General features: G+C 41.3%; 2 protein-coding genes across 3 annotated transcripts; one reads left to right on the top strand and one right to left on the bottom strand.

Annotated features, from left to right (window-relative positions):
* The first annotated feature begins 38762 nt into the window (after positions 1–38762).
* On the top strand, positions 38763–72164 carry LOC111573643 (tetraspanin-18). 2 transcript variants are annotated; one of them, XM_023277909.3, is made up of 9 exons: positions 38764–39064; positions 59066–59149; positions 66570–66665; positions 67797–67991; positions 68288–68362; positions 69137–69235; positions 69483–69659; positions 70323–70406; positions 71288–72164. In XM_023277909.3, the coding sequence occupies exons 2-9, from the start codon at positions 59147–59149 to the stop codon at positions 71333–71335; spliced, it is 777 nt and encodes a 258-aa protein (XP_023133677.1). In that variant the 5' UTR covers positions 38764–39064; positions 59066–59146; the 3' UTR covers positions 71336–72164. The 2 variants fall into 2 exon arrangements, with proteins under 2 accessions (XP_054865387.1, XP_023133677.1); XM_055009412.1 differs by lacking the exon at positions 59066–59149 and having other exon boundaries at positions 38763–39064.
* A 15701-nt stretch (positions 72165–87865) lies between these two features.
* Positions 87866–107296, bottom strand: alx4b (ALX homeobox 4b). The gene is made up of 4 exons (XM_035951749.2): positions 106607–107296; positions 97514–97827; positions 91627–91755; positions 87866–90925 (listed from the first exon to the last, which is right to left on the bottom strand). Exons 1-4 carry the CDS (start codon positions 106935–106937, stop codon positions 90605–90607), a joined length of 1095 nt encoding a protein of 364 aa, XP_035807642.2. The 5' UTR covers positions 106938–107296; the 3' UTR covers positions 87866–90604.
* Between the last annotated feature and the right edge of the window lie 6809 nt (positions 107297–114105).

Here is a 114105-nt window from a genome sequence, read left to right as displayed (position 1 = left end):
TTTATATTATTGGTAACAAGAGAAGAGAAAAACATTGATAGTCGGCAGCGATTGCATTTTCACAGAGGCTGCTGTTACTGACTTCATCAGCTCATGCTATCTTCTCTAAAAATGTTTCCTCGACCCATTCGTTAGCCACCTCATTATCTCAGTCCTTCCACTTCATTTCAGATACACTATTATAGCTGAATTTATGGTTAATTTAGTGGCTAGATTGCACTTTTATGTGGCTTGTAGTTTTTCATGCCATCTCACACAAGTCTTCAGATCATGTTCATCATGCTGCAATTACACAAAAGGGAGGAAACTGACCATTAAAACAGCAACAGTCAGCTTCTATTTTATGATCTGCCAAAATTAATTTAACTTGATGAAAAATGAAGGCTTTTATTGTTTAAAATATTTTGTGTACTTGTTACAGAAAAAAAAGTTGTGTTGTAGAAAAAACAATTGTGTGGATCTGAAAGCCATGTTTAGAAACTAATTGTTTATTTCCCTTTATTATCGAGAACTATTAATAAACTTGAACCCACTAAAATCTGTTGACTTCTTTCCTTTCACTGTTAAAATGTTTAAAGGAGGTAACAGTACTTGACGTATGGAGTATTAATACACTATATTGCCAAAAGTATTCGCTCACCCATCCAAATAATCAGAATCAGATGTTCCAATCACTTCCATGGCCACAGGTGTATAAAATCAAGCATCTAGGCATGCAGACTGCTTTTACAAACATTTGTGAAAGAATGAGTCGCTCTCAGGAGCTCAGTGAATTCCAGTGTGGAACTGTGATAGGATGCCACCTGTGCAACAAATCCAGTCATGATATTTCCTCGCTCCTAAATATTCCACAGTCAACTGTCAGCTGTATTATAAGAAAGTGGAAGTGTGTGGGAACGACAGCAACTCAACCACCAAGTGGTAGGACACGTAAACTGATGGAGCGGGGTCAGCAGATGCTAAGGCACATAGTGCGAAGAGGTCGCCAACTTTCTGCAGAGTCAATCGCTACAGACCTTCAAACTTCATGTGGCCTTCAGATTAGCTCAAGAACAGTGCTTCAGCAGAGAGCTTCATGGAATGGGTTTCCATGGCTGAGCAGCTGCATCCAAGCCATACATCACCAAGTGCAATGCAAAGCGGCAGATGCAGTTGTGTAAAGCACGCTGCCACTGGACTCTACAGCAGTGGAGACGCCTTCTCTGGAGTGACGAATCACGCTTCTCCATCTGGCAATCTGATGGACGAGTCTGGGTTTGGCGGTTACCAGGAGAACGATACTTGTCGGCAAGACATTTTGGACAATTCCATGCTCCCAACTTTGTGGGAACAGTTTGGAGCTGGCCCCTTCCTCTTCCAACATGACTGTGTACCAATGCACAAAGCAAGGTCCATAAAGACATGGATGACAGAGTCTGGTGTGGATGAACTTGACTGTCCTGCACAGAGTCCTGACCTCAACCTGATAGAACACCTTTGGGATGAATTAGAGCAGAGACTGAGAGCCAGGCCTTCTGGTCCAACATCAGTGTGTGACCTCACAAATGCACTTCTGGAAGAATGGTCAAAAATTCCCATAAACACACTCCTAAACCTTGTGGACAGCCTTCCCAGAAGAGTTGAAGCTGTTATAGCTGCAAAGGGTGGACCGACGTCATATTGAACCCAATGGATTAGGAATGGGATGTCACTTATGTTCATATGTGAGTCAAGGCAGGTGAGCGAATACTTTTGGCAATATAGTGTGTGTCAGACTGGTGGCGGTTTGAGGTTGTGGTGAGCATCAGGTTTTGTACCTATAGCAACCAGAAGATGGCAGTATATACTTAGTGTATCCAGCTGGCAGAAATCCATTTGGGTAAGATGAGCAAAATGAGTATGTTATGGTCTTTTAGGTGTAAAATGAACGGCTCTTCAGTGCTGCATTAATTATGTTCTAAAAACCTGCTTTTGAAAAGCTGCATGTTTAATTATGAGCTTCATCCAGATTCTCAGAAAATGACTTATTCTACTACCTTCGACATCTCTAAGCTAATTCACTTCTTTTGATTATTTCCCAGTTTAGTCTTTGTGTTCCCTGTTAATTGCATCTGATTACCCTGTGGCTCAACAGAACAAAGAGCTCCACAAACACAAATTTCACTGCTAGAACAGGATTTTTTTTCTCTGCAATAAATACAATGAGCTCCTCTTGTTAGATCTAAGTGCAGTAAGTCTTCTCAGCGAAAGGGAGCCTCATGATGTCATGTCACGCCACAAGCTAATGCCTCACCGCTGACTGCTGCTCTTCAGCAAAACACAACCACAGCACAGACCTCGTTGCTCTAATCCACTATTGTCTAAGACACTTGACCTTGGCATAATGAGTACAGCTTAGTGTTTTCTCGGCAAACAGTTTTTAAGCCAGTCAACATGGCTACGTCTCATCAATGAGCTCTGAGGGCTTCCAGATCCAAACACCAACTTTTCATTTACAACAGAACATTAGATATTGGATAACCGAAAGGGTGAGAGGAGAAAACATGAGAGTAATCACACACTGGATTAAAGCTCCCTTAACTCTTCTAGTAATTTACCAGGCAGCTGACCAACGTGACAGAGGAGAAGGACTTATACAGGCAGAAAATTGAGTGCATTGTTTTACCATCGTTATCGAATCACAGCAACACTTACAATCAGTGCATGGTAATGCGTTACAAAGTCATTCTGTAGAGGACTCGGATAACTTTTTGGTCTAATGAGTAATTTAATGCACTATTTTTGCCATCCAAGTATTCAGTTAGTTACTTTTTCAAGCAAGTAATGTGTTACTGGTTGAATTTGACACTATTTACCTGTTCCTTGAGTTGCCACAAAACATAAAACAACATCAACAGACAAGAAAAGCATCGCTATTGCTGTTTCTTTCCTCCTTGGCAGGTTGCTGTGCATTATAGCAGGTAACTGGAGCTCACATTTCATTGTTTCATTTGGGGTTTATCAGCAGCCAAAACGTCGCACACCTGCTACTTCTATTTACATTCATATGCTTCAAATAACTACACTTTTTTTAATGCCGTTAAATTTCGCAACAACAAAAATAATCTTGTTGTGTGCACTTGTTAGGTTGTATGCGCTGAGACCAGGTGATTGTATGTTTACTTGTAATGAAACATAACCATCGATAAATAGCTTTAACGGGGGTTCTGCATCTGGCGTTGCTGCTATTGACCTGCAGTGTTACACATTATGGGTAGAGATGTCCGATATTGGCTTTTTGACCAATAACCAATATGCCAATATTGTCCAACTCTCAATTTCTGATTCCAATATCAACTGATGCCGATATATGTGAGCTATTTAACTAATGTTAGGGAACATCACATACCTCCTGTCAGTCAATTAACCCCCCTGTTTTCCTCATTTACGGGCACCAAAAAATATTGTTTCCTTGTCTGAAAAAAATCCAAAAAATTTGCAAAAAATTCCCCAAATTTCTGAAAATTTGCAAAACCTTCAGCAAGAAAATTCCAATAATTCCATAAAAGTTTCCCTTAAAAGTATTATTTTTTAAAAATTCCCCAAATTTGGTAAGAAAATTCTTGTAAATATTTTCAAAAACTGAATGGAAGTTTCACTGTGAAAATATATATATATTTCCCACATTTTAAAACTTTAAAACGGGTCAATTTTGACCCCCAGGACAATATGAGGGTTAACACATCATGCCTAGTTTTATTGTGATGCCCCATTGGATGCATTCTGAAATGCAACAAGGCTTTCCAAATGTAAACATTGTCTGTGCAAAATAAGAAAACTACTTCAACTTAAGTTATGGAAAAAATACCATATTTATGTTTTTTTTTTATTTTAAATTGTCTCAAACAACAGTTCACACTCTCCCTACCACTATGAATCCAGTAAATGCCAGTAATGTCCAGGCATTAGTTTATCAATTTTCATGACAGGCAAATGAATCAACAGTTCAGCTTTTTGATTAGTTGCTGGAAAGAAAGTAATTTATCAAGCAGATATGCCACCCTATTGGTGAAGATTTTCTTGTTTCTGTTGTTTTGTATCTGTCTAAAATAATTAGAATTTAATCAGAATTCCTTTTGAGTTGGGATTGTTGGTTGAACAAAGCAATCTGAAGGCACCAATCTGAACTCTGGGTAATTATGATGGTTTGTTTTTTCACCATTTTATGTTGATTATAGAACTTGATTAGTTGTTTAATTATTGTAATTAACAAGCAGCTATTTTGATAATCCCATTCAATTCTTTGTCACATTCTAGCAAACTAAATACTGTGTGGTGGACTGGTGGTTCGACATTTGCAGATGACATTTGTAAATGACTGTGAAAGTGATTTTTCACAATTGTTTAACATTTTGGAGACGGAATCGTTCAATTAGTCCATTAGTCAGTTAGTCTAGGCAGTATTTGCCATGTTAACTTGTATTAGTATCAGGGATTTTACATTTTTTGTTTGCATGAAGGCTGTGGAAAATGTGGGTCTATAGCAGGATAGTGGGCTGCTGCTGCTGCTGCTGCTGGCTTCATCACATCACACACACACACACACACACACACACACACACACACACACACACACACACACACACATTGTAGAGGTCAATCACAACGAGGAAGGAAAGCTTCCCCTGTTTTTTCCACATAACTGTCAGTCAGTGAGTGCAGGGCAGAGGAAGTGGGACAGATGATGATCCCACTGAGACCGAATGAAATAAAAGAAAGAATAATGAAGATGTCAAGTCCATGTGTTCAGTAAGTGCTGAGTGATTTAAAACCGGGACCGGGAACCGAGACGCACATCTCCTGAGAGCGATTGTTTTCCTTCTCCAATCCTGTGTTTTTGTTAAAATGGAACCCACATTTGCTCCACTGCACTCGCCTCATGCATGCAAATAAGATGCATGTTGTACCAGGATGTTTTCCCTGTTACTATTTGTAACACAAAGTGCGTTTTCAGTGAGTTCTCTGCTCTGTTTGTGTTCAGCTCTGCAGCTGCCCCCGCTGCCTGCCGTGCTCCTCTTCCCAGCATCCTGTTCACACTGTGTTATGGACATGTTCAGGCAGCGACCCCCACATGCCCTTCAGTCACCCCGACCTGCACCCCACCTCCACCTGCAGTCTGCTCGGTCCCTTCCTCACCATCTTTTTCCTGTTTTTAATCTCTCTAACTGATCATACATGAACAATCCGCGTGCACTCGGTCAGTTCCACATGTCTGCCTGACAGATGAATATATAACATAACTATCTGGGTCCATCCCTGTCTGCAGCACGACACTTCTAGGCCCGAGAAGCTCTAATCAGAAATGAGCAGTGTGAGCCACGTTGCCCCTGTTTGAGATGGAAAAGAGGATCAGCCGAGTTCCATTAGCAGTTTAAATTGTTTCTCTGATAGGCTGAGAGACGGCAAGTGGCTGCTAGGTCAGTGGGTGTCCTCCGCCTCATTTCCCGCCCAGCAGCCAGTAGAATCCAGAAGAATGATAAACTGACTCAGAGCCACCTTCCTTTCGCTCTCGTCATCTCTTTATAGCCCTCTCTCTTTCCCCTCGTGGGTAAATCTGGTGTGATAAGGGCAAGCTCTACTCTCCATGTGTCCTCTTTGGCCCTGCGGAGAGTAAAGCCAGCTGAAATCACTCCACTGTGTTGCCAAACGCTGGTGAACATCAGCAGAGACTGTGAAAACACATGGTTTCCACCTGAGTCCAGTGAGATGGAGGTGCAGGAGAGGCTGGAGACTGGTATGAGAGAGGCTCTTGGCACTGAGAGAAGCTGGATAGCCCAGTCATCTGCATCATTATGTATATTAAAATGCATACCGCATAAAGGCAGTTTCCAGGTGGTGGAGAGCAGCTACATTCATTTGCATAAGTACAGTTTTAAGCACTTGTACTTTACTTACAAGTGTTTCCATTCGATGCTACTTTATACTTCTAAGTTACTGCAGTTTAGAGGAATAATAGTTTGCTTTTAACTCTAGATTACATTTCTCTGCCAATTTTTGCTTGTAGTTACCATGTAGATTCATATTTTACATCAAAATATGCCATAAAATACAATGCATTACAGGAGATTTAGCAATATAAGGAAGCTTATCAACCAGCTGAAGCATTTGTCTTGACAACTTTTTATTTGATTTGACATTTGCTCATTCAAATCACATTTTTGATAGTTTCAGAAACGACTAGTTAGCCACTGAGGTTATACATACTGGAGTCTATGTTGTGCTAATGATGCTAATAATCTTTCAGCAAGACACTGCAGGCAAAAACATGCTTTTTTCATACACTAGTAATTTTGAGATTTTGCCTTCCTAACATGTCTTGTGAAGATCCAAAACACACATTGAGCTGTTTACTTTACTACAGTTTGTGTGTTTGTGTCAGGAGATTTCAATTCACATATCTTATTTCTCAAAATGAGTTTTCTCTCATACTCTGAGCCAGAAATCTCCACTTCAGCAGCACTTACACACACCAAAAGTCCGCTTTTACTCTCATCTATATTCTGAAAGTTTCTACCGAGGGGTTGTTCATATATCATTTATGGCCTGATTTATAGATCATTTTATTCCTAACAGCCAGAAAATAGATTTTTTTTTTCTTGCTGTTGACAGTATTTTCTGACTTATGGAGAGATGAAGAGATATCCAGAATCCCCACTGCAAAAACTTTTGACTCTAATATGTCAGCAAAATGAAACAAGAAATTTGAAGCTGGCTTTTTCCAATGTTCAGATTTCTGTTCTGAAATGTATTCAAATTGTGGCATATTTGGATAGATAATACCTCATTTGCATATTTAAACAGAACATTTCCGAAAACTTGTAATACAAAAAAGAAGTGACTTGCTGAAAGTAATCAGCTGGGGAAGTTTTGTGTTGATATCTGGTAATCTAAATTTTCTGTCTTATCAGCCACAGTGTCTCCCAAAACACATTTTTTCATTTCATTTCATTTCATATGGAGTGACTGGGTGCATGACGACAATATTTTTCTATTAGCAGTTCTTTTCTTTCTTTTTTTTTTTGAATTTCAATATAGAGAATTTATTTTTATATAATTATTTCTAACTGTGGGTGGGGTCCAGCTGTAAAAATGTAATGTCATGTACTTATATGCACTAATCAGTATCTGGCAATAGTTTAAATCAGATTTGGATCACATTTGGTGGCCTAATGCTACTGTCAAATCTGATCTACATCCACATAGTCCAAACAAAGCAGAGGTTTCTGAGTTTCAAACTCTCCATGATTACCACAAACGTTTCTTTTTAAGCTTTTTAAGATTGTCACTATTAAATTCATAAGTATTTAGTACTGCAGAAAAACTCTTAAGATCTGAAGCCAAGCTTTCAGGGGCTTCGACGCAGATGCAAAATTTTTATTTGTAATAAACTCTTTATGGTGTCTGGTACCAACTACTACTTTAAAGTATGTGAAAATGTAGTTTTAAAAGGTAAATCCTCCTCCGCTAAAGTATTCATGACTAAATAAGTTGCACTCAAAGCTCATGGTAGAAAAAAAACCCTCATCTCTGCTTTATCAGAGCTGTGTGGGAGTGGTTTGATCTGGTTTAACTGACAGCGGCGTCTCCCTGGTGACGTAAGAACCTGCTTCCTGCATGGAGACGTGATTTCACCTTTTCCCCTCTTACTTCAGACCTGAGCAAAAACCAACAATACTGTAAACTCTAATGTGAAAAGCAGCTGTTGTGTTCTTAGAGAATAGCGCTGACAGATTTTTATAGAGAAAAAGAATGTTTTCAGTCAGTTAAGTAAAGGATCTGAATTCACCACACATCCACTGACAGAGACACTCGACTGCAGTACCACCTGTAGTTAACATGTTTAGCTGATCACACCTGAGGGCTGTACTTGAGGTGTTAATTATCTCTCATTGTGTCCATAAATACCTCATAATCACACTGTAATCTTCTGCACCAAATTGCAGCCATAATATTGTTCTACTAATGTAGCCCACTAGCTATAATGAGCTATCTCTGTATCGAATACTTGAGGGTGTTTGTATGTGTTGGTGTACTGTATAGGGCCATGTGTTTGCGTGTGCTCGGTGAGTGAGGGTTTATGTCTGATCTGATTGATGGAGGTGGTAGCGGAGGCAGCGCTCCCCTGATTGCAGCTACAGGCAGCACTAGGCTTCTCATTAACCTATGATAATGCACCTGTCACCCTGATACGAAAGCCTCGCAGCACATTTGTTGCGGATGGCTGTTCTCGCTTCTTCTTCTTCTTCTTCGCCCCCTTTTTTTTCCTCTCCCTTTGCCCATCTTCTCTCTCTGCTCCATCCATCTCCTTTTGTCTCTTTTCTTTCTCAGTTTCTTCTGCACTCCTGTGCTCTGGCACACACACAGTAAGCTCCGTCTTGCTGATTCTGTGCCAAAGCTGACCACAGCAGATGGAGGTTAGTGCATCTGTGTCTTTCCCCGCCTCCTCAACTGAATGCAGCAGCAGCAGCTACAGTATTTAATAGGATCTGTGTTCACTAACCCTCTGGGACCAGGGTTGATACAGGATCAACTGTTCCAGATTTCACGACTGCATTTGTGCATGGACTACAAATTGGGCGACAAGTATGTGCAGCAGTATGTGCTTTCACACAGCATAAGCCCTCGTCATTTTCTGGCTGGTAGAGATGTGATCTCTCCTTCTGGTCAGTGGTTCAAATTTTATCTCTGAATGACAAGACTATTTAAATTCTCTTTCAACTCAAACACCAGAGTTTGGTTTTGTCAAGTATTTATAAATCTTTGAACTAAATTTTCGTCAAGTGAAATTGCTGTAGTATTGCAATACCATTGTTATCATGGGCAACGTATCATAGTAGTATTGTATCACATTCTGAAACATGACGCATAAAAATGTTACTAGTTTGCATCAGTGTTCTAGTGGATAACATAATCTTATTACGTGTTGGGTCAGATATGTTCATGTTTTACATATTTTTCCTTTTGCACTCCAAATAGGCCATGTAAGCTGATTCTGATTTTGAGCACCTGTCTATACCTAACAATAGCTAATCCCTATATAAGAACTACTTTTTAATTTTAAAAAATCTTGCAGTCAAGCAGTCAAGGCCATGGCTGAGCATTTCCACCTTAAAACTGCAGGGTACCGAAGTCAATCCCAGAAACTCACATTCAGACTTCTGGGGTTTCAAACAAAACAAACCTAAGAAATCAATCCTGTCAACTTGCAGGATGGGGCTTTCCTTAACATTATTCTGCTTTAGAATTAGTTCCTAGTTTGAACATGTACAGCTGAATATTACAACTTTCCACTGTGCAACATAGAGTAGTTGTACATTGTTGAAGCAGAGTCATAGGTGAGCTGGTGTGCTTGAGCTGCAGCAAGTGGGGAGGAATGGAGGCATCAAATCACATTCTAGAGGAAGCAGCAGTGACAGTTACATCTAAGACATTTTAATGCAGTAAAGGATTATTTTCATGAAATAACTTCCAAGTATGTGACTGATAATAGATGAGTTTTTAAGGGTTAAATCAGTGACCCATCAATGGCACCGATCTGAACGTATGAGGAGGGGAGCAATCAGCTCCAGTAGTCAGTATCTTATGATAATGTTTCTCAATAAGTCCTTCTCTCCACACCAGAAATGCTCCAGCTCCTTCACCAGATGTCTTCTTTATTCCCTGCAGCCCGTTCCAGTCGGTTTCTCTTCTCTCCAGAGGGTCTGTGTGTGATTTATTTATCCTATCTGCACATTTAGTGCCAGGAACACACCCTGAGAGCTCACAGGACGATGGGAACGCTGCCTCGAGCTGCTGCAGCTCGTCGAGGAAAGAGCGAATACTTAGAGGGCAGATAATAAATCAGTCTGGACCTAAAGATGTGTGTCAGAAGTGTTGCATGTGAAGTCGCGGTTGTTTCAGAAGTCATAAAGAAAGAGACTATGAATTTGTTGAGGGTGTTTAGGTTTAGGGTTTCTGGGGAGTGAAAGCTTCAGTAGCTCCCATTAGTCACTCTGTCAGATGTTAGACAGATAGAAGACGCTGCGCTGGACCCGTTTGATGCCGAACAGCCTTAGGAATTCAGATTTCCCAATATTGGCAGGACTTGATCATGATTAAAGAATGAGCATGTGTGGTGTTGGGAATGTCTCTGGCATGACTCTACGCTTCCAACCTCTAATCTCCTCTGTTTCATCTCATGCCACGCAAATTTCTCCGAAGACAATCAAATAGGCTCCTTGCATGCACTGTTAACGTCTCTGGACAATAGCCTAAGTTTGTTTGCGTTGGATACCAGCTGTTCTCATTAAGGAAAAGCACAGGACAAATAAAAAAAGAGGAACATCCCTTCATGGAGTCAGACCTTCCTGTTTAACGAACAACTAGTTTCCTGACGGGGCCCAACTGACACCTTTTTGTCCTGCAGTAGCGTTTGGACATCCTGCCATCCTTTGCTTTACATCCACACACACACATCACTGGGATGTAAGAGAATTCACAAATTCCAAATGACTTGCATCGACGTGAGCAGCTTTTGGAAGTCATTTGGTTGCATTTATCCAGTAAGCTGTCGTTTGAAAATGACAGGTTTTCCGCATGAATGCTCGTTTATTCCCACTGCTTATTGAGTGAGGCTTAAATGATAGAAAACAAGCCTCTGCAAGGTCAGGGTGGATATCTTTAACGTGGCAGCCTGCTGTTTCACATGTAAAAGAGCGCCCACTGGACATAATGGAAGCAGAGAACAACAAACGGCGCTTTCTGGACGAGGTTAAATCAGAGCCCTTTAATAAAAAGGAAAAGAAAGTGATGGTAAATTTATGCATCAGAGTAATCAAATGAGAGGAAGGAGGTGGGGAGCAGAGCGGGTGGCCTTCAGTGGAACATTGTCGGCTGCTGATTAGAGAAGCTATGTTAATGAGATTCACTGACAGTCTAATACGCAGAACAGCATGCCTCCTGCTGTGGCTGTCTGTGTTGTCCCTTTCTCTCAGTCACCGTCCTCCACTCATATTTTGCTCTTTTTCTCAATTTCTTCTTCTCCGCTTGTCTCTTCTTCACAGAGGGAGCTGTGTTTTCACTGGGCTCAGGCAGCAGGGGGTCTGGCTGTTTTCCACCAGATTGTGTAATGATCACAGTTTCGGCATCGTACCTTCGACATCACATGCTCCTGTCTCTTCTTCCTGACGGCCAGGAGGAGCAGCCTGCAAAGACAGCCGCATGTAAACACACAGAGCGCTATGGGACTTGGGTACGGGTGGAGCCACCTGAAAAGCAGGCAGCTGGGCCACATTAGCAAGAGTAATGACAAACGGGTTATTGCTGTTGCTTTTTTCGCCTCTAAGCAGCACCTCGCAGCCTGTCAGGTGCTGTCACTCAACACAGAGCTCCAGCATGAGTCTCTAGGTGTGCATGCTGGTGTGCAGTGTGTATGTGCGTTGCCCTCCAGCCACATCCTGAGGGATCCATCTTTGGGCTGAGTGGAAAACTGTGCAGAGAAAGTAGAGGACCCACATGTTTTTGCTCAATAAGCTGAAGGATGAGTTCATGGGAATAACATCTGAGGCTTTCAGCGCTGTTGACCCCAGAAAGAAACTCTTAATCCCGGAGTTTGAGCACTTATGTGTAAATATCCTTTTCTGTAGAACAGAAAGCTGGAGATGCAATTATTCGAGCACTTTTTGTTCAAATAAACTGTGACCTAATTCGTATTTTTTTTTTTTTTTTTTGCAATGCTTCAAAACAAAGATGGACGAGTAAAACACTGGTCAGATGCAGAAACAGAAACAAATGTGTTGGAATGCCTGTGTGTGTGTGTGTGTGTGTGTGTGGTGTGTGGTGTGTGTGTGCCGTGTGAGGGAGATAAAGAGGGTGAAGGAGGTTCTTAAGGAAATAGTTGAGACTGTGATTGTGTACAGCAGGAAGGGGGGCAGGAGGTGTTTGCAGCCAAACTAAAGTGGGTCGTATTAAGCAGAAGTGTGTCCGTGTGTGTGCAGGTGATCCTGTTTCAGCACAAAAAGCAGTGAAGCCGGTGCTAATGGCCTCCCCCAGGCCACACACTTCCTCAGCCGTGTGAGCTGAAACGCTGCAGCCTCAGCGTCGTGACTGAAACAGAGAGGTCAGCAGGGGTCACGTGGTGGGATGGATCATGGGGTGCTGGGTTTGCACTCTGGTCACATCACCAAACTTTCCCCAGCTGAGGAAAAACACACACAAAAAAAACTCCAAACCACAAGCATACATCCAAAAAAGGTCCTCCACGTGTCACTGTGCACGGCTCCTGTCCGGACTGTACTGCTGCACGTTCTGTGGTCACATCTGGACACTTTGATGTGTCGTCATTTAGCCTCTGTAATGAGACTGTGTTCACCTTTTCATAGCAATTCATCATCGAAATAACACTACCCATACGTCATTTTATTAATTTTTTTATTTAACTTACTGTTGGCTTGTCATTTTTGTGTCCACTTCCTGTTCTGTCTGTTGTCCAGTTAGACATGTCTGTTTTGCAGAGGTGGAAAAACAAATTTTCCACTTTGATCAGTTAAGAACTGAACCATACCCCATTTAATACACATGTGCGAGTAAAACTTTTTATTTTGGGGGTCAGTTATAATATATTTATATTCATTAATGTTCAAAAAACACATTACAGATGCCTGCATCACCTCTTCTCATCCTCTATTTTAGGCCTGTTTCGTTAAGACCCTCCTCCCAAAAAAATAAAGTCTGCTCTGATTGGTCAGCTGGCCCAATGAAAGCAGTACAACACTGGTTATTTACAGTAAATATCCTGTATATAAGAGATAGACATAGAGACTGTGACATCATCCAATTTTTTGTGACTGTTTTGAAATCTTGAGTTTGGTATTTGGCCGTCAGCCATTTTTGTCTTTTGAAACCAACTGAGAACTGAAGGACATCATGCATGCCCTGCTTTACCATCTATTTCACTCTAAATGGGAACCTAATTTACACAGTGAACACCATGCTGTATTGAGAAAGTCTTGGGACCAGTGAATGACACCATGAACTCATTAGGATAATGTTCACTGAGGTAACAGATTGAAGGTGAAGCACAGTTGTTTTATTAATAGATTTCTATAGAATCAGATGTCTTTTTGCTGCCAGAGGAGTCGCCCCCTGCTGGCCATTAGAAAGAATACAGGTGTCAGGCTCTTCCACCTTGGTTTCACTTTTCAAATAGTCAATGCTACTGTAAACCCAGATCTCTGAGGATAGAGCTACAACTTCCGCAGAAGCAACTCTAGTGAGGAAACAGTGGCGGTCTGCGAGGAAGCTGTTTATTGAGTGTTTGAAGTTGCGCCAAACTATCTGCTTGGCAGGCGTTATGCAAATATCTCATGTGGAGATTGTAAATGGGTAATGGAAGAAAAGTCTGAACTTCAAATGAGACATTTCATGCAGGTAAGGAGCTGTGATTTCTCTAGGAGAGAATAACTCCCTTTGACACATACGTTATGCTTTGTAAGTTTGCAGATCTTTTACATGCACAAAAACTATACAGGACAGCATGCGTAAGAGAAAGAAAGAAACCACAAACACTAGGGAAAGATATGCTTCAAGTCCAAAACTGGTACAAATACAGAAACATGTACAAAATGGCTTTTATACAGTTTGCTAAGCAGAGTTGTGGGTGTTTTTGTACCATTCTTCTAGCAAAAGGATGGTACACTGTTTTTTTTTTTTTTTTTTTTTGAACAGTGAACAACTTTGCTTAGAAATCTTTCAACCTTTGCCTCTGATGGCTCAGGCCCAGCTAACATTTGCTATTGTAGAGGAGGAAGCCCTCCTCAGACTGACCAGATTACAGGATGAGCTCATCATTGAGGCAGTGAACCACTTTGTCCTGAAGGCTCTAAAAACAGCCAATCACATCTTTCGTTTCTGAGGATTCAGCCAATCACTGCGTCAGTGGACAGAGGGGTCATGTGAGACTAGTTAAGTTTTTTATGGGGCCATGCCAGACAGACAGGGGAGAATGGGACGGAGGAACACTGTCTTTTAAGAGCTGCTGGGGATAGTGTGCTTCCATCTCAAGGCTGTTAAAGATCTCCTCAGCATGGAGACTGTCAGAGCCTGGGGGTGAGGGAAGCTGCACCTGGGCTCAGGCTACACGAAAAAACTTAACCCCTTCTCTCCTCAACCTGGCTGTCTTTAAACTTCATGTTTCTATCTCAGTCCTTGAAAACAATTTTTTTTTTCGGTTTTCTTCACTGCACTCAGAGACTCCGTTGTCTGGTGGACCAAAGGTTTTCAAACAGTGACGCAATTTGTGTCAGAATCGGCAATCCTCTACACACAGACATGATGTGCATGTTTTTAGATTCTATGTGGCTTCCAGAGTATAATTATACCCAATGTCTGCTGGGAGAAAATGTGTTGAACATGAATCTGCAGATAAACATCACTTCTCATAACTTAATGACTTTGCTGAGATTTGTCACAGTTTTAAAATCAATCTCCGCTTGTTTATTCCATGAGAATAATCCCTTTCTACCTCAAAATGGCTTCAGTGTAACTCTACATTGCTGCTTCCTCTAGAATGTACAGATCTACGGAGTTTCTGTCTCTCGCTTAAGGCTCTCTACTTGCTGCAGCTCAAGAACACCAGCACTGTAAAACTACTCTACAGTACACAGTGGCAAATTGTAATATTGCAGTAATCCCTCCATACATGTTAGAACCAAAAAAAAAAAAAAAAGATTCTGAAAAGCAATGATACTGAGAGCCCCACCCCACAAGCTAACAGGATTGGTTCCTTAGGTTCGTTATGTTTGATACCCTGGGATCTGTCTCTGCACTAGTGCCAGTAACTCCATATTTAAGGTTATTATCTGCATTTATTCCTGTATCATCACAATCTGTGCAGTTTGTACCAAGCCTTTAGTGCATTTTTACTCATATCTAGGGCAGTATATAGAATTTAAGCACTCATTTTCCTTTCTTGAACCTGTTGCCCTTGTGTAAATGAATGTGTTTTTTTTTTATGTTGAGAAAACAAATGAAAATCAAAGTCCAATTCCTTATATGTGTACACATACTTAGCCAATGAAGCTAATTCTGTTCCTTCTGTTTTGGACACGATCACTGGTACACTGCAGTTTTAAGTTGGAAATGATCAGACATGGTGCTGACTGCTTATTCGACTCACGATGTGTTATATAGCATATAAAAAACACAGCTTGGACATCCATTCATCCATTATCTATACACCGCTTAATCCTCATTAGGGTCGCAGAGGGGCTGGAGTCTATCCCAGCTGACTTAAGGCAAAGGCAGGGGACACCCTAGACAGGTTGCCAGTCCATCGCAGGGCTACATATACAGACAAACAATCACACTTGCATTCACACCTACGGACAATTTAGAGTTACAAATTACCCTGAGCGTATGTTTTTGGACTGTGGGAGGAAGCCGGAGAAAACCCACGCATGCACAGGGAGAACATGCAAGCTCCATGCAGAAAGATCCCGGGAAGGTGGGGATGCAAACCAGGGATCTTCTAGTTGCAAGGCCAAAGTGCTAACCACTACACCACTGTGCAGCCCCCACTTGGACATGCTAACAAAAAAAAACTTATTTTCCCTGGAGGGGGGTCTTTAAGTTTTGAAAGTAATCCAGCAACAGTTGTACATGCACAAGCACATTTTGAGTAATAATCGCTCATAGCTATGTTAGTATACATTCATGGGTGCAATTTTGTGAAATTTACACATACATAGTAGAACAACCAGGAAGCTCCATGACAACATAATTATTCCTGTGTATCTCCCACAAAGCACCAAAGTTGTCTCAGCTCAGTCTGAGAAGCTGCCCAGAGGGGATCCTGAAGAGAACATGTGCACATACTGATGACCTGCTGGCTCCATGATTATTCCACTCTAGATGCAGCAGAAACTGTAAAACTGAAGAGTAGCTGTATAGAGAGCATACTGTACTCTCTCGAGGTTAGTTTCAACTCCTCAGGCAGCTGCAGGCTCAAGTGAACTCGCTCGACTTTTACTGACCTTCCCTGTCTCTGCTGACGGCCCTTTATGACACACATGTGCTCTCACATGAAGTGAAAGCCTTGCATTGCCGGGACGAAGACTAGTCCAGTAAACCAGGATGTGATTAATTCCACTCCAGAGAGTAAGAGGTGGGCTTGGAGCGGCTGTACACCTAACTGAATTTTACTTTTTAAATCTACCCCACAATTTCCCCAGCTCGCACTGCTTTATCCAGCCTTCCGGAGAGCTGAGCAGTTTACAGCCAGCAAGAGAGAATTTGTCGCTAGATTGGTTTTGTCATTTTGATTCATGTGGGGAGTGTGTTATTGTGCAATCCCGAGTCTGTTCTCCTGCTGCAGCACTCTCTCCTCCTGGTGTTATTAACTCAGCATCTTAGATGTGTCCTGTAAGAGATGAGTGGTCACAGGGGGCGACTTGGAAAATGATAAATTATTAGAAGAAAGTTTCCTTTTTCTACTTTCCTGAGTATTTTCTTTCTCTCTTCCTAAATCTTGCTGCTGATTGAACTCTCAGTATCTTCGCTTATTGTACTCTGAGCTGTGAGCTGGAGGTGGGGGGACGATGAGGGAAACACAAGGGGAGGATGAAGGAACGGTGTGAAGGAGAGGATATGGTTTTCTCATGCAGCACGTGACACCAGTTAACGATGCATGATTGCAGGTGTAACAGTCTCCTTTTCACATTCCACATTTTCTCCTGCCTCAGGGTTTCTCTCACCCACCCTTGAGACTGATAAAAACTGTGTTCACACAAAAACAGGTGAAAAATCAGCACTCTGATTCTGTATTTTGTCAGAACGACTGGCATCCTGTGTTTACCCCAGACACCTGTTTCATGTGCTGCTATCTATGCTGCTAAAGCATGTTGTACCATGACGTGACACACCTTGGCTTTTGAGGAAGCTTGAGGCAGATACATTGGTTAAACACTTGACTTAGCTTTAATTGGTCATTATTCCTAATAAAATATGAATAATAAGAATAAGAAACCGAGCACAATAGCTTCTAATTTGTTTTTTTCAGAGGTTGGCATCAAGAAAAGGAGGGTTTTTTTCCCAGCTCCTTGAGTTAATGTGAGTGAAGTTCATGATATTGTGCTTTTATGCTTCAGTGGTAATAACAAGAACTGCATGCATGCATCCCGGTATCTTTATTAAAGTGAATTAATGATGAATTGCCCTCATGCATGAATCATACATCAACAATAACCTAATTTTATGCATGATACATGAGAATGAAGATACGGAAAAATAGAAATGCCTGGCAAAAACAGTGTACTGTCAATATTTTAGAGATCTCCCCCTAAAATTCGACAAATTGTGTATTCAGGGGAGCTCAAGTCTTATTAAGGAGTGCTCGTCTGTAGGTAAAATGTGCATTTGCTGTCTTTCCATGTCTTAGATACATAGATTAACGTCGCTGTTACATTGGTATGGTAAATATGAAGATGCCATCTGCAAGCAGATAAAATTAGTTAGCTTATGGTTTGGAATTTAGAGGGAAACAGGCTGATGACGAGACTCAAGAAAGCCATTGCTGCTGGCAAGAAACAGTCAAGCACATGATACCTTGTAAATGAAATACATGATGTTTTTATGCTTGTTTTTCTAACGTTTAAATGTAAAAGATGCATTGTATTGCATCCCAGATCTTTATCCTGACCTATTAATTAGCCTCTGGTGGTAGCTTCATATTTACCACAAAGACACTACAAGGCATCTCTTATTCCATCTAACTCCTGCAAGAAAGTGGGAAAGCATATTTCCGAAACTATTTCTTTATATCAAATCCATGTTGGGTAAAAACTCATCCACTCACTTCCCAGTTATCGTTGTCCCTCTGCCAAGTGTCCAGTTTATTTTTTCCCCTTCCTTCCCTTCTTCTTTCGTCCTCTGCTTCCCTGCAGTCTGGACTTGCATGCCAGTGCTTCGTGGTCTGTGGATACAAGAGTGAAAGTGACAGGGCGGGACAGCGACCGTCCCCAGAGGGACGCGATGTCCTTCTGTCTCAGCAGTGAGCAAGAGTCAGCCGGTCCTAAATGAAAGCCTCAGCCCAAACTCACCATGACAGAGAGGACGGGGTCTCAGCTCAACCCTGATGGCGACTGGACTCTCTCTCTGGTGAGGAGCCACGTTTACATGCAGCACTGCACCCATATGATCTGCAAAAAGACATACCCTCAGGGTCCTAAATACGTTGGAAATCCATATCAATCCATTAAAAGAGAGCCTTATTTAAAACAGCTTTGACGGTGCAGTTTTTTCAACAGGTGCCATGAGTCTGGCTCAGAGCCACCGGCCAATAGTCTGGACTGAGGAGACAGAAGATGGCAGCAGCAGTGTCATTATAAATCACTCATAGAGGAGTTTTACTGGCCCGTCTGCTTTAGTGCATATGCAGTCGTGCTGGTAAACCTCAGAAGTCTGCTCTGTGATTGGAGAGAAAAATGATGGGCCTCTTGGTTAATGGGGAAAGCAACCGGCGGTGGAAGCTTGTGTTTTTGTAGCTCATCTGGCTTAGATTAGAGCACGCCTGCACTCCTCTGTCACAGTGAGAGTGGAGAGGAGATAGAGGCATTAAGAGACGAGGAGAGCAGAGAGTGAGGAGGGAGGGGTGAAAAAAAAAACAATAATATAGACAGAGAGCAGCGAGGAAGGAGAAAAAGCATTTGCAAAGGGTTTTAGGATTTGTGATGAGCTCTGGCTCTGTCACCCCGAGTGCTTAGCACAAGTCAGAGGCATAAACCCTTTAGATAGGCCTTGTGTAACAATGAAGGAGGAAAAAAGCTTTTAAGACGAGACCGTGAATGAAAGCTGAGGCTCTGGGTGTGGGGAACGGAGCCAAACGCAACTGTTTGCCCCTGGCACGTCCTTGCCCGCCAAGTAAGAGCCTACATCCGTTACAGGAGGATGACTTTCACCCTCGTCACCTTCAGAACATCCTTCTGCCTCAACATCCGCCCCCTCCTCTCCTGCCGATGCACTTGAGATGGCCCCCAAGTCTCCGACAGTCACTCCCTGCACTCCACAAGAGGGAAAGAATAACACAGGAACAAAAAGGGGAGGGTATCCGTATCACTCACCGCAGGATTGTGTTGTTTACATGCTTCCCCGTGTCGTGCTGTACCTGCAGAGCTACAGAAACAAGTTACAGACATGCTGGAACTAATTATTTCCTCTGTTGACAACTGCACATACACACACACACCCAGCTTTGATGCCTTAATTTAGTCGACTAAAACAGCGATGGTGCTTCTGTCTGTATCCGTTTTTGTCCTGCAGTCTGTATTCATGTTACTGCATGTGTAAATCAGTTTTGATGGTTGAGGAGATTGTTTTAAGTGGCATTCTATGTGTGCATGTGTTTTATCTCATAAATATTTGCACTTACATGTTTGTGAGTTAATCCAGGCTTTTAGACAGTGAACTGAGCCGAGGGATTTGGCGTGTTTTGAACCCGTCACTCTGCTTCAGCGTGTTCGTGCAGACAGGCTTTCTAGGTCAGGCCTAAATGATGACCTGTATTAATAACAGTGAGTGGTGTGTGTGTGTGTGTGTGTGTGTGTGTGTGTGGGAATGCCTGCTGTCACTGCAGACTGGCCAGTCTTCGTTCACACTCTTGTTTATTTTGTCTCTACATGGGGTCTCTGTCTTCCACTTTTACAGGAGTGGGGGATGTTTGGGGGTTGCAGTCTGAACAAATAAGATCCCCTCTAATGGGTAGACAGTACAAAGCAGTGGGAAAGTTTTGAACAATCATTTGAAAAATACTTTTAGTTGCAAATAATACAACCTCAAATAACGTCAGGATTTTTTTTGACATTGTTAGTGTCCATCCAACTATTTGGAATTTCATGTCATCATCTTTTGATGGGGAGCTGCACAGTGGCGTGGTGGTTAGCGCTGTCGCCTTGTAGCTAGAAGGTCCCCAGCCTGGGATCTTTCTGCATGGAGTTTGCATGTTCTCCCTGTGCATGCATGGGTTCTCTCCGGGTACTCTGGCTTCCTCCCTCATTCCATAAACATGCTGAGGTTAATTGATAACTCTAAATTGTCCATAGGTGTGAATGTGAGTGTGATTCTTTGTCTCTATGTGTAGCCTTGCGATAGACTGGTGACCTCTCCAGGGTGTCCCCTGCCTTCGTCCTTAGTCAGCTGGGATAGGCTCCACCCTCCCCCCGCCACCCTAATGAGGATTAAGCGGTGTATAGATAATGGATGGATGGATCTTTTGTTGGTCCGACCATCACTTCTATGGACTATGACAGCATTATACTGATTGTTCAGATGATCAGAGAAAAAGATTTGGATTGGAAGTTTTCTGTTTTGATCCTCCAGCCTGTAAAGATACATCTAAAAGTGCATCTCCATTATTATCAGTGCTAAGCTGCTTCATAGCAAAGTACTGAACCTTCAGCTGCTTCACTGATGCTGGTCTGAGGGTAGCGTATCATACTGCTGTAAATTTGTGCAACGTGGATACGATGGACGTTCCTGCAATAGGAAAGAAACATGACTCATAGAGAACAAAAACCGTGATCAAATTATGCAAACCATTTTAGCTGGAGGTAAAGAATGACAGTGAATGCTTCCTTGTACACAACATAAGCTCATAGTTGAAGCAGTAAATCAGTCTGGAAGCTTTGTATTAATGTTTTCAATGCTACCATTTCACATTTCTGTGACCTTCTAAACAAGTTTTCTGACCCTGAACATTCTTAAATTCTGTCTGACCTTTGTTGAGTAGATAGCCCGGTGAGTTCAAGTTTGCTATTATAAATAAGAAGGGTGGCCAAAGCTGTACTTAACCACTAAATCTTTATGATGGCTCCTGCGTAGTTCACAATATGGATTTTAAAGTGCTGCTGCTAGTTCTTAAATCACTTCAGCGGTCAAGGACTGTTTTTCATTCCACTGAAGAGTTGAAACCATGTCATTAGATCTTCACGAAGCATTCAACTAAAGGCCAATTCATGCTTTCCATGTCCCTGTGTGCAGACCAATGCAGGCTTCAGAGTGAATATTAAACAGAAGGAAATTCATATCTGTCTCTGAACTCAACGACTAGTGTGTGCTATGGTGACTTGGCCTCATAAGATACAGTGTTAAAAGTCAAAAATTCCTACCAATGTTGACTAATTAATGATTAATTAGAGGTATAATTTGACAATTTGGGAAACCGTTTATTCTCCATAGTCACTGGCTGTGATCACACACACCCGTAGTTGTGGCTTTTCTTGCTCCACACGACATTTGAAAGCCAAATACCAGGCAGGATTTGAACTTCTCTAAGGTGTGACAGATGTGTTGAGAGTACACCTCAGGAGTTTAGAGGTCAGCCAACACAACCAGTTCAATTCACAGCAGCATGTAGGTTGGTTACTGTTTTAGAAATACTGCCTTGCTCATTAAAACAGCCTGAGGCATCACACTGGACATAGCACAGGATTTCTGGAGAAGTTAGAACTTCCTACTGTGTTTGACCTCTGTCGACAACAAGCATGTACAAATCAAAGCCCAACAACAACTGCTTTAATTATACCTCTTTAAATGGCAAATTGTAAAGGTGTAGATGACAGAATGTTCTCATACAGTCTCTACTCATAAGCATTTGTTTTAAGCGCTATTTGTTTTTCTAGGGCATGTGCAATCTGTGCGTTTGAAGTGTGACTAGTCCACATGGTCACAAATGGACATCGACAGAGGATTCCACATAGGCTCTTACGGATTTGGCTGGATGATGAAATTTACGTCACATTTATCCTCGCGGACACACAGACATGAATAATATGAGTTGGCTTTAATTTAACCTGAAGTTTTCAGCCTGGTTACTATACAAGGAGTTGCACAAATAAAGAAACTTGCTTTGGCTCTGCTTCTCTCACAGGGTCATTTTTGGTTTGGAAAGTGAAAATCTTTGAGGACCGCTTCTGGGACAGACCTGTGTCATTACAGAGGAACTCTCTCTTCATGGGGAAAATTACTGCATGATGTCAACCATCACCTCACAAACTTTTTTCACCAGTGAAAAACTCAACTTTTCCAGCTCTGACTTCTGGTGGAAGATATGATGTCTTCACTTCACACAATGAGAAAACTTTTTTGTTAATCTTAGAGGAGGCGCTTTAAGCCATGCACGCCGATTGTGGAAGTGAAAACTGTGTTACCTCGAAAGCACGAAGTCAGTGAGCAATTCTCTCTGGAGCAAATCGCTCCTGCTGCTCGGCTTCCTAATCTCTCATGGAGCTGCTGTGTTCAACACATACTCTAATAACCCTCTGCCTCTGTTTTCTGACACACGTCTCGGCTTTATTGGTGTTTCCTGTCTTTCATTTGTGTCTTATCCACCAGCTGTAGCCGGAAAGAACCCCCCCCCCATCATTCTCCTTCCATCTTCTATCCCAGAACTGCTGCTGCTCCCAGAGGGGATGTCAGTGCAAAGAGAAATCATGTCCGTGTTCACAAAACTTCACTGCTCTGACAGAAATAAAGCCCAGAGCACCAGCAACAGACGAGATGAGAGATGGAGAGAAATGAAGTACGGGTGAAATTATCTGTTTGTTTATGTGAGCGAGTGTGTTCATGTGTTCAATCTGATGTGATTATTTCAAAATTTCCCCATCGACTCACATCTGACAACAGGAGGACAGTAAATCTCTGGCTCCTTGTTAAGACAATGTTTCGGACTTGGATCCAAGCACACAATGCTCTGTGGAATGTAAATGTGATGGCTTGTAATTCCTCACATCTGCTCCCCTCATAAGCGTCTACAACTTTATATGGTCAAAGTATTCTGTGTGTCTCCTGCTATTTGGTAACAGCATCTACAAATGGCCTGAGATCATCTAATCGGGTCCATATCTACATTTTGACATCTGCGCTGTAGCCTGTGGCACTGAAGTGTGTTGTGCAAACTCTCTACAGTTGTGAAGCACTTGTCCCTGTGATGTTTAAGTAACTACGAGTTACCATTAACATGCATATTGCCGCTGGAGCACGCTTAATGTGCACATTGTTCTTCCTCTCTCTGTGAGAATCATGCCACTTTTGTCTGAGCAGACTGACGGGGCCAAGTCCTGCTTGGCTCGCACACTGAACTCTGTTGTCATGGTGACAGAGACGTCGTAGCAGTTGGAGTGCATCTCCTTCGAAAATAAGACCAGCACAGAGCATTATGCATCTACTCGTGCTGCCTCTTTACTATTAATGGACATAAATATTTATGTGGTTTGGAAGATCTTTTCACAGTGGAGGAGAGCCAGTGGCCTGTGGTGAGCAGAGACATGAGCTGATGAAGTGGTCTGTGTCAGACATTTGTGGCTGTGCACTCATGTGTGGATGCACAAGTGCATCTCTCAGCATTTAGGGTATGAGAATAATAATAATAATGTCACATGCAAACTGGGCTGTTATTGCGCTTTAAATCTCACTCTTTTCTTCAGTGGTGCTTCAAATTTGACTCATTAATCTCTGTTGCAGAGCCCTGCCTATGCAATGCGTTCACAATATTCTGCAGTGCTGCAACAATTAGCTGATTAAAATGACGAGTGAGCAAACAAAAAATGGAATAGGAAAAAAATGTAATCAGTTAATTGACAAGGTAATTTATCTAACCAAAAAACAAATTATTCACTGATTTCAGATTCTCACAGGTGAAGCTTTTTTTTCAGTTTTATGATCACTGTAAGCTGAATGTCTCTGGTTTTACAGTTTTAAATCAGACAAAGCAGATGAAGACGTCACCTTCAGGCATACAAAACACTAATGAATGTCGAGTCATCATTGAATAATTTAAAACGAAAAGATAAATTAATAGCTAATGGACATATGGTCATGGATAATGGACATAATGAGTTGACAAATGATCAAAATGTTTGATGCACTTGCCAATAAACAGCTGCTTTAAATAATGCAAAATTGTTTCTGAAATGTGCTTACTCACTTTCTTGCCTAATATAACATAATAGAGATTGATGCCCCATTTATATCTGTTAAATATGAAGCAAGGAGACAGTTAGCTTGACATAAAGACTGCACAAGGAAGATGCAGCAAACCTTTTGACAAGAGTCAGTCAGTGTGAGAACTACAAGGGAAGCCATGGGGATTTTGGTTCTTCTTAATAAGACATGCAGTCCCCAAAAACAGGATTTTTTTTTTAGGTTTTTAGAATAATGACAGTATGCCATTTTTGCTGTTTTTCTGTATTTCATCACACGAAATGAGGCTATTACTGATGTATGATTCATGCATGAGGGTGATTTATCACTGATTCACTTTAATAATGATTCCGCCTGCTGTTCGTACCATCACCACTGAAGTGTGGCAGAGCAAAATCCCAAACATCACACACCTTAACTCAAAGATCAGGGAAAAAAAACAACTTTTTTTTCATGACAGATGCCATAAAACAACCCAGATGATCAAACCTAAACCTCTGTGGTGCTGAAAGCAGGTGGCAGCAGCCATTGTTCATCTATTTTCTTATTTCTATTAATCGTATTCTTGTTAATAGGAATAATGATAAATAAAAGCCAAATCAAGTGCTGTATCTGTCTTTTCTGACTAGGAAAAAGTGAAAAAAAAGATGAGTTCCCTTGAAAGTCATGTTCTAGTTTGCAAACTGGAGTCACTGACCCCGGCCAAAAAAAAAAAACAGAACTGCACATAATCCCATGAAAAATCATCCGATGTTGAGAAAACATCATCTTGTTCACACACTTTTTGTACAAATCAAATAATCTAACACGTTAATCAATGAATTTTAGAGTTATTCTTGGCCAGATGTTGCTTGTTTTTTATATCAACTTGGTGATTATTATTTCCTAGTCTTTATTGCTAAGCTAAGCTAACAAGCTGCTGGCTCCAGCTTCATGTTTAATGTACAGACATTACACATGGAGTGCTACCAGTCCTCTCATTGACTGACTTTCAGCAAAAAAAATGAATAATTAATAAATAAAAACATAAAACAAGGATATATCCCAACATGTCACAATGTTCCCAATTCCACATATTCCAGGCGTTTGTAAAATGATGACAAAATTCAAATTCCTCTCACACTGTAACTTCAAAACCAGATTTTTGATCTTGCTCTTGTGATCATGCGGAGGCAGAGAGCAAGAGCCAGAATAGAGATGCAGGTTTACATTAACAGTAACTGTGTTTGCTTTTCCCTTTGCTGTTCTTAGCATTTCATAAATGGCATTCACTGGCTACAAGGTCACCCTGTCGCTTCAAAGTAATGTCTGAGATCTATATTTTATTGGCTTCCCCGCCGTCTGCATTTCACACTCGTTGCCTCGCTCCTCCATTTCTGTCTCCAGCTTTGTTCTCTAACACACACATCCCCTTTTGTCTCCCCTCTTTCTCTTGAGGTTCTATTGAATCTGTAACATTATTTCTGGTAAAAGTGCAGCGGAGAAGCTCCCACAGTGTGCTCAGATTTATAGCAGATTAAATTATAAGTAGAGCCCGTGGAATCTACAGGGAGGGAGGAAAAATCATCCCTTTTATATTTCATTTGCATGCTTTCCTCATCTTTCCTCCAGGCCTTTTTCGTTAACGTGACCCACCTCCCATGGCTGTCTCGCAATCTATCCCCTCCATAATGACTAATTTAAATGACTCTGATAATCCGTTAGTACTATGAATTAAGCAGCCATTAGAAGAGGGTTCAGAGGGAACGAGGCTAGAGGATGGCCTGACTCTCATCTCTGTCCACCTCTCACTCCGGCACAAAAGTCTTTTCATGTACTTAAAATATTCAAAAAACATGAAGAGCTGTGGCATAACACTCAGATTTTGTTTCATCCTTCAGAGCTGAACTCTGCCTCTATTCTTAATAAATAAAATGTATTTATTCCTAATAGGTAAGGTATTACTATCCTCAACACCTATTGTATTTGCATTTTTACAGTACATTCATGTTGACTTGTTTGAATTCTAATTAGTTTAGGAAACATTTTGTTCTATTTTTTGTCATCATGTATGTAAATTGTATATTTTTTTGCATCTTTATTCATTCCCACTAGAGAAAAATCATTGAATGAAAGTAAATATTTGAATGATTTTCTGAAGCACGCTGTAATCTCCTGTTTTTTAAGGCTTCCTCCAAAACAAAACTGACCTGGAGCCCTTACTACATTTTGACCAAAAGCCTAATATACAATTTTTCATTTTTTCATGCTACTTTTTTTTAAGGTTTTTGTATCTTTTATAAATATGAAATATGAGGTATTGTTCGCTGTTCTAAAACCATAAAATGTACTGGCATTTTGGATTCTTTTTATTTGCTCTCTCTGTGAGTGTTGCACGAACAGATCAGCACCACTCTCAAATGTGTACAGTAAATATGAAGCTACAGCCAGCAGCTGGTCACTGCGATACAAACTCTATAAACAGGAGAAACTGCTAGCCGGGTCAGTCCAAATTAAATTCCAGCAACTATAAAGCTCACTAATTAACACATGATAACAAAAGCCAAAGAGATGATGATATTTTTTGCCGCTAGACAGAGTCTTGATCGTTGTTTCCCAGCAGGGCAAAGCTCCCATTGTAGCTGTAGCCAGAGGCAGCGATCCACAGGGTGAACAGAAGCAGTCTGTCAACGGCTGACTGAGGATGAACCTCAATAGCATGTGTCAAGCACATTTTGTGACACTTTAGCAGTCATGTCAACCGCCTGATAAATGCATTTTTTTCTTACTTCTGTGCAAAGATCTGCACATATCCTGCACGTAGAGCGACTGTTTAGTAATGTAGTAATGTAATGTAATATGAACTGTATTGCCACTGTAAGCTAAGAATGACATATGCTCACAGCGTGGTGTTAACAACAGCCTAGTCATGGTGTTGGGTGGCAGTTAACCCTTTGATGCACAACGTGGGTCAAGAGATACCCATTTTCCATTGAATTTGGGTCACTTTTGACCCATGTTGTGCATCAAAGGGTTAAAATTATGCACGTGTCACAGTTTCTATGTCCACTTCATTCATTCTACACTGCTTGTTTTGTTTTTTGTTATTTTCTACCTTCACTTACTCACCTATCATTTCAGTCCTGGCCACCCTCAGCTGCCATGTTTTCCCACCAGTCAACCATCTGATCCCCCTCACCTACCCGCAGACCATTTCACTTTTATCTGTCTTCTTTCATACTGTGTTTTTGGGTCCTGATTTTCTAGCTCTGACAGTGTTCCTTTATCAGTTAGCTGCCTAAAGTGAATCTGCAGGCGGCCCTGTTACAATATTTAACAGGCGCTCATTTTTTGATTTCGGTGTTCTATTGACATGGTTAAAAGCATTACTAATCCTGTGATTCTGATGTTGTTGTTGTTGTTAAAGCCAATTCATGCTTTTTACATTTCAAACGTCCATAAGAGTAGGTGTGTTTTAAATTCATCATCCACCCAAATATGCAAGGGTCCATGCACATTCAGTCTATATCCACACAGTCCAAAATCTGTGGCCATGCAGACGGTACACACTGCAGTGTGCCAGGAAAACAAATGGTGCTTCAGACAAATGCTTCATAAGAGGAGGCTATAGGAAGAGATTCCCATCATCTGCACCTTTAAATACATAATTAAAAGCGTTGTAATTGAAGTAGTAGCTGGAAGACTTTAAAGGTGGTTGTACATTGACTTGGTAGATTTGTATGTTTTCCGTTAAAAATACTCAAACATAGTGGAAAGTTCCAAATTCTGCAGAAATCCCCAGCTATGTCCACCCACACTGCCCAGCACACCTCAGGAATAATCACATTGACGCGGTGCAGCAGCCTGATCTGGAACTAACACCTATATCATGTAAAAGGTGAAAAGCCACATTCAGAAACATCCATGGGAGATTTGTGTATTTTTCGGTGTTTGACATGAGGAACTGTGGTCTACGGAAAGCATGAATTTGCCTTTAGTTGATGAATCGCGTACAGTAACTAACCTACATGCAGGTGTGAACTGAATGGGTTGTGTTGGCTGACCTCTGACCTAGTGAGATGTGCTCTCAACACATCTGTCACACCTTAGAGAAGATCAGATTCTGGCCAGTATCTGGTTTTTCTACCATCTTGTTGAGAAAGAGCAGCCACAACTAAGAGTGTGTGTGATTACAGCCAGTGATTATGGCTGTGGTTAGAGCGCAGAGAATATGTGCTTTCCCAAAATATCAAACCATTTCTTTAATGAGCCGCTGTTCAACATTTGTTCCATTGTGTCTGATCAGTGCAGGTCTCTACAGGGCACACTAGTTCTGGAGTTCAGAGACAGACATGAAGTCACTTCTGTCAAATAGCTATTTGATTACAATCAAGATTTTTTAAAACCTGTCCTCCAAATCCTCCCACATACTGTAAGAGTCTGTAATACCTGCATTCGGACAAAGAAGCAGCTGCTCCTAGTTTTTCCCTAAATTATGTTATATTCTCCAGTTTAAATCTTTGATGGTCTAAATGTCACTCAGAAGTCACAAATAAAAACACACTGTAGTCAGAATATCTCTTTTCAATCTTTATTTAATGCATGATGATATCTTTTAAGCAGTGTTGTACTAAAAACAAACATACAGTAATTTGTTCTAGTTTACCAGTAGTGTGCAGTTTGTCACAGCCCCCTCCAGGAGAGAGGAAAAAGCATTCATTATTAAGCAAGGCCCCGTGGCGCCAAACGTCTGTATTGTTAGCGGTAATTAAGAAGGCACTTTCCTTCAGGATAACAGTTTAATAAAGAACCGGAAAACAGCTGAGTTGGAAGCTCTTGACACAAGGTGAGTGGCTGGAACAGATTTACAGCAAAGTCTTCCTGTAGAGCTCAAACAAGCAAAACTGATGGAGGGAGGGGGCTTCCATTTTTATTTAAACACATTGCATTCCCCGAAACCACATCTTACGTTAAAGTTTCATGTACCTGTCAGTTTCTGAGTGGTATCGCAGAGTCAGAGCAAACTGAACATTCATCCTGAGGGAATATAAATATCACATCAAAGAATCGGAGGCTTTTTATTAAGAATATGTACACTGCCAACTCACAAAAGGCTTCAGCTCTCGCCTGATCGACGTAGGCTCATGGATTTATGATTTAAAAATGAGCTCTTATATGAAACTCGGCAGTCGGGTGTTTCCCCTGAAACCACCTGCTGAGTTTTGACGAGGAGCAGAAAATGAAAGCTTACCTGTGCTGTGTTGCTTTTGCCATTTTTTATTCCCTCATTGGCTTCCCGTTTCATTAAGCCCTCCATCTCATATGGTATGTGACATGTTTGCCATTTATTCTTTTACGCCGCTGCTGATGGATGTTGAAGTAGGTCTCTGAAATCATTTCACAGCTGGTACCCTGAGATCATTGGCTGAGCTTTGATTCAGCACCACTGATGGCGCTTCAAGGTTAAATGTTCAATCAGACCTTTGTCTTATCCTCGTCTTGAAAGATGTGCTCTATAGTGCCTCCGTTTCTCCTGATGGACGTTTCAGTCAATCATCTGGATTACATCTGCAGCACTTAAGTCACATCTTCAAATAATGAGATGGAGATTCATCAGTAAATGAATGTGTCACATCAGTCTGATGCAGTGGGGATCATCTTTGCCCCGATGGACAAATAACTGCCCATTTCTTGTCCGTCTCTTCACTTTTTGTTGACAGACTTATTAGTGTCTTGACCTTTTCATTCAAAGCAGGTGAGCAAGCTGTAATTACTGTCTTCCTTTCAGTTAATTAATTCTACTCTAGCTTATACGTAATTCCCTGTGATTTAGAATTTATTGGTCATAAATAGATAAATAAAGGGCAGTGTTGTATGTAAAGATGGACAAAGCCTCCATGACGTCACCCACAGGTCAGTGTGGTCATCGCCACCTCGGCAATGCTAAAATATCTGCTAATCCAAAAATGAGCAAAGAAGTAAAGCATCAGTGGGGCTGAGGCAGGTCATGCAAATAGGTCCTGGCCACAAACTGTCCTGTGATTTCACCCACCTGTCACTCAAAGCAGCCGCCCCTTTAATTATCCATGACTTCAAACCTGCACACAATTTAAATGGATGAGTTATAGAAAAAATGGCCTCCCATTCAGTTGTCATGAAAGGGAAATCAGCTGTAGAGACCAAAACCGTTTAGTGTACTAGCTTGCAAATGTGTTTAGTTCTATTGAAAAAGTTATGTATTTTACCATGAGGGTCTATGAAGACTGACTCACATTTGGAGTCAGCTTCAAGTGGACATTCAAGGAACTGCAGTGTTTGGCACTTATGCATTAGTTAAAGCATTCAGTCCTGGAGGGTGGGACTCGGTTGTGAGTAAAAACCAGGATTAATGAATAGAGGCAGTCTGGTGTATTTCAGGGGCTGCACGGTGTTGTGGTGGTTAGCACTTTTGCCTTACAGCTAGAAGGTCCCCGGTTCGCATCCCAGCCTTCCCTTCTTTCTGCATGGAGTTTGCATGTTCTCCCTGTGCATGCTTGGGTTTTCTCCAGGTACTCCGGCTTCCTCCCACAGTCCAAACCATGCTGAAGTTAGCTGATTATTCTGAGGTCGCCAGTGATAGACTGGTGACATGTCCAGAGTGTCTCCTGCCTCCAGCCTGACAGGATAACAATTAAGTCAAACAATTTAACCCTATCCCTTTACAATCACAAATCAAATGTCTGCATTTCAGCAACAAAAATGATTATTTCTGAGTACCATCAATCAAACATGAAGGATAAAACATGGTTCAAACTATCTGAATCATTTGGACCACCTCATGAAGTCAAATACTCATTGTTTTGATCTGTACTGGCTCCTGGTGCTATTATCTGTTTCTTTAGCATCAAAATGTTCCACTATGGTCTCATTTCGTGCTGAGTGGATAATGTACAAAGAGTTATGGAGCGTTTTAGCTCACAACAGCTGTCTGCTTTCTCTAGAGTCAGGTGTTAACCATCTGTGTGTTTCACTCCCTTCAAAAATGACAGTTTTCACAGACAAACGGTTGCTGATAACATAAGAAAAATGTGCGGCTTTAAACAAAAGACCAATTACACATTAGTAGTAACACAGTCTGTAAATCAGCTGTTCAGGTTGGTTTTAGTTTACATTTGAAAGACTTCTGTGGCAGCATATTTTTGAAGGCTGATTGTGAATGCAATGTTTTGAAAGCAGGAATTTTGAGCAGATGAAAGCCGGTCTGCTAACCTTGTGAGACCATTAGGAGCCAGCGGTGGGGCCCACAGACTGCCATCTGTGTGGGGAGGGGGCATCAGAAAAGAAATGCTGTTTTTATGTTCCTTTCTCCTCCAGGATCAGCGGTCACATTATGGGTTTCTCTGACATTTTTAGTTTTACAGCTTGTAGGTTTAACAAGCATTGCAACTTGTCTGGGGAAGAAAGATAACCAAATAAAATATGAAATGTCAAGGTGTCTCATTAAGCATAACATCAGCTCTTCTCCATTCTGAGGTTTTTATGCCAGACCAAAATAGAGCTGCATCCAGCACGGCAGGTTTTCTTGTGAATACTGAATTTTGGGTTATAGCTGTCTTAGGTTTAAGTCAAAGCGAGCATGACTGCAGTTTCCCAGCATGTAGAAAGCACAGGAGGAGCGCCTGATTTTGTGTTTTATGATCTCAAATGAAATTATGCATGCAGTTCTGGCACTTTGAACATATCTGAGCAATTCCTCTCGGGGAGTTGTGTTTACATCATATCTGATGACATCTGGAGTGTGATGAGGAAGAAATCCTTTGTTTGTCTCTGCTCCGAGTATTGGACAGGTGTTTTCGAGGAGCAGGCCTGTTCTCCTTATTGGCCACACTGTGCACACACACGCATAAATCCCTGATGGTTTCCCTCAGGCTTGGTGAATCTCACATAGAGCAGACAGTAATGAGAAAAAGGATAACTGTGTTCCATCAACAGCTGAGCCCTGCAGCTCCTGTCACCATTAAATGCACATATATAGCCGCTGGCCATGCAGTTGCTAAGGAAGTGTTGGTATCCAAGCAAGAGTTGGCAGGGAAACATCCCCAAAGTTGATTCAAGAGATTGGATGCCGCTGGAGTTGATTTCGAGCTGCATCCATATTTCATTCATGTATTCTACTAGTTATCTGAAGGAAAGGAGGAGAAATTACCTGGGCAGCTGCGTGAAGTGTAGCAGGTCCAAAATAAACTCTGGAAACGTCATTATCAGCTCGTAGGACATTTAAAAACAACTGTAGTTGTGGGGTAGGACAGTAGTAAGAGTTATGGTCCTGAAAGTCCCCGGCTTGAACGGTATTAACAGGTTTCCACATTAATCTTAGGGAACAGGGTCTCCAATGGGCTGGAGGGAGATAAAAAGCAGTGACCACCATGACAGCGTTGTTTCCAGACCCAGTTACTGGTTTCCAGTCAGAACCAGACATGCAGACCTCTGCAGACGTGACAGAAACGTGCACTGTAAAATATCACTGAACAGTTTAACTCAACGCTGAAATTTTGTTAACTTGAAGTAAACTCAGCCTCAAATTTGATCCTGTTTACATTTTTACATTGTGTTTGATTGTTAGGGAGTCATGCACTCCTTTATTCATGTATTTATTTAACTTTTCTCATTGCCCCATCAAATACAGAAAACAAATGAATTCTTTGTTGCCCTTGTGTTCTGTAGTGCAGTTGTAGTCTCTATCTGAGCACATGTACGTCCACCTATCATGTGCAAGCATAAGCAAATTTCAAGGCCTTTGTGGCAGATGAAGAAGAAACCGTTTGTACTAACAGAACCTAAATTAGTAATTGTAAAGTCTTCAAACTCATCTTTGTGTGTCAAAATCACATATATAGATTTTTTTAAACACTACAACTACTAGTATTACTACTTCTACTAATAATAACATTATTAATCCCTTTCTGCCTTAAAATAACTTAAGATGTCTCTCTCCACTGTGCAGATCTATGAAGCCCCCCAACTCTCTCTCCAGCAACAACCTCCCTACTCACTGCAGCTGGAGCACAACAGCTCACCTATAATTCTGCTAAAACACTGTAAAAATACTCTACATTACACAATGACAAATTGTAATGTTGGAGTAGCTCACCCATGTGATGTATTTCAGCCATATAATGTGTCCATGTCTGAACCGGAAACTGATTTTGAAAATGTAAGAATAATATGGATCAGTTCTTTAGGATTGTTACATAGTAAATCCATAAAGCCTGAATCCGTTGCAGTTTCAAGGTGTAATACTCAATCATGGCTTTCATGGTTTATCTTAAAGTACGTAAAAAAATAAAAAAAAACACCATATGAAGTTGTTGAAGTGATAAAATCTGGAGTTTGATCTGTACTGGTTTTTGGTTTAATGAAGTAGCTTTCTCATATGTTTAACCAGTTTACAATGTTTTACAGTGTACCGAGCCTCAGCGTCTCAATCCACAAATCATAATTAATTTTTAAAGATCTTTTATATCCCACAGTTCCATCTTTCAAGACTTGCAGACCAGAAAATGTGTCTGGGCTCAACCAGTAACCACAGAGCACCGTACTTGTGCAGCAAATACAACCGCAGCGCTCTGACAGAAGACGTGGCTTAATTGTCGACCTGTTCGAATCGAGCTTATCAAAACACACAGAGAATGTGGAGCGCACACCTTGATGAGGAAATAAACCCACAGAGTTAAAAGTGCGTGTTCTCTCTGAGATAAACAAACTCCCCACGTGAACCGAAGGAGAAGAGGTATTCAGTGTGACAGACAAATGGATTGTTCCTTTCCAGTGAATCAGATTTCTGGGGGGAGGAGGGTGTGCAGCGGTTTGCCTGGCCTACTTTCCTCCATTCATCAGCCAGTTCATTCTCCAGGGAGCACTGGAGGTACAGTATATGGAGGGAGTTCAGCCACGCTTGGCCTGTCACCACAAGACAGCAAAAGAAATGGCTGCACTCAGGGAGGGAGAGGGGATGGCTGGAGAGTCAGCACACTTACATAAAGAGGGAGCAAGGGCAAAAAAATGGTCCAGTCATTCCTTGTTTCCATCTTTACACTCTCCATTTCCTCTCACCCAACTGCCCTGGTGCCTTGTGTGTGTTTTTTTTGTCTGTGCTTGGTTAAGTTCAGGCCCTGCAGATGTTTTTGCTGTGTGCGTTCTTGAAAGAAGAGGAGTATAAAATATCTGGATAGACCCACATACAACTGTACACTCTGCCTTCACTTTCCCTCCCACTCTGCCTCCCTATCCTCAGGCTCCTGTCACTGACTGAGCCACAGCAGGTAGACATACGTAATTATCGAGGTGGAGGAAAGAGTAATGCTAGATCGCCTACAGGTGTTTTTAATGCACAGGAATGTATACAGAAACGGAGCATAAACAGAAGAGAAACACAGTTCAGTGCGTCCTCAGCACAGAAAGCAGATACTTCTAAAAGCTTTCTAATTCCAGATTTAGCGTGTTAATGCTCTGATTTTCTTCTTTATACTTCTTCCCACGGATTTGTCCAATTACTCCTCTAAACAGCACTGGGGGTTTGTTGCTAGGTTACCGCCAGGTAACACACACGGCTACCACAGATTAAGATGAAGGTGTTTCCAAATAAAGATGATTCCTTAGCTGCTGGCTTAGGAGTGAAAGTGTCATACCTATTGTCACCTCCCTCTAGCCCTTCTCCATCAGCTTGGCTAACGTGACAGATGCAGACAGGCTCACTAAGCCAGATGGAGCTGCATGAATTCACACACGATTTCATGTGAAAGCACACTGATTTTAAATGGTGTCTTAGACAAAGTCTTGGGGGGGAATTGTTTGCCACTTGGCTCACAAAAACAGTTTCAGCTTAAATATCAATTGGGTTACAAGGAAGTATTTTCCAAAGGTTTCCCATCTGGACAGAAACATGTGAAAGTTAAGTCTGGAAAACCAAATTATGACTAAGACAATACACGGAAAATTACAGACAGCACGCCTATTCAGCCTCAGTGTAACTGAATGTGCCCTAAAGGGCATCCAGGAGATGAGTCTTACCCGTCTACACCCCCTTACAGTTTGATCCTGGTCCTGGAGTCTTTGAGGGGGCAGGAAACCGTGACGTATGGCACGTTTCCTCTGGGCGCTGGCTGATGCCCCCTGACAGATTGAGGCTGCAAGGATGTGTTAAAATCCTCAGTGTGTGTGTCTGCGTTTATGTGTGTCCTTGTGCGTCTTAAGGATTTTGCATTTATCAGAATAATGGGAGACTAACTGTGCATTTGGGGACAAGTCTGCTACTTCTAATTTGTTTGTTTAAGAAAATTAGATATGAATTCAAAAATAAATCATCAGCGCTTTGTAATTGATCGTCCTACTGTTATTTCTGCTCTAATAATTTTTCAGAGTTCCCAAATCACAATTTAGTTGCCTTTTTGTGTAAGAGAGCAGAGTTTACAGTCAGTCACAGAGTCTGATTCCATCAAGAAATAAGCATTTAAAGGTAAATAGTTTGACATAAAAAAAAGCATCAGCAAGAAGAAGTCACTGTGGCTGGTCTCCAGTAGGAACATTCAGTACACTACCTGCCTAAAAAATACACATTTGCAGACCCACTGTTTCCCTCTGCTAGTCTAACCACCTCCTGACTCTAACCGCATTCATAATACAAGAGCTGCAACAATACGCCTATTGACTGATTAAATGATCAATGGAAATTCAATTATCAAATTCAATGTATTGATTAATCACTGATTTCTTAAGCAGACATGCTGAAATGCTGAACCTGCAGCCTTTCCAGTTTTCATGTGTCACTTTTCTGTGGTTTAAATTATTAGAAATGAAACAGTTTGTGGTTTTGAATGGCTGGTTTTGTTTCAGCATGAGGAAGAGGCAGCTTTATCTCAGTGTAACAGCCACACAACGGTGAAATTTCATCCTGTGTTTACAAGGACTCAGTATTTGCATATTAAAAAAAAAACATTTAAAGACAAAAGCAATCCAGCATCACATTACCACAAAATACGGTATATTAAATTACTCCTATGCTGTTGCTGGGGAAATTCCTTAAGACTACATCCCCTGTGTGCATGTGTATGTCTGTGTCTGTACACAACAATGAGGTCTACTTTGTGAGCGCTTGTGAAGCGTGGCCACGGCCTGTTTAATGAGATAGCACACGGTACGATTGCTATGTGTGTGAAATTGAAGCGCTGGCAGTGTAAATTGAATTAGACGGGTTTGTGTGCGATAAGAATGTGAGGAGCAGCCTGTATGCAAGCATGGTCCATCTATGATTGTGGGCGTATGCGTATATGTTATGTGATTAACACGGACATGAGGGTAAATTTTATTGGCATCAGTTTGGATGGAGGAGAAAGAAGCACCATGTGCACCAAGTTGCGCCAGAAAAAAAGGGGGTTCAAATGGTTTTTGTGCATGTAATGAACTTTGTATGCAATCCAGACTCTCTGAGGTTTAACATCCAACATGGCTTAGCTGGAAGCTTTCACTAATAGCAAACAAATAAATTGTTTCTCATGCCCTGCAGCTGCAAAACCTTCCATCACCTCCTCTGAGCCCCCTCAGATATTAATTAGAGTTTGGAGAGTAAAAGGCTTCCTGGGTTTTCTTTGTATCAGCTTTTGTAAAATGTTTTCTTGAACCTGAGTCTCGTAGATTCCTGCGGTGTGACTTAAACTATCCCCCAAAGGTCAAAACCTAAGACTGTAAACTGATTTTGGAGTTGTGTATTGACTGCTGTGCTGCATCCCCCAGGGGTCCCAGATCAATAGAATTGTTGATCAATCACTGATTAGCTAAGAAAAACAAATAATCACTGAACTGAACAGTGTCAGAGGCTGGAGAGAGGGCTTCTCCCAGCACCACTGATCCATGTGAGCGCTCAAAGGGGAGGAGGGGGCTGTTTAGTCAGTGATTCACCTCAGCCTTTCTTTACACTCTGAGCCCTCTGAAAATACCCAAGGAGCCAAAAAGAAAATACCTCACAGCTGTTCTTTCTGCAGCCGAGCCATTCCTGTGATACTTTTCTTTACTCAGGCGGAGGCCCTGCGCCTGAACCCTGACGAGCTTTCGAATCCAGCCTTTCCATAAGCTAATCTTTGTCCTGTTATAAACGTCACTTTAAGCTGTTGGCTGTCGGCTTCTTTTTCTTTAGATTTGCACTTACATTTATAGAGGGCTCCTGAGGGCCAATGAGAAAGAGATCAGGAGAAAACACAAGGAGACTGGGGGTTGAAAGTATCACGTATGCCAGTGGGAATGTCAGTGTCACGACCTTAGAAGAGAAGGCAAAAAGATCAGTCTCTGGAGCGCTTATCTAGCTCTCCATCTGTAGTAGATTTTGTGACACGAGGAGCACAGAGGGATAGAAAACACTTGAAACCCCCTCTTCTCACCCCCGCCAAACCCGGAACAAAAGCACTCCCCTTGTTTTCTGGCTGTTGAGAGAGGCACACAGCATGAATAATTAACGACGGACAAACAATAACTATCAGCCACCTATCTCAAAGTTGTTGCTTATCTGTTGCTGCAATCAACAGTGTTTAAAGCACAACTCATTATTCTCACAAAGATAATATTACTGGACGCCTCAGGACACTCTCTGGAAGCAGTCATTGTGTTGCAGAGTTTTTCATTACTTTTCCACAAAGGGTTGATTACATTTTCTCTCATCCGTATATTTAAGTTGATTTTCATTGTTTTTCCTTGTACATGATCATAACGATGGAAATGATTGTTTTGTGGCAAAAGTCCTGCACAGCTTTACAACTACAGCAAAAAGTATTTTTTAGCGGATGGTTAAAACTCACAAATCTATCGACAGTGAAGGATATATGTGGAAAAGTTCTGTTTTATTAAACATATACAAAATAAAAATAAAGGCATTTCAGTGAAGTTTTGTGTCAGAGTTTGATATTCTAAATTTTGACCAAGATTTTCAGATTTCCTGCAAATGTATTCCAGTTCAAAATATTGGTTATTGGACTCTTTGATTAATCATCATCAGTATTTGCCATAAAAACACCAGATCAGTCAACTCTTACTGCCTATGTCTCCAACCTGCAAACAGTTTGAGCTGTTTTCTTGAATAATTGATCCATTTTATTCAAATAAAACGTCATAGAAAGAGTAAAAATATATCTCTATAATTTCCCTCTGTGCATGATAATGTCTTTAACTGTCTCATTTTGTCTGACCAAATGTCCAAAACCCGAAATATCCCCAGGCTGCTATCATGCCACACACAAAATCCTCACATTTAAAAAGCTGCAGAAAATGACAAATATTTGGCATTTTTAGTCATCGATGACTAAAAGCACACAAAAAATGTTTACTCTCTGTGGACTGACTAATCTCTGCAGTGGTGACTCCGAATTTAGTATCTGAAAATGATCTCAGTAAAGTCCAAATAGGCTACAATGAAAGAAGATATGAGAAATTAAACAAAAGTAGGCTTTATTCTGCAGTTCAAGTATGAATTTGAGAAAGATCAACCAATCTGACCGGACAATCTTTAAAAAATATGTAACACTCAGCATCCTGACATTAAAACAATAGTGTGACATTTTGGGGAAATGAGTTAAATCACATCCACACTCATGTCAGCTTATTATAGAATACGCTCCAATTCGCATTGCAAATGAGGAAACAGGTAGAAAACAGCTAATTCTAAAAGGTAAATCACGTGTTGAGGGCATGTGTTGTGCTGTAGTGAGTTGTTGTTTATCACTGCTAACAATCCAAGAGTGAAAACAGTGGAGGGAAGGTAAACCGGAGGCGTGTATGAGAGAGTCTCCGCCCTCCGGAGCAGACCAGGCTGCAGGATGAGGCGCTCCGCTCTCTGAGTTCACCAAACTGTTTGCATACCAATCTGCCCGCAACACTGCATGCTCGGCTAAATAGGGATCGCACAAAGTCGGAGAGGTGGATTTTATTTAGTTGGACGCCGCTGGGTTCACAGTTCACTCCATTAGACATCATACCCGCTGGGTGTTTATTATTTTCTACCTGAACACATTCATCCAGGCGGCGCAGATCGGCTCTTTCAGTAACATTTCCTCAGCTCGACACAGCCAGAGGTTTCGGCACTGAGCTGCGCTTTGAGGTAAGAAACATGTCTCCAACTTGAAAGCTGTTGTGTTGAAATGAAATCTGAATAATGTCAGCGTGAAACCTTGTTTTCGTGACTGGCTCGGATTTGTTATTTACTACAGCGTGTCCAATAATCCAAACGGGGCATGATGATGTTGTGCGCAATGTTTGATTTCTGCTTCGGCTACTTTTTTTGCAGCAAGTTTCTCCTCAGAAGAGCTCCAAAAACAGTATTAATGTCTCTAAATAGAGGTGAAATTAATAGGAGCCTTCTTGATAATTGTTTAAGTCGCTGTTGGACTTTGTATTCTTGCGTTACCCTCAGGTCAGGTCTCCCTTAGGAAAAGAAGATTCAGTGCGCAATACCTCACCGCCATTCCTTTAAATCAAAGTGGATTAATGCGCAGTTTTATTTTTATTAAATGGTGTTATGAGAAGTCTGACAGCCGGGGAGATGTATGTCAGTCTCCAAGCTGGCACCCTTCCCACGGGGATCGAGCCAGAAACCGAGGAGTCTGTCTGCGGAGATGTATGGGGTCACCAGATGGGGTGTCTCTGACGGAGCTACCTTTTTGCTGTAGGGCAGGAGTTCACTGTCAGATTGCATTAATCAGAGGGATGCATCATCCAAAAACCACCTCATGCTTGTCTCAGTCTGTCAGATCTCAGACATGACACATCCAGTGACTCTGAAAAGGAAAAGTCAATACGTCTTAAGCAGTCATATGCTTTAATAGAAAGTACTAAGCATGTGACTTAGTTAACTTTGCTGCTGCTCCAGTTGGACATCAGCAAAAAAGTAAAGGTTTTACTCACACAGAGCAAATCTGTAGGTAGAGTAACACCTGGGAACGGGGGTTATAATCAGATTTTGCCTGAGGAGATCGGTTCCCAGGGACCCATTAACACCCAGCAGTGTCCAGGTGAGTGTGCTCTGCTGGATTGTCTTGCCTCCAGTTAAAGTCCCAACCGGCCCTCCGTCTCCTCGAGGCTGCTACAGTGTGTCAGAAGACAGGAGAATCATATCACACCACACCAGCTTGGACTGACAAATCAGCTTCTGTCACGATTAATGAGCTGTGCTACTTTCCTGCTGCATCACGTAAAGATTTCTCCATCCTCCGCTGTCTGCTCTTTGTTCCAGCCTCTTTATTTTCTTTATTATCAGTATCCCCCCCCCCCCCAAATCCAAATGACGGGGGCGTTGGTGGAGAGAGAGAGACACTCGCAAACTGGAAACAGAAATGTGTTTGTTCACCATGTTGCGGGTGAACATTTGCCTTGTCCAGAAAAAAAAAAGAGAAAAGAAACAGTAGTATTGATGCTTTTGGAGCAGCTGCCAACATCGATGACTAAACTCCGCCTGAAGCCTTGCTCTCCTTCAGCTCGATTCACATGAGTGTTGGGAAATAGAAATTGTTTTTTTGCACAGTGATGATTTCAGGATAAATCCGAACGCCGGCAACACGGTTTCTAAACCTACAGTGTAATTTATACAGGGAATAAAGGTTAGGAACAGCAATGCATTTGGTTTCCTCGGTGGACTGCAGAGGTAGCAATTAAACGGGAGCATGTCTGAGTGGATTCAAATCTCCACAGAGGAAAGCTTGTATTTATTCCACCTACAGACGCGGAACACCTGGTGTGAGACTTGCTACTGGTGATCATTTTAATAGTGCCTCTGATAATGTGTTGCTCTTAATCACACGTTTATAGTGCCAGCTTTGAAACAGCAAAAACACGTTAGTAGGAAATAAAGCAGGAAGACAGACAGATAAAGTGTGGTGAGTTCACTGCTCCTGTGTCTTGGCGGAGAGAAGAAAGTGTGAATTGTAGTGTGTGGCAGCTCCTGCTGAGAGACGGGGTGACTGACTTGATGCCGCCTGGCCTGGCAGAGCATCGCTCATTAAAGGCCTGAAATTAATCAGTCTGCGGTTCCACATGGTTGGGTGCCTCTGATTTCAGTTTCTTTTTCCGCTCTCACTCACACTTTCACTGCTTTTCTCCTTCCTTAATATCATCTGATGTGTATGTAAATGAGGCTGCTGCCTTTTTGGCCCCTCATTTGATCACTTGGCCCCGAGTTTACGTCTCTGATTCAGCCTCCCTCACAATAACCTCCTTTCACCTTTTTCTATCAGTCTGCCTCTGTATCATCTCATCTGTTAGTCTTTCTTCCTCCTGCCCCCATCCGTTCCCATCTCCCCTTTCTTCGTTCCGTCCTCATCCGGCCTGCAAAGCACGTCTGTATCCATATCGATGAGTTCAGAGCAGCGAAGGCGCGGGGAAAACGAGGCTGGGTCATCACTCTACACTCGCTCCCCCCCCGTACGAGCCCCTCCACGGCAGCAGCGGTCCGAAGAGAGCCCGGAACTAAATGGAGTATCTATTGGCTCAATGAGAAAATTGCTTTTTTCGATTGCTAGAGGACCCTTCATTTAATGTGTGTGATGCAGAGGCCTCTGCCTGTAATGGGTTCAGCATCTTTGTTGTCAGGAGACATGAGAAAATGAAATTTGCTTTTCAGCTGGCAGAAATAATTTACTTTCTGAAAGGTGTATATTTCATCAGCTGTTTAGAAGCCGTGAAGGTGTGTGTTACTGCACAGTGTTACGTGAGTGCTATATGTCCAACCGGTCTGGTTTGATGTCGTCTGTGGAGGGCAGGGTTTTTTTTTTTCCTGCTGAAAGTTGTGCTGCCATATAAAGCTGGCTGGTTTGACACCTGTCGAAAAATGGATTTACAGTTGTTCGCTGTGGTGTAGGTACACGGCCTACGCAGACCAGCTGACAAGCATCTCTTCAAAAATAAAACCACATATTGGGATTTCGAGTTTCATATAGTGCAAAACTCTTTTTTACCCTTGGTTGAGGTAAAACAGTCAATAGAAGTGCAATGAAATCAGGCTTATGACGTAAATGAAAGGTTCAGACAGAAACATCAGATCTGTTTGGATCACAGTTTGCTGCTGCTGCTGCTGCTGCTGATGATGATGATGATGATGATGATGATGGACATTGTTGAGATTGAGGACCACATGAAGCCAGCAAAAGGTTATTTCTTTCCCCTTTTTCAACAACATCATCTCACAGAGACACCACTAATGCTGCTGTCTTTGCTGCTCTGTCTTAGTGAATAAAAGGATGAAATATGGCAACAGCATGGAAATGGTCTCATAATCAGGAGGAGGACAATTCAGATCTTTTAATCATCGCTCTGAGGTTACTGTGGGGAAAATCCAGTAATTAAAACATGCTGTGACCTGATCTCATATGATGCATTCCTTTTAAGCATTGCAGTGATGCTGTTAATGGGTGACAACAATGCTGAAAGTATAGCAATAGATGAACACATAGTGAACTGTGACAAAGTTTTAAGCAGATATGGCAGTTTTCATGCATTTGTTAATGTGAAGTGTTTTTAATTATAACTTCTCCTACAAAGACATGTTTCTTATATAATACAACTGTCTTGTGATATATTTTCTTTGATAATCTGTTTATTAACCAGCATCCAGTTAGGGTTACATCATAGGAGTGTAGCTTTTAGACTTGTATAGATCCAAGCACAACTATATTCTGTAGTCTTACAAATTGTTGGTTTATAAATGCTTTAGAGGAATGTTAACACATTATCTGTAGCAGGAGTCCCGTTCAACCATTGTATCAAGTCTAAACTCCGTGTTAGATTGACACTTAGTCACATTCCTGCATGATTCACACATCCATGCATTCCTTTGTCCTGTTTGCGTGTCTCCATATGGGCCAGGAAGCTGTGAGTGACCTAAACGTGGGGCAGCTGGCGGCCCAGAGTTCACTGAGAGCAGGAAGCTGAGGGGCCTCTCTTCCTTTTTATCAGGAGGAAGCAGGACGGCTGTTTGTGCTCAGCCCAAGAATTCTTTGTGCTTATCTTGCATTCACCCTATTTCCCTCAATAATGGCTGTGCTGAGCAGGTAATGAGGTAAAAGGTATGTATTTGACAAGCTGGGCTCTGGAGATAGCGGCTCTCCAATAGGCTCACGGCTTGATAGGCTCTTAGATGAGGGTGCTCTCGACCCCGTCTCAGGATGTTCATATCTATCTCGAAGCCCCCACCCTCAGTCATCTTTCCCTCTGCATAATGTTTTCTGGAACTAATAAACCATTTTACTCAGGTGTCCATTAAAGTCTACCGGCGAGGACCCGCTGGTCATTACACAGAGCAGGCACACTCGGTAAATCCCCGTGCTTGTGCCGGGAGGTTTTCTTTATCACCTTGTGCTCTTTTCATCCCCCAGATGTAGTCAAAGCTCAGAGAGGGGCTTATGCTGGCCAGGAGCTGGCTATGTGACAAGGGGCTACCGTGTGGGGAGATTACCTGCCTGGCTTCAGAGAGAGCCGAGCACAACTCTGATACACCGGATGATGCTGAAGTTGAAGCACATTGCTGCAAAAGATGCAGCAGAGAGACACACAGCTTTGTGCTGCATGTGTGTATATGTGAAACGGAGGCATTTGTTTTTTGTTTGCAGCATGAACAAGCAGGTCTTTGGCTAAGTTCACACCCCAGTGCTGGGTTGACTCACATTGGGCTCAGTGTTGGCTCACTGGGCTTGAGGAAGCTGGGTGCTAATCAAGTAGCACCAGGGAGGAAGAGCTCCTTTTATGGGTGTGTGATTGTTTTCCACACTCGCTGACTAACACCAGAGCTTTTTACTATAGATAATTTTGCATAAATTACTTGGCTCTTGTCACGGGTTTTGATAAAGCTTCCGTGTTCACATGATTCATTTATCAGCACAAATGGAGGATTGTAAACTGCTTATGAATCAACAAAAATGGAAGATGTGTTGCATTAAGAATAACACTATTGTTGTATTATTCAGAGTGAATACTGGGACTACACTGCATTTTAACACTCAGCCATGCTTCTCTGTTTGCAGAATGCGTATAGGCATCACAAGTGTTCACCTCAGTCACACTGTTGTGTTTCAGACATTCGTCAGCATTTATTTGTGTGAAATAACTCTAAATGATTAAAAGTTTTCACCTGTAAGTTATTTCGATTTTTTAAAAAATAAATTGACTGTTATGGTTCTTAAGTTTTAACAAAATCCCCTAATATTATCACCTCCAATCTTTGTAGTTGTGAGGCTTTGCCGTGTGTGGTTTTAATGGCGAATTGAATCTAATCAGGTTCTGGTCTGTTGGTCAGACAAAACAAGCCTGCAACCTTTGGCTTTAGGAAATTGAGATCATTATTCTTCACTGTTTTCTGGCATTTTATAGACAAAATAATTAGGCAATTAATTGAGCAGCCCTAGTGTGCATCAGCAGTGTTTGGTTAGCAACAACACTTTCTTCTGCACAGATCTTCAGAGACATTCTGCTTTTTGCAGACGGACTGATGAGGAGACACACCACTGGGCATGAACCATTTACCCTTCATTTGGGGCCGCTGTTCCACTGCTCTTTGGCTGTTTTTCGAGGATGGTACTGTGAGCAGGGCTCAGTTCAAATCTGTTTTTACAGCCTCTCCCTGTGACTCATTGGGCCTAATGGTTCTCTCGTCTCCTGACTCAGGCATTTTTCTGATGAAATGGGACTCTCTCCCAGCTTCTGGTCTTTCTCTTTTTCTGTTGCCTCAGCCACAACTGTGTCCCTTTTCTCCTCCCCTCTCTCCCCTCTCTATCCTTCTATATTCCCAGGTTCTCCTCCCCGAGTGATCTTTCCATCCAGGATTCTAGAATAAGACGATATAGCATTACAACAACATCATTTAGTCATCAGAGGCTTTTATGATGTGCCCTATTTTATTACATATTCAGCGCTGTGTTTTTATTTCCTCTGCCTACAGGGGATCTGAGCCCCTGTAAATATCCTGTTTATTTTTAATCACCGACGATGGGCTACACAGTATAATGTGATTTGATAATTGTTGCTCACAAACACGCTTGCTCTTGTCACAAATTGATTTGGTAATTTAGAGTGCACAAATTGTTGTAGGGATGGACAGTAGGCTGTTAATGATGACCCACATAATTAGGCCATTATCATTGTAAACAAATTAAACGCATATCGGAGCTCGATGTTAAATCATTAACTCACTTTCTCAAACATTCAGATTATGATTGGAAGTCTGGATAGGAGGTACAGAGGGTGCAGTAACATCAGATTTATAGACTGGGGGGAGGACAGTTGGTTGGTATACACAGAATGACGTGGTCTTGTTTGCTGTCGCGGCTTTTCCACTGTGACCAAATTATAGAGTACCTCTAAGAGATTTATTTTCAGCATGATTTGGGTTTGCATCCCAGTCTGTTAACAACACTTTGCTGTTCCAGTCAGTGATAACCAAACAAAACCTCAAATACACAAACACGAATGTATATGCAGCTCTCCCACACACACCCCTGCAGCCTGGGTTCTGCTCGTAAAACTCGACTGCAAATGTCCTCGCTTTGTATTTACGGCATATGGATCTCATATCTGCTTGAATCTGGCCTAAATGCTTTGCATTTAAATAGCACACATGGCGTAGAAAAAAAAGCAGGAGCCAAGCAGAGGTTTCTTTCTTTTAACTTGGAAGTGAATGTTGTAAACTTCAGAAGATGTAACTGGGCTAATGTGATTCTCTTTTTGCAAACTAATTATGTGTATTTGTATTCACATAGGGCTGCACAGTGGCGTAGTGGTTAGCACTTTCGCCTTGCAGCAAGAAGGTCCCTGGTTCACGTCCCGGCTTTCCCGGGATCTTTCTGCATGGAGTTTGCATGTTCTCCCTGTGCATGCGTGGGTTTTCTCCGGGTACTCCGGCTTCCTCCCACAGTCCAAAAATATGCTGAGGTTAATTGATTATTCTAAATTGCCCGTAGGTGTGAATGTGAGAGTGATTGTTTGTCTCTGTATGTAGCCCTGCGACAGACTGGCGACCTGTCTAGGGTGTCCCCTGCCTTTGCCCTAAGTCAGCTGGGATAGGCTCCAGCCCCCCCGCGACCCTAGTGAGGATTAAGCGGTGTATAGATAATGGATGGATGTATTCACATACGATGCCAACGTGAAAGTAGGTACCTTTTAAAAAGGCCCAGCGATTTCTGTCCTCTAGGCTGGCTGCTTTTGATGCCTTTGAAGCCCACACACCTTGTCCACAACACTGCTCCCTGCAGCTCCGTTGGGATAACAGCGATGTTATAGTCCCTCCCACAGGGTGAGACTTGCCACAGGTCTATTAGACATATGGGCTCCTTGTCAGCCTCCACAGCATCAGGGGGACAGATCAGTGTTTGATTAAAAAAAAAAATCCACAGCGGGTTACAGCATCCACCTGGGGAAACTTGAGGGGCAGGACTAATGATCTCTCTCCTGCCGGGATCACAAGCGTCTCCGGTAGATGCTTGTATTTCACCTCGACTTGTTAAAGAACAGGAACTGAAAATCTTTAGAGCTTATAAAGTGGTAGCAGCGCAGGTGTGGGCCATCTGTCTTTATTGTTTTCTGTTTACATTTAAAGCCTCTGCTGTGATTCCCTTCACTTATGTGCTAATGTTATCTCCCATCTTAAGAGTGTGAAGCAGGTGTGCCTTTTGCAGGGTTTTCTGTGAGTCTTTCCTCAGCGTCATCCTGTTTATTGCCCGTCATCACACCGTTGGACCACATGTGGTTGAAAACTGAAACTCAAAGGGGCGCTGAACTGTTGTTCACGATGTGGCCGTAAAGCCAGTGCAGGTTGTTAAAGCCGCCCAGCCTCCTCCAGCGATCCTTAGCGGTTTATGTGAAGATTGCAGTGATGGTTCTTAGACATCCTCCCTGCTGCTTTCCGCTGTGATGAATTTACTCGCTTGCACAGCTTCTTCATGTCTCACTGAATACTAGAATTGCCTTTAACAGCAAATCAAATGTACATGTTGTAGTCGGTTATTTTTACCCCTCAAAGGGGGAAACAATTAGACAGAAAAGACGGAGCCCTTCACAGCCTCATGATTTTTTGATGGCGCTTTATGAAATTTTTAACCCGCTGCCACTTTAAAAGCACGGTACTCAAGACAGCATTCATGGGTCACTGCGCTAAAACACGGCCTCTGTCCTTTGGGCAAACAGTCGGTCAATGCCAGCTGATGTGTTACAGCCACAAGCAAACCACACCATTAGTGTGGAGGGAATGTGCTGCATTTAATAAACCCAGCGGTTCTTGGAGCCAGCACAAGCAACTCTTAAGAAACTCTGGTTTTCTAAGAAGAGAGGAGGAAAAATAAATCTTTTTCAGTTATTTTCGTCACTGTTAAATTTCTTTACTAATAGTTATTAGGGTAAACACAGGCAAACCATGAAGCACAATTTCTTTTTTCCTTAATCCGCAACTCGATGCATCTTCTTTTTCTTTGAAGCTTAGGGGGGAAAGGAGAATCCTCTGAATAGGAAAGCTAGCCAGTGTTTCACCATTTGAAGTATATTAAAGGAGTTTGATATTTTCATGAAAATGCGTTTGAATCCAACATTTCCAACACACGAGTCCCAGGATCACCTTCACATGTGTTTGTCAGAGATAGCACAGGCACAGCAGGTGTCTCCAGAATGTAAAATTAAATTGGCTGGAGTGTTCATTGATTTAAGTGTTCAAAAAAGACGAGAGTACAGACGCTCAGAGAGGTTATTTTCAGTGGAGCATCAGGTGATCTTGGCGTGCTTCCCACTGATTTGTCACCTGTTCCCCGTCAGGATGGCAGGCCAGCCGCAAAGTCGTCCAAAGTAATCTTGACCAGCTGGTGGTGACGCTCAAAAGTGTGAAGTGTTTGAGGACAAAACAGACAGCTCAGGCAATTCTCCAAGAGTCTGCACCCCGGAGAAATGGGCCCAGATCATCTTTTCCGATAACACTTGGCAGGAGGCAGAGCCCATATGAAATGCTTCAGCGTCAATATTGAAGCCAAAGTAATTTTGTGGGTGTCTCTGAAAACCTCTGGATCTGTAGAGGGTCTTTTGGCTTCATCCATGAAGCCATTCAGTAAAAAAAAAAAAACAAAAACATCCATCTCTATGACTTTTGGCTTCAAACTGCTGCTTTAACTGGACAGATGATGAAACAGGACTTAACCACAATAAAACAGGTTTTAGTTAGATTTTACTTAAAATTTATCCCTGCCAGTAACCAGACATGATGTCATTTGATTTCACCTCATTAAAATGACACACAAAAGAAACAATGAAGCAGGAGAAATCCAAATTATCAAAACTACTTTTGCTTATCGCTGCAGGCAGTTTGGAAATGGACGAGGCACTTTTTTATTTAATAAGGAGCAGATGTCTTTCCTTTCCTCACTCATAACGTCTCTGAGTAAGCTTCCATACATTTGCCATATCTAGAGCAACCATGCAGTCTATACTGTGAGCTTTCAAAACACCCCCTTCAAATATTTGGCCGGCTCTTCGTGTTATTCTGTTGCTTTTGGCTCGAACCAAAGGTCTGTTGTGCTTCCAAGAAGCTTGAGACTTTGCAGACAGCTGGAGATTTTGAAAAGTTAAAAAATAAAACCATTTAATATCTCCTGCTGCAACTGCATAGCTCATTATACTGAATATCATCTAGAATCTCCCTCTGCTTTGTTCATATCTTCATCATTTGGTGGCTGGCATCAACACTGAGTCTCATGCTGGGAAAATTAATGAGTTGCGTTTAATCTTCGTTGTGTAGGCTCATATGTTGTTTGCAATTGTGTCTGAATTTTTTTTTTTTTTTTTTTATACAAAGATGATATAAAAGACCTCCTGGTTTCCTGGATGCCCATTTGCTTTTTACATAGACTTAACAATCTGTAACATTCATTTGTGGCAAATTGATGAATGCTGAACTTCCTCTATAAATTATAGAAAATGCCTAACAGTTCCTCTGCTTCAGCTCACAGGGCGGCTGTCAGACATGTTTTTTGTAGTTCTTTCCATTTTAAACGCAAGTCTTGAGCAAATGTTTAAGTAAGCAGAAGGAGCGTAATGTGTTTTGCATAAATATCTCAGCTGTGGTCACTCCTGTGGTCCTCTTACAGAGGCTAAGAGCACTAAATGGGCTGTTTATTTATAACTGTAAGACTGCGGTGTGCTGACGGAGATATGGTGCCCCACTAAAGCTGCAGTGCACGCTTGGGCACATTACTCACAATTTCATCACTACCCCCAATTAATACTCAAGACAGCATCAGCAGCATCTGCTCAAGCAAAGCAACTGTCATCAGTTCCCTCGTTTAGTTGAGTAGAGAGAATTGGAAGTAAGTTCAGCCGGGGTGTTATTGCTATTCTGAACTTGTTATCCGCTTGTGCCCCATGAGCAGGTTCACGGAGGAGCCTCTGCATTATAATTATGGCTGTTTTTTATGCAATTTGAGTCTTAAATCAAACTCAATAATTTTAGATAGGTTTGACCTCTCCATGTTGCCTGTGTTTCTCTGACCGCATTCATCCTCATACAATTGTCTCAGATCCATCATGTTTTGTGGTGTAAATCTATTGACTTGTGTATCTTCAGGGACTTAATCTTGGACCGTCTCCAAGCAGCTCAGTTTCCATCCTCTCCCCTTTCCTCTGTCTCTCATAAATCAATGTGATGTAATTGCATAAACTCCCTTTCCCACAGCTCCGGACTGGAGGCAGAATATTCTCAGGGAGAAAGTGTTTCAGTGTGGCCAGTTAACCGTAACCCCCAGATTCCCACAATTGTGATATGCCTGGCTTGTGAAAGTTTTTATTCCAGCCTTTAAATATCTGTGTTTGCAGAGTTTCTTTCATTGTTGCTGTTTGATGTTTTATGCATTGTTTCTCCAAGCAGCAGGGCCGTGGAAGTGAGCACAACTCACAACTGGTACCGACTGTTTACATCTGGCTAACACACTCGAAGCTCGGAAGATTAAATCTCATTTCGCTGAGTCCTTTTTGTGTTGAGCCAAGCATGATTTCTTCCAACGTCTCCCCGCTTGTGGCTCCCTCAGCCCATCGAAGGAATGTTTCTTAAAGCACTCCTGCGTTTTCACGAGATTGAACCATGGAAAATGTCCAGCCCCCTTTTTCCACATTGCAGTCCCTTCCAGGCTTCCTCTTGGGACTCACTCAGTTGCAGGATGTCTCCTCAAAGGATGTATTTCAACTCTTTGTCCGGGGAGTATCGAGCTTAAAGTGAACCGATGTGGAAAGGAGTGTATGTGAAGGTTTTGGAGTCTTACTCACATGGATTGAGGTTCTACTTCATCCTGGTTTCATCATTCCTCCACCGCTTCCGTAATCCTCCTTCTATCAGTCACACCCCTGCTCTGCTGGAAAACACAAGTGATAAAACAATTTTTTCTGCCACTCATGCTGAAACCCATTTTGGGCTATTTGGCCATTAGTGCAGGCATATTTGACAGTGTGAGAGACAAAAAGCATGAGTCCTTTTCACTGCACCCTCTCTGTGATGTTGTGAGTTTGTCACAGCTTGTTACCTGCTGCTTGTTACCACAACCGCCGCATACAGGCTGACATGGATGGCGGATTCTGAGGGATTTGAGGTTCTTTGGCATATGTGCAGCTTTATGAGGAGGTCCCAGTGTGGAGCCTCTGTGCTGAGGAAATGATCCAGATGCAAAGCTTCTGGCTCTCATAACCCAGTGGGACACCTGCCCTGCTGCTCCTGTGCAGCTCCCTGCAAAATCCACAAAGACAGAGACGACCATCTCCCTCTGAGGAGGAATGCCGTCTTTGCATATTGTTGCATATTGATTTTCTATGCAGTGCGTGCAGTATTTGTGTGCAGACTTTTGTTCTTGTTGTACAGTTCTGGTTTAGGAATTTCAATGAAACTGAATCAGTACTTGCTCCGGTTAAACCATGTTTGACACTATTTGTTGTCTCAGCTCTTTTAAATTCCCCTGAATGTAAACTCTTAAGAGATCTAGTGTTATGCTTTCTGACAGTTTGAACCGTGTCTCTAAATGTGATAGTCCTCACACTGACATCATTTACAACAAAAGACTCTTTTCATTTTCCCAACATGTCTCTGGTAGATGGGGAAACCTCCTGAAAAACAAATACAACATTGTGTTTGTCAGCAACAGAAAACTGCTGAGCCAAGCCACAATTTTAATCAGTTGTTTTTTTTCTGTGAAACTTTTCGTCTTTAGATTATTGAGGTGCGGCACCACTGTTGCCTGTATTAGTTACACATTACTGTCCTAGAACAAACTACAAGTTAATGCTAATTGCCTCTTTGAGTTGAATATCTTGTGATTTGTTTACATATAGAGGATAATAAATTAGTATGACCATCTTTAGAGCTCAGTGAAGCCCAATTAGGGCCAAGAATCTGATTTCTGCATGTGCATAACTATTTAAATGAGATCAAAACAGTATTGCCTGATGTATTTGAAGGTCATTATATCTCAAATGTAAATTAAATTACAGACTGGTGTTGTGGTAGCATGTATTTCTTAGAAGTAAATTGACTTTTGGGTTGTTGGCAAATATGTCTTTGTTTCGGAGGGGCTCCGTCATCTAGAAAACACTGCAAGAGACGCTTAGAAGTGTGTTTTCATAATCTTTTTGGAGTTTTTTTTGTACAAATTAAGCAACAGGTTACTCCCTGTTTTCTTCTGCTGCACTTACCTTCACATGATCGATGTATTACCAGAACAGTTAACGTCGCCATGACAAACTGTGCTGATATCCTGCTGTCTTCCTTCAAGTTTGTTTACACTGTTGTCTAGTAATGTGACCCACATGTTTGTGTGTTAACAAGCACAAACATATGTGCTTTGTTTCAGTTTTGGTTTCCCACCTTTGTTTTACCTTGTTTGAACACAACTTCCACAATTCTTTGCCTCAGTTACACTAAACTAAAGATACGTACCAGTCATGGATAAACCACCATCCAGTGTTAGAAAGATGTGTGAGTATAGCAGTCGGCCTCTCTGGGCGTGTTCACCAAGGTATGCAGTGTAAAACCATTAGCAATTGGAACCAGACCGAGGCCTTAAGATTTGGGGCAGATCTGATGTTGTAACTACCAGGCAGTGATCCAAATGTCCCTCTTTGTTGGGATTTCTATTTTATACTAATCCTAGTTGTGCCAAAGTTTTATTTTTTCTGTTGCACTGCACAATGTGATGTTCAAACCGTTCCAAAGTGGCCACGGAGCAGATGCAGATTACCAAACATAAAACATTACTGCAATGGCCCAGATTGTCAACCTTATGACCATTTCAGAGAAGGAGTTCTGCTTGTGGAGGAGTCTACAATTGAGGCTTTCCACTGGCTTTAATTATGAAAATAAGTTGCATCTGGTCCATTTGCACAAACACTCTGTTTCCACTTCTTGTGTGTCTTCTGGTTTGTGATGTTTACTCAATTGTTTGTGTGCACACTGAACAGCTGTATGCGACTTAAAGTGACACGAGGTCACAGTGAGGGCACATTATGGACATATCAGAATTACAGCTAATATTTAGGATAAAGGACAGTTCTTCTGCTAAGGACCTTGTGGTAATCATCAGAGCCACAACAGCTCAGAGCTAACAACAACTGTACAGGAAAACCCACTGCTCTATAGCAAGATTTAAATGAGGTCTAGAAATGGTTTCCAGATGTGTTCGTAACACATGTTTAAGCAGCTACTTTAACTCATAGGACAACAGTGGCCCCATATATCTATATTTAATATCTTGTGGAAAATATCTGACACAACAGTACACTCTAAAAAGCAGGCCAGGGTACCTACGGTATACTTCAACTAATTTAAATTCATGGTTACAAGGAGGAAAAATCCAAATTTTTGATGTAAATAAAAACATGCAAATTATTTTTGATGGGTTGTGTTGACATAATAATTTTGGTAATTCCATCAACCTAATATTGTGCGTCATTTCAACTCAGGTTTTTACATAAATTGGTTTAAAACTAAATCCAGCTTGTGCTAGCTTAATGAGAATGGCTTGATTAGGTCATTTTTCTTCACCACTAGTTAGAGACTTCAAGTCCCCTTTCCTACCTGTTTACAATGCCTTGACAATTATGATGGTGTGTAGAAGGACTCGTGTGTTGTACAAATACAACACAAAGGACCTTTTGAAGGTGACATTTCCTAAAGCAGTATGGCCTTGGGAAATGCAGTTGTGCATTGAACACAAAGCACAAAAGCATTTAAAAGTACCAAACGAGAAGAACAGTTAATTCTAAACCATTTTACTGTTGAATAAATAGATTTCTTAAAATAAATAGCTAAAAACTGCAGAAGGAAATCTAATCATGGCAACGTAATTTTTTAAACAGTTGTCAGTGTTTAAAGTTGTGTTTGGAACCATGGTAATTATTGTACAAATCCTTTCAAATAACGTGAAAAAGCTTGTTGAAACAACTCGGTTTTTATGAAGAATGAACTTTAAAAATTGTGTTTATCCTGCCAATTATTAAGGAAATGTTAATTAAAAATGACTGTTATTGTAAGGCTCTAACTCAGTGGAGTTCGTTGGTTGATTGAATTAATTAGAAGTTGTTGTAACTTATAAAAATTGATGCAAACTATTAATTTATTTGATTGAGCCTGAACATCTGTTTTTAGAGTTTTTATGTTTTTAGTACAAAATATAGTTTGTTCCTAATAGATTAAAGCAGATCTCTAAATGGGTGCAGCAGTATAACACTACACTAATTGTTCTTCTAGTGTCATAACTACAACACTGTACTTGAAATTTATTGTTTACACTAAGTAGGAATGGGTCCAGCTTGACATGTGACTGACATTTTGTCATTACTACAGCTGCATTTGAGATATGGAGAATAACGTGGCAACTGATTATAAAAATTCTAATCAATAAATCATATAAGCATAAATGCCAAATATTTTCTTGTCAAACATGCAATCTTTTAAATTGTCGGGATGTCATAGTTCTTCTCTGTGATTTTCTTCAAAATTTGAAAGTTTAGATTTTATTGATCAGACCAAACGTTGCCTTGGGCTTTAGGAAATTTAGAGCTTTTTCCCAATTTTCAAGCATTTTATTCAGTAATTAATCTAGTAATTGACAAAATTACCAGCAAATCAATCAACAGAACAGTTATTTGTTGCAGCTCTAGTCATGACAAGAACAGGTTTCCTAAAATTATTTCCCTCCTCTGTCGATGATTCCACTAATTCGAACCGACTACAAAATTAGTGTGTTTTCTTCTGTGCTCTCAAAATGTTTTAGCTGAAGAAAACATCCTGAGGGAAGACTGTGCAAACTTCCTCATTGTGCAAGCAGCTTGGATCTTCATCCCAATTCCTCTCGGGGAGTTGAAACTCCCTGAGCGCTATGCTGCACATTTCTCAAGCTTTACTGGCTTGGAGATTTAACCGGGATGGAAACAGTTATCATGTGGCTGTTCAGTAGCTCACGGGGCCTGTGGGTGGAGGAGTCGGTGAACTAACCGGGTTTTAACAGCCTCAGCCTCGTGCGTGTAGTAATGAACTCCTACCTTGGCTTGGAAGGCAGCGCTGCTGGTATCCTTGCTGTGTTTTTGTAACCCCCACTTAAGAAAAAAAACCTTGCTCTTAATTGTGTCCCACGGGTCCCGAGTGCTCAGTATTCACAGCCTTTCCTGTCCCCCATACTGATCCTCCCCTCTCCCAACCTTAGCCCCGTCATCCTAATTCGACAGGTCTTTCCTCTTTAATCGTTTGACTTCAAAGCGGTATTGTGATGCCCCTCAGGCCCCCGACTCCTCAGAGACTGGGGGCTGTAGCCTTGGAGGGAAGTGGGGTGAAAGTGTGGTAGTATACGAGGCGGCTAGTCAAGTTAGACAGGCGTGGGTTAAAGAAAATAACAACTAGTAGCTCAGTTGCTGTTCTTCATCACGGTGTCACTACAGAGAGGTTGTTATTGTGTAATTATCAAGCAGGTTGCACATGTTTGAAAGGCTCTGTCTAAGATGCTTCTTGCTTTTCTTTGATGAGGTGAGAGATACAAACTGCTGCCTGTGAAACCTTCTGCACAGAGAAGAGGCCTGGCTAATGTTCAGCCCTGGAAAGAGGTGGACACCGTGTCATCTCTCATCAGCATCAAAACACCACCCTCTGAATGCATTTCCACAGGCTGAGATCTCATCAGGTTTCTATTTAGCCCAAAACAATTAACACTGAGAAAACAGAAGACTTCTTAATGAGTTCAGTCTGCATCTTTTAGCTGGAATAATTGCGTACTCCATATGCGCGAATGCACTCTTGCTCCGTGTAGCCCCCCCAGAGCACCTACCGTAGGGTGGAGAACAAAGAAAACAGTGGTTTGGCTGTGGACAGAGAGGGAAGAGTGAGTGATTAGCTGTGTGATGCCCTCTGATCAGAGTGAGGATTGTTTCTCCATCGTGGTGGTTTATCTTTATCTCTAGTGGTTGACTCACACTGTTAGATCGATAAATCCAGATGGGGTGAGGCGATAATTCTGCCTCAGCATTGGCCTCATTAAAGCAGACGTTCAGGAGATATATGACTCCCGACAAGTGCCCTCTTTCTCATTTCTATAATATTAGAGCATGATGCATGTGGAGTCTGCCAGAAGTTGGCCACAGATCACCAGGGAGAGATGACATCCAGAGCTGTAGATTTTTCCTTTTTATTAAGTGTGTTTATACAGGATTTATTCAGGGTGTAAAAGGCCCCATCGGTCATTACCTCTAAATTTGGAGTTGCCTCTAAAGCGCAGAGGTTTGCTTTTGTAGTGAGTAGTTGTGGGTAAGGCCAGCTGTGAAGTGTAGGTGGAAGAACTGTCACTTCCTGCTTGTTTTCCTCTCCATTTCCTCCCCTCAGAGGAAGTGTTGCTGATCAAACTCCCTGCTGTTCGCTGACCTCTGACAGTTCAGCCAAGGTTTCAAAGATGAGGTGACGTGTGGAGACAAAGAGAAAACACAAATCACTAGTGTCAGTAGTGCCCACAGACTCAGCTGTGCTCAAAACTAACTTATTTGTTCAACAATCAAGTTTATAGCTGTTGTGAACAAGGTGAAAAGACGCCCATCATAGATGGGGCAAAACACAAAGAATCCTCAAAATGGGTGCAAGAATAGCTGGCTGTTGCACAATTTTTACATCAATGGCATTCATGGTTGTGCACACAAAAGCAGCAGTTGTGTGAACAATGGGAAAACAAGGGCTTAAGAGTGATGTTCAAATCATCCCCTATTTCTCACATCCAGACACCTAAAGGTCTAGTTTAGAGCTGGTGCCTAATTTCAAACCATTATTTGTGCAATGGCGGTCAAAGAACTGGCTCTGGGGCATCAAAACGGTTCAACAAAGCACCAACACTCTGCTGATATGGAACCAAGAACTGTTTACATCAAGGGCTGGTGCGGGGATTTAATGACCAACAAGATCAGCTAAATTCTTGTGATCACCAAGATGAACGTGAGTTTCATTATGAATATGAAATCAAAGCAGTAGAGTGTGGAGAGCGGGTGAGGTGATCTTCATTTTTCCCTGTCATTCAGTATTTTCATATCAACAACTGACGTTTGTAGATATTAAGACATCAAACAGCTGGGAAAATGAGACAGATAATATCCTCATTGGCTTTTCAGCAGTGCTTCATGGGAGAAACAAATTGTTTACTTGCACTGTGTTTAGTCTTAACTTCTGTCGACAGAAGTTAAGACTAAAGTATTCGGAGCTTCAATAGTGAATTAAGTGTTTGAATGGATGCACAGTGATTGTAGTTTTCTAACCTGTGGGAAAGTGAACTGGTTCTTAGATCATTCATAAGTTAAGCCAACTCTAAACCAGCACTTGCCCCCAGTTGGTGTTGGTGGAAAGGGGGTGCGAGACAGGTGAGATGCAATATCGTCTAAATATGTCTTTGTAGGGGGTCTGTTGAGGCCTCAGCCTACAAGAATTTGCGGCCAACTTGACAGTTGCTGTGTGAAGTCGGTTTGATTGATGGATTGTCAGTCTGAATAGTTAAAGAGACTCATACTGTGGAAAGGTGAAGACGATTTGTAACAGGCACTTATGTGCTGGAGTGTACTTTTTATGGCTACTCCACTTTCCTCTGCTATGTCTTTAGTGAACTGAGTTGTGGGGCAAAGCTATAGTAGATACTGTATGTGGAAGCTTATCATTTATAATGTGCAGCTGTCTTTACACACAAGATAGATGTCGATGATGCAATAATATTGTCAGAGCCTGAAATATCAGCGGAAGCTAATCAGTTAGTGGCTGCCTTGATGTTTAAATTGCCCACAGTGGTTGTGAGCCTAAATGTCAATGACAAATTGGCGAGAGAGATTTATTTAAAAGGGAAACCATTGAGCGGATGTAGATGAAACCTTTTCTCTGGTGCTGATTCTCTCCCCGCTTTGTTGGACCCTCAGTGGCCTGGCCTTTCTAGTTCCCCTTGAGGGTTCGTCCTATTGTTGTGCTTTTTCAGCCGTCTGCACTGATCTCTCTTCGCACCCCCATAACCGATTCAATGAGGCTCTGCGATCCTATTGGTGCTCCACTTTCCCATGAATAGGTTTCCATGGAAACCAAAAAATAATGCAGACCCTCAACACTGTTGCTCTCCACCAGCTAATAGCTCTCAAAACAGGGGTTCAAAAGAGGCTACCTCTGCAACAGGCTGCAGGGTAAAATTTGACCACTCTGCTGCTCAGTACTAGATTACAGACCATGATGATGGCAATTACTTACCTATCTGCTGCTTCTGTAATATACTGAGACACACTGGGAAAGGATTACAGTGTTGCATTGCCTGGGGATGTGTTTGCTAAACCATATGGTGAATATTTTGTAAATGACTCTTTCAACAAGCTGCATATCCTTTGGCTCCCCATGCATGTGTCGCCACCATGGAGATGTTATTGATTCCCTGAGTGTGTCTGAGTTCAAGGCTGTGAGATAAGGGAGTGTATCATTCCAGTGCATCTCCCCACTTCGCAGATTTGTCCATTTTCCTCACTCAGGCTTTGATTGCCTTTTCCAGCTGTAATCAGAGCAGGGTGTTCTGTATGGGGGAGGGTGCATCGCTCCCACTGTCAGTTGAGTTTTGTGTCCCGGTGAATCTGATGTCTGCTGGCAATATGGTGTGTCGGCGGGATGATGTGGCTGGCTCTATCAGCTGGAATACTCCTGGGATATTCTCCATCCCCAGCCGCTGTCAGACTGAGAATACCCAGCCTGCATTTCACCATCTAATGTGGCGAGAGCTGCGTGCTGTTCGTGTCTTCGTAGGCAGCTCTCGCCATATTTGATGCTGTAGTTGTCAGCGCCAGTGCTTTGAAACCGCCTCCAAAGTATTGTCAGTCAAAACTGTGCTGCTGACTATTTTTGCACATCGAGGCTGGATATACCAGCAGTTTAATTGGCTCTCATTGCAATATCGTTATTTTCAGCTGGGAGACAGTTGTGGCGAAGCAGTTTAGAAACAGGAAAAAAGTTTAAAGCATTTATGCTCATTAGACACACTTGGTTGCAGACGTTTCTTACATTGACAGTTAAATCCCGGACTGTGAGCTAAGAAAGCAAGGTATTCTGCTTTCAGTGAATAATACATTAGTTCAGATGCTCATCAAGGTCAAGTCAGAAGCTGTGTGAGAAACTGTGGTGCGTTGGGTTTTCTAACAAATGATAATTAACCAAGTGAGAAGGTACACAGATTCTAATACCTCAAGGCACGTATTAAAATTTTACCTGCGCTGCAGACTGATCTGCACCACTACTATTAAAAGCAGTGCATTTTTTTTCTCCGTTCTGTCCCTGCTAATTTTGCCTCACAGCGAAGAAAAGAAATATTCACACAGATAAAACACTGTTACAGCCTTAGATTAGCTCACTACTGGGAGCGAGCGCTTCATACATAATAAATGCAAACTCGGTCATTTTAAGTGTCCTAGAATTTTATTTTTTGTGTCTTTAAGCTCCCAGTCTTATTCTGCTCCAGTGAATTACGCACACCGAGACACTTTTCTTTCTCCCTGCCAGTGCTTCACTGTTTATTCATCTCATTAGCTCGGTCTTGACCTGTGCTGCTTCTTCTGTGCTTTTGTCCAACAGCCCATGAAAACAGGAGAGGAGAGAAAAGCGAGAGAAGTCATCAGCTTCACCTGAACAAAGACGAGGAACACGCAGATACACATGGTACGGTTGCATTTTATCTACAAATTTAGCACAGCGGATCCTTGAGGGAAAAAAAAACTTCTATCTGCAGCAAATATTCCTCAGATTTGCTGCAGCATCTGTAATGTGAGGGTGTGATTGATTTCCAGCAAATCCAACAGTAATTCCACTTCAGCACACGTATGTTGAATCAGGAAGTAAAAAGAGCTTGTTGACAGACTCTTTTCAGTGAGTTGCTGACAGCACAGGCTCAAAGCCATTGTTGCCATCAACAGGAGGCACAGTGCGAGAGCGAGAGCCGGTGTGCGACGCTGGTCCTGAGAACAGGCAGACAAGTGCTTTTGTCCCTTTACCATCACAGCAGGCTCGCACTGGTCTTTGTTAGCCTCTGATTTGCATTGGCATTTGTAACATTAGTATTCCAGGCACGGCTGAGCAGCAGACATGTAAAGATTGAAAGGTTAAAGGGGAGTTTAGACCCAGACACATCAGCTGTAATCAGTCATAGCACAGAACCACAACAACGGCCAACCAGACAAGTAAGTGTTACGTGTGGAAGTGAGGTGTTAAATTACGGCAAGGTTTTTGAGATATTTTCAGTTGTAGAAGTACTGACTTTGTGGTTTAATATAATTCAGGTTCATTCATGCACTCACCTATCGAGAAAGTGCATGAAACTTCTCACTCCAAGTCTATCTAATTGCTGTTCCTACACTTTATATCACCCTATCTGACTGAGTTATCCAATTCTTTTCCATGTTGGCTTAAAAGTTGAGGCTTAAATTCATTCTTTAATTTTAGTCAGGAGGGAATATTTACATCCACAGTTACACCAGCACAAGAACATATCAAATATAAGTAAGGACCAAAACTGTTCAAATAAGAGTCAAGCAGTAGTAAGGTGGAATTTTCCTTTACATTCTGTAATACATTGAGCAATCATGATTCCAACCCAGTGCCCAGGAATACACAGCCTCATAATCACAGAGCTACATTAATAACAACATGCAGTAAAATGTGCTTCCGTTGCAGCAAATTACTAGGCACGATAAAAGAGTCATGTATTTTCTGCTCCACTGTTCATGCAACGGCATTAACACACTTACTTCTATGAACTTGTTATTTGCAATGGGGCCTCAAATATATGTGGTTATCGCTTTCATCTGAGGCTCTGACAAAAACACAAACATTCACACGCTTTATCCTCAAGGCTCGGTTTTGATCTTTGCATTGCGCTTGAAACTCCCGCCTGCAACACAAAGCAGGCTACACTGTTGTTTTTTTGCTGTTTTTCCTTTTCATTTCGCTGAACTTTCGCTAAGTGTATGATGTGTGTGTGTGCTGTGTCAGTAAGTGATAAAACAGCTTTTAGGCTTTCTACACGGGGGAACTAGCTGTATTCAAACTAACATATGGCCTTGCAAAAGCGTGTGAGTGATGGCTCATTAGACAAATGGCTGGCCAAGCTGTCCCCCATGCCGTAAAGTGCTCGGCTCTGCTCCCCTTTGTTTTCTAACAGGAACTAGTGCTAAGTGGAGATGCCAAACACTCTTCTGCAGACAAAGGCCACTCTCACCCCATATCCGGGGTTGCCGTAGAGACCAGAGTCCCTTTTGGAGGACTGGAAAGATTCCAGCTCGTGCTAAAAACAATCCCACCAGAAACCGTTGCAGTCATAAGACAATCACAAGTGATTATTTGTTTCATGTTTCTGTTTCTTTGCCTGGACTTGGTTACATATGTGTGTTGGAGTGGATTTTGTGCTCCTGTGCATGTTTTCCCTCCAAATGACCTTTTTTTTTAGTCCCCTTAGGCTCAAATTGTTGTATATCCTTAAATATCCTATTGTTTACTTCTGCCGAGGCCGTCTGTGATGTACGCTGAACAGGCTGAGATTTGACAGAGACGACAACCTTGACTTCTACAGTGGTGAAAAAAAAAGCGAACAATGTGAATATCACCAACATTTTAATTGTCTCTTGCCTGAGGGTCAAATTTTGCCCAAATTAGAGCTGGTGAGATTATTGATTGGATGTTTCAAACTTTTTGTTAAATGAGGAGCTGATATTGATTCCACCTCGGACTCTAACATACAAGAAGAAGACTTCGCTTTCAGGAACTTGTGGAATAACTCACTGAAAAGGCAAAAAAGCACAAGTAGAAATGCAGGGAAATAATTTCCCATTTTGTCACATAAATTATTGAGCATTTAGTTCTGAATTGAGTTATAAGTCATTTTTGTGGAAAGCCCCAAAGGCAGTGTGTCATCCTCCAGAACACGGCGTGGGAAAAGCCCTGGCTGAGTCCTAACAGGCAGCGGTGCAGAAGTGTTTATGTGTTCATTGTGTGCTGCTACCACATGCCCTCACTGCCAGACAACCAGCGGTCTAAGAGCTGTAACTCCCAGGGATCAATGCATCATTGACCATGTTCCTGGGCCTGGTATTGATCCTTCCCCCGCACAGCCAGCTTGTATCTTCACTCAGCCAGATAGAGGTGCCGAAACAATGAAGTGAAAGTCTCTGCTGTGAGAGAACGAGGATCACACACACACTAGTGTTCAATAGAAGCCCAAATCTCCTCATCTCAATCACATGTCCTCCGCTCAAGTTGGCTATAGAGAAGTTATCAGTGCCCCTCCACTGTCCAATCTTTCTAATCTAAGGAGCTGGAGAATCGATTTCACTGTAGGAGTTTGAGCAACTGTTAGTGCTGAACGAAAAGCTGGATGTGTGCCCAGTCGGGATGTCAGGAATGTGGCCTGCAGAGATGTTGACAACACATGGTCAGTCTCTTTCTGACTGTGCATTTGTTCATTCTGGGAGCCTTCTCCAGTTAATCAGCCTGTTGTTCAGGAGTGTGTCAGCTGCCTGGTCAGAGGACTTCTGCCCTTTGGGATTCCCACAGTATGGTTCTAAAGTGAATAGATCAGGAGAGCGCCCCTCTCCGACTCAGATAAAAACTGCTTTAGAGTCACTGCACGTATTGGAACAATGGAATGAAATGATAAATTGCTTTGCAAGACGGAGCGAATTCATCAGAGACTGTCCGCTTTTTGTGGTGAAATAGCATTGCCCGTAATGTGCGGAGGCTGATAATGTTCACCAATCATATATGTGTACCGTGAAAACTCATTAAGCTAAGCTCGCCTGAGGCTCGACTATTTATATGTGTCCACCTGAGCATCTAACCAGCATTTGCACCTCTGCAAAATCTGAGCAGGTTTCCAGATTTCCTCACCCAGCTGAGTTTCTGCGCTTTGCTCTCTGTGTGAGCTACACCCACACACACTGTGAGCCGGGTTGGCTTTGAGCTACTTTTGTACACTTTCTCTCTGTGGTTGTTCCCTGTTGTCTGCAAGCTGTATGCCCTCTAAAGCAGCATACATTGCTATAGCTGCTTAGCATTCAGTACACTTCAAAGCTCCTCAGTGTGACAGCACAGCCCAGGGCTCATTCTCTCCTAATTGGAGGTTCATTAAGGGACATGGTGTGCCTCCGGGGAATCCTGTTCATTGCCAGAGGAGCCCGTCTTTATTCGGATTTTGGGGTGTTTGCTTGCTGTGGCTGATTTGGGAAGTCATGGAGAAATATGAAAATGGGTTTTTAATTGAGATAAAGGGTGATGCGGCATGTGCAGTCCCTTAGTGTCGTTGTCAGAGGGTATTAGCACATGCACAGAGAGCTTCAGTGGCATACAGGGGATGGCAAGACACACCTGCTCCAGCTGCATGGGCGAGCTTCGGGGACAAATGTGTCGTCCCCAGAGTTCAATTACAGGTGATCATTTAGAGGGTCAATGACATTTAAAAGGGTCAAGCTTCAATCTTCAAACTCTCAAGAGGATTTCAGCATTAATAGTTATTTGTTATGCAGGCTCACGTTCAAGACGAAGCGAAGGGGCTGGTTATGTGGGGGGTGGCAACCGTTTGGCGAGGAGCAGACACAATGTCCTTGTCTTTCTGATCCATTCGTCCGGGGCGGTGGTTAGCGGAGCAAGGGAATATGGACTCACTTCATTAATCGGGTTGAAAGTGACATCTTCAAGGGGAACCACCCAAGGCTGTGCTATTAATATATGGAGCGTTCTCATTGTGGGTCTATGTCTTCCTTATCTTTTAATTACAGCGAGTTGACACAACCGTAATAGTTGATGGTATAGATGCCGGCCAAACAGACCTCTGGTTTTCTGAGTTAAGCATGAGAAAAGACCTGTAGCAATGTTTCTAAATTCTTCATGCTCATACTGAGAAGAATGTAGGTCAAATGAGTTTGTCCTCATTACAGAGCTCTGGCTTCTGTTGGTGCTGTGAAGTTGATTTGGGATCAGTTCCCATTAATCCACCATCAAACTCAACCATGTCGACCTCCACAGCCAGCTTTGACTGTGGAGCTTCACTAAGCCGTCAGTCAGTCTCACCATCACTCTTCACCAAGAGTAAACAACAGGATCTCAGTGCTGTTTGGTGTTTTACGATGTCAGTAAGAGGAGATGCTGCAGACATAGATGGAGCTGGCATTTACTGGTTACCTCAGGGCAACGACTGCCACATAGATTGTCAGATTGAGGACATACAGTATTTCCCCATAACACATTGTCTCCAAGCGGTGCAGTATTCTTTACTGCTGTGTGTGTGTGTGTGTGTGTGTGTGTGTGTGTCGCGTTTGTTTTTGCAGGGTGGATTTTGCCAGCCTGAAAAAACACAATGCCACACATCTCGTTACTTTAACGTATTGCTAGCTTAGCAAAACAGCACACCTGAGGAGGATCTGCCTTTAATCCAGGAGCAGTTCATCAAAGTTGTTGTAGGGCTGCAGCTCCTGGGGTGTGGACCATGTTTCCCATTTCTGCATAATATACTCTGCAGAATATTCAAAGAGACTTAATGGTCTGATCTCTGTGGCTGGGCTGTGATCGATGAGAACTTGCGATCCCGTGGGAGCCATGGGAAAGACCAGTTTGTTTACGTTGCACTTTCTCCGGGGTCTCTGTGGCAGTTTGATTTATACTATGCTGGTTTGCACCATCGGCTTGTTATTGGGAGCCTGGCGAGGCCCCGTACGGTAAAGTCCATTTCATTCTTAAGCACTCAATGCATTTTAATGCATAAAAGGAAATTGGCTCAGGATCTGACAGTTGGTTTGACCCTGAGATGGGAGCGAAGAGCAAAAGGGTGAAGCTGGAAAAGAAATCAGACGTTTTGTTTGTAGAATAAGAAGTGAGCTGTGCCCTGAGAGTTTTTCCAGCCGACCCCTTCCTCCCCCTCCTCGTTCCTCCTCTTCATCCCTTGCTCCAGTAAATACAGTTTGCACTCTTCACAGTGGCCCGGGATTGACAGTGGAGAGCTGGAGGGATGAGAACGGGCCATTTCTGGTGCTTTTCTGTGCAAGTGTAATATATGCAAATCTCAATTAAGACCTCCTGTGCCCTCATTAGGCCTTTCAGTGGGGCTTAGGAAAGGGAGGGGTTAATTAAAACCCTTCTCAGGCAAAGAGGCTGTTGGTTGCTCTCAGAGTACCACTAGGAGGGTAATCAATACCTAAGCATATCATTATGATTTACAGAAAGTGTTTAACCATAGCTCTAAATCAATTTCCTGGGTCTGGGGAGGAAAGGGAAAAAAAATAATAAGCCCTCGGCTGGTGAGGAGAGTTAAAGTTCTCATTCTACGTTAACTCGCTCCCCCACACAGACAAAGACTGCCTTCATATCTTTAGTATTGTTCAATTTTATTGTCACGGCAACTTACACAAGCCTACAATGAGGAAGAAAAGCTTTCTCTGGAGCTCACAGCACATTAAAATTAGAAGCAGAATGAAAAACAAGCCAGTGCACACATGCTGTTTTAAAGGAAAACAGATTAGGAAAAGGATAGGGGTTCTGGATTAATTATTCAGACAATTTCTATACTTTCTGTGTAAAATAATTGCACCAGCAGTTCAACAGTCTTGCGTCAGACAGAGGTTGGGGGAGGTTATGGTTTATTTCCACCAGAAAATGTACATTTCTGAGTCGATTGTGTGCAGGATAGGGGTGAAGGGGTCAAGGAAGAATCCCATTTGAGCGACAGCAGAGCCCCTTCAAAGACAGGCAGGAATCAAACCTGGCATCGATCATATTCCTTCTGCCTCAGAGAAGCAGCAAGATCACCCAGAGGAGCCCTCTGACAGCACATCTAGCAGTGGAAAGACTGCCTACAGATTATGAGATTACATCTGACGGATGTGCTGAAAAAAACAGACAAAAGGAGTGAAAGGAAGGCATTTTAACTTTTATTGTTTTTTTCAGTTTAGAGGTGGCAATGTGTAGTTGTATAAACCTATTTACAGTTCCTCAGAGAAATCGCTTTTTAATCCGCTTGTTACCCAGTCTCAATCCTGGCTATCACTATGGGAGAGCAAATTAATAATCAGAGGTACAAAGCAGAGAGCGTTGGTTCGTTTCTGCCAAATAATTAATTTTCTTCCTTCGCTGAGACTGCAATTATAGCTGCCCAACAGATTGTTTCCACTTCAGTTTTTGCAGAATATGTGCAGATAATTCCGTAGACAGTTCCTGTCCTCCCTGTGGGGAAAATCTGTTCATGTGCAGTTTGAAAGGTTAAACATTTGCTTCAATGAAGGCTTTGTGGTGCATCACATATATATATATATATATATATATATATATATATATATATATATATATATATATATATATAGGTGTACAGGGTCATGGATACTGAGACGAACGTGTTGTGTCCTAATGCAGGAGAGGTGTTCTTCATTAACCAGGAGTGCTTCAGGGACAGGCCTTCATCAAGGAAAGTGTGTTTATGTCAGAGAGAGGGTTGGCTGATGGGAGCACGGGCCTCCTGCCTCTCATTACATTAAGAAGAAGAAGAAGCTGTGTAGTAAAGGCCATCTCCTGTCGGTTAATGCACAAGAAACCTCAGTCAGGGCTCATATCTGTAAAACGTTCCGAGATAGACAACCTCTTGAGTCACTCTGAACCCAGAGACACCATTTGTCCCGAGACAGAAAAGTGCTGACGGGAACCATCTGACCATGGAAGCACATTTTTAAATTAAATAACTTGTCAAATTGTGTGCTAAGGTGAGTTGGTTGACATTGTGTTTCCCAAACTTGGAGTTACTTAGGGACTGTTGAGAGACTGTAGCTGGTACAGTGCGCCTAAGGGGACAACACAAGGATTTTCATCTGAAATTGGACCAAATCAGCTGACAGGCATGTGTGTGTGCACACGTGTGTGTGTGTGTGTGTTGTATGTTTGACTGGCAGAACCCATTAAAAATGTGAGCAGATTTCTGCAGAGTATCATTTTCTTGGCAGTTTCAACTTAATGCCTATCCAGGGTGCAGAAAAGTGGGAATACTGTGAGCATTTGGCAGGATTCATTAAGTGGCACATTTTGTGTTGTGTTTTATGTTGTTTTCTTTCAGGGGCAGGGAGAGGCTTCAGCACGAGGGACCACCATGGAGGGGGACTGTCTCAGCTGCATCAAGTACCTCATGTTTGTCTTCAATTTCCTCATCTTTGTAAGTATTTTTCATCTCTTCCTCAAAGACACTTAATCTGGCTATCTCTGAAGTTAGTGTCAATCTAATGATTTAAGATGGGCTTCTGGCCGCTCCCTGCCTGACTGACTAATGGACCCACATTTGCATTTCATTAGATGAAGCAATCTTGATTCTATCAAATTCTCTTTTGATTAAATTTTAGTGTGCTGACACACATCTGAGGCACACTGTGCCATGTGGAGTTTGTGACTGGCACCTGAGTTTATCAGTCTTGATCAGACAATCAAGGGTAATCCTGTTAGTCTGAGCCCGTAAAGAGGGGGAGGGTCACAGTAAGAAGGTTTGTCTCTTTTCCTGCTTTATTAAGCGCAACCAAACCGTTTAGAGACTCTGCTCAAATGTGGTTGTTCAAGGCTGGGGTAATAATGCACCCAGCAGAGCAAAGAATGAACTTGGCTCTTAGCATCACTTAGTAACAACCACTGCTTTTTCACAGCGTGTGTTTGTGCGCGCGTGTGTGTGCGTATGTGTATATCTATGGCCATTTCACACTCATGTAACTCAACAGTAATTTTAAAGGCCACAGCTTTCAAAATGGCTGCCTCCTCTCTTCGTACCACAACCTCTCTGAGCTGAAGTGCTGCTCATTTGCACAAGCCCAGGTCTCTGCCTGTGGCAGGAGGAAGGGGATTGTGGCAGAAATGTTGGAGGCTCAGATCTCTCCCCCCTACCTCAATACCTTCTTTTCATAATCACATGAGTCACCCCACGGTGGCTGCAGATAGGGTTTTAGTGAAAGGGAGGATGGGAGTGGAGGGAAGCTGCTGTGTATTTCTTTAGCCGGTTGGGGGGTTAGTTGAAGTAGGGTAGATATCTACACCCGCACCCCCACTAAAGCACCGTGGCTCTATAGATACCAGCCTTTTATCTCATCCTCAACTCTCAGGCTAGCCATTCCAACCATTTGCAGTACAAGTATGTTGAATAAAAGAAATTTTCCATCGTGTGACTTCTTGTTGAAAGTTTTGTGTGTTCCTGCCGATATCAAGATATCTTCTGAGTTGCCATTAATGTTTACAAAAAGCAGATGATTTATGTTTTGTTTTTTTTTCCGTCTAACTAGTCTCTTCTTTCTATGTTCTCCATCAGCTGGGAGGCTCTTTCCTCCTGGGAGTGGGAGTGTGGGTGCTGGTGGACCCCACGGGGTTCAGGGAAATCGTCGCAGCCAACCCCCTGCTATTCACCGGTGTCTACATCATTCTGGGCATGGGAGGCATGCTCTTTCTGCTGGGCTTCCTGGGCTGCTGCGGAGCCATCCGCGAAAACAAGTGTCTGCTCCTCTTTGTGAGTCGGCTGACAAATTTGAAATGTGGTTCCGTTACTGATCTTGTTTGTGTGCATGTGTGTTGATTATTCTGTCTGTCAGTTTTTGGACTGCCGTGCTTGAAACAGAAAGCCAAAAAAACAAAATGCCCCTCTATTCGCCTTTGTGCCGCTAGCCTCATGAATTGTTAATGCTGAGTGAAGCGGGCACAGCCAGAATGTGATTTTTAGAGACTGACACGCACTTTTTCTGACACTCATCCACCTTGCCAGCCTCTCTCTCTCTCTCACTCTGCTGCTTTTTTGTCTCATTACAGTTCTTCATGCTCATCCTCCTCATCTTCTTAGCAGAGCTGGCTGCTGCCATCCTGGCCTTCATATTCCGGGAGCATGTAAGTTTCCTCAGTATTCACTCCACCTTTGATTACAAGAGTCCACTGGGGCTGGGTGTCAAAACTCAAGGCTCCGATTTAGATTCTGCACTACTTATTTTTTGACCTGACAGTTTCCTTTTTAAATGCTAATTTTGCTGTTTTACTCCACAAAATTTTACTATTGTTGAGTGATTGCTTATACTTAATTTAGCATTGCGTTCCTATAACAATATCAGTCTCAGGATGGACATCTTGTAAAGATAAAAGAGAAAAAAAGGAGGGGGTCCAAATTCAGTGTACCAACTAGAAATATCTTTTTATCCTGCATTCTTCCTCCTTTAAAAAAACTGGTACCTATATTACCCACAATGCATCCCCAACACCAACTGTTTGCTCTGAGATTTAGCAGCTAATGTAGCCTTGAGTCACTAGCCCCAGGCAGAGATGAGTAGCGGGCTACTGGTGAGCTCACTAGAATTCTACACCTCCGGGTTTTTTTTTCTTCATTTTCAAACATCTTTTTTCGTCCCAACCGATCTTGCCTCAAGTTACACCACTTGAGGCAGTTCCTCAGACTTACAGCAGCTCCCTCCAGAGCCACAAAAGCCTTTATACAGTTTTCACATATTATGCAGCAGTGCTATCCAAGACCTGTAAACAGACTTTGATATGTAAAATTGGTGCAGTTCCTTGTTAAAATGACACCCAGCCCGAGGCTCCACTGATGCTGTCTGGAGTAACAGATATTATCTTTACCACACTAAGCTGTTCTCTTGCTGGCTGTTGCTTTAGCTGACCAGAGAGTACTTCACCAAGGAGCTGAAGAGACATTATCAGGGCTACAACAACAGTGACGTCTTCACCTCCACATGGAATGCCATCATGACTACAGTAAGGCCACATGGCAAAGAGCTTTCATACTGCAGCTTTTACCGAGTCGTCGCTTTCACCAACAGTCTGGAAACAGGAAAAGTTACAACCAGGCATCAGGAGGCTATATTTTATAGATAAATCCTAGACATTTAGGTCAATATTCATGCTGGATTGGTGCACGCACACAGTGGACCACAGGCCAGTGCACAAATAGGCACTCTGCAATAAGGGCTTCTTCTCCTATTCTCTCCTCTCCTCCCTTCAGTTTGACTGCTGTGGGGTGAACAGCCCAGAGGATTTTAAGGACAGCCTGTTCAGGCTGATCAACCCAAATCATATGGTGCCAGAAGCCTGCTGCCAGCGTGCCAGTCAGACCGGGGAGCTGGCCTACATCAGCCAGGAGCAGTGCTTATCAGGCAATATGATGTTCCGCAATAACAAGGTAACTTCTGACATTCACTGTGTCAGCCTCTCTCTCTCTTTCTCCCTCCTTCTAAACCACCTCCAGCCTTAATTAGAGCAGAAGACAGTTGAGGGGTGACATCTGGGGACTAGCTGACTCCTCCATGGCTGATTAGTGCTTTTCTGTGTTTTGGGGGTCATGGGAGGCCATCTTACTATGTAGTAACATACAGACACTAGTGTATCCATGTGTGTGTGTTTGTGTGTGTAGACATGGGCAAATGTGAATTTTTGTGAGGCGCACATGTGTGCAAAAATAGAGGATAACAAGTATATGAATATGTGAAAATTAGATGTTCTTTGCAGTTTAATTCATGCACACCCACATCCCTGATTCAAGCCTTGAGTGTAATTACAGTGAAAGCTTATAGGAAGAGGTTTTTACTGTACCCTCAACCTGTTGTTTTTCAATCATAAGAACAATGAGAGGTATCCGCAGTGCGTGGCTCTCTCTGTTCATTCACACAAAGAACTCTCATTAAAAGGCAGTGAGGCTGGAGGCCCTGCTTCCCACTCATTCAGCCAGGCCTTTGTTTAAAGCCTCACTCAATTGAAGCTGTGATGTTACTTTAATTGTCTCTGTAATTCTGCAAGTTTATAGCCTATTGATTCTCTGCTAAGCGTTGCTTCTTCATGTCCACAGGGCTGTTACTCTGCAGTAGTCGACTACTTTGAATTGTACATCTACGTGGCCGGAGCCCTGGCCATTGTGGTGCTAACCATTGAGGTATGAGGGTGTTTTAAAATATGCAGCGTTTTCTTTTCTTCTCAAATGACCTGAATATTCATTTAAAAAATGTGCAATTCTGCATTAACCTCAGGCTATTTGCCTGAACAGGTTATTTGAAAACTCTTGTATGGCAAGATCGCCATCTTGTGGTGAAACTTGGTATCACAGGAACAGAGATTAGACTGGGCTGCCTTTTTGCATTTTTTTAACAACTGGTTGGAAGCATGTCTTCATTACTTACATACATATCTCCAAAATACAATAATGCGTCCAAAACACTTAGTACACATTTTACTGTCAGCTCTTTTACTGACAATAACAACATTTAACTTCTTAGAAAAAAAACAACAGACAATTCTGTTATTCATAGCAGGATGACATACAAAACAGTAACATCTGAAAGTGATCCATTCATTATATTTTTGTTGTTTGATTTATTTTTTATAATTATGTAAAAACCAAGAATATAAAGAATATAAATGGAGAGTATATGCTTCAACAGGCAGTAAAGTAATACAGATTTTTACAGTATATATTCTGCACATGTAGCTGCAGATATGGAGTGCTGCTCTGCATTTGGCCACAAGTTATTGATTTTTTTTTTCTTAGATATAGCAAGCAAGATGTTGCAAATGTGAAAAATGTGGTCAGTGGATGCATTTTGTGTTAATGCAATGAAAAATGTGTTTCAAACACAAAGTTGCAAAGTGCTCCACAATAAAAACATATAATAAAGTAATAGAACAGATGTCACGAGACGACAAACAGCCAAATGATAAAACTGAGTAACCAACTGTAAAACCAAAAGAACTGAATTCAATGATTATCAACAATCTGCGTCTTCATGTGTACTAATCATTTCTTTTTCTCATCCTCAGCTTTTCGCCATGGTCTTTGCAATGTGTCTCTTCAGGGGAATCCAGTAGAGCTGCTCCATCTGTGAACTTCTTTTTTTTTTTTTTTTCGAAAAAAAAAGGGAATTCAGGAGAAAAGAACAAAGTGGACATTTGTAAATTTGTGGATCTCTTTTTCTATTGGCTAAACTGATTTAAAAAAAAACTCTTGTACTTCACAGCTGGACTTTTGAGGTACTGGGTGGCAAAAAAAACAAAAACACACATAGACACACACATACAAACCATTGAGAAAGTGGGAGATCAAAGACAAAACTGATGTAAAAAGATTTGTGTGTAAAGTGGAAACAGTAATTTGTGGACCAGGTCTAGCACAGACTGGGTGTATCATGGACTGGGGATGAGGACCAGGAGAAGCCTGAGCAGAAGGCACTGCACTGACTTTTGGATGAAGAATATTTATATTTAGTAAAGTTGGCTGAACTGTAAAACGTGTGTTTCATGTACACTCTGGCTGTTACCCTCTATCCTTTCATACTGTATACTGTAACAAACTCCCTTCCTCCACATGCCTTTTTTACAGCCACACTTCTTCAATGCTGTATTATATAAGCTCTGTGTGCGTGTGTGTGTGTGTGTGTGTGTGTGACTGTGTGTGCTTGTGTGTGTACATACTGGATGCTTGTTATGAATGTGTATGAGCTAGTTTGTGAGCATGTGAGCTCGTGGCTCTGTGACCCCTCCCAAGCTTGACAGCCAACAACTCTACTTCTTTTTTCTGTTTGTATGGTGATGTTTATTGCATTAGTGGTTATATGTGGTTCTAGGTGGTGAAATGTATGTGTATGCATTTGTATTAGATTCTTGAAAAGTCAGTCACATAAATGGCATTTTAAATGATTGTTCTTGTGTGTTTCTTAAACCGGGTGCACAATGTGACATCATTGTTATAAAAACGATTAACCCTATTTGTAACAATCCTCATGATTGATGATAATGTGTCCCCACATGATGGAAACGAGGTGTTGCAAGATTGATTCTGTTTATCCACCTTGCACAACTAAGATCAACGTCATTTGTATTCATTATTGACACCGTTTGACGCAAAAAGAAGAACAAAACATCGTCATTTTCCAGCATTTTTTCAGGCTATTTCTAATTAAAATTTCAAGTAAAAATAGCCCATTTGTCACAAATGACAGTTATACATCTCCTGCATGGATCTATTTCTCTATGAAATCATTCTTCTCTGCCACACCTTCTTGACATTTGAGGAATTGAAACACAAAGGAACGGTGGTTTAATTCGCTGATGAGCCAAAGCGTAATAAAATGCCATTAGCGTCCACATATGGCCCTTGGTGTCATTGTTGTAATGAAATCAATCTCACCTCGAATGCCTTGGCGTATTGATTTTTTTTCCCCTGCAAAATGAGATTATAGGATGATAAATGTGAGCAGCGTACAATGGGAAAAGGAAAGGCATGACTTTAAAATGCCTGTGGAATATGATCAATTGCAGGAGAATCAGCAAATGGCAGAGGGAAGAAGTCAAAGAAAAAGTAACAAAAGTGATGCAAATGTGGGGTATTAAATGTAGCACAAGAAAAATAGAGCAGAGTGAAAATTAAAAACCCCCGTTTGTGAGATTTGTATGAACATCAGTGTAGCCTGGAGAGGACAGAAGTGAATGGAAATGGAAATTATGAAAATACACGCAAATAGGAGCTGAGCATGTGAACAACAAGGATTTTTAAAGCTGTTTCCACCTATTTTGCCTAATTAGACTTGTTCGCCGTGTCATTTCATTTCATCCACTCATCACTTTTATTGCACCAGTTATTAAGATACAACATCACTCTTACCTAATCTTCTTGGCACAACGTTAGCCTGTGTTTGATGTATTTTGTCAGCAGGTGATTGTGATAAATGTTTTTCAAAGTATCCATTTTGACATGAAATAGTAAGTACGCACAGGCGTTAGTAATGACATTAATGGGAGTTCTGTTGTATTCAGGGGCCTATTCATGTCACATCTGTGTTTCCCTACAAGCTTGTTCATATGAAAATCAGTGCTGCTGGGAAGAAGGCCTCTTGTCAGGTGCCAGTAGGTTGCTGTAATGCTCTGAGCTCAGACATTGCCTGGGATTGTTGTAATCAATTAATAATTTTTTATGTGTTTACTTGTGGCTAAACATAAAGCACCATAGCAGTCTCAGTCAGTTCATTAAAATCCCTCTCTTGTCATTGATTTAACCCCTGAAACCCACCCCTGTGTATCAAAATAGCACATTTAGATGTTTTAACCTTAAAAATAATCATTTCCTGCCTTTGTTGCCTTCTTGACAATGCGTGGATCTATGATTTATGCACTACTACAGCTTGAGCACACCAGCTCGCCTACGACTCTGCTCAGACACTTAAGCTACTCTGTTCTTCCTAATAGCAAGTTGCAATTTGGAGTAGGTCATCCATATATGTTGGAACCAGAAGCAGATTTTGAAGAATAATAATGATATCCAAGCCTTGCAAGGTGACGGAATTTGTTCTTCAGATTTGTAACGTCTGAATTCTCCAAAAGATTGAATTTGAGTCTTTGAGATTGTCATCTGTACACTGCAGTTTCAAGATGCAGCCATAGCATTATCTGCTTATTTAGTTAATCTTCTAACATATAAAAAAACACCATATGGACATGTTCCATTTATGAATTTTCTACTGCTCATTTGTTAGGTCATGATGGCGGCAGGCTGAGCACAGTATTCAAGACGTCCTCCTTTCCAGCAGTTATTTCCAACTCCTCCTTGGAGATCACGAGGCGTTCCTAGGCCAGAAGAGACATGTAATTCTACCACTGCAATCTGGGTCTGCCCCGCCTCCGTCTATCAGCTCTATCTGTGTGGAAAACCTCCAGAAGTAGGCATCCAAATCAGGTGCCGGAACCACCTCAGAATGCTCCATTCAACATGAAGGAGCAGGGACTCTAGTCTGAATTCTCTTGAGTGTTTTGAGATAGAAGACAAGAAATTTCTCTCAGTTAAAGTTGTTTATTTTGAGATGTAACATTAAGCTTGATATCAAGGACCATTAATGAAAAGAAGACCACAGTCAACAAAGTGTTCATCTGTGGGCGTTTTCCCAGGAATGAATGGAGTTAACAATATATAGATTATAGTATTTTCTGAAATGTGCTACAATGTTATTGATGAAAAACTGATGGAGAGGAGCTGTGGTCTAGACTTAGTGCACAGATATGTCCTCAGCCTCTTGACACGATTCCTCCAATCAGTCGATGTCATGTACTGTAAAAGAGAACCTCCCTATACGGTTGACATGTCTCTTTCTGTATTCTTCCCTTCACCAGTACCTGCAGACTTCCACCACAGTCATATAATAGCATCACAGCTGCTAGTTGACGCACCAACTCCAGTCATGTTGATTTTATCAGTTCTTAGGCACAACAGCTTTTGTTCTCACAAGAAGTTCTCATGGCTTGGAGTGTGGAGTGGCCTTCAGCACCAAGTAAGTGTGTGTGTGTGTGTGTGTGTGTGTGTGTGTGTGTGTGTGTGTGTGTGTGTGTGTGTGTGTGTGTGTGTGTGTGTGTGTGTGTGTGTGTGTGTGTGTGTGTGTGTGTGTGTGTGTGTCAGAAATGAGTGTAAGTAGCTGCATTTCTTTCTATCTGATCTGGTTCAGTCTTTGGTTAATCTATCCTTCAGGGCCTGGGATAGATGCTTGAATCACTTTTATTCATTCACAGATCAGTACAACTCTTTTATTTAGCACATAAAAGCAATGTGTAAATCAGTGTTAAGCCAGAATTATGTTGAATAAAAAATAATTAAGCCTAACAACTCCCTCCAGATGTAGAAGCTACTCACCTTATCCCTACAGATGAGCCCAGCCATCCTACCAAGGATATCCATCCGATCTGCTTGTCTCCATGAAGTCAATCTTTTGGTCGCGTCCCAAAGGTGAGGGCTGGAACAAAGATTAGCTGCTAATCCAAGTGCTTTGCCTTCCAGCCCAGGTCCCTCCTTGCTACGACAGTCCAGTACAATGCTTAGATGTTTACCAGGTAAAGAACTTGGTTTTCACTAAAGGAGTCTCTAAACAAATCTTCAACTGGCCAATAGCGACGGACAAAATTTAAACAAGATAATGGCAGCTTTTCCATTGTTTAACTAACATGTACTTTACATAGGGCCATAATTTGCAAAACAGACATCATGCTGTATTCAAAAAGTTTTGAAACTATTGACTGAGAACATAAAGTCATTATTTAAAAGTTTATTCAGATGACAGTTCAAACGAGAAGTAGGGTTATTTTCTCGAAGACTTTTATACACTCAAACTTCTTTTTGGAACCAGGCTAGTCGCCCCCCCTGCTGGCTGTTAGAAAGAATGCAAGGCACACCTGTATTGGCTTTGCTTTTCAAGACCCTGAGGTTACATGCAATTTTGAAAATAATTTATGGTTATGAACAAAGCAGTAAGTTTAAAAAGCAACAGAGCAACAGGTTTGGACACTGCAAGATACCCACTTTACATTGCATTCAGTTGCAGTTGTTTTCAGTTGTTTTATATTAACAGAGTGAAAGCTTAATAAACAAGAAAAGCAGTCAGAGAGCGCAGTTTTCTGCCTATACTGTTCATTCCCCCATATAGCATTGTCAGAAATGCAGCATTTGTTTAGTAGTTATTGATGATCAGAAATCACAACAATATAGAATGTGGCCATTTAATATAGATGTACCCACAAACAAAATGACCTTGCACTGAACACATGCGTCTGTTCTGCATGTGTACGTTATGTACGGATACCGAATTGTGTGACCTAAATATGTAGCGGGTGGCAGGAATTGACAGGACTCAGAAACATCTCCACAATTTAATCAATTGTTCCTTGTATCATTTCCGACGGATAAGTCCTGATAAGTCGGCAATGGTCGATTTGTAGTAGGATCACAATCATGTGATCGTCAGCAGGCAGCTTGTAGTCATAAGTACAGTGACGCCGAGCCACTATCTCAAAATGATACAGAAATCTGGATGAAAGTTTCATCCAAATCAGTTTTTCCATTTTTGAGTAATGTTGTACACAGACGGAATAACAGACAGACAGATAAACGTATGCCAGTCGTCACATAACTCCAACGCGTACCTTGGTGGAATAACAATTAGTGCTTAATCAACTTAATCTTGACTGAAAAGTCATTGTTGTAGTAGTCTGTTGGAACTCACAACAACCATCAGACACTAACACATATGACTCCTATCAGATATATTGGCACTGAGTCTTGTGAAGAAGATGACATTTTTTAGAGCTAAAACCATTTGTGGATTGACATCAATAATTTTGTAATAATATAAATAATTTTAAGTCAAATTCAACTCTCTAACAGATTTCAGATTCATGAAGATTAGCTTCTTATCTTGGAATTTCACATACTGTAATTTAAATAATTCTGGACTATTGACTGGACAAAACATACAATTTGGAGATGTGCTGTCTAATGGGCATTTCCCTCTTTCTGACATCCTACAATAAATTAATTGGGAGGGACTGAACTACAAAGCAGGAGGACTCGCATTCAAAACAGGGTTTGTATTTCACCCCAAAAATGACAAAGTTACAAAAATCAGTAACAGATTTGGGACCATAAAACAGGACGAAAGAACAGAACTTAACTCAGGCTATAAGCAATAAAATAACCCTTCAAACGAACCGCACTGATTGAACAAACTCATAGCAAAGCTGAAAACAAAAGAGGATATACATACCAACTGACCAGACTAGTTAAACACAATAGGGGAAACATAAAACACCTACACCTAAACTAACAGCAAAAAGCGCAAAACGGTACAGCTGGCCTACTTAATCAAAAGAATAATATTTAACAAACCCCTAATATATGTAATTACCCAACAGAAATCAAATTAATAAAATAAAATGTAAATCAAATAAACCTGGTCCACCCCTTGAAGTGGCAGACACTTGGTATGGTCTGATTATCAGCTTGGTATAAAAACCTGGTGCTCCACTGATGTAATCTTTTGCCAAAAGTTACCAGATGAGCAGAGAAGACCAGAGACCCCAGCACCGGTAAGACAAAGAAAAGATTAATACAACTTCAAACGGTGCTGAACATACAAAGGTTAACTAAGTGTGCGCTACAAGTAGAACTTACGTACTTCAACAAAGGCTAAATATGTTAAATGTGTTGTTTGAAATGATAATTTGTGTTATGTATGTGTTTTTGTAATGTGGAGTATGACTGCAAAGTGTTTCAGTTTAAAGTGCTTACTGGGGTTACCAACATTCATGGTTGGGTGGCTGCAATCAAGGCCATCACTTTAATAATTTATTATTCACAAAGGTAGATATATCAATAATGACCACTGTGTTACTGGGGTGAGACATTTTATTGATTTGGGCTTAATCTTTTCATTCTCTAGTCAACTAAACAGCTTCTGTAATGCAATATGTTACCTTCTCTGTCCTGTATATGCCAAGTAAAACAGAGCTTCCATTTTCTCTAGAAGGCCACAATCATTAGGCCAAAGAGGCAGTTTAAGATGTAGTGGAGGACTTGTGTTCACTGGGTGGTATACTCTGTACAAACAAGACAGATCATGCTGCAAGTTCAGCTGCTCAGCATCGTTTTAGATTAACCTTATGGCAGAAAAAAAATGGCTGCCTTTGTGGCTTCACATAATTCTTTTGTTTTAAGCATTATGTGAGAGCTGACAGCTTCTGAGTTGTGCTACGGCTTGAATATAAGCAGGAAACCTTTCCATGTGCAGTGCTGCTTATGACATGAAATGGCCTCTTACATACCCTGGGAGTACAAGTAAGCTTAAGCATGTCAAACAGGACATAAAGTATTATGGAATGAGCTGTATTTTTTGTCGCGTTCATTGTATTCTTCCGGTAATATACTTTTTGTGGTACCAGGCATTAAAATGAACAAGAATTTGAATTGGTCTAATATTTTTTTCCATGACTTGATGTGCAGAAATGCTAACATTTGTTGAAATGTCTTTTGGGTGATTTTGGTAGCCATCCACATGCTTGTAGACCCGTCTAAGACCTTAATTCTGGCCTGATTTAGCCATTTCTTTACCCCTTTTGATGTCTGTTTAGGGTCATTGTCTTGTTGGAACACCCAACTGCGTTCAAAACCCAACCCTCTGGCTGTTTATTTTAGGTTTTCCTGAAGAATGTGGAGGTAATCTTCCTTCGTTATTCCAATACTCCAATGCAGAACTTCCATTAGTAACAAAACAGCCTCAGATCATAATATTACCACCATGCTTGATGATAGGTTTTGTGTTTTTGGGGTTAAAGGTGTCCCTTTCTCTCCTCCAAACATACTCTATTTCTGGGTATTGTGGCTAAATAGCTCAATTTTGGTGTCGTCTGTGTACAAAACTTTCCTCCAGAAGCCTTTCCTTTGTCCATGTGATCACCAGAACACGTCAGTCAAGTGTTAAGGTGCTGCTTCTAGAGGAAGGGCTTCTTTTTTGACTGCAACCTCCCAGCTCATGTGATATAAAACACATTTCACTGTGGTGTTCCAGCAGCTTCTAATTCATTGCAGACCTGCTTTTTGGTGATTCTTGGTTGACTCTTGACCATCCTGACCAGTTGTCTCTCGGCGGCAGGTGATAGTTTGTGTTTTCTTCCGGATCATAGCAGTGACACAACTGTGCCATTCACTTAATACTTCTAAACAATTGTTTACACAGTTGATTTTGGGATCTGTATTTGCTTTGAAATGGCCCCAGGTGCCTTTCCTGACCTTTTCAGCCAATAATTATTTTTTTTAAGATCTGTACTGAGCTCCTTTGAGTTTCCTATTGTAATGTTTGTGGCTTAGTCTGTGTATCAAATGGGCTCCATTTTTTAATTGGCACAGAGAATTCAGCAGATGTAGTCAGTCAGTGCAGTCACTCACAAGAAGGTAAGAGGTCATGACACTAAGAAAATGTAATTTTCAGTTTTCTACACAGTTTTCTACATCACCAAAAATTATAGGTTGCTGTATGTATATTTTGACCTGGCAGTTTTGTCATATTTCCATACCTATAATAAATCTATGAAAGAACAAAAATACATATTTCTGGGGTTTTTTTTGTACCAATGGCGCATGGGTTTCAGTGGTTCCTTCATAGAAAATTAGTAGTTATAGGAGTAATTGGAAACTAAAGATTGCCATGACACACATGGTCTTTACAGGTAGTCTTTAAACTTTTGTTCACAACTGTATGTAATAACATACTAGACTGTGTACTGTACATTCATCAAATGTAATTTCTCAGGGATTATATGAATGTGTTTACATCCGACCATTTATTACACCCTCTAAAACTGACTGACGCCTCTCAAAGAGTCTACACAACAGAACATGTGATCACAATTTTCCTAACAAGCTTATTAAGAAACACACTTTAACACTTTGGGAATGAATGGATACTTGTTAATTTTAAGGTGAACTGAACAACGACCAGCTGACTTCTTTTAGTATACCTGCCTCATTACAATATACTGGAGCTCATTACAGTCACCTCAAATAAAAGAGAAATATGCAGCTTTGTTTCCTGTGCCATATACGCCAAAGGCAGTCAAGAGTGATCACAAAACAGTAACCGGTGGTGTTGAATAAGTTTTAGCCAAACTGTATGATCTGAGTACAGTGCTCATATCTCACAAAGACATTGTTTGGGCTTCTTCAGATACTTACATCGGCCTTCTATGTGGTTGTTTTATTTACTTTATTATATTTAATAGGTGTTTATCGAGGATAAATAATGTTTTGCAACATGTCCTTTGAAATTAGGCTCATGATATGGTGTAAAATCAACCCCAAATGTGTCAAATTTAAATGGTGAATGACAGATGATGACTAAAGCTGAGTTTGTATTTTGTGTTTTTCTTGAGAAACACAGATTTAACAGTCAGCAGTCATTTAGTTCACCACATGAGGGCAGTAGCGTTCCTACTACACCTTCATCCACTGCTTGTAAATCTAGATTTTCCTCTTAGGCATCATCAAGAAGAGACTTTGAATAGACCGTGACATGAGAATTTGTACAAGCATTTCTTCATTATAAGTATCTATGTAGGTATGCATGCATTTAATGATATTAAAAAAATGTAATTATCCAGTAAATTCATGGATATAAATAGTATTTGTAACAAAATACACCATAACACCGTCTTCATGTGACATTGTGCCCTTTTTGTTAACATTAGTTCCAACGTAAAAACTCTCAAGAGGCCCTTTTTTAATCCTACAAACTCCCAGGTGTTGACTGAAGCAAATTGGACTTGACTATGAGGCCAGGCCCTCAAATTAAAACAGTGTGGTAATTTAGGCACGTTTTGTGTTTGACCTGCTGATCACTAAGTACCAGTAGCAGGCTGAGTGCCCCCTCCGCTCTCCTTCTGTCATTTGAAGTGTTCAGATTGATTCAGGATCTCAGTGAGTACATAACAGCTGCTAAGTGTTACAGGTGATTAGCACTAGCAGCTCCTGATTCTGGAGGTTTAGTCACTCAGGTCAGATCGCTGCATGTTAACGCAACCCTGAGACGTGCAGCCCCTCTGGTGGCAAACCCAGCAGACAATCTACTGCGACAGTTGTCAGGACAGTTCTTTTGCAACATTGCTGCCATGCTCCCTCTGGGATGACACAGCTTGATTCACATTTGGACCCATGAAATCAAACTAAAAGCAGATGAAACTCAAAATCTTTCAGAAGTTAAACAGATGCAAATATTAAACACAGTAAAGACTGCTTTCATTTTAAGAAAGAAAACCAAAAGAAACTGTTTATTTTGCTTTGAATTTGTGATATGAATTCACAGTTTGTGGCGAGGCTTCTTTCAGCACGTCTTTGATTATTTTCCATCTCAATTGTGGCTGCCAGAACATCCTCGCAAAAGCTTTTGGATTCCCTCTGTAGGAACAAACCTTAACAGAAGGACAAACACTGAAAAAACATGCATATGAGAATGCTCTATTGTTCTCAATATGTTGTGAGTTACCGAGGTTGGATTTGTAGTCGTCCTGCTGCTGTTGGGGGAGCTAGAGTAGAGGCCCTTAAACTAAAGTTTTATTTTCTTTAGTATGGGGTCATCAAAGGATTGATGTTGCAGTATTTACCTCTTTGCTCCAGTGTAGTCTTGTACCACCACATCTCTTCTTTCCTCATAAAAATTCCTACCAGAAAAGAGAGAGAAGGAGATGGGGGAGAAGTGGGGCTGAGGGGTTCCATGTTCAGTTTGTTTTAGCCCTCTGTTTGGAGAGGAAACTTTCATTGCTTGATGATTTATGGGTGGTTAGCCTCCCAGGGGAATTAGAGAGTCCTTTTTCCTGCATGTAATAACCCACCCTCTAACATAAAACTTAGGTTACTCCTCTGTGTTGTGTTTATCCAGTGTGAAAGGTGTTAGGTCCGGTGGGGAGTCGGAGCGCCCGGAGAAGCCCCCGAGGACCGTTCAGCACAAACCATACCAGGTGCAGATGATTCACATCTGCTGCAACAAGACCACAAAACCTATTATGAAAATGTGAGAATGTAGAAAGTACACCCGACAACACAGTTTGATACACGGGACAAACAATACGACAAATACTGCTGCAGTTCAGTGTGACAGCCTTCTTTTTGTGGTACAGAATGTTTGAATTGTCCCACAGACTCCGTGTCTTTGGACTCGACCAGTCAGCCTTTGTGACGCACAGTGTGGTGCCCATGGCCCAAAATGAAACGGGAAGTGAGCTGGAAGGAGAGGATATTAGTCTACTGGGATGTGTTGTTTCTCAGGCCAAGCATCACCACTGTCTTGAGAGATCTCTTGTGCCGTGTGACTCACTTTTGGAGCATGTGTTTTCAGTCCGCAGTACTTGGATTCAGCTGATGACTACAAATAGATGGTCCAAGCTATCTCATGTGAAAAGACCACAAAGTGCTTGATGGTTACAAAAGAGAGGACTCATTTTAAGTGGTCAGCCGTGAGCCGAGCGATAGTGACTGTTTGAGGCCACTTCATTCTCCTCATGAGTTATCTCTGTTTTTCTCACTTTCTCGGTTCACCCCGTGTTTCTGTGTTGCAAAGTTTCCACACAGCTGGAGGCTAATGCGGCGCTTAGCTGCTCATTGCACACTCGCCCTGTGGCCTTCGCTGTCAAGCCGTCATCTCGGCCTGTCAATCAGTTGCGGGGTGACACGGAGCACATGAGTCTGCGAGAGGTCAACTGTTGTGTATGTCTGACCTCTGAGCTCTGCAGCAGGAGGGCTGCATGTGCAAATGCACTGATCAAGACTGGACTTGAGTGCGCAATAAATCACGATGGTGCTTCCTATCCCCATATTCGCAAGATTCATAATTGGAAGCATATTGCCGAAAGGAGACACAAAAGGCTGCTCTGGAGCAGAGAGGTTGAGGGGTTAAAAACACAGGCTGATAACAAACTTGAAGGGTGTTACGATAGAATCAGCAGACAGGCTTTCAGTGGGCTGCACACAGGCGTAGTAAAAAAGCTATGGGAATCAACAGAGTGAGTCATTTCATTGCTCCAGCATGCCAGCTCAAAATTAGAACATGTTGTATTGGTCATATTATTTATGTTCTACCACATGTATCTAGTAAATAAAAAAAGCTGCCTTCATAAATGTAACCAGGCCAGTCTTAAATGTAATGCTTCTGCAAATATGCACTTTTATATTTGACTATTACTTTAACAACGCTGAGTCTCTGCAACAATACATGAGTGCTGATTTAACCCACTAACCCAGTGGTTTCCAACAATGCCGTTCACCTCTTTTCGCCCACTCAAACCTACACCCAAGTGCCAGTACCACTTTAAATCCTTTCCCTCTCTGTTTATGTTAGCGTGTCAAAAAGCCACACTAGACATTTCCACACTGTAATAAACTGTTTTATTACGGGGAGTCAGTGAATGATGGGAGCCGTCGTGAGGTTGTCTCCATGGTTACAGACCACAGAGATGTCTGTCAGGCAGCTGGCAGGCTATTGGCTGTTTGCTGGCCACTGTCAGCTGATGGAAAAATGGAGGAAAGGCCAGAGACTGACTGCAGATTTACAAAGCGAGCGAATGCTTTCTCCAATATGAGAAGATGCTCCTCTGAAAGACACACCTGGTGCTTGATTAAAAGTTTGATATCTATGAGGTCTAGCCTTTCACAGCACTAACTGTGGAAGTGCTTTTTATTTGAAACCAGTGGTTTTATGTGTGCATGCTGACCAATTAGTTGCAGACGCAGTAATACCACAAATTATCCTTGATGCAAATTAGTAATGTAAATTTAACTTTAACCGCTTCCTTAATTTTTAATTCTCTAAAAGAAAAAGCACAGCTGAAGCGTCATAGCAGTGATCAGATTATGGCTTTACAAACACTTTATGTACTTCAGAATGCTGAGAAGTGATGGACTGGTTGTCTTGCATTTCTACTTAAAAAACTGTAAACTGTGTTGGAGATGTAAAAAAAAATGATAAGGACATATGCAACAAAGACAGATTCTGACAATTTCAAGACAATTAAAAAACGTAACGTATAGTACCTCATTAAAATATGATACTGATTGTTTTTGACCAATCATTGTTTCCTAGTGGCCTGGAACAGAATGTTTCCAACTGTGTTCAAACATTAATTTTGAATACTCAGTCATTAGCACACCTGAGTATTAAAAGATCACAAGACAGAGGAACATTTGGTCTAAATACGTTGACACACACATTTTGATCACATATGACCACTGTTATTACAAATCAGATGTTGTTTTAAGTATAAGCATTAAGAGATGAAACTGATCTCATTGATAGTTGAGTTGCAGATAAGATAATAGCAACGACTGGCCCAGAGCCAGAGATCCCATTAGAAGGAACTCAGTGAAGGAAGTTGTCCATGCTCTGATGTCACGCCTCAGCCATGCCTCTCTCCTAAACTTATCTCCTATCGCAAACACAATGACCTGTCAGATTTTGTGGTCTTGTGTGCAGATCTGACACACTTTGGATATCATTTATTTCTGATATTCTGAGTTGAGTCCTAAAATATCCTAGCAAGTAGCGCTTCATTTTTTCCTTTCAGACAGCACTGTCCTGTCTCTTGATCAGACCGTTTCTCATTTTCCCTCCTTTTACTTTGCAGATTCTTCCTAAAAACAGATGTCACTACTTTTAGATCAGTAATTTTTCATGCTCTAAATGTGAGCTGTTTACTGGCATTCTCTGCTTGTAATGAGGGACGTTTTACTGGACAAAGTGATGTATGTCATGTTCCTTCCTCTCCAGCCTCCTGCTCCTCTCTACACAGCCTTGCTGAAGGCCTGTAGTCCTGACTTATGGCCACAACAGGAGACTGCTCCTCCTTGTATGTCCCTTAGGACAGAATCAATATATCACGCGTCTGCTGGCTCTTTTGATTTACGATAACATGTCACTTGAAGTTATTTGAGTGAGGTGGACTTCGGTTTCATTGCAGCCTGTGTGAATTCACAAGTCTGAGTCTGTTAGGAGTTTTCTTTTTTTTTTTTTTTTTACTGGTCAGCATGCTTGTCAATTTGTGTTGGCTCTGGTCCTTTACAGTTCATAGTGCTCTCTTCATTGGTCCAAATGTGCGTGAAGAAATTTGATTTACAGTGCAATCAGCAGCTTTCTTTTCAAACCAAAGGGATCATTTAACAGTGTAAGCCAAAGTGCCAGCGCTAAAATATGACCCATAAGAAATTTTTGCTGAAAGCTGATATAAGCACTGATTTACAGCCTTGGCCTTGCTAACGATGGCCTTTTAATGAGCAGCTCAAGCATCTACTTGTTTATGGAGCAGACTGACTGACAGGTCAAGTGATGGAAAAATAAAGTAGCGAATGAGGAATTGGATCTGTCCCCTCTTTGCCATATCAGCAGGGCCCTAATGTAGAGGGGTGAACTTTGAAGTGCCCTAATGGTCTTCATGGTCCCTTAACCATGCAGGCTTCTATTAGGGGTGTCAGTGGAGCCTGGCTGGAGCAGCGTGACCCATTAGGTTTAATGAGAGCTGCTCAGGGCACAGTGGGCTGCTCTTCTTCCTCTCTGTAAGTGTTTATTTATCTCATGTAGCTGGGTTTCAGACAGAAGGGCGGTTCAGAGGTGGGGGGAATGTCCCTTTAACTAGCAGTCAATTTCAGCCTTTGGGTCTCATTTCATCAGACCTGTGACCACCTAACTCTGTCTACATCAGTAAGATGGTCTCATTGGGGTCAACTAAAACTTTTAGGTCACTCACAGTGATGTAATGATTAGTGATCAGTTAGTAAAGGATTTTGGTGATTTTGGGGACTTCTGTTACTGTGAAAATCTCCAGAGAAGTCCAACACCAATATGGAATTTATCCTAACAAATATTGTCTCAGCAGCTAAAATTTGATACAACTTATTGCTCTGAGCTGTAGATTTCCATTTTCCAAAAGTTTTAATTAAAAGCAAGTCGGAACTGCACTGATAGTCTGTCATCGCAGGAAATGATTAAATAGTTTTTTGGTAAAGTATCTGTTTGTGTACATTTTAAGTAGTAGACCTGGGGCTGAGTTTCACAGGGAACTCAATCAGTGTTGAAAGACAGACTAACACAGACTTTTATTTTAAAAGAGATTTGTTGACAGAGAATATTGCCAGTGCATTGTGATTCATTAATTTGAAGAGCTCTGTAAAACTTTGCAGAGAAGTATTTAAGAGATTACTTTTAATCACCATTATTAGGAAAAGTCTGTATTATTGTATTGAATGTGAGGTACAAGCTTGCAGGTCCTCTTCTACCCTTGATGATCTCCAGTTCCTCTGCCAGAGCTGAAGGCTTTAGTGGGTGACAACAGGCTTCTCTTGAGTTTTGCCGTTCTCATGCGATCAGTGTGCTCCAGTTAAACTCTTGCGCAACTGCGGAAAAGTCAGCAATTGTTGCTGTAAGCAAGCAGAAATGGGTGAGCATTTTTTTGCAGGGCAAAGACCAAAAGCGATGGCAATGTGAATTGGCACAAGTTTTCTTTTTTTCCTGGCCATGCCTTCCCTTTGTCTTAAATGAAACTTGGCCTAAGTGGTTGTGCTTTCTGTGGAAGATCTTCAAAATAAGGGTGGATTGATTACGGACACAGATCATGTTCTGTAGGAAAGACATTTTCGAAGCACTTATAAAAATGTTTTCCTCACGACTGTTTTGTTGCACGATTGAGCTTGTATTGCAAAAACAAAGAACATCTGTGTGAAACGATGTTGTATACTGCTTTACATCTGAGCTCTCTCTCATCCCAGCTGCAGATAGATTGTTAGCCTAAGACCACCTGAAGGTATTTAAGGCGCATTTAACCTATTAGGCTTAACTTTGGGCCTAATGGCTTGGGCTGAGCATCCCATCTGGAAGCTGCTGATGCGAGAAAAAGAATGGGATCACATGTCAACCACCTTCGACCGTGCACACACACACACACACACACACACACACACACACACACACACACACACACACACACACACACACACACACACACACACACACACACACACACACACAGACCCACAGCACGATGCATGAAATATAAATTTTTGTTTGCGTTTTGATTGCATTTCGGCATAGACTGCATATAAAATTTGTAGGTCACTATTTTTAAATAGTTTCTTTTTTTTATTTTAAGCCACTACGGATGGCTACATCAACAATTTCTTTAGTTCTTATAAGCTAAAGAAATGCTCAAGCTTTTGGAATATGCTTTTTGGAAAATTTACACAACTGTCTGGCAAATATAAAGCTACAATGAGCACCTGGTGACTTTGCTCAATACAAAGGCTAGAAAGGAAAGAAATGTCAAGTCTAGCTCTGCCTGAAACCCGGCTACCAGTGCCTCCTAAACTTACATTTAACACCCTATATTTTTCTCATTCTGAGGTGTAAAAATCACCCATTGTGGTTTTACAAGGGATTAACTTACCCACTGTTTATTTACCAGAAACGGTAACTCCCTAGGCTTCGTCAGAAAACATTCCCTATTTACTATATTTACACTCTGCTTTTGTTGTTCGAGTGTCAAAGTGTTAAATTTAGAATTAGAATTTTCAGTGTATAAATACAGTAGTGTTCATTGCATTTGCACTACTTTCTGTTAACAATCCCAGAATGAAGCAAATGTAAAAACGAGACTAACCCTGTTAGACATGAGACAAACTGACAACTCATAAGTGTTAGAAATATAAATTGAATCTTCAGTATGTAAGATATTAATAAATATGTTATATAGGAAGTATAATGCAGTCTGCCTCACAGGACTGTGTGGGTGTGATTTGATGCAGTGACCAGGAAACAAAAGTAAACAAAAAACCAGTAGCTGTTCAGATTTAATTCTAATTAGTGTGTGGCTTTTTTTGTCCATCCTGCTCCCTGCTCTGTTCAAACCAGGGAGAATACCACATAGAAATAACGATATAAACTCTTTTTTTCCAGCTTTGGCTGTAAATCGTCTGACCTTGCAATAACCCATCAGTTAGTGTTAGAAACTGAGCGACAAAGTAGTTTTTAGTCCCTTTAAAGAAGAAACTATTTGCACTCATTCAACCATTGGAGATCCATTTATTTCAAAATCACTTCAAAACCATCTTCCACAGAAACGGCAAGTTACTTCTGTACAAACAAATGTCCAGCACCTTGAGCAGACCTCAGTCATGCTGTTCATGGTGCTAAATATGGACGGGCTTAGGAGACAGTTTTCAACTGCTGGGACAAAAAGCCACGCAACCTCTGGCTTTGGAAAAGAGGCCCAGTGGAAGTCAAAAATATTTTTAAAAAACACTTCTCCAACACTGTAAGTGCAATAACTTATTGCATTGGCACAATCAGAATTAGAAATACTTGATTAATATATAAAAAGCTGCTTAAAGCCATAAAAAAAAATTAGAAAGCAATTTCAACCTTGGTAAAAGTCCAGAGCTCCTATTCCAAATAACACACATAATAAAACTTTACATTTCTTGGCAATGTTGCTGTAATACATCATTGGTTTATCTCTGGAGGTCCATTATTTGACAAGTAAGCAAACAAATGTACAAGCAAAAGAACAATATAATTCATATTGTTCACATTCACACAATACAACATTAAAAACATGGATTTCAATTGCTTTATTTCAGTAGTATCAACATGGACGGAGCTGCAGAGGAGTGAAGCACTGAGAGGACCAGCGGCACACAGTCAACCTGTGCCATACGTGAAGCTATGCATTCATTTTTCTAGACAACGTCCTTCTTTCATCTTTACATTTTGATGGTAATATTTTGATCTTTGGTCATTTTTTAAGGCCTTTGTCTCTTCATTAGTTGACATTTATTTGAGTACATCCAGAAAATCCCTCTGTGAGGAATATAGAGACTGCGTAAGCATCGAAGTAATCACCTGTTGTCACCTAACGTACTGAGTGTAGATGGGGGAAGGCTTCATTGGTACAATTTATATCCTGGCTGAAGGAACTTTTCAGTGCTAGTAGAGATCATTAAGCAACCTTTCTTTTACAAATAAAGAAAAAAAATCTGCAGTTTAAAGGAAGAGTTTTATTGATTTTAAGATAGAACTGCAGCAATTGGCTTGTCAGAAAATTCATCAACAATTTCTATATATTTAAAAGGAGTTAATCATCTGAAGTCATTTTTTAAACAAAAAATGCCAACCACGCTCTTCAATTTGCCTTTTTTCCTTTTCTTTCATTCCAATAAACAGATTTTCTTTGGGTTTTGGGCAACAGGATATTGAAAGACGTCATATTGGATTTTCCTGCCATCATCCACACAAGGGAAAGAAAACGGATATGTAGCCCAGAAGGCGTCATAGAAGGATCAGCCAAAAGACTAATGAAGCCTGTCTCTAGCCCTCAGCCTGGAGCCCAGCTCTGGTGACAAGCCTATCCCGACGGGGTAACACAGGCAGATACCCCTGCAATCACTGGTCATGCTCACCACATTCCTGCAGTCCAGCTCTAATGTCATCACATTACCCGAACATTGCAGAACGCTGTTCAGGACGATTAGGGCCACTGATTTGGCCTGCAGTCTCTGGCATGTGACGGGTTCTGTGTGCAAACTACCAATCCAAGACTCATCTCTGCTGAGCCCACTTCTGACCATGCATTGATTATTTCAGCATGTGTGCAGTATGTGCTCAGCATACACGCTGTGATGCTCTGTGGTGTTTGAAGGGCAGGACGGCTCACGTTGACGGTAATTAAGTGTGTCTAGTCGTGTTGGTTGCTGATTGAAGCAGGCCTGGTAAGACGGTGTTGAAGGTTGCTGCTGTGCATTGCTGCTGTGCATTTGCTGCTGTGCATTGCTGCGCCTTGTCTGCCAGTGGAGACAGTGTTTCCTGTAACCTGAGGCCTGAGCCTAGTAGGGGAACCTGTGGAGGCAGCCCTGCGAGAGGAAATGACAAGTTGGTTTGAGATTGCTGCCAATCCAATACCTGCCCTCCACCCAGGCTAAACTTGGAGCCCATATCTGTTCTTGCTCAATTGAACACCATTCACTTGTTGCATTAAATCTCTGTCCTTTGCAGGAACATAAACTGTTCCCAACAGGCTCAGACAACATTAGTGTTTTCTTTTAGAATTTTAGTTTGCACTAGAAAGAGACAAAAAAAAAAAAAAAAAACTTTCAGCACTTTTTTCGCATTGGAGATTTCATTGAGTGGACTTTTTTTTTTTTTTTTAAAGCTTTAAAAATGCAAACATTTTTCAGAAATATACTCCTTTTTACAGTATGAGAGACGAGTCTGAAGTGGCAGTCGCATAAATGATGCGAGTGTGGCAGGATGGATGGTACATAAAACATGATGAAGGAAGTAGACAATGTGGACCAAGCTCAGTCGTGTAAATGAAGATATTGCATGATATGGCTGGGTTTGGCATTGAATTCATATATTGTATGAAGATATTTTGTAAACCATGTTTGTGTTTGCTTATTTAACTGAAACCTTTCATCAGTATGAATGTTACCCAGTTTATTGCGGTGTAAACCCCATATTTCAATGAGACCTGAGCGATCAAGGAATCAAGGATGAACATCTAGTAACATCATCTGAGTCACACCTCTCTCACTTTCAGCATCTGCTGATTGTCATAGTCACAGTTATCTTGGTTGCGTTGGTCGCTGTAATGGCCTCTGTTATCTCCACAGTCTCTCCCTGTTCATTTGACCTGTGTTATCACTAGTGCTCTCAGGAAAATCCCCTCGTCCCCCACAGTGCTCGCTGATGGCTGCTCCAAAGCGTGCTCCACGTGGGGGTGGGGTGCAAGTGGGCCGGGGCATCATGTAGCCCAGGAGATGGCTGCACTGTGTTCCTTGGCCTTCATACGCAGCGCAGCTATACTGGAGGACTTGCGGTCTGGATCAACATTGAGATCATAGCCATTGATTCCCCCGCCAATCCCAGCACCCCCGAACAGGCTGCCCATATGTGTCTGTCCCATGTGACTGCTCCCCGGGCTGGGCACACCCAGGAAGTCAGAGACGCCTCCGGGACCATGGGGGTGAGGAGGCATGCAGGAGGCAACGGAGTCACAAGGAACGACGCAGCCAGGCACCGGAGACGCTCCGCTGCTGCTCCCAATCCACGAAGGGTTCTGGATCTGGAGAAGATGAGGGAGGATCAAGGTTGAAGTGACAATAACTGACAACCATGCATCAAATAACAAACATGTAAACAATATGACCATTTGAAAAGATTTGCTATTGGTAATTAACCAACAGAGTATCGTCCCTCAAATCTGCATCACCTGTTGGTGTTATGGAGATCTATAGGGAGTTTCAGCTCTCTTGTTTAGCTCTCTGGCCTGCAACTTTGCTGTTTTGGTTCACTTTCAGTGCCCTCAAATCAGTGTTTTCAGCTACAGGTTGCTGTTTGCTGAGGAAAGCCCTAGAAGCCCACTGTACACTACTTTCTTAGCAGCAATTGGCAGTGAGACACAGCCAGAGACTTGTGCAGTTGGATTAACAACTAATGAGCCAGATATTTTCCTCAAGACCTGGCACCAAGAACAGAGCAAAAAGAGACTGAATCTTAGACTTGCATTCATCAGGTGGCCAGAAACATGACTCAAAATAAATGATAATTTTGCCCTGTAACTTCTGGATGTGCAAATAAGCAACTGTTGGCTAACAAATTCGGCCTCAAAGGTGATGTAAATGTTGTGTTCACAACATGTTTCCGCTGCCCCCATGTGGCCCATCAACATTAGTTATTGCAGGTTTATGAGAAATCTTTTGCGCTGCTTGAAGATTTTCACACTTCATAACTATTTATGATTCTGATGTCTCAGATCATGAGTACCTGTGCGTAGTTCTCGGGCCGAGTGAGCAGAGGCAGCTCATATGCAGTAGAGAAGTGCGTGCGGACCTGCTGCATCTGGCCAAAACGCTCCCTCTTCCTCCACTTGGCTCTGCGATTCTGGAACCACACCTGCAAAGAAAACAGTCCATCAGGAGAATACCGTATAATACAGAGCAGCCAGTAACAGACAAAACTTGAATATCTCTCCTAGAAATAGCCATCAAAGCGCTCATATCATGTGCAACCCAGAGCACTTTTTTGCAGAAAACTGGGCCATCCGCTTTCTCAGCAAGACTAAGTTAAAATGAACCGCATAAATTGAAGATAGTGAAGCAAATAAATTCTGCTGCACATGAAAGTCCAGGCCCCAGTTTTAAGACTTGACGTGTCTTTAAAGTGCCGTCCACATTGAGCTATTGATGTGAGAATGGCGAGTCTCCCCTGGTGCTGCGTGTTTCAGCTCCTCCCTTTGATACACCGGGCGTCTGCCTCCCTTCAGGCTGCCAGCGTCGACAGATCCACATCTGGGCCTGTAGCTGTTCATAAATCACTCTGAGAAAGGTGTGCTCTCTCCCACATGTCAGCACAGTGGGATACAGTGGGGAATCCCTCTGTATAATCCACGAAACAAATGTTGAACTTTTGACTAAGAACATACAATGAATGGGTGTACATACATATATTTCCATTTTGGGGTTTATTAAGCATTGTTTGTAGCATGTGAAATCACTTTTTCTGGGTGAAGTCTCTTCAGATTGACACACATGCTACTTTTTTAGAAAGGGCGCGTTTTCAGTAACCTGCTGACAGACCAAGTGCAGGCTACTTAGCTCACTTCTCCTTAAGGCACTGAGGAAAGCATGAATGAAGGGTGGAAGCGGGTTGTGAAAGAAAGCGTGTTGTGAGCTCAGAATATAGCAGCCTATGAGAAGTCCAGAAGAATATTTTTAGCTGAAATCTTAGAATTCACGGCCGTGTAATTTATTATTCCAGGTTGCTTTATGTAAACAGTAGAATAGTATATGCATGCGGTTCAGAATTATTGATATTTCTGTCTTCTCTGTACACATAACACGTGTCACTGTCTTCCTGGAAGAAGAATCCCATCTTAGGTTTCTACATATTTTAGGATTATGACATGTGCAAATATGCATTTTGTGATTTTTGTCTTATAATGAAAACATTTGATCTAAACTGTAGCTAATACACATTTCTTTATATTAGCCATTTCTCTTTAATTCTGTGGTCAGTGTTTATGCCTATGCATCAGTTTATCAGTCTGTCCAACATTCTGAGTTCTGGCCTGTTTTGATTATAGTTAACGATTTGGGTGTTGTACTGTTTTTCACACTGTGGCAAAAAAGTATACTGTATTTGGAGAGCTTGCAATGGGCTTTTTCCAGCGTTTCTAATGTTTTTCAGGACAAGTATTGTGGTGATTACTTGTTATCCTAGCACACACTGTCGTCCAGATGGTAGATGCCTGTGAACTTTCATTTCATGCGTGTTAAAGTCATACTAAAAGCAATATCTTGTTGTTGGTGGAAAATTGTATTACTTCAAAGTGAAACGAAAATTATAATCAAGTCATATTATTTAATATACTGAAATGAAACGGATTTAGACAGTAATGATTACAGTGATATGCTTACATTTTAATACTTATTACATCTATTTCATAAATAGATGTCCCTCGTTTGTTTCTTTGCGTTTTCCTAACAATGCAATGCTGCTGTTCTTTAGTTAGTTATATCTTTTGGTAATCATTTTGCCACAGAATTTTCTCACATCATACAAGAGAACAGAAAGGCGAAGGGGGTACTGGGAGTCTCCACATGTTTATCTGTATCTATTTGTTGGTTGTCTGAATCTTATCCTCCCAAGAGAGAAGGGGGAAACTTCTTCAAAGAGAAAAGAAAGAGCGATCCCGCTTCGACACAGGGGTTTGAACTTGGATTGTGGGTTGATTCCCAGCCCAATCAGCTTGTGGTTTTCACAGTCCCTGACATGCAATTTCCCCTCAGTCATCCTCTTCAAATCCCCCCTTCTTGTCTCTCACTCTCACCATTTCTCTTAGTCAAGATAAACACAGTGAAGTTCAGTGACACAATTGAGCAGTGTCGCACAAAGATGTGACTTTGCAGAGTGTGCATAATACAATAACCCCATACTGGTTTTCAGACTGTTTTTCTTATGAGGCAGGAGTGGATTTTTCTCAAATGAGATAAGACCAGCTGTAAGCATCCTGACCTGCTCTCAAATCTGTCATTTCTCTAGATGCTTAAAACCACTAGGTGGTTCATTTGCAAAGAGAGGAGAAGACCATATATGGTACATGTAGATGCTGTCTGTATTTTTTGGGGAGAAGGTGACGTAAAGAAATGTTGTCTGACTCCCGCATTCCTCAGGTCAGCTGGTGAGATTAGAGGACAGCTCACCCTTACACAGTGGTAAGATGATATGTGAGGTTGTTGTTGAACCCCAATGTCAAGGTGAAGGGTTGATGGCCTTTGAATTATATCATATGTTTGGAGGGAGGCTCTGAGTCTTTGTTATGCTCCCCCTGAGGATTTGGGGTCTATTATTGTTTGGGGTTTGCCATGTCTTTCCTTTGGTGGCTCTTTGGTTTCTCAAAAGCTCATAACATCACAGGTTTCCAAATATAAGCCACAACACAAAGGGCCTTGATTAGATTGATGTAGTAGCTTTAGTCTCTAAGAAGTTATGGCACTATTTTATTCATCATAGATTGGGTTATTCCAAGCTTGTGCATCTCATATATTCTTAAATGTGCACAATTATGCTAAAAATATGTACATATCTGGCAACTTTTAAACAGCCAGTTATCTGACAACACTTGCTGCTTCCTGAATGTATGTCAGACTCTGTAAAGACTTCGTTAACTGTCTGGGTGAAACATTTTCAGTCTGGGCATGATTTAAAAAAAAAAAAAAAAAGTTGCAAACTTTTTTTTTCCAGGTTGTGCCTCCTTTTCCTTAGCCAAACAAATGCGGAAACTGCAAATTATATTTATTTGCTCAATTTGTACAACATGTTTTTTTTTTTTTGTTTTTTTTTTTTTTAAAGCTTTTACCTGGTTCAGAAAATGTAGTTAAAACGTAAGTGGGATGTTTAGAAAATGAAATACCGTCACTTTAAGTGCTGCTGAATGGCCATCTGGGTTTGGGGCTTGGGTCAATATCAAAAGTATTTCAAAACTCTAGACTTTCCTTTCAAATCTGAAGTTTTATCAGTTACCGAGCAGTCATCGTAATTGTGATGGATCAAGATAACTTTAGATAACGTTCCCTCCTCTTCTCATCTTAATCTCGTTGTCAGACTCCCACTCCTCTGCTGAAGCTCGGCCTCTTGTGTCCCTCTCCACCCCACCCCCAGTGCCGACCCTTCTCTCTCTCTCCATGTCTTTCTCCTCCCTCCTCCTTTTTTAAGTCGGTGAGGGGAAGTGGGGATATTGGAAAGTGAGATGGGAGAATGTTCAAACTGGAGCTTGTTTTCATTTCATGTTTAATTTCCTGACGCCTAAGCCCTCGGCTTTCCGCAGCTAACCCCTCTGACCTTTTGGAGGCGTGCAGACAAGAGCAGTGGACCAGGCGTGCACATATACACACAGAAGACACACACACACATTTACATACCATGGTATACACAGATTTCAGAGTCACTCACTAACAAATGCAGTATTTTAACCTGGACTCTCTCAAATACTTACTGGAACCTTTTCATAAACACGCACACTATGTCTGAGCACATATATTTCCCTTGTCTTGGTTTCAAGGTACTGAGTGTGTAATGTTTCACAGAGGGTTTGCTCTTCGTAGCTTTTCCTTTGAACGGCAATAGAAATAAGACCCAAGCCAAATAGTTTGGCAGAGAGATAATTCGGGGAACATTATGAAGTCAGATGTGTCCTTTGCTTCTCCGTGTCTCCGGTTCCCCAACTTCTAAACTCGGGAATTTTTTTGAGAAAAGAAGACCATTGGTGTCTTGGCAAAAGCAGATTTCCAATTAACATGAATTATTTTTGCAATCATAATGAACAGCAGTGGCCCATCCTGTAAATAATACCCAAAAGGATGATATAACTGCAAACGCTTACTCCTCTTGTTTATTTTAGTTAACAGACATCTGCAAGGAAGGTGGCTCAGTGCTCTTGGAGCACAAAGTGCTTGGCGATGATACAGTAATTGCTAAAGACGCTGACAGCAAAATGCAGCTTACAGAGCCATTAAAGAGCTTTATTTATGCTCCAGAGCCAGCAGGCAGAGAGAGAGGAAGAGGGAGAGAGGGAGGGCACAGTCCACAACTCCAAAAGCTGCTTTGAAGTCCAGCCGTCTCACCTCATCTCTGTCATCTAGGACCACTGCAGTTGATAGACTGCCTCAGCAGTCACTCAAAGACAGCCTCCTCCTCCATAAAAAGTAGGCAATGTGGTGAAGTTCAAGTCTGAGGTTGAGAGCTAATTGTACTAAATAAACTAGTGGCAGCAGAAGTCACAGATGTGATTATGGAAAACTGCAGGCTGACTTTATGAAGACATTTATCATCAAACTGAAGATGAAACTGCAGGACCTTGACATTGGCATTTTGGCTGAAAACATCTGTAGTCTGGATTCCAATTGCTGTTGTTTTGGAAATGAAAAGGATTCTCCGATTGCTTGCCAAGCTTCGAGTGCCCCTTGGTATTCAACAATTGGATATCCCTGGACTTTGTCTCGATGGACCTTCAGTTGAAATTGTGGGGTTTAGTCTTGATTGCGTGCATATTTAGGGACTGATTTTAGAAGTTTGGGTCAAACCTCACAGAGTCTGCTGTGTGCCTGTCAGATGAAAAAGTTAATTATATTCATCTGGGGAATAGATGGGTCTGTGTGAACGCAACATGAATGTACTTATTTTACTGTACCACCACACGGACCAGACCAGGTTCCCTGTCCCTGACTATGTCTCGGGCTGCGCGTGGAAATTGAAACTGGCATCTCAAAGTGTTTTTTATATCCATGCCAAATAGCTTTGATGGCTTTCCATGTGTTTTCCTTCCCTGCCTCCAGAGTTGTGCAGTGAAGTAGTTTGAACATGGTAGTGCTGCAGAGAAACCCTTGGCCTCTGACCCTCTTGCAGAGTCTGCACCACGTAAGTGCTAAGAGCAGAGTATTCCCTTTAGTCCCACCCATCCCACTCTGATCTAAAACTGGCAAACAGATAGAGGGATGGAGAACAATAGGCCTTGCTGTCTGCTGGTCGGAACAATCTTTGTCAGCATGCCAGTCTGAACTCTCCCAGCGCTCTCTGTCAGCTCCCTGAGTGATTATTAGCATGCAAATACGAACAACTGTGCTCATACAACACAGCTCATGGAAACTTTATTCTGAAGAAGAAACAACAGCATCGCTAGTTTTAGCAAGTCACCAAAACAACATATGTTTATGTTCAAGTGACAAAGCCCTTTAATGGACAGGAGCGAAAACATTAAACATGTTCGTCCTGTTTTTAAGCTAACATTGGTTTAAACATTATCACAACCGTTGCTGAACCTTAACCCCATGTTTTATCATTCTGACCATACTGACAAACCACAATGATGCAGTCTATAGAAAAATATATATTTCAACCCAAACCTTGATCTTTCCCTACAAAAGGGTTTTTTTTTTTGGGTGTGCCTAAAGCTAACCAACTCTTAACCATAATGTTGTCACATCATTATGCTGTTCTATGATGTGCTGCAATGATTTCCTGCTGACAGAGCAGAAAACATTCCTGTATGTGCTTCTGGGATATAGGAAAAGATATTTTTTCCCACATATTGTAGGACTTGTTGGCTTATGTCAGTGCAGAATGAAATTTTCTGGTGTTACACATTTATCCTCACCTGTACACGAGCCTCCGTCAGGTCTGTCCTCAGTGCCAGCTGCTCGCGGGCATAAACATCTGGGTAGTGTGTCTTCTGGAAAACCTTCTCCAGCTCCTCCAGCTGGTAGCTGGTGAATGTGGTGCGGTTGCGTCTCTTCTTGCCTTTGTTGCTCTCTGCCTCACTTTTGTCCAGAGGGCTGGAGAGGTCCGACCCTGGGCGCTCGCTCGGCCCCTTCACGCCGGGTTCCTTCAGGTTCAGGTAGCTGCCTTCCATCCCAGGAGGGTTGACGCTCGGGGGCAACTCAGACTCTGTCAGGCCGCTGTTGTCTTTTCCTGTATGTACATGAATAAGAAATAAAGAAGGAGGTGTGAAAGTTTAGCAGTTTGCCCTTTTCAATGGGCACCAATGAAACACCTGGATAGTGTTTGGTGGCTTCTTAAACCAGAGCCTGGATCACAAACTGAGGGTGTGGCGTTCGTAGTGTACCAAAAGGTGCTCTGGGAAATGCAGAGTCCAGGGTTTTTCAGGGTTGATCTACAGTAAAAACCACAAATCAGGATATTCGGGTCTATGTATCATCAATTTTGACCATTATTTTAAAATATATATCTCTTGTGAGTTCCTGAACTTTATAAAAGTACAGCACTAAACCTCTACGGTACCCCTTTAATACTGTGATGTGGATTCATAGCACTGCTCAAAAAGTGACTAAAACATACTGGAGATTTTAAAGAGTAGTGTAGATATTGCAATGTGGTCTTAATAGAGCAATTTCAGTTTTTCTTGAAGTGTACAATTCTAAAGGTTTTCATATGACTCATGAAAAATCAAAAGAACCTTCACTGTTTATTTAACTGTGGGTTTACATATAATATAAATCATATTCTTACTGTAATAATATTACTTTAAAACAGCCAATTACTTCCAATTTTCTGACCATTTTAGAACCGAATGCGCTGACAATAAAAGGCTTATAATTACTCTTCTAAAATTAGAATATTGAACAGAATATTTTCTTTCAAATGCGGCTGAATAAAAACCACAGTGCCTCACATTCAGTCAGCATGTCTGCTCGTCATCAGCTAACAACATCCCCACAAAATGACATTTGCTGAGCTTACATCATCTCAGTAATGTTTTATTTTAAGGTTCAAAGGCCTTGTCTGTGTAGCAGGCCTAAAAGAAGAAATGTGTTTTTTGTTTGAAAGGTATGTCACTACACATCGGTGTGACCTGTGGCACAGCCGTCGAAGCCCTCTCCCTCACGTCTCTGTCACGCCATCTGAAATCCGAGCCACGCCAGATCTGCTCCATCTCGACGTCGTGTACGGTCGGCCTTGTGCGCAGGGGGCGACCACGCTCTCCCTGCAGCCTTGCCCCTCACGTGTAAACAACATTGTGTTTGTCACCTCCAATTTTGAGAGTCTCCATTTTGTGACAGACCTTTCTCTGTTCCTGTCAACGCATGCTGGCTTTTTTTTTTTTTTTTTTTTTTTTTTTTTGTTTCCTTTTAGGAGATGAAGAAAGCTGTCCCTTCTCCTTCAATAAACAAACAGCCGTGTGAATAAATAAGCTGAAGGGCTCTGGTTGCGGGCCAGTAAGAACAGTGCGCTCGGTCAGCCTCTGTTTGACTTTCCTGCGAATGGGCACGGAGAGCGCCCTGCCCTAACTGTGTTGGTCTGAAACCAGCACATAATGGTTTCCTCCACATAAACAGACATGTGAGTCTTGTGCAACACCGGCATTACTGTAGTCCAACAGCATTTGTCTCACAGTTAGGAAGTTTAGGATGATTAACCTAATAGCTATGTGCTTATGTGCATGCATTTGCCTTTGTCACGTTGTATGTTGTTATGAGTAATGTCAGTAATGGCCTCTTGTCATTCTCAGAAACCTCATGTATCATAGAACGAGAGTTTATACCTTGTGGCACTCATGAATCTTTCAGCCAAGTTTTCAGTGGTTAACAAGATGACTGAATAGTTTCAGAGTGATGAAGCTAGGCGGTGGCTGTCTGCAGCATTCGTGTTTGTTTTTTTGTTGGATTAGTGTGCTTTTGGCTTGTGTGTCCCACAACGAGATGTCGATTGTCATCCGCTCAAAACTGCAGCAGCCCTCCCCTGCTCTCCAGCTCAGCTTTGCCCCAACCGAGACACTAATGGAACAACACAGCTCGCCCAGCTGGAGTTCATGACCTCATATCGCCATGGCCTACCTGTCAGACCCTTTTACAGTCTCAGGCAGCGCAGGCAGATGGCCTGACATCACCAAACCCCTGAGCTGGCCTCTTATCCTGTGTGCACTGCAGTAATTTCATTCTACCCCTGGGCGGGAGCACGGCTGTGCTGTTAGCAAAGTAAGACAGGTCAACTCTAGGTTCCTCCCTGGCATTTACATTTGTGAGAGAAAGTTTTGCCCCTGAGCAAGGCATATCCGGTGAGGCCGAGGGCGCAGCTGGGCAGACAGATGAGGGGATGTGGAGACGGTATGACGGTGCATGGAAATGTTTAGAATCCCAGTCTTATTTGCATTAATTATACCAGTTTAACTATTTGGGAAACTTATTTTTTTCTTTGGCCAAGTTGTGTTGGAAGATTAACGCCACTCCCAAGTCTGTACAGTCAATATGAAGCTAGCATGAGCAGCCAGTTCGCTTAGTAAAGATTAGAAATGAGGAAACCGCTCACCTGGATCTGTGCAACGGTGACAAAATCCTACCAACACCTCTACAGCCCAGTAATTTTCGTGCACATATATAACATACATGGACATATTTCATTTGTTTTTGTAAATGTACAAATGATAGTTTGCTATTTTTCAGGATGTTTGGGCAGACAACCAGTGGTGACTACTAGACATTATTTTTCCCAACCAAGAAATAGTTTGCCATCAATATGTAGCTTTTACACTTTTTACGAAGTAAACAAACAATGCAGGATATATTTTAGCACCACTGAGAGGCGCATTATGGGATTTAAGATTTAGCTGCTCCTCTTGTTACCAATCTTGAACCTAAGTGGCTGCTGGCTGTAGCCTTCATACATGAAAATGATGCTGATTTTCTCATCTCAGCACGACAGCAGAGCAAATTTCCCAACATGCTGAACTTTTCCTTTAAGGTTCTCAGCCCTACACAGGATTTCGTTCCCACATTTTACACTGGAATCTGCACTAATCAACATCTTTTCACTGTCTATTACTCCAAGCTCATCTCTCTTCTCTCTGTCACGCTAACCACAGACAATCCTTTGCCACAAACATCTCCCAGTTTTTCCCGCATGCTGAGCTGTCTCTTCTGCATGCTGCTGCAGAGAACACAGCCATCACACACTGCTTTCTTTTAGGAGCCAAGATTCCTCTGCGTTGGCTCCCAATGTTTTTGGCATTCGGAGGAATGTGTTTTTGACAGTTATTCTTCAGCATTCATCAACGCATATATATGCGAATGCGCTGAATATCGCCGACTGATCCTGCCAGTTTCCCTTTGACAAGCTGCAGACCTCTTCAGTTAGTCGAGGTCACATGTTTACTAGGGTCAGCAATTTAATCACTGCTGAAAACAGAGAGAAAACATCAAAGTGTAATTTAACTGGTTGTAAAGCAACAGGGCACCCTCTCAGTTTTTATGGAATGGGACGGGGAGGGTCAAGTGAAGCCAAATAAAAGAAACACTATAAATTAGTAACCTGGGGAAGGGTTAATGACCAAACACTAAATAGGGAAGGGAATGCTTTTAAACGGAGTGTTCCCAAATATTCCCTCAAAAACACTCAGAGCTGACAGCAGCGTGCCACACTTATCACACCTTATATGGACCTAATAAAGCCAAATATTCCATTAGGTTTGGTTGCCAACAGGTGACTTTTAATTTACATTCATTGTTGGTTCGCAGACATGCTTTGGGCTCGATTATTTTTTCCGCAGTTCAGCCTCAGACCTGATGTTGACTGTTGTTTCCTCAGTGGAAGGGAGGTTCCCAGATGTTCCTGAGGAGAGATCTATGCCAGCGGCTCATGCAAGAATGCAGATTCCCTGGGAAACCAAAAAATCTTTCTGTTTAGCCTCCGCTCCTGAGAAATTGACATGATCGTGACCTCACCACTGTCATAATACCTTGGGCTGTGGCTGTCAGTGTTTCACATCAAAGTGCACGGAAATAGTTTGAGTTATTTTATGACTTTAAAAGCAGTTAATAAGGGGGGAAGTACACAAGCTTTCCTCTTAAGAGAACGAAATTGTAGAGCGTCTTGATGAAACAGTATTTTAGTAAAAACCTTTCATTTTTAAATTTGTGGTGAAGCCTGTGTGCCAAAATTAGAAGTACATGGTGAAGTTCATGCCATCATATATCAGCACAGAGAAACACTCAATATAACCTCTTAGGGTCAAGACGAAGGACATTTTCAAGGCTGGCCTTTTTAATGGTGGGATTGTATTTCATGTAATCAATAGTAGCACTTGGGTAGGGTTTGGTTGACAATTAAGTAAATGTAGGTGTATCAAATGACAAGGAATTAAAATGGTTTGGAATTGAAATTGAAGGTAGTTATAAAATATATATGATGTAATGTAATACATTAAACTTACTGCCAGTAGCCTCACATTCCACCATCACAGTCGTACTGTCTAGATCATATTGGAATCACATTTTTGCTTGGACATGGACAAGCATAAAAAAATCATGCAAGCAGTCACTCAGTGATTTGAACTACTTCCTCCCTGTATTTCATTAAAAGATAAACATCAAGTCATATGAGCTGTGTTCCTCTGCTGAAAGAGGAAAAACTATTGCTAAACTTAGCCCTAAAAGTTTTTTTTATTGTACTTTGCCCAGTAATTTCCAAGCCTATATATCCCTTTCTGGTCATACTACAGTACTGTGGCCTCATGTTTGCATTGTTCCAGAACTCTTGCAGAGGTTAGATTTAGCTGATACTCCACTGACAACAACCAAGAATGTAAAGGTGAAGCTACAGCCTCAACACAGAAGGCCCCAATTAAAATGTGCCCCAGCTGGCTGACATTTCCATCTCAGGCTTTGCAATCTGGCCTGCGTACAGATGTCAGGTAGACTTTGGGAAGTTACTTTCCTCTTCAAGAAGAGGTGCCTGACCGTAAAGACCAAAACATGCTGCATTAGCTGAACTACAGCAAGAGAGAGTGCAGGAGCCTATGTGTGAGGGGAAGAACATAAGTTTGAGCACTGATCAGAGGAATTTTAATTGAATCTGAAACTTTACACCAAGAAAAACAACACCTCATGAAACAAGATCCCGCTTGCCAAAGTTATATGAATGTCTTTTTCTTTTGATGGCAGGCAAGTTGCTGCCGCTTTGCCTCCTGAGCCACACATTTATACAAGCCATTACTTTCTAACAAGTCGGGAATTCATGCTTTCAAGCATTCGCTCATTAGATATTCTAATGTATTCTGGTTCACAGACGCACGCTGGCACGATCACAGGTGTCATTCTGCCGTTTGCTTTTTGTTAGTATCACACAATGTGTTAGTCATCAGGCACATGCATATCCTGTGACATCACTTCCCCAAGCCTTTTAACATTGGAGTAGTATATTTTGACAGGATGCTTTTAAAGCGCTGCCAGGCCTTTTCGGGCTCGTGTTTTAGTTTTCGTATGTTGAGAAAATGTTGTACACCTCACAGGATGCTCATTATCCCACTGAAGGAGAAGAAGTTGTTTGAAAGAGCAAAAATTGACAATTGATTTTTATATTTTCTGCACGCAGAATTTGTTTTGGTTTTTTAGCCAGAAGACAAAGCGTATACAGTGCAATCAGCACTTCGCCTGCACTGTCAGCTTTCAGGCAGGTTTCCACTTACACTTTTCTTGAGTCTGTAACGTGTGAGAATATTCCCATAAGTTTACAAAACGTCGGTCTTTATCAGGGATAGAAAGCGAAAATTAATTAAAATTTCACAGTGAGTTCAGTAAAGTGCCTGCATGTAAACAGTCAGTCCCACACATGTGCGGATTTCCCAGAAACCCTCTCATTTCTCCTGAGTCTCTCAAATCATTACCCAATCTCCATGTCCATTTCTGACTCCATGCTTATTTGTACAAGGTATTGTTGAGACAGGGTTATGTAAACCAGTCCCACTTTGTCATCTCATAGACTCTCCGTAGCTTTGGAGATCTGATGTTTGGGGAGTATGAATAATAACTATAGGAGCCAGAAATGCACATCTGCCTTACATTAATGTGGACCTCTCCTGCAGTGCTGACCTGCATTCCTCAGCCCTCGATCAGCTCCAGGGGTTTTATTTCATTCATCGCAGTGTGAGCAGGTAGACGGCTCTGTCCCTGTGCTCACTGTGGGACAGTCTCACTGATTAACATGCACTTAAATCAACAGCCCCAAGTAGCACTGTGCTGAAATATGTTGATTTGGTCCTCCAGAAACACCAGAAGTGTGAGTTCCATGCGTGCAAAACAACATAAACATTGCAAACACTATCTTAGACACTATTTTAAGATATTAGACGCTAAAAATATGCAAGAATATTTGAATTTTTACAAGTTTTTGGCATAACTGGATCCTACTGAGCTGCACTAAAATAATATGATTTTAAAGTTGTTTGGAAAATGATTTGAAGCGTCCCGAGGTGTGAATGTCATGCAGTGTATACCAAAAATAGAATTATAACATTACGATAAAATTAATGTGTCATTTTAACAATATATAACTTCATCTTTGTGTCTCTTTGTGTGTTATTCATTTGAATATTAACATGGTAGTAATTTTAGCTTATATCTACAAACAGATGGCACAGTTGATAACATTTTATGACTTTTTGGTGTTTTTGGTGTGTCACATCACATTTTTTCCCATGCAACATCCTCAGAATGACATACAGATACAAAATGTTGGGTTGCCATGTGAACAGCATTGCAGTTGTAGCTCAAATTGCCACATAGAAAACTCTCTATGGATATGAGAGGACTTTTGTCATCATGATGGAGATAAAACACCAGCATTGAGCAATATATCTCCCATTGAAGACCACACATAACAGCACAACCCTGTTGACGCCTGAGGCTTTGGCGCGACCCCAAAGTATCCTCCCCAGAGCCATGATGCCTTCATCTGGCTGCAACATTTTCAATAATAACATTGCACAGCTCTCCTCAAGGGAGGCATGTTGCATTTAATGACGGTGTTTAAGTGAACCTGTCAATGCACTTGCCAAATCGATTCACTTCAATACCAGCGTCCTGGATATGTTGGAGGCAGAGAAAGTGACAGTTCAGACTCAAGCTAAGACTGACTCCAGTTGTTTCTCAGCAAGACAGATTACTTTGCACTTTGTGGATGTATTTTGGCAGAGTCACTTCATGGCTACTGCGCAAAAAAATAATTCTAGTGCAGGCCTAGTTGTAATTAGTCCCACTGAGCAGAATTAGAGCAGTTCAGTATCATTTGTTGCTGTTAATTCTTAAATTTATTTCACCACATCCACACCATCAAGCATTGAGCGTATTTAAATCGGTTGCTGCCAGTGTTTTGTCTCTGAATTCTGTGCGCAAAGCGACGATTAAATATATTTGAAGTTTGGGTTACTGCGTGGGTTTCGTCAAATTTCAGCTCTGATCATAACAGATGTTTTCTTCTGTAACATCATGATAAACATCTGGAACTGAATTATAGGCGCCAGCGGGTCTGTGGCTTAATCCTGACAAAGATATATATTTTTATGCAGCTTCTGCAATATTACCTTAATATGGTTTATGCATGTAGTATATTATCTATTGTTACCGTCTATAGAGAGGATTATTTTAGAACCTTTTCACCATTTCAGCCATATTGTCGCTAAGCGCAGGCTGACTCCGTTCCGGCTGCTTCATAAGAAGGTTTTCTCTTTTTTATTTTCAACCCCACGTCTCATAAAAGAGACAGTAAAATCAAATGTTTTCTTTAAAGGATCTTAAGTTACATGTGCAGAGCAGCGATTTGCGGAAGAGCCTACAAAGCTGCAAAGCTTTCTTTTTAAATAGAGGCTATTTGTCAGGACGTCCAGACTGTCTCTGAAATTGTACATTTGGTATTTAATTGACTGTTGTTGACTATTGAGGCCCATGAATTGTGAGTTGTTTAGACGCATTGGAATAAATTCATTTATGTTCCATTATTCGCCTGAATGACGGACTAGTTGCGCGTAATCTGTTTATCCTCACAGAACCACTTGTGCTAAAGTAAATATAAATAAATATAAAGTATAATTATAATATAACATATTGGTGGCTGAACTGGTCTTTAAAAAGTCTAGTTTAGGAATTTTACGTCAGGCCTTCATAGTTTTCTCTTTCTGGTGTGTGTACAGACACGCGCCTAAGTCACCTGTGATGTTTTTAAAAAATATTTCTTAAAAATATCTTATTTATTAGAGATTAAGATAATTTTAAGTGAGCAGGCTGCAGTTAGAGGCCAGAGAGAGGAGTTAGTGACACTGCGGCTTCACCAGGCATGGTAAATGTTAAATATGGTAGTGATGTGACACGAAAGTGGATTTTTTTTTTTTTTAAATAATTAAAAAATACTGATTTGCAGTTTAACATCATCATGACAATCAATAAATTTTAAAAGTTTAAAATGACTGAATCATCTCTCTGTCAAAGTAAATCAGTAAAGCGCGTAAACACTCCTTGAAATGGGAATAAAATGCAGGATTTAATGCATAAATTACAGCGCACCTTTCACGCGTGTAGATTCTCTTCTTTAAACACATTCACGATTAAATTCAGTATTTCTACACTTATGTTGCTTTTCTGTTCATTTAAATGGTTTTAAGGCGAGATTATGCCCCACAGTCACAACCAAGAGAAATAAAAGTGATTTTCAGAAAATAATTTTCTCGTCACAGCTCATAGTTTCCTACACAGGCTGATAGGAAACTTTTCAGTGTTACATAACAAATTATTTTATACACCGCTTTGTCTGACTAATTCTGGTGGTTTCACATCATCATATCACACAACAAACTACATTTCCATCATTTCTTACTAATGTGACCTCTTGTCGTGCATTTCCATTAAACTTATGGCCCATAAGTGGCGTCGAATTTTGCGCCTGTCTCACTTTAACGCGCACTCACCATAGCAGGAGATGAGGGTTCCGTTGTGTCCGCTGTCCGGGTGCAACTTGCTGCCTTCGGGTGGAGTTTTGCAGGTCGGTCGCTGCATGAAGAGCTGGTATTTGCTGAAGGTGCCCTCCTCAGCGCCATCCAGCGAGTGGCACTCTGGCTGGAAAGGACTCCGGGACTTCTCTCCGTAAGCCTGCCCTTTCCCCGGAATGAACGTGGTGCTGTATTTGGTTTCAGTGGTCGGAAAAGTCGCTTGGTGATCTCTACCTTGCGCAGTAGATGTGCTATAATAAGAATCCATCGATGTCATATCGCAGTATGAGACGCACGTGTCTGCGTTCATACCTAAAAAAGTTATTATAAAAAAAAAAATCCACACGATACTTGTCTCCCTCCCCTTCTCTAGACGGCAGATATTCTCCCCAAATTCTCATGCGCTGACAAAACTCGCACTGCCGCGCTCATGCACACACACTCTCACACTGGCGCATCTGGGACTGGTTAAAAAATGAATCAGATGTTTTCCAGAGACTGCAGACTGAACAAATGCTAAAAGCCCCCTGAAGGTTTGTCGGGGTAAAAAGAGAAATGCCTTGCTCAAGCTGATGCCGCCTCAGTAGCCTGCAGTGGATCTGACGCACGCAGCTCTCCGACCTTCAGGCTTTACGCACGTCTGAATAGGCCCACACCGAGCTGCAGCCTGCGCTATTATGCAGCCAGTAGAAATGGGAGGTCAAGCTCAGAAGGGGGGAAAAGCTCTTTTGGTAAACACGCGGGAGACACAACACATGACATTAATGTAATTAGAGGATGAATATAGCTGCTTTGATTCCTGCTCTCGCATGGCTTCAGACCGTAACCTCTCACTTCTTTAAAAAAATACATTCTTCATATCAAGAATTGTCTGTGCCAAGGGTAAAACACTCGGTCATTAATTGGTATTTGTGTAAAATTACATTTGTGTTCTCTTTGATCCCAGTATGTGCTTAAAATCAAGTGTAAATATGAGGATCAGTGCAGGAATTCGCAACATCAGCGCGTGAAGTCCGCTGATATTAAGATAAAATTTTCCATAAATGTTTTCTTTGTGTATTATTTTAAAGCCTCGTATTAAACCAAATTATATGAACCGTTTGACCAGGACCTGATGTCAGAAGTCTGACAGTCACTGCTGATCCATCCGCTCACAATAAAAGAGTTAGAGCCGCGCCATCGCCAACAACTTCCAGTCTAGCAGTTTAAAAAAATTGGGCACTTCTTAATATTGAATTAATTACAGAGCATTAAGTCCATGATGCGCAATGAAATACTTGGCTTCGTGCGCTTTTGTAATTTGGCAAAACGACGCTGCGCCAGAAATTGGCCCTGTCTTGGCTGTAAAACGCTGGACTGAAGTCTTTTAATGAAACAAGATCGGCCTTTATGTCTGTCGGTAGGCAAATTGGATAAGTCTGTCTCAAATCACGTCCTTAATTTATTTTTTTTGGATATAATCTAGATTAGGAGGTAATGGTTTGATATCACCAAACAGTTTGAATAGCTCACTGAGAAAAGTAAGTCGTCAATCTTACTAAACATCCATGATCATGAATGTGATGGTTTCATTATTAAGGGCCTTAAAAATTATTATTATTATTATTATTATTATTATTATTATTATTATTATTATTATTATTATTATTATTATTATTATTATTATTATTATTATTATTATTATTATTATCATGTGGCTATCCTTATAAGTTGCTGTAAGTTATTTCATTTTAAAGAGATGGAACGAAATTTTTCAGTGTTTGAAATTCGTTCTTTCTTTCTTTCTCTGGTGCATAACTCGCGCATTAATAGCGTCTGAAGACGTGGCTCGACTCTTGCTTTTACGCAACATAAAGTCGGCCACATCTGCAGCCAGACTCAGCCAGGAGGAGGATTACATTTCTTAAAAATAAAAGATAGAAATAAAACAGCATGAATGATGAAAAATCAAAAGCTAGTCTTGAAGCTGTCGGCTGTTTTCTGTTGTTGGTTTTCTTCTTCTTTAATCTGACTCCTCTAATCAAAAGGCCTTCCCAGCAGCAACAAATCTCTTAGCATGTATTAAGTTTCGTGCTCTAAGGGGGTCACATTTTTTTATAAACTGCAAATTAAATTAGTGAGCTGTAAAATAAATAATAATGCAAAAATTCACTATACGTTCTCTTTGCTGTAGTCTTTTTCACCACCGGCACCTCTCTGGCTGTGCAGGTATTACTTAACGAGACTAATTCTGACTATATTCTTCATTGTTAATGTCTCCTGTAAACGAGTTTTGTTTTTTCAGTGGAACCTAACGAGTTTAACTCTGGATGCAACAAACCACCCAACTTTTGTTTAGTCATTCACTTATTTTTTTATATTGTGGCTTTTAATATGAGGTGAAATTCAGCCTCGTCTGGTTTTATATTTCGGCTGTTTTCAGCGCAGCTTCGTGCTGCAGTTTATTTCAGGCCTTTGTGTTGTAGTAGAAAAGTCCTGAGGAGAACCCAGAATCAGACAGAAAGCTCCTCTGACCATGACTATCAGCTTCAGTCTGCATGTCAATGTTATCAATGTGTGACTGACACAGTCAGGCAGACAGAGGAAACGTCAGGTATTCAGTGGACAGCAGCTTTCTCTGCTTAGTTCTGCATTTCACACTGTTTTCAGAGGAATTTAGAGAAAAAAATTCTATTTATTTGGTAAAACAGCAGATCTCTGTTGCCTTTGACTTCTGAATAATCTCTGTTACAAAATTTTTTCAGAGCATTGAAGTGAAAAGATTTTAGAATTGTGTCAGACTTTCAGTGTGAAAATGAAAAGTAATTTAATTAGTTGTGTGCATAGAATAATACAGGATTTTTCCTTCAAATATAAGAAATGAAGACTAGACTAAATTTTTGTGTGTATTTTGTTTGTTTCCAATTGTCATTTTATCCTACAAGACAAAGCTGATGGAAACATTTTTAAATGATTGTGCCATGATTTAAAAACTAGAAGTTAAATGTTGTCATGCTGCTAATCAAACAGGAATGACAGAGTTCTCTTCTAATACAATGTATAAGCAGCCAGCCTAATATAAACCACTCTACTGCCGCAGGCCAGAGTCTCAGCTGTCACAGATATGCATCAGCCATGCATGGCGATCTCTCTGAAAGGGTCCTACTAAACGGTGACTTGTCCGTTTAATTTCCAGCAGGAACCATGTGCAGGTATTTGCTGCTGAGGAGACGAGCTCTGCAACTGATGCAGCAGCTCACAGCCTCTGGGGTTTATGTTGGCACAGGCCTCTAGTGTATCAGCAGCAGGGTCCCTGAAACTCCTCTGGCTATCACTTTCTTGTATGAGAGGCGTGGAGGGGCGGTAATGGGCTGGAGAAAGTGCTTTAGGTTAAACTGTGTCTTAGCATTGCCATGTTCAGTTAAACTGTGGGAAAACCTGGCATGAGGGATGGGAACTCTACAGGCTGCATGCTGTTATTTTGCATTGGAACCTTTTTTTTAAAGCGATGCTTTGTGGAGTGGTGACTTTGATTTAAACTGTGCTGTGCAGATGGCTCAAATAACAGGTACATGTTTCCTGTGATGCCCAGTTCACCTCACAAATTGAATTTTTTTGTAATTAGAGGAATGTCAGGAATTCATAAATCAGCAACTGCAGATCTCATATCCACAGTCATTCGTGCCAATGTCCAATTTAATTTATTTTTTTTAAATATATAAGACGTTTCTCTGCATGCGTGTTTTTAATGCATGTCTGCAGAAACTCTTGCCACAACACGGTCCTTTGTCTTCTGTGACCGCAGCTTATATTTAAACCCCCTTCTGATTGCTTATTGTTCCTTCACCCAGATGTTTGAGCTTCACTGTCCACAAGGATTTGACACAGGAACAGTTTTTATAATCATTAAAATCTCTCTGTGGTCACCTTAAATCTGAGCTTATGTGAGTGTATGACACAGAGGTTTCTGTAAGTCATGGTCTGGTGGTCCACAAGCAGCATTTACAGTGGGATAGCAAACATCTTGCATCTAGAAGAATATATTTGCACATTCAGATTTTCTGTTTTTTTGTTTTTTGTTTCAAAACAAGAAAGAATTGTTTGTTTAATTGTGAAAAATTTTAACTTGTTGTTGAACTTCAGGGTTTTTTTTTTCTGAAAAACAATGCAAGACGCAAATTTTCACAGTATTCAAAGAAGAGTAATTTTACATCTTAAAGTTATCCAGAAGGGATTCAGCTCACTGAGGTGTCGCTCCTATAAATGCCTTGGAAAATCTTTCATCAGAGTGAAAATTGTTGACATTTGTGTTTGTGTATCTTTACAGGTAGACATATTCAAACACGACTCGCCTCCTCATGCTAACGAGATGAGATTTGTTGCACCACATCTTCGGTTGTAGCTCGCAAAGAGCTTGCTTCATCCGCAAAACTGTTTATCTGTTGCCATGGCGACGAGATGACGAGCCCTGGTGATGTTGCCACAATATTTATCTGCATGTGGTATAAATACACAATACTTTAAACCGCATACATTCTGTAAACACCACTCTGCTCACAATCATTACCACATTGCTGTACGCGCCGCTTGGCTGAGTCTGAGAGAACTCTCTCACCTGTGGACGAACCTTCAGCTGCTGCTCCCTGCTGAGATTTGTACAGGACGATTATTACGAGGACGGGGGTCTCTCCCTGTCTGACAAACACAAGCACACACACACACACACACACACACACACACACACACACACACCACTTTTGTGTGTTCGTGAGAGAGAGTAAAAGGGACACCAGATTTTTTTTGTGTAGTTTTAAATTGGTTTCACATGAGCTGGGCACACACTGCATCAGCACATTCTCTGATCAAATTAAGCAGAGATGAGGGCAGAGAGAAAAGAGGCAGCGGTTGTACTGATGTATAATTCAATAAACAGGACCAAGACGAGGCAGACAGAGGAGATGCTGTGCTGCCTTCATCTCTCAGCTCTATATCTGGTTCAGGCATGGATGGATAGTTCGTCCATGTGAGGAAGACACACAGGACCAAAGTTCCATTTATCATCACGGCAGCAGCAGAAGTGAGGATGTAGAGAAAGTTGTGTTCTGTGTTTTACTAGTCTGATAATAAGTAAACCGTTTTGGTAATTTTAAAAGTAAAAAGGTAAAACTGAGGAGTTCCTTTGGTTTAAAAAATTATTTTTTTAAATTTATTTTTTTATTTTTATATATATATATATATATATATATATATATATATATATATATATATATATATTATATAATAAACTGAATATTGTAAAACAGGTAGACAAATGGCTTGAGGAATTTCTGCTAAGAATATTTTCACTATTTTTTGACATTTCACAAATTATTGAAATGATTAATTGAGAAAATAAATGACATGTTAATCAATAATTAAAATATAAATTAATTGCAATCTTAGATAACTACTGTATTTTTAATTTAAAAATCCACATTTCAAAAAGTTTTTGCTGATGGTTGTTGTAATAATGCATTTCTTCAACTTTACATTGATACTGGCTTTGGGATTAAAGTTAGAACAATTCTTTATTAGTTGTAATTTTAATTGTTTTGTAGCTGAAATGATGAGTTGATTAACTGATTACTAGGCTGGCACAAAATGTATCTTTTTCATGATTTGATGATTTGCTGCTGATGTTTGTCATATATGAAGGCTGACTAGTTGTTCCAGGAGGACTTTTGAAAGATTTTCATTTCACTAGAAAAAATAACTACACAAGTTATCAGATTTATTCATTATGAAAATAATCTTTACAATTATTGCTAAATTATTAGCATCTTAAATGCTTGATTTGTGTCAGAATTACGGTTCCATTAAAGACACCTAACACTCATTCCCTTGAGTTGTTTAATTGTTCTTATTGTATGCTTTTCTTATTTCACTCTCTCTATATATATATGTATTTATAAATGCCATATGTTATAGTTAAATTAATATTTTAAGCTCTGGATTTTCTGTCAGACAACAAAACCAATAGAAAATAGATTTTTAAGATTGTATGCTGTTGTCTAAGAAATCATAACTGGTATTTTTGTCTATTCTCTGACAATTTATAGACATAAAAATTCATAGATGAATTGAGGAAACAATCTTCACATTAGCTAATAACGTAAATAGTCAATACTTGCTGTATTATTATGCTTACTGCTGTTTTTCAAATAATAGACAAAGATACCTTCTTGTATGAGCTCCTGTGCTCACAGAATTTTATCAAGTTATAGTAAATTGTGCCGGATTCATTGTCTTCCTTAATCTATCACAGCACTGATCTGCATGCATTCTGTAAAATATAATTCACACATTAAGAGAATAACATTTGGATACAAACTACAAGTTCAGAAAATCTACATTAACAGTCCAGATGGCATGTGGATGTTCCAAACATTTTCCTGTTCGTCAACCGCTGAGTTACCAAATATTAAATTTAAAGGGAATTAATGGACATTATGTTAAAGTACCAAGTGTCAGGTTTAATTTAAGTAGGTTAACTTAAACATAGAAAGGCCTGTGTAGGAGATATACCCCCCCCCCCTTTCTTTTTATTTATTTTTTACACACAGAATGCCTTTTTAAAAGTAATTGCAGTAAAAGCAGAACCAGTGCATTTCATTGTGGATCATCCTTTTGCAGTCAGAAACCTCTTTGGTGATGCTCCCCCAAACCTTTACTTCAGTTCAGATCTTCAACAAGTGGAATGCATCTCTGTCAGGTTGAGATCAGGTGATTGACTCCAACAGTCAAAAATATTTCGCCTCCGCACCCTGACAGGCTCTCTTGTTGTTTTGGGCATATGTTTTGGATTGCTTTCCTGTTAGATGATAAAAGTTCATCCAGAGAATTTAGATGCATTCAGCTGAATCTCAGCGTACAAAATGATCCAGTTGCATCATCAAACAAATCGAATTGTGAACTGGTTGTACTGTGGTGCACATTTTGTGGTGAATCCTCTGAGGTTCTGGTCATGAAGTCTTATTTTGACAAGGAAACATGTACATCTGCATCCTGCAGAGCATTCCTGATTAGCTCTGCAGTCCCAGAGGGGATTTTCTTCGTCATCCAAATGATTTTCTGCTCATCCGCAAGACTTATATCTCTGGTCTACCAGTTTGTTTTCCACTTTTGTATTTCTTTTTTAGGTCTATCTCATAATTTTTGTTTTTTAGGGCACATTGTCATCTTCTTCACTTGCAAATGACAGAGGACTTCACTTCAGTCACTCCCAGTCAACTCTGAGTCACATGTGACCTCTTTCATGCACAAATGAACTAATGCTGAAATGACACACAGCTGTTCTAAACATTTAATAGCCAAATGTCCAATTACGTTTCAAGACCAATACAGGCACACAGTGTTGAAAGGACAGTATCTCCCACAGGGTTCTTTCAATACTGACACGAATTAAAGCTGACACTTGGCACTTTGATGTAGCATCTATTATTTTATTTTAAATAGAATAT

This window comes from Amphiprion ocellaris, chromosome 3 (genome assembly GCF_022539595.1).
Source record: "Amphiprion ocellaris isolate individual 3 ecotype Okinawa chromosome 3, ASM2253959v1, whole genome shotgun sequence".
Taxonomy (NCBI): Eukaryota; Metazoa; Chordata; class Actinopteri; family Pomacentridae; genus Amphiprion; species Amphiprion ocellaris.
Note: the sequence above shows the minus strand (reverse complement) of the source record. Positions and strands in the feature narration are given on the sequence as shown.

Bases quoted from the DNA above. Each gene is read 5' to 3' on its own strand.
- alx4b (XM_035951749.2), bottom strand. From the start codon at position 106,937: ATGAACGCAGACACGTGCGTCTCATACTGCGATATGACATCGATGGAT. The intron at 91,756-97,513 runs GTGAGGATAAAT...TTTTCTTTGCAG, and splicing joins TGACGGAGGCTCGTGTACAG to GTGTGGTTCCAGAATCGCAG. The intron at 90,926-91,626 runs GTACTCATGATC...CATCTTCTCCAG, and splicing joins GGCCCGAGAACTACGCACAG to ATCCAGAACCCTTCGTGGAT.
- LOC111573643 (XM_023277909.3), top strand. The intron at 67,992-68,287 runs GTGAGTCGGCTG...GTCTCATTACAG, and splicing joins ACAAGTGTCTGCTCCTCTTT to TTCTTCATGCTCATCCTCCT. The intron at 69,236-69,482 runs GTAAGGCCACAT...TCCTCCCTTCAG, and splicing joins GGAATGCCATCATGACTACA to TTTGACTGCTGTGGGGTGAA.